This window comes from Ixodes scapularis, unplaced genomic scaffold (assembly GCF_016920785.2).
Source record: "Ixodes scapularis isolate PalLabHiFi unplaced genomic scaffold, ASM1692078v2 PGA_scaffold3__209_contigs__length_174095766, whole genome shotgun sequence".
Taxonomy (NCBI): Eukaryota; Metazoa; Arthropoda; class Arachnida; order Ixodida; family Ixodidae; genus Ixodes; species Ixodes scapularis.
Genome location: NW_024609868.1, coordinates 170,143,142 through 170,273,201, shown reverse-complemented (window position 1 = coordinate 170,273,201; position 130,060 = coordinate 170,143,142). Strand labels below are relative to the sequence as shown.

The 130,060-nt window shown below is 43.7% G+C and overlaps 2 protein-coding genes across 2 annotated transcripts in view; one reads left to right on the top strand and one right to left on the bottom strand.

Annotated features, from left to right (window-relative positions):
* The first annotated feature begins 24,724 nt into the window (after nt 1-24,724).
* LOC115327759 (nose resistant to fluoxetine protein 6) lies at nt 24,725-111,085 on the top strand. Its single transcript, XM_029988789.4, has 15 exons — nt 24,725-24,998; nt 41,455-41,666; nt 42,676-42,787; nt 46,605-46,689; nt 52,675-52,775; nt 53,654-53,833; nt 71,325-71,418; nt 72,333-72,419; nt 74,781-74,946; nt 77,908-77,990; nt 79,108-79,230; nt 84,042-84,162; nt 90,332-90,521; nt 93,781-93,923; nt 110,825-111,085. The coding sequence occupies exons 1-15, from the start codon at nt 24,725-24,727 to the stop codon at nt 111,083-111,085; spliced, it is 2,232 nt and encodes a 743-aa protein (XP_029844649.3).
* Nucleotides 111,086-130,019: 18,934 nt separating this feature from the next.
* The window catches only part of LOC115327751, a 1,010-nt gene continuing 969 nt past the window's right edge, over nt 130,020-130,060 (bottom strand). The window contains exon 1 of the mRNA XM_029988784.4: nt 130,020-130,060. This exon is cut by the window's right edge and continues 969 nt beyond it. The gene's annotated coding sequence lies outside the window, so the exon portion shown is untranslated.

Genomic DNA, 130,060 nt, shown 5'->3' with positions numbered 1-130,060 from the left:
GAAACACAGAGGGCGTCCGTCGGGCGCTCGCACACGTCGGACTTCCGGGCTGCGCGGCGCCTAACTCGGAATCGGGCGCGTTGTACCGCCTCGGAGATAGCGCTTGCGGCTGACCAGCGTCTGTCCGAAACTGGAGATACCGCCTGCGGCATTGCGCCGCATTTCGCCGTGTCAGCGCATCTTGCTTTATAACCAGCTGAGCTTGTCGCTCAGTTGAGCAGCCGTGACTCCTTGCTTCATAGGTGCCATGTCAGTAAGCGCTATCTCCGAGGCGGTACCACGCGCCCGATTCCGAGTTAGGCGCCGCGACGCAGAAAAGTGGAAAAACACAGGTGCTTGCAGGCACAGTAGGACGCGCATGCGCTTTTGTGTCATCTCGAAACCAGGCGACCCGCCGGTTGATGGCAGAGCGATGCGTTTCAGTCGCAGCTCGCGCGTCCTGGGGACTTTTGTCGCCGACTGTACACGCGTGGGCTTCTGGAATAATCGGCGTAGAAAGTTCGACAAGCAGAACATTCGGACCTCGAACAAGCAACAGGATTCGCGAATTTTCCAGAACATTAAATTGCAGGAGTAAAAAAAAAAATACACGTCGCTCCGAGGAATCAAACCCTGGCTTTTCGCGTGGGAGGCAGACGCGATAACCGTTAGGCCACTCCCGCGCTGCCTACATGACCAGCTGCGCGCGCGGCAATATTGCCGGCGGGTGTACTTATATCGAGGCTATGTCGGTGATGGTCTTGTTGAGTCGCTCCGTCAGGTCGTTGGTCTGCGGGTGGTATGCTGTGGTTCGGCGGTGGTTGGTGTGGCTTAGGCAATATGAAGTGTCAGTTGGGCCATGAACGATGAGCCTCGGTCCGCAACCAGGACTTGGGGAGCGCCGTGTCGGAGGACGATAGACTCAACGAGGAATTGGCTAATTCTACGGTGGTTCCCGACGGGAGTGCTTTTGTCTCGGCGTACCGGGTGAGATAATCAGTTGCCACGATCATCCAACGGTCTTCCTGCGTCAACAGCGGGAAAAGTCCGAGTAGATCCATTCCAAGCTGCTGGAATGGGGCAGTCGGGGGCGCGGTCTGCTGCACTAGGAGGACTGCTGGCTTCGTCGGCGGCTTCTTCCCGTCACTGACACTTCTTGCAGGATCGTGTGTAGAGGCGGACAGTCTTTGGGAGCCTGGGCCAATAGTACTTCTCTCGGATCCTTGCGAGAGTCCTGCTGTAGCCACTGTCGCTAAGGTGACCTGATGTCGGGTCGTGATGACAGGCTTGGAAGATCTCTTCTCGAAGACACGTAGGGATTACCAGAAGCCACGTCGAATTCCTGTGAGGTATACCAGGAGCCACGTTCGGCAACCCGAAATTAGGATTTACTTTGGAAGTTATGGCTCAAGTACGGCACTTACATTGGCCCTCCTGTGACGGACCGAAGAAAACCCAAACCATGGCACGGATGAGATCCCCAAGTTATGATTTACTTCGGCAGTTATGGCTCAAGTATGGCACTTACTTTGACACTCCTCTGACGGACCTGAGAAAAGCCAAACTGACGTGCCCTAGGAATGACCAAGTAGGGCTATAGTTAGGCAACGTATTTTGGCGCTGACGAGTGCCATGGAGCAATACCTAATTGGGCCAAAGTTATGCACTTAGTTTTTCCACAAATTTACCGAAGTTGGGTGTTTCTCTGGCCTGCTACCTAGGTACATTGCCACGTCCGATTGACTGAGACAGCTACGTGCTCGTCTCCCACGCCGCTGGCTTGGGTTTTATTCCCGCCAGCGTTGGTTCTTTTTATCTTTCTTGTGTTTGCATGACTGGAATGTTCCAGATGACTCAAGAGTATTGTTGTTTGTTAAAGCTCGGAAATTTCTAGAAACTCACGCGCTTACAAAAGGAGCTTCGCAATGCTGCTTGAGTCAGGCGTCCTTTCGTCGCCGTCAAAGACCGTACCGTCTTTGTTACTTTTTGTTTCTCGGCACAAGTTCCCCGCTCTAAATGTTCATTTTAATTCTGATTAATCAGGTATATGTTTTTATACGTGACTTAGAGGTTTAATTAGCATTGGAAATTCGACAAAGGAGCTTGGGCAGATTGGCACCAAGAGTGCATGGGAACACACCAGGTGAAAGAGTCTGGCCCAGTAGTACTTCTCCGCTGTGGTCGTTTTTTGAGAGCTGGAGGCAATTAGTAAATTAATATTAAAGCAAGAATAATTGAAATGAATGACACTCGGTGGGCACAGAATTAATTCAAGTATTTATGCGTAGAGTTTAAGAACAAAGGAGATAAAGAGAACCCGAAAGCTGACATGTAAATACCTGCACATGGCTTTTACTGAAAAAACTAGTTCAGTGAAAAAAGGAAAAAAAAAAAGAAAAACAAAAAATTCAACTTTAACAATGTACAGGTCAAAAATCCTGATACGCAGAAGCAAAATGTGTTGGATAACTCATGATAAAGTTTGTTTCTTTGTGAGGAAAGAAATATTGTGATGTGGACAAAGGCGCATAGGGCTAGTTGCCCACTGTGCTCAGAAAACGATTCATGCCCTCTAACAATTTCTAAATGGAGGTCCCTGTGCGGCCTTGGAGCAGAATCACCTCCAAAAGGAAACATATGCCAACGTTGCACCAGGCATGCATATCACAGTACAGCCATTGCAACCTGCACGCTGTTCTCTAGCATGCAGAGTATGTTTCTAATTACCCACATTTTCTAGCCGGGGGCAAGCGCGAGGAAACAGGAGGAGTGTACTGCACCAGGCTGGGGCCGCGCAGGAACGATGGAGCCATTCTGGCTGGTCTGGCTCATGGCGATTCCGGGAGCGTTCCACCAGCGAGGTTCGCATCAGGACCGACGGAAACGGCGAGCCCTGGCCATGCCGGCCTAGGCCATGACGATCCCGGAGTGGTTCCGAAGCGAGACCCGGGCTGTGATAGCCAGGAACAGCTTGCCTACGCAGCGCTGGCGTGGGAAGGACGATCCGCAGGCTTGGACACGGACTGCGACTACGAGCTCTGAATGACGGGCGACAACCCGGGTCAGCGGGCCGCAGTGCCGGCTATCGAAGACGGACAACTGGGAAGTATTGTAAACCGATTTGCTATCTTCTCGTTGTGTTGTGTCACTCGCTGGGAGACAAGCGAAGCATGTGCCGATCGGGCGGCGATTATTATAGAGCGACCCCACAAGTGGGGAAGACAACTCAAACTGGTGTCCAAATGACAACTCTAGAATATGCTTGCCGGCTGGCTATGCTGGATAACAAGGACTTTCGAACTGAACACCGCCCGGAATTTTTTCTTCTGTAAAGCTATACATTCAGGCTCGAATCGTTCACTGAAGATCAAGCTACAAGTGTCTCAGAAGCTCTAATAATGCTTAATCCCCGAATCGCAATGCAGCAAGCACAAAAAGAAACAGAAATTTCCCTACCTTTTCTCGTGACTTGCACCCATAACCGCTTTTTCCCCATCTTTCGCGGCAGGCACAGCTGGCGGGACAAATTGCCCAGTGTGCACAGACGCGGCCGACGATTCCCACCACTTCTAGCAACACAAAAGCTTTCCTTTCCGTTTTTTTTTTTTAACCCTTTAGGGAACAGTGTATCTTCAGGATACATTCAATATTATAATAGTTTTTTCTTTTCTTTTTTTTTTGAAGGGGGGGGGGGGGGGGACCCAAAGCAATACTTAGGCGAAATGTTCAACTTACCTTAGGAGATACATTTTCTGGTTTCGGTTTCGCGGTCTCCAATTTTCGCCGCGAGGGGTCCTCCAGAGACTCCGTCGCTCCGTCGGCTCCGATGTTCATGGCGGCGCCCAGGACGCGCACCGTCCACGCTGTGCTACGCACTTCGACCTGCTGCTTCAAAGGTAAGCAGTACTTTGCTCTGAAATATGTTAATTTACATTTTTAGAAGTTCCGAATTCCATAGCGCAGACGTATTTCACCCTGGACCGTATGAAAGTCGGGGAAAAAGTACAGAGTAGATATTCGTATCGTGTAAAGCGCGAAACACATGTACGACGAAACCGTCCGATCCGACGTGCGGACTGTCGGAATGACCTTGGGGGGAGAGGGTTTTCGTAGCATCGGAGAGCGTTGAAAACCCTCGCCTCCGACCGTCGTATTGCGCGGTCGGACGTCGGATCGGACGGTTTCGTCGTACATGTGTTTCGCGCTTAAGAGAGGACGTCGCATATTAGCTCTGTGATTTCAGTGGTGTACCCTTCTGTGCTTAGATTTGGCAGTGTTTCGGTAGTTTTAAGCCGATAAATGTTTAGCCAGGTAAATAGATTGGGCGATAGTTTAAGGGAGGGCGTTCACTCTGAATTTTACATACCTATGCACGAGGAATCAGCTGTAATTGTCGGAAGAAAGCTTCCTGTTTGGTGTGGTTTAGTTCAACCCTATGTTGACCCGTTTACTTTTGAGTAAAGCTATACGCACTCCGTAGTGCACTTCGGCCGGAAATACGCAGTACGCGAAACCCGTATCAAAGAAAAGTGTCCACGCATGCTACGTGTAACTGCGTATGTAAATAAGCTTGTTTTTGTTGGAAAAAAAAGTGGCATAGCATAGTTGTAAGGTGTCGGCTTCATACGCGAGTGGACGCGGGTTCGATCCGCGGTGGGCCTTCTTTTTTTGTCTTTTCTTTTCTTGAACATTTTGTTTTGTCGAGGCATTTGGCGATATCTACGACATTTTGATTTTACAATAAACACTAAAAAAAAAAAAAGCATGTTGCCCACGAAACTTTGCAGAACTAAATGGTATGGGAATACCTTTTCGGAGGTGCGATTGGGGACTGCGGGGCTTGGGTTGCCGGCTGGACGCCGAGAAGGGGCGTGTACTGGTTAAGTTTTGCAATTAGCAGCCGCATATTGTCGCCACGAAGAGGCGTGAACGCAGGCGGGGGGCTGTGTTAACGAGCTCCCCAGTAAACCCGCGTCGTTCGAAAAGGGTGACCCAAATGGCATGAGCTCTCCGCGCAGTGCGTATAGCCATTTCCGACTCAAGTGCATTACGTAGTGGGTATAGCTTTACACTTACTGATAGAATTGGACCCGTGCTCTTTTCTTTCAGGTTTCGTATCCTACTGCTGCCCGATGGAAATTCCATCAGGATCTTTCTACCAGACACGAAGTCGCGATCGTCCCTGTGTGGTTTTGATTCCGGAAAGTGGAACAGCGTCCGATGCAGGATCTGGTGATAGTGAAGTGAGTGACGGTGACGAGGAGAACTTGCCAAGGAAGAGCCTAACAACAGAACTTCCAAGCGATAACGAAACTAAAGGCCCGCCTTTCCAGTTCTGTCAATATCAAGAAAGAAACAAAAGTCACCGCCGCAATGTTTCGACTGGCAAAAAGAAGACCGGTGTTTTGTGGAGCCTGCGGAACCCGTGTTTACGGCCTCTGATGATGTCAAAAGCCCACTGAAATATTTTCAAGTTTTCATTGATGACAAGCTGTTGACGATGATTGTTGACGAGACGAACCTCTATTCTGTGCGTCAGGCTGGAGTGTATAGGTAAACTTTTGTTACACTGTGTCAGCATGCTCGCACAAAGTACATATTATTCGAACTGAATTGTTGCATCTCCCCTTGAACTAAGGACCTTATAAAATCAAATGTGGTGTTTCAACTCTATATATCTTATTTAATTCGACAAGAAAACATGTTTCCAATCAACCTTAGATGTATATCCGTATTGTATGCACACCAGAGGCATACCGATGTGCATGTCAGGCCAGATTAGTGTGCCGTGGTGTGCACATTAGACTGGTCTGGTGTAGCGTAGTGTGCACGTCATGCCATTCTAGTGTGCTGTGGTGTGCACATCAGACCAGCCTAGTGTGTTTTAATGTGCGCATCAGACCAAACTAGGATGGTGTGATGGGCACACCAAACCAGTCTAACGTGTTCTGGTGGGCACAATAGAACACGCTAGGCTGGTATGATGTGCGCAACAGAACACGCCAGGCAGGTCTGAATTTAACAACAGGAAACACTAGGACACACCAAACCGGTCTGGTGGATTTTTCAATAGGGGGCATAAATTAAGACACGTATACGGGTATGATACAAATAAAAATAAATAAATTGTTACGTAAAGAGCAATACATTAGATGTCTAGCATGAACGAAAAGGAAAAAAAATTGACGCACTTGCTTTGGTCAGCCTTATCGTGTCAAACGAAGTTGGACTGTTGAAACCTTGGATTTCTGGCTGTCCAAAGAGACGGCGTCGAGGTGCCTCCTTCAATTGTAGGGTGGTGCAGCTCGACACAGAAAACGGAATAGCTTATGAGTGCTTTGGCGTGTGATCGGTGGAGGCGAGTGGTAACGTTGGTAGTACGGTCGCGGAAGCAGTCGGGCGCTCCAAACTAGGGAAACACGAGGGTCGATGATCTAAGTGGTGCTTGCAGTGTGTGGTTACGAAACCAGAGCCGATGATCTTAGGATCGATGGCGCCAGGGCTGACCAGTTGGGCGATGCTGTTTGAGACTAAGATCCCGTTCAGGAATAGATGGAGACATTAGCGGAACAATAGCCAATATCGGCAAAGATTCAACGTCTAAGGCTTCGAACTAGCACCCAGTAGGCAAGGTGAGGGGTCGGGAAAATGGGATACAAAGAAAACTCTTGGGAGCAAACAGCAAGCGACTGAAGCGCAGTTCTCGTTCTTCCTTCCTCATTTTTTTTTGTTTATATTATCTGTGTAACGAAGTGGCAATTGTTTTTTAGAAAAAATATAAATAATCATCACATAGAAACCAATTCACTTAACTGTTTACCTAGCTGGGGGAACCAAATGCCAGAAAATGTTCAACATGAATGAATGTCACGTGTATTGTCGATGTTATTCAATATTCGTTTGAGAAATGACCAATATAGAATAATTACATTTTATTTGATACCCGTATTTTTAAAATATTCTTATGATAAGCTTTACGTGTATGGAAATTTATTAAAGCATTTGAGAGTGCTGAATTTTTCTTTCTTTTGCACTGTTTTTAATTTTGTATGTTTTTAGCACCTACGTTAAAAGTAATGAGGAATCAGTGATGCTCCGTTCTCCTTCGGTTACAGAGCGCAGCTCTTAGGCGCCCGTTTCCGTCTTGAGCGGCGTCGGCGTCGAAGTCGAGGTCGAAGTCGGCGTCGCCGTCGGCGTCGGCGTAAACGCGCGGTACATGATGGGTAAATTTCCGCGCTAAATCTAGCGGGAAAATTTCCCCCATTTAGCGGAACATTTTCCCCACTAAATTTAGCGGAACAAATGTCCAGCTAGATATAGTGGAAAAATTTCCCCGCCAAATTTGGCGTAAAAAGTTTGCGGAAAAATTTCCCAACTAAAATTAGGGGGAATTTGTTCCGCTAAGTTTAGCGGAAAATTTTCCCCTAAATGAGGGGTCCGCGGGAGAGGAGGAGGGGCATAGCCCTTCTCCGTACCCCTCCTCCTCCTCAACAGCTGCGCTCTAATTCGGCGTTACAGGGAGTTGTAAACGGCTTTCATTTGTTTGAAGCTCATTATACCTTATTTTGTTTAAGTAAATATTGTGAAGGTCAACGTAAACGACAGCCATAAATCCAAAGGCGCGACATGCGCAGGGTTTCAGTTTCGTCTTTCTTGTCGCTCAGTGATGACCTTAAAGTGAGCGACGTCGCTGTGGCTCGAGCAGACACGGAGAAAGAAGAAAAAACAGCCGCATCTCCACGTGGTGAATGATGTTGATTGGGGCGAAGCTCTGGTGGTGCGTGTCTGCGTAGACGCTGAGCCGCAGCATGCCGAGCCTTTCGTTCGTTTTCATCCATGTCACGCTGCGGTCAAATGCGCAAAGACGTATATAACCACGTTCCATACCACACATTCTCGTTCTGACATGGATGAAAACGAACGAAAGGCTCGGCATGCTGTGGCTCACCGTCTACGCAGACAAGCACCACCAGAGATTCGCCCCAATCAACATCATTCACCACGTGGAGATGCGTTTTTTTACCCTACACGAGCACGGGAGCACGTGCTCACGTGCTCGTGAGCACGAGCACCCGACGCCGGACATCGGACGGACATACGGACATTTCTAGCCCCTAAGGAGCTTCGCCCTTAAAAGAAGGGCACGAAGAGCGTGAAGGACGTCGGTCGGGCAACGATTTGACATGCACCGTAAATAGACGTTTACTTTTATTTTTCTCTCCTTCGTGGAGTCCTGTTAGTCACTTTAAGACCACCAACATCCGCACATCATCGACGTTCTCAACCATCGGGTCCCTGACGCAATCGTAAGAAAAGAGCCAACCTTCACTAATATTTATTTGGTAAAACATATACCTCACTCCAGGTTACGGGAATGGTTCTATCGTGAGCAATATGAGAGGGAACAGCGGAGCGCGTGCCAAATAGCCTCGAACCGTAACCGTGGCGAAACGCTGCGGCAGCTCTTGGAAAGAAGGTGGAGAGAGTGGTGCGCTTTCGTCTGCTCCCGCCACCCCCCGCCATGCTGGCGTTCCTCTGGCGCGGCACCTGATAACGAGGAGCATTGCGAGGCGCTTTTATACGCCGTATCATTTATAGCTTTGCGAGCTTAAAAAAGAAAGCTCACGGCAAGGAGACATTATCGCCGTTAGTAGTCGGCGATGAACTATAGCGCGTGAAAAGTAAGCTGCCAGTGGCGGGGGTGCCGTTAGCAGACGAAAGCGCACCGCTCTCTCCACCTTCTTTCCAAGAGTTGCCGCAGCGTAGCGCCACGGGTAGGGTTCGAGGCTATTTGGCACGCGCTCCGCTGTTCCCTCTCATATTGCTCACGATAGTACTCTGCACCGGGCAGTTTAATGTTTAAATGGTAAATAAGTCTATTTCAGTCCTCTTTTTTGGTTCTCGGATCAATCCATGAAATTTAAATGTATGCCGAGAAAATCAAGAAATAAAATAAAATGACTTCATTGAAATATACTCTTCTTTCGCCACTAATGCCATGCAATATGGAGTTTTCTCACTCCGCAAATGTATATTTTTATATTTATTGTCTTCCATTAATATAGCAGTCGCACGGGCCTCGCCATAAAATTAATGAACCTTTTAAATAACTAAATACAGTTTACTCACTTATTGATTACACTCCCCCAATCAATGTGCAGTCCTATAATTTTTTTTTCAGTCAAATTTGAGCTGGCGTTTAGAGTTGAGAAAATGTCGAAAACAATTACCGAGTGGTAGCTCTCCCAAAAAGAACAGCGATTTTTATGTTTGAAGATTTGTAATACATGTTATGCAGTATTTAAGGAGTGATTGTTGCACTTTGTTTAGGAGTCAATAAAAAAACTTTGTTTAGGAGTGCAGAACACAGTGCATCTTTAATAATTATCACGCTAAATTTAGCGGGGGAGCTAAAATGCTCCATAGGTCACCTCACGTAACTTTGGCAGATATTTAATTGGAAAATTTAGAAAAAAACGGAATGACGGACAAATGTTTGGGAACTGTGAATCCCTTTAAAAGCATTCCATGCTGTAAAAGATCCTTGTAGACGCCGTACCAAACGTGCTTTTTCGCATACCAATCAGCTATCCATAGCTAAAAGGAATATAGTTACAAACAAGTGGGTTTGTGAGGGTATGGAACTTTTTACTTGTACGAAAACTTATCTTAAGCGAAAGCTGGGGAAGTATATAGAATTCCCACGCCAACAGTAAACGATTTTCAAGTAGAGTAATAAAGCGTGGATTTTATTCAAGGAAATTTCTTGGTAGGTGAAAGTGTAGACAAAAATGCGTGCAGGAATGTTCTTATGAAACGGCGCATTACTCAATAAAACACTTGGCAATCGTGTCTTGACTTTCTTTGAATCCACTGCGTCCGAGACGATGAGATTGAACCGCTCAATCATTGCATAATCAAGAAAAGCGACAGTATCCTGGAGAAGGAACATCAGAGATTTACCAGCTAGTATAATACGAATGTTTGTGAAGTAATTAGCAAAAGCGCATGTGTACTGAGAGAAAGAAAAGATATTACAAGTGTTGCTCAATCTTCTTCTTAAGAACACAAGATAAACTGTAAAGTTTGCTAAGAAAACTCAAGCGCATTTTAAGTCAATATAATTTTTCCATCTTTGTTGTGTGGCCGCAGCTTGACGTACGATGTCTATTTGTTTATTATCATAACGATCAGAATAATGTTTTACCGAGCTACGCTCTTTTACGGATGAGTGTGAATGCTCTTAGTACATATCGCCAACCGGTTTCGTCACCCAGCAGGCACACGCACCAAAAAACTATCATTGGTAAAAAAAAAAAAAAAAAAATGCAGCAACTTTTTATAAGATTGATATTTCATTAAATAGAATGGATATTTATAAATATAATTTTGTATGTATGTCTATAATATTTGTAGTGCGTTAATAAAATTTTTGCTGTAGTCTGTTATATGGCGTATTAAAGTTTACTGGTGGGCTAATTGGTTAAACATGACGGGAAAAACAAACGCAAATGGGTAGGAACAGAAGAAGCGGACAGGACAGAGCGCTTACCTAAAACTGACTTGCATTAAAGTATTTTTCTTATTCCTTCAATACACCTCAGTTGTAAGTAAGCGCTCTGTCTTGTCCCCTTCATCTCTTCCTAATCATTTGCGCTTTTTCGCAGCATGTTATAAAGCGGTAGTTATGTAATCCTTTCCCGCTGAATGGGGAATATTAATCGCAGCATCGTTTAAATTATATATAAACTGTATTTTCACTCGTTATAGATACGTTTCAATGCCTACAACCCAAATAGATTGAAGACAGAAAGGCGAAAAACCTTTCCTTTTTATATCAAATCCTGACGCCGGATTCAAATGTATTTTTTAAAACCAAGCTGAGAGGCTACGGAACGCTTTAAAGGGGAGAGTCAATTAAATTCAGTGTTAGTAACTATCATGCTCCGACGCCGTATAATATGGCTCTTTTTAATATAGGAAGCACGTTGATAATTCAGTGCAACCCACTTACAACGGTAATGAGAAAACCCGAAATTTCATTCGTTATAACCGATTATCGCTGTATCTGGACTAGAAACTGATCATTTCTAGTCTATAAACCATAGAAACTGATCGTTATAAGCGGTACATTGTTATATGTGGTATCGTTATAAGTGGATTGTGTTTTTACCATCTGGAAAGTGCACATTAGCATCGCCAAATATTCAATAGTTTACTCGGGTTCTTATGAAACAAAAGTTTCTAAGACGGTGCTCATAATTTGCTCAATTTCATTAAGATGGTATTTTAACGATTCGGATAAAATGTAACCTTTCTCTTACTAAAAGTGTGCATCATTTCCGCAGGTTAGATTTATGACTACGAAGGCTTGAGGAACACTCATTTAATCAGAGCGGACAATTCTGAAGTGATGTGTTGCGTGACCCTTTTTGTTTAGTTTCTGTAAATCCCCGGCTTCCATTATCAACCCTTTTTCACCCGGTAGTTTTGTGTTGCAGAAGTTTCTGACATCTCTATGCGGAGAGCAAGTCGTATGCTTCTTGCGCAGGAGTTGGGATGACGTCAAAACGACACCAAGATCTGGTTGGCTCTGATTGAAGGGTAGTGGGTACACCTCAAAACAAGCTGCCCTGAAGTCTGCCCACTATCCTTCATTCAGAACCAATCGAAGCTCGGCGTTCTGACGTCACCACAACCCCTGCAAAAGAAGCAGACGAACTTGCGCTCCGCATAGTCCCTTACAGCTCAAGAAATACGGATAGTAGATTATTTCGTTCGGGACTTTTGCTTCGTGATTTAACGTTACAGCTGCCGCAATCTTTCGGGATCTGAAGCGATGATAAGATGTTAGTGAGTAGTCCAGGGTTTATTACGTTTCCAGTGACTAGGCCCAATTCTAGAACAATTACGTAGCTGTGTAATCAGAAAATTATTGTCTTTTCAAGTCGTAGTAGACCGTGCGCGCGTTGATGGGGAACAAGCGGTATCTACAGGGTGTCACAAAAAAATGGACACCTTCTTCTTTACGGCAAGAATAAACTAGGCATCGCCGAATGCTCATTTTCCGCCCAAAGGTAGCGCTAGAGGTCACAACCAGATGGCGAAGTTTCAGCCCGATCCGATACTTCATTCAAAAGTTACAAGTGATTTCCTGAAAATTTCAATAGGAAAATAGAGCCCATTTTCGCCCTTTTTTGGTTTCTGGTGCCATAGAGCCCCATGTATTCGAAAACTCCGCCGGCGTTCATTTTCCCATTGAAATGTTCAGAAAATCACTTATAACTTTTGATAAAAGTATCAGATCAGGCTGAAACTTTGGCATCTGGTTGTGACCTCTACCGCTACCTTTGTGCGGAGAATGAGCATTCGTCGATGCCTAGTTTATTTTTGCGGTAGAAAAAAAAAAAAAAAAAAAAACTGACATTTTTTTGTGACATTCTGTATATATTCAGTCTTATTCCACGGTAATCAGTTGCCTTGGCACTAGGTGTTTGCTAACGTAGTCCAGTCCCTGCAGTAGCTTTGGGGACAACATACTAAAATACCTGGTGTGAAGTTATAAAACGAAATAATATTAGGATTAGACTTGCAAATGGAAAATATTTCACGCGCCAAAGCGCATACATTTGTTTTGGAAGAATTCTTGTTGATGATCATCGACACATATAAGGATGCATAAGGTTCGTCCGAAGATGCAGTGACGGCCACAATGCTCATTCGTAATTCAGCAGTCTACAGGAAAAGGACCCCCGAACCAAGTAAGTGCCGGCAAAAATATATGCGCCAATTATTAAGCTGTTTCGATCTTTCTGAATATTGCAGTCAGAGCAATTATTTATAATTTTTTTTCTTATAGGCCGGAGAAATAATTTATTTAGAGTGTGTAATTTGCTTTCATCTGAATGTGTTCAAGAAGACTCCGAAAGACTGGCTATGCATGGCCTAATTCTGCTTAAAATAACCAGTATATTGTGCCAAGTGATGATTATGGCTATTTGATTGGGTCGCAGAATTATTTTAAGCTCGAAAGAGGTGCAATTTGGTCTGAGTTTACTTGGAAGCGACTAAATTGCACACAAAGGAAAATGTAAAGTTGTACTCTCTAGTATTTTTGTAGCAGTTTTAAAATATTTTATCGAAGTGAAGTTAAAAAAGAAACGCAGCAGTACGAAAGGAAAATGCCGTTTGCACAGAGCGACAGGGAGCGATATGCCATATGCAGAATGTGCAGAGAAAGTTGAAAGGCTCGTCATGCGCGGGAAGTCAAAGATCTCAGTGTTCGGCCCTCTGCCCGGTGTCTAGTAAAGTGAAAGCATTGACACTCTTCAGGGTGCGGTCCCAACATCCCTGTTCATGACTGTACAGCGTATGTCATGTGTTACTCTAATGAACTTCCTTTATTCGAAACTAATCCAGGAGTATAAAGTAAGTTCAAGACTTGCCATCATAAGAATCGGATCAATCCGCGCTATTATTGGCAAAGTGAAAAGACGAACTGCCTTCGCTGAAATCTAATCGAAGAGCTGGCATGTTTCCTACTTGTGTAAGCCTCGAAAAAGGTCTGGCTCAGGGCGAAACGTCGACGAACTTTACCAATAATATGTTTTAAAAACTCCAACAACCGTCTCAGGTGCGTTTTCTTTCGTATACACCAACTCAACTCTCCTACGTCACGCCGCGGTGGTGCCGCGCCGGACGCACTTCCGGTCTGTGGCGGTGGGCAGAAGTCGCCGTGCCAGACATGCATTCCTGCGTTCCCTTGGAAGAAACGCGACAAAAAACCTGCTTTCTCGTGAAAATGCTGCGACGGGGGTTGTACCAAGAGAGTCTGGAAAGGTTTGAAGATCAGTTTTCATGTGTTTTTGCCCCCTCCGTTCGTCCGAGAACGTGGATAGTAGCCGTGAAAAGGGCAAACCAGACGCTGTCGAACTACGATCGCGTGCGCGGGCAACACTTTGTAGTCGCCAGATGTATTTGCTTTGTTCCAACATAAACGAGAGAAAACCGCCAAGTTGTCCGAACCACCCACGGGTTCAGTGCGTCTTCAAATTCACACGGCCGCCTGATCATTCGAACTTTCGTCTGCTCTTTCAAACGTCTGCTTTTTGTCGTCTGCTCGTTCAAACAAAAGCGGCACGTAGACCAAACTTTGACCCGGTGATTGCAATAAGAAGTAATTGCAGACCTCAAAAGACTTAAGTAGGCTCGGTGTAAACAGTAGATACAAGATGTTGATCATTGGTACCGGTGGTCATCACCGACTTGTTACGCTTGGTCTGTTCCCGCTTCCGATTTTCAGTATCGACGTCGATCATCGCCGCTACCTTCTACACTTTTGCAACACGAGCGACGTCTCTACCGAAAATAGCTGGAAGAATCTCATCATGGTTTTGGCGTCCATTCTGCGGCGTTCATGCGAATGAATCGCAGCACGTCAAATTATTTACGGAAAGTTTAGCGGCGTAACGAGCCTTGATAATTTCGCTTAAGCGATTAAAGTGGTAAGACATTGCGATGAGGACGTAGAATCGACAATTCCAACGCGAAAAAGAGTAGGCAGACTCACACAGACGCGGACAACGTGACATTCGAATGGTTTGTTGACGCGGGACGCGGTGCTTCTTGCCCGTACCCCATTACGCATGCGTTGGAACTGTCGTCTGCTCTTTCAAACTTGGCTGCTTTTTGTTGTCAGCTCGTTCAAACGACAGCGGCCCGGAAACCAAACGTTGACCCGGTAATTGCGATAAGAACTAAGTACAGGCCTCAAAAAACTTTTGAAGGTTGGTTGGGGTAAGTAGGCTAAGTGTAAAAAGATACAAGAAGATGTTTATCATTATTGTTACCAGTGGCCATCACCGACTTGTAATGCCCGATTCTACTTGCGGTTTTCAGTATCGACGTCAACCATCTCAGCTACGGTCCACGCTTTTGCAGTCCGAGCAACGTCGCGTCTGAAAACAGCGAGCAGAATCTCACCGTGGGAGTCAGGCTTTAGCGCCCATTCTGCGGCGTCCACGTGAAATGAATCGGCGCACGTCAGATTATTCACGCAAAGTTTTGCCTCGTTAGTTTTGCTGAAGCCGCTCAAGTAGTCAGACATTGTTAGGAGGACGTAGCAACAACAATTCCAACGCGAAAAAGAGCACGGGGACTCCCACCGACGCCGACAACAACGCAATTCAATGGTTTGTTTATGGGCGACGGCGGGCTTCTTGCCCACCATCCACCGCGCATGCGCGGCGCCAGTGGCGTCGCTAGGGGCGCTCCGGTTTGTTTGTAAACATGAGTTGGTGTATATACTTTTCGTCATCCTGTGCTTCGTTTTCTCTCTCTCTCTCTCTCTATATATATATATATATATATTGTTACAGACCTATAACATCAAGTGAGCTAAACGAATAACAGGCATCCTTAAAGGGACACTGACACCCGCCAAATTTCGTTTCCTTTTTGTCAGGCGATTTATTATGGTAGTCGGGATACTACCCAATTAATATTTTGCTACAAAGTCACGTATTTTTTTAATAAAACCAGAAAACACAACTGCTCGAAACCGAAACTCCCGCACCGCACAAAGAAGTGGAGAGGATTGAGTGAGTGGCGGAAGTCACGTGGCTACACCTGACGGTGCGTTGTTTTTTTTTTTTTTCCTCTCCGCAAGTAGCAGACGAAATGCGTTCGTTCGCCGTGCAATTCCTTTGCAGTCTCGTTTGTTCCGCTCGCTGTTCTGTACCTCCAGATGAGTTGTTTTGTACATTTAAGTGTTGGCAATAAGTAGTGAGTGCCCGAGTGCCGTGGTGAATTCCCGAGATCAGCTCCGAAAAGAATGGTCCCAAGATGTTGCGACCCCGCAGGGGGCACCTGCGAAAGCAGGTGTTGGGAGAGTGGCGTCTCCACAAACCCCGAGCCCCGCAGGGGGCGCCTGCACCTTAGGTGCTAGGTGCTTGGTGCGTAGCGTCACCACGGACCCCAGCCACGTGGGCCACCATACCCGCACGCAGGGGGCACCTACTTTAGTAGGTGCTTGGTGAGTGGCGTCACTACGAACCCCGAGCCATGTGGGTTCGCCCACCCACGTCTGGCTGTGCGTGGCGTACCCGTGTCCGGGGAAAAGGGGACCCTGGTGGTTGAGCTGAGCCCGGGGTTTGTTTGGACCCTTCGGGGCCCCCCGGGCGAGGCAATACACTGCTTCGACCCCTGCTTCTCGTAGACGGGTGTCCTGGCTTGGCCCGACCGGGATGATTCAGTCAGTCGCCTCTTCTACCCTCTTCTTCCTTCTTTCACTTTTCCTTCCACCTCTTTCTCTTTCCTTCTGCACTCTCTTCCTTCCTCTTTCACCTTCTTAGGTGGCAAGGGCCAACCTTCAGTGGAAACAGGTCCTGTCCCTGCATCCACACTCGGTTATAGTGCCCGGGCACCACTGGTAGAGTAATTGTGTCAGCCAAGCCTTTCCTGTTATGGCACATTACCTACCCCCTCGTTGGGCTCCGTGGTGGGCGGTGCACCCGGGCACTCAACTTTCCTCCCATCTTTATGGGTTCCAGGCAAAAAACCACTGATCGGGCCCTGAAAAGAGTCCGCACCGAAGCAAAAGACCATCCCACGAAACGTATTGAATTCCTAAAATTCCCAAAGTTCCTTGTATTACACTCGGAAGACGAAAAGCCACTTGGAAAGTTATCCCCTTTCCTCGTATCAAAAGTTCTTGAAGGTATTGTTGGAATGAAGTTTAATGCCAAAAAGATGGCATCGGGTGACCTTTTTGTTGAAATTAATACAAAACAACAATGTGAAGCTCTCTTAGCTTTGAACGCCGTTGCAGACTACAAATTTAGCTTAACACCGCATTGCAAGTTAAACACCGTACAGGGAGTCATCTCTGAGGATGACTTGCTTGAAACATCCGAGGCAGAAATCGTTGAAGGCCTTTCTGGTCAAGGAATTGTAGCTGCGCGCCGCCTCACCATCCGCCGAGATGGTGTTGAAAGAAAAACTAAACACATCATCCTGACCTTTCACTCGACCACACTACCTGAAACTCTGGAGGCAGGCTATCTACAGTGCCATGTACGGCCCTATGTGCCGAACCCTCAGAGGTGCTTCAAGTGCCAACGGTTTGGCCATGGGTCGCGGAGCTGTCGGGGAGCCGACACTTGCGCCAAGAGCTCCAGCAGAGATCATGCTGCTGACACCTGCGATAACAATCCGAAATGTGCCAACTGTGGCGGTCCTCACCCGGCATACTCTCGCTCCTGTCCATTGTGGAAGCAAGAAAAAGAAGTTCTCACTCTAAAGGCAAAGGAAAATATTCCCTACCATGAGGCCAAAACACGTTTTTCTTTCTTGGCAAAAGGCGGATATGCCGAGGTCGTGCGTAGGGGACCTGCACGGCCAGTAATGGCGTCGGCGGGAACACAGACGTCTCCGGACGATCTGCGGGTCTCGTCGGAGTCCCCACCGAAACCCGCAGGGACGGTGCCAGCGGCACGATGTCCCAAGCCCAGGGAGGGTGCTGGCCCGCCAGCATCCACCCCCGAGCAGGGGTTGGCCCCCCCTGCCTCTGTGTTCCCCCGGGGCCGGGGCCAGCCACCCCGAACCACTGCCCCGAGGAAGCCCGGTGAGACGTCGAAGCAGTTGGCCCCTAAGGGTCAACTGACGACACCACCGGAAGAGCCCATGGAAGAGTGTGGGCTCAGATCCGACGACGAGGCTATCCTCTCGGGATCGGAGTCCTCCCTCGCTGCTCCCACTACCTCTAGTGGGAAGCAGAATGACTGCGCGAAAAAGAAAAACGCTCCGCGCATAAAAATTTATTTTAAACACTAGTAAACTGTTTTTACCCTTTTTTGCAGTTTATAAGTTAAAGTTTATTTTAATTTTAGCACTGCTATGACTAAACAATTAGGTATCATGCAGTGGAACTGTCGCGGCCTTCTTTGTTATATTGATGACGTTAATTTTTTTCTCGGTGAGCTTCGTCCTGTGGCACTCTCTTTGCAGGAAACCCATCTGAACGACAAACACACTCCGGTCTTACGCCGGCACCAGGTTTTTAGGAAGGACCGCCTTTCTCCTAGCCCTTCTGGTGGTGTTGCAGTTGTAGTGCAGAGCGGGGTTGTGTGTGCTCAGGTTCCTCTACAAACACCACTCGAGGCAGTAGCAGTTCGCGTTCTCCTTGACCGACTCATCACCCTCGTCTCTCTCTGCCTGCCACCCAACGTTCCACTGCAGCTCCACGAGCTACAAGGACTCATCAATCAGCTACCTAAGCCTTTTTTAATTCAGGGTGATTTTAACGCCCACCACCCTCTGTGGGGTAGTGTTCGTCAGGATTCCCGCGGGGGAGTTATAGAACGACTTTTGTTATCCTCCGGGCTCTGTCTTCTGAATAAAAAGGAGCCAACGTTTTTTTAGTGCTGCTCATAACACCTTTACATCAATAGACCTTTCCTTATCATCATCAGCTTTACTTCCATGCTTTTCATGGAAGGTTTTAGATAATCCATTTGGCAGCGATCATTTTCCCATAATTTTAGAAAGTTCAATACCCCTTCCTTCGCTTTCGACCCGCCTTCCAAAGTGGAAATTAGAGAAGGCTGACTGGGCTCTTTGGTTTAAATGCCGTACTGGATCCATCGCTTTTTCGCAGTATGTCCCCCGAGGAGGCGACGGTGTTTGTCACTGAATGTCTAATTAATGCTGCTGCATCTTCTATTCCGCAAACATCTGGCGTCCTACCCCGGAGATGCAAACCCTGGTGGAATGAGGACTGCACAGTCACTCGCAGGAAACAGAACCAGGCATGGGGTATATTTCGCCGTCATCCCACTGCTTTGAACCTGATTGAATTAAAAAAAAAAATGTAGGGCCAAGGCAAGTTGGACACGAAAACAGGCAAAGAGGACATCATGGGAAAAATATATATCTTCTCTAAATAGCTTTGTCCCAGCTAAATAAGTTTGAGATGGCCTGCGGAAAGTTCGAGGAGATTACCAATCTTTCCGAACTCCTCTGTTTTCTTCCCCCTCTGTATCGCTGAAAGATCAAGCAAATGTTCTTGGGGAGCATTTCCATCTTATTAGTAACTCCTCTAATTTTAGCGAAAAATTCAAGAAGTTCCAGTCGACTGTTGAAAAGCATCCCATCTCGATGTTGGAGGGTGGTTAATTTTTTTTACAATAGACCATTCACAATGTGTGAACTCAAAGTCGCTTTTGGTGCAAAGAAGCAGTCTGCACCAGGGCCAGACAGACTCCACTATGAAATGTTGAGGAAGCTGTCCCCTGAATCTATGAACGGTCTGTTAACTTTCTTTAATCATCTATGGCAAGCTGCTGCCTTTGCTCGTTGCTGGAAACATGCCCAAAATCCCTTTTTTGAAACCTGGGAAAGACCCTTCCATTCCTACGAGCTATCGTCCCATCGCACTCACAAGTTGCTTAGGGAAGACTTATGAGCGGCTTGTGAATCGTCGTCTTGTTCATTTCTTAGAGACTGAGAATTTTTTTGATGTAAACCAGTGCGGCTTTCGTGAGGGACGAGCGACCAGCGATCATTTGGTTCGCCTTGAGACCGCTATACGTGAGGCATTTGTACACCGGCAGCATTGTGTCTCGGTGTTTTTTGATTTACACAAAGCATATGATACCACATGGAGGTATGGAATACTACGTGACTTGTACAACTGTGGTGTACGGGGCCGCATGCTTCAGTGCATACACAGCTTTCTCAGCGAAAGAACGTTTCAAGTCCGATTGGGCTCCACACTGTCAGATGTTTTTTCTCAAGAAAATTGTGTTCCTCAAGGAGGAGTGTTGAGCGTTACCCTCTTTGCTGTAAAGATTAACAGTCTAGCTAAGGTTATGGCATCATCAGTAACTTACCCTCTATATGTGGATGATGTGCAAATCTCTGTGTCTTCCTGTAATCTCTCGAGTTGTGAACGACAATTGCAGCTAACAATCAATAGAATGTGTAAGTGGGCAGACGAAAATGGCTTCAAATTTTCTCCTGAAAAAACAGTCTGCGTTCCTTTTTCATTACGCCGGGGATTGTCTCTTGATCCTTTCTTCCATCTTAATAGCATTGAGATATCAGTCCAACAAGAACACAAATTTTTGGGCGTTATTTTTGATAAGAAACTTACTTTTGTACCCCATCTGAAGAATTCGGAACGGAAATGCTTGATGTCATCAAGCATCCTAAAAGTGCTATCGCATATGTCGTGGGGTGCTGATAGGCGCTGTCTCCTACGACTGTATAACTCCTTAGTTCGATCCCGCCTCGACTATGGTGCAGTAGTATATGGGTCAGCGCGGCCATCCGCTCTTAAGATGCTTGACCCAGCACACCACCTTGGACTACGACTTTCTACAGGTGCATTTCGCACATCTCCTGTGAAGAGTTTGTATGCTGATACGCATCAAATGTCCCTTGAGAAACGGAGGCAGTACCTCAGCGTCTCTTATGCTTACAAAGTATTTTCAAATCCAAAACATCCCTCCTACAGTGCCCTTCATACTTGCAGAAGTTCACAGCTTTTCGAAAACAAGCCGAGCATTGTTAGACCATTAAGCCTCCGTTGGCAAAGTACTTGTCAATCCCTTAATATCCCCCTCCATGAGATTCCCTTGCTTAAAAACACTCATAGGGTTGCTCCATGGGATTTTCTGCCGATTTTCTGTGACTGGTCACTTGCAAAATACAATAAGAGGGTCATTTCACCACAAATCCTCCGGCAGGAGTTCCTCTCCTTGCAACAAAAATATGCAGACTACCTGGAGTTTTATACAGATGGGTCCAAATCGTCGTCTTTTGTAGGGTGTGCTTTCTATTCCGCCCCCTACAGCAAAGCCACACAAGTTGACTGTAGGGCAAGCATTTTCACTGCAGAGCTTTATGATATTTTACTAGCGGTCGAACGTATACTCGACAATAGTATAATGAAAGCTGTAATTTTTGTCGACTCACAAAGTGCCTTATTGGCTGTGTCCTCCCTGATGCCCACAAAGAACCGCCTTGCACAACATCTACATAATAAGATCAATAGCGCCCTGCGACGCGGTCGGGACATTAAGTTCTGCTGGGTGCCAAGCCCCGTTGGGATTTTGGGCAATGAAGAGGCGGATAAATTGGCCGTGTCTGCCCGAGGCTCGTCTATAACATTAAATTGCTTACCTTACCAAGATTGGAAACCACTTCTGAGGAAATCTATTTTTCTCAAATGGCAGCTGGAATGGGATACAGAGAGCAACAACAAACTTCACATTATCAAGCCCGGTTTGGGCGTTTGGGAGAGCTCTTACAACAGGGAACGTCGTGTGGAGGTTCTTCTATGCCGTCTAAGAATAGGTCACTCCCGTGTGACACATCAGTTTCTGCTTCGTGGTGAGGATGTTGCACTATGTGAACATTGTGGAGACCTTCTGACCGTGTTGCACATTTTGTGGCATTGTTCGTCCCATTAACCACTCCGTCAATCATGTTTTCTCGAACTTTTAGGGATCACCTCCCATTTCATCCATCTTTTTTGCTTGGTAATAAACCTTTAGTTTCATTCAGCCGTGTCTTAGACTTTTTAAAACAAGCTGGATATTTATACCATTTGTAAATATGTAGCCTCAAAGTAAACTTTTGTTATAATATGCTCTAAATACGTTAAGTTTGGCGCATTATGGCCCTCGTTGCTGCTGCGCCAATAAACTCCTAATCATCATCATCAACCAAGATGTTGCGTGAAGAGGTGCCTCACATGTTCTGCATTTAAAAGTGGCATTGTGCGGCAGAGTGCACTAGTTTCCGAAAAATCAACGAGTCGGCATCAATGGCTGGCTGCAATTCCTGTAGAAGAGTTACGCGAAGCTCGGAAAGCGGACGCTACCCGATTCATATGCTCCTTGCGTACTGTGGAAAGGGACTACATTGAGTTCGCAGGTGTAAAAAAGGGAATCCATTTAGTTAAGCGATGTATCGTTCACAATTGTCTTTTTCAGCGATAATTGTAAAAAAGGAAATGTAAGCATAGCAAAATGCTTGACCCCCCCCCCCCCAAAAAAAAAAAAAAAGGTACAACTACATTAGGGATTGAACTCGTGCCCTCTGCGTGTGAAGCGGACGTCTTTCCACAGAGCTACTCAAGGAACTCAATCATGCGTAATGCGGCGGGTAGACTGTATGTCGGAAGTTTGATTCCAATTTTCCTTCAATACATGCACTCCCGGCTGTAAGTCGGGCAGCACCACGCATATGCCACATTCGCATCTCGTAAAGAAACCGTACGCGTGCGTATTCAACTCGAAGTAGGCACTTCGTGCTTGTAGTTTGAGCGAGCGATGTCTTCAGCCACGAGAAGGGACGACGGCTCGGTGACGTCTTCGTGCAATCGGCTTGCTGGTCGGGCGTGTCTTACGGGATGAATATCAGTCCATTCGATCAGTCCAAAATTTCTCTTTCGAAAGCAGACAGAATTCGCCGGTACCATAAACGACAGTTCTGAAGTAGGGGTCAAACGCCCGTCGTCCGCTGCCATCCGCCTAGTCCCACGATACGCAAAACGACGCCATGTTGAGAATTATGCAGTGAACGCATAGAATGCTTCCGGTTGTCTGTGCTGCCTTTTTTATTTATTCAATGTATCTGCCGCTTTTTGGAAGCCACAAAAAATGGGGTTTACATTTTTTTTTTCTATTTTTAATATTGACTGTGTGCCTTCTATGACCCACGACTTTGATTAAATTTGGTGGTCGCGTCGAAACATTAGAAAACGGCCAGTGACCGCGGAAAAGAGAGTGAGCGCGACTCAAACCGGCCAGTTCTCGATTGGCGGTTTTCGGGCGGAAAGAAACAAAATTTCGAGCCGCAAATTCTGTTCTGGGTAGTTGGGCTCTCATATGTCACGTACAACTAAAAACCTTGGCGGGCATAAATACCCTGTCAGTGTCCCTTTAACGAAGAAAAAATTAGACGGGAATAATGCGAACTGATATTGTATTTTTAGTGCTTGAGACCTGGGTCTCGAATATCGTTAACCAAAAAACCCATGCCACTCAGAGATGTAGAGTAAGAACTAGCACTTCAGGAATTGCGTCATGTTCAAAGAATTCTCGAGGTCAAAAGGATGTCCTAAGCCGTTTTAATAGCAAGGAATCTTTCCCAAAAGGAGGAGCTCGATTGAGCCACAATTCGCTGCAAATGCCCTCTTTCCTAAGATGACATTTTATGCGACGCAGCTCACTAACCATCTAACTTTCGTGAAGAATTACTATCAATATTAGGCCTAACGGCACTGCTGATGTAATATAAGCGTTAGACTTAGGTAGTGAGGTTAGGTAGTTAGTGTGTGGACTTTAATCACGAGCAGATGCCTTTTATGGGGTTTCATTCTCCAGACGAGGGTAATCATTTGGTGTACTCTCGGTTGTCCAGATTTCCGCATAGGTTACCGAAAGTCACGACCTTTTAGTGAACGCCTGAAATTTAATTACAAACATTTCGGAAATGTTACCGGAACTAGCATTACTGACTTAGAATACTTGAGACTCTTTTATACATTTTGTAATATCACTCTTGGTTTTGGTCTGAACGCTAGTGGACAGCCCCAATACAGTCAACATCTGTGGTAAATGGCAGTGCGTCATTAATGAAGGGACAGCTTCTAAAACGAAATTACATTCAGAAAAAGACTATATGCATGAAAATAATATTTAGGACGTCTTCTAACAGAAACTTCTACCTCTAGGCGAATAAACGAAAATGCCGCAGGCATCGAAATTCATCTCGTCTGCCATCATTTATTCGGGTGACCTCCTACTAAGCACTAAGTAACGACTCTATACGCAGTCTGCTTTGCGGAAGACTGCAGAAGCCACGAAAACAACAATTTTGTTCGAAGGCCAAAAAAGTTTGGCAGCTATAGCGCTCCGCTAAAAGAGAATCGAGAAAAACAAAACAAAAGATAGCTACTAAAACGATCGAACAGACGCAGCGCGAGACTCCCTATGCCAGAAACTCGGGTGTACGCTTCTCAGGGAATTGCCCGGCCGATCGCAACCGTAAACATTCCACTCATCTACATAAACGTGCAGCGTGGACGCAGCTCACTAAGCTAATGAGTCAGGGAAGGAAAGGCGGTTGGGGGATGGGTGCGATGCTCCTTTAATATGGAATCGCTGGTGGCGGTCAAGTCTCCCCGACCTTGATCTCCGTGCGTCGCTACCCCTCGACGGTAACAGAAACACAAGCTCCGGTACGGAATGCCCGCTCCTGCGTCACGCCGGCAGTTGCGCCATCGGTACGGCGATTTTGCCGACTGAGAACGCTGATGCCAAAATTATATTCGTCTTTTTTTTTTTTTTTTTCCCAACCGACAGAAGAAGTCGTTTTCCTTTCATTTTCTCTAATTAAGGATGATGTAAGGGGTCATTGCAAAACCTTGTTTGTTGACTTGTTGGGGGATTCGTGCAGAGGCTGTAGATTTTCTCGACCGCGTAGAAGAGCCAGAAAAAAAATAAAGCTAGCGAAAGCAGGGGGGGGGGGGGGATGGAGGAGGAAAGTTTATATAGCTCCTTTCCTCTCTCACTTTTGCTGTTGCCCTCACCTTACGGTGCCACAAATTTAGACGGAGTGTTGACTACTACTGAAGTCCCGCTTTCCACTGTCCATTCTCGTTGGGACTGCGAACTTGAGAGCCAAGACGTGCGTGATCTTGTAGTGTTTCGAGGTCTGCTGGAAGCGGCACACCATGAGACCGAAAGCTACAATCGTGTTGGTCGCTTGTGTGCTTGGATGTGTGGCACTCTGCACCGGTGAATTGGGAAATGATACGACCACGACGACTACACCCACGCCCAACATAATGGACACCATAAGGGCGTACATGGACATGGCGATGCAGTCTCCGGAACTGACGGGTTTATCTAGGAAGATATTGGGGGCGGATATTTCTACCAGCTGCACCATAGGTCTTCTGAAATTTATGCGTGGGATCAGAGCTCTGGAGCCTTGGGCAGTCAGATGTGAGTACACGTGTTTAATTGAGATTCAATTGCAGTGGCGATTTAGGCGAAAATGTTTGCTTTCAACTTAAAAAAATACATATATCTTAAATAATTCAAAATTACATTCGGAGTGAAGCGTTAAGATGTGGTTATTAAATATTGAACAGTATTTCTATTTCCTTTTAAGGTTTCCGTAACAACCATGATATTGAGTATTGCGTAGGGCATGCTTTTGAAAACGCCCCCATAACTACAATAATAACAATAACTATAAACGTATATATTTTGGAGGAAGTATTAAAAAACTAACTTTTGTGTAAAGATAAATATATTCTATTCAACATTTTAATAATGTTTATTTCGCGGTACAGTTCAGTAGCTTTAGAAATTACCTAATTTATGTTATGTTGAGCATTCTATATTGCACGTAATTGGGATATACCTATAAAAACACAACACTACAAATATACTAGTGTCTCGTAATTCTAATTTTATGTTTTTAGAACGTGACTCGAGAGTATTCAACCTTTTTCGTTTCTTCAGTGCTTGTACAGGCTACATATAAAGTTAATCTGATAGACGCAGTAATTCTGTTATACAGCTTTGAATACTTGCGTTGTGTGTATGTTTAAAAATACGAAAAAATGCATGGAAAGACAAGGACAATAACGATAAGGTATACGAAAAACAACTCTTACTTACATCTGAAATTTATTTGAGCTGACACCGAGTATAAATACTCCAACGCCAAACAAACAAACCAAGATAAAAAATAATAAAGGACCCTCACGTACACTTTGGTTTCGCCAAAAACTTCTCACTATGATTCGCACGAAAAACAACTTATATGCTCAGTTTTTGCAATCTAGGGAAAACTCCAAACTTGAGATTCTTAAGAAATATAGAAGCAAACTAACAAGCATGCTGCGACAAGCGGAGAAAGATATTACATTAATATGTTTAATATCGATAATATACGTCAAAGTGACGTGATGTGGCAATGGCTCGAAACATTGCTGAACTACAAACCACAGGTTTTTATGTCAGTTTAAATTAACATAAATGGTTACATAATGTCGGGGACGGATATGGTGAATGCTTTTAATAGCTATTTTGTAAATTATACCACATCTCCTTTAAATAATGCACTTCAGTGCATGCCTTCAGCCTTGCCTAATTCTATATTTCTTTTTCCTACTGATGTATCGGAATCCCATAATATATTTATGAGCCTAAACAATAGTAGAAGTATTGATTCATACAATATGCAAATAAAACCAGCAAAGTATGTTCTAGATATCCTAGCACCATACCTAACTTAAATATTCAGTCTTGCACTTGAGTCCGGTGAGTTTCCTATCAAAATGCAGATTGCCAAAGTTAGTGTATTGCATAAAGGTGGTGATTTATATAATATTAACAATGTAGACCAATTTCTATATTTCCAGTATTTTCTAAGCCACTCGAAAAAATATTTTTAAATAGAATTGTCTCTCATCTTGAGAAATACCTTTTAAGTACAAATTCTCAATTTGGTTTCCGTAAAAGTTATTCCACTAAGTCAGCATTATTAAAACAAAAAGAAATAATATTAAGAGCACTAGATAATCACTTATTAGCCATCGGTATATATTTAGATTTCTCCAAGGTCTTCGACAAATAAATCACAACGTCCTCATAGCAAAATTAGAATACTATGGCTAACGCGGTAAAACATTAAGTTTGTTACAATCTTACTTACAGAATCGTACCCAGTTCGTGTCTATATTAAACTTTAAATCTGATATTTAAAAAAAAAGAAATGGTGTGCCCCAAGGCCGCACTTTAGGCCTCCTACTTTTTATTCTTTATATTAACGATATTGTGAATGTAAATCGTGATCTTAAAGTTGAGTTTATTATATATGCTGATGACACTAGCATCTTTTTTTCCAACAAAGATATCCGTATTCTAGTAACTAAAAGTAATAGTGTTCTTGATCGTGTAGAAAAATGGACAAAAGATAATCACCTTAAGGTAAATTCGCATAAAAACCAAAGCCATTTTATTTAAAAGTCAACATGCTACTGTTATGATCCCAAACCCACTGATTTTGAACAATGAAGAAATTGAATTTGTCGACACTATTAAGACTTCGAGCGCTTGGTTTACAAATAGTATGTCTTGGAATAAACATGTTGATTATCTTTTGTCTAAACTGTCGAAAACAGTGGTGTTGCTAACCAAGTTTAAATCATTGTTACGTTGTTGTGTTAAGCTCCAACTTTACAATGCTTTGGTATATTTCCAAGTTAATTAGTGTCTTATAGTTTGGGGAAATTGAACAAAGACAAATATAAATAAACTACATATTTTACAAAAGAAAGCTGTGCGTTTTGTTGCCAATGTTTCATACTATGATCATACTGAACACTTGTTCTCATTTGTTTAATATAAAACCAATTTCAAATATTGACAGGTCCCGACTTCTTGTGGCGTACAAGAAGTCTACGCAGTTCAAAATTAAAGTTTTTGAGGAATTATGTAACCTAGTCCTTTTCACTTCCTCATATCAACTCCGCCCTAAAGAAAAATGGTTTGTTTCACCATCACATACATTATTACAACCACACGCTAAATTATCAATTAACTACTTCATTAAATGAATTATTTTTAAAAAGGTGTCGATATTCATTCAATAACGCTGGCAGAGGTACGAGCATTATTTTAGGGTTGTTTTTTAGGTACGGCTAAGGCATACGGACCAATGTACCATTGTATACCAGAATGAATGTATTAATTTCATTTTTTTTCTTCTTTTCGTTTGATCTGTGGTCTGTACATCTAAAATGATGTTCTTTCTCTCAATGTAGCTATTTTGTCCGTTTTTGAAATTGCTTAGGAGTCGCTTGCTGTAAAGGGGGCCAGGACCTGCGTCAAGCTGCTCCAGCAGCTTTTTGTTTTGGTCCCTCGTTTCAGTGATGAAACAAAATAAAGATTTATTATTATTATAGTAAGCCACAATCACGCATCGCTCCAACGCATCTAAAAAGTAACATTCTTTATTTGAGATGAGGTAGTAATTGTGCGCTGGCCGCAGTTTGGAAATCTCTCAATATATCTCCCAATATTTTGTGCTTCTATTATTTGTCGAGTGAGTTTATTCTTGTTCTTTCTAATCACTTGACACTTGTCAGATTTGGGAGTTCACTGACAGTAACGGCAATGCAAGGCCAGATGTCCTGACATAACCTTAAATGCGTCATATTTATGTTATATTAAGCGATCCTTCATGCATTGCCCCGTTTGACCGACGTACATGCCTCCGACCGCACGACAACGGTGTGGAGTACACAGCCCCCTCTACACAAGTCACAAATCGCTCATCGTGTTGCATTGTGCATCCCTTCTTTACGGTACGTTACATCTAGGGTTCCGCGATTTCGGTTTCTACTATTTAAAAATTCGGCGTACTTTTTTCGGCACTTATTTTAAAATTCAATTTTCGTTTTTTTTTTTGGTGTATATTTATGCCCAAAAAGGTTTATCGGCTTCTTTCGGTGAATTAAAGTAAACACTAACGTACACCGAATCAGGCGATCCTTGTAGCTTTGATATTTGTGATCACTCAAAGAATAACTGCGCAGATACATTGAAAAATAAATCGACACTTTATTTGGCAAATGTGTCCAACTGTAAAAGAAACAGCAAAAAAAGACGGAAGGACAAACAAGTCAGATATGACCCCTATGCCCAAAACACATGAAACTCTACCTTCTGTACATCGGGATTACGTGATCTTATTATAGCACACACACATGTACTTTCCCAGGTTTTCTTCATTGATCCGCACTTTTTCTTTTTTGTTAAAATGACCCTGAGCTTCGAGAAAGCCCTCTCAACGCTAACACGGAACACTGGCGGGCTGAGGAGATAAAGCGCTGCATGAGCGAAAATCGGCCAATCAACCAGTTTTGACCGCCAAAAGAGACACCGTGCGACGTTTTGAAGCACAACACAACACGCAGAGCTTGCATCCAGCCTTCCTAACAACCAGTTCGAAAACAGGCTTGCACATGCGAAGTCATGGGGCATTCCGGATTTCAAGTTCCGATCGATGATGCGCACATTAAACCATAATACCTTCGGACACGTTTCGGTCGGCACGGTCGTTCCACTTTTTCGCCACGGCTCTGCGCTACGACTGGAAGGTCAAAGTGACCTTTTCCGGTTAAAACTGAAATTTAGAAAATGAATTCGATGTACTCTGATCGGTTTTATTGGTTTAAGTCGAAAATGGCGAACCTACAAACTGACCTTTTTGGGTTAAAACCGAATTTCTGAAAATGAATTCGGCGTACTTTTATCGGTTTTTATCGGATTAAACCGAAAACTCCGAACCCTAGTTACATCTTAAGAAGATGAGGTAAAACTGTGACATTTTTCTAACTCCATTAGCTTTCACAGTGGTACCTGACGTCCTTTTTTAAGCTAGCTCTCAACAACTGTCGTCAACAAGTAAAAAGGATACCCGCCGCTTCGAGACTTGAGGCTTGTCCGTCAAAGGTTTCTTTAAATCTGTGAGGGCAAGACTTCAACAGGGCATTCTTAAAAGAGAGGTTAAAAAAAAAACACCTCTTTTACGAGCTTTCAATGCGCTGAGGAAAACGGCAAGATGGGTTCTTAGCCCTCGGATCATGCAACCAAGACACATGGGGAAGACGAAAGTTGAGGCTCAGATCCTAAACCTAATGGCCCCATTCACAGGTATTTACTTCATGCGGCAACACCAGCAATTCCAAGACAATATTAAAAAGCAAAAAGTACAAAATACATCCGGACTTTAAAACCTTCTTTGTCAATATCTGGGAGCGCTTAAAAAAGCATCTCCGGACCTAATTTTGTTTTTTGCAGCGCTGTACTTTTTTAATGTTTTTGAAAAGATCATTGTAAACAGCGATAGATATCGTTAAGTAAAAAAGCGGCCTGACCCTATGCACGTGACATTTCTACGAATGAAGACGCCGTGATCCCATGCTGCGAACATCGCTGTTAGATAAAAGGAGAACATTTTCGAAAAGTTATTCACACTGAATCCAGTTTTATTTTGAAAGGACAAGGAACCTTGACTGTCAAAACTGTCTTCAACAGACGCCAGCACCTCGTTATGGGGAATTGAGTAATATAAGGTTTTTATACCTATCCAGCAGGCTAACAGTCTTCCGTCTGTTTATTACATGAAAAAATTTATTGTTTAATTAGAGTTTGTCAGCCGGAAGGGATCATCAGTCGCAAACATGTTCAGTTTGATTTGCGAAAATGAAGCTACAGGTTTTTACCATGTCCCGTTTTCTGACACTACCGCGCAACGCACTACGTGTTTAAGTTTGTCAGGACATCTGAACTTGCTTTGCCGTGACATTCAGTGCAGTCAAAACTTTGACAAGGAAGAAGTTATTAGAAAGAACAATGATAAACTCCCTCTGCAAATAATAGGAGCACGGACGTTTGAGAGATTAGGGCCAAAGTGTTTTAGCTCATAAAAAATATCTCTGTCCGATAAGAAAGGTTGCTTTTTAGATGCGCTGGAGCAATGCGTGACTGTGGCTTAAGAATCAAGTGACATCCTTTTTACGTTTTGTTTTTTCGCTTGGTTCGTTTGTTTGACGTTGCAGTAGTTATACTCGATGTTAGCATAAGTAAACTTCAGTTGTAAGTCAGCGCTGTTCGTCCACTTTCTCGTTTTCTCGTTCTTGTTCGTGTCTGAGCTGTAGATCAGAATTTTAGCGAGTGGACTTTAATGTGCATTATGGAGTAGTGATACACGACCGCAAGCCGGTACGGTGCTTATGCCAACAAAAACAGCCAGGGGTGGCGACTGAACCTTGGATCCCGGGGATCCGCAGCGCGAGGTTTCGCTTCCCCGCTCCTAGCTGCTGTACGTAAACACGCCCAGCCACCAATCCCCTCTTTAAAATATTAAAGATTATCAAGTTATAAGCTACTGATTGTTTGGACATAAACACCTTTACCTATAGCATTCATGACGCTGGAATATTACCTTTCTATAAGAGCAAGTATGACCATCACATCTTTTGAAAAATAAAGTGTAAATTTATCATATTTATTGTTTGCGATGAATACAAAAATAAATGGCTTTATTCCAAGCTATGATCGAGCATACACATATATGACAATGACTTTCGTGATGACACTCTGAAATTGATCCGGGTTTGTGAGACAGTGTAAAAATGCCTATAATTTTCCTCCACACTTGTGGATACAAAACATGTGATATTATGTCTCTTCGAATATTGAGGTACACAGCCATCTGGTACGTGCAACTTTAGTCCTGAAAGGGTTATAACATGAAACAGGTAAATGCGTTCTTACGGAAATATAAGTAAGCATAGATGTCATAAACGGGTATATTATGATAATTAGTTGCTGAAAAACATACGCAACCGTAACATCAATGTGCCATAAATAAATGCTCTGTTTAAATTCGTTTGTGTGCTCATTTGCTCACGAGGGCACATATTTATAAATGGTCACAGGAAGTTTGCCACACGAAGACTACACACTGCTTGCTTGCTGTTGGTTTGTCATATATATATAGATCAAGGGCCTATGCCCTTGATCTATATATGCCATTTTTCTCCTTTTTTTTAATGGTAAAAGTCGGAATACAAGAAAAATTTGTTTTCTGAAGACCATTGTTGTGTTTAGAAGTACCGAGGTCTGAGGATGGTCTAGTGACAGTAATCCCAAGCAGCACACTTCCCGGGATCATACTGGGGCCAGTTTGGCTGAAGCCTGTGCCAGGACTGAGCCAACTTGGCACTAGCTCGCGCGACTCCTGCCCAAGCCTGGGCTGAAGAAGTGTGCTACTTGGGATTGGCTCATCACTATTAGATTCCCCGTAAGCAAATGCTTAAGGGGTGCACTCAGGACCAACGTTCTAGTTTAATGTCAGTTTGCATCAGACAAACTACCGTACTTGATGCAGTCTCGCTTATATATTTTGCTCTTGTCCATACACTCTAAAAATGTTTGTGCGTCTACTTTCACGTACAACACTCGGAGAGCCAATCACCGCTACTTACGGACGCAGCTCACTGAATTACAATGCCGAAACATATGTTTAGACCAAAAAACGCAGCCTGAGTTGTGACATTAAGCAATGCAAAACGTCACGCTTGCATTGCTTAATGTCACAACTCAGACTGCGTTTTTTGGTCTAAACATAGGTTTTGGCATTGTCATTCACAGAGCTGCCTCCGTAAGTTGCGCTGATTGGCTCTCCGAGTGTTGTACGGGAAAGCAGACTCACGGGCTTTTTTAGAGTTTAGTGCAATCAGTAGATCTTCGTATTTTACGAGGATGTGAAGGTGTGTGAACGTTTATTTGATGAATATGTTCATACGAGTTTAGGTATTGTCGTTTGGGTAAGATTTTGCAGGAGATATTTTTGTGCGCTTCGCTTTACTACCTGAATTGGGCATGCGACGATTTTGCCTGCCTTAACGGTAATTTTGTTTAGGAGAAGGGCCTAAATGCAATATACAATAAAAAAAGTATGCGCAGTTTTTTTTTTAAATATCATTTAGGACATGAAAAAGGACTCCTCTTAATTCTTGACTGAATATTTTGCTTTGGTATTACTTCAAGCCGCGCCTTGTCGGTGTGGCACTAAACCCTAATGTCTTCTGAGTAAAACACGCACAAGAAATAATTTATGCAAATCGAGAAGGGCGTTTTATGTTCTAGACAATGCCCTCAATCCTAAATGTACAACCTTTGACTAATGAAAACTAATCGTGGTTACTACGTGCATGTTTTGATATACACAACTATAGTGCGTCTCGGGTTTGAAGTTAAACAATTTTTCCATGACATCCTTTAAGCTACTTTCTGGGTAGGGTCGAATTAACCAGGGAATCCCCATCATACTGAGCTCCCGCCTATGCAAAGATAATAAAACTGAATTTGTATTATTTTTATAGAAGCAATACTACATTTAACTGCTCTAAAGCCATGGTGTTAGAGCAGCGGGCATTGGGTGCCTTCTACCGATCTTTAGGTACAGGTTGCTCAGGAAAAACTTCGGAACAATAGAAAATAATTAGGAAAGTTAGTTGTTTTCGTTGCCATTTAATAATTTGGTTTTATTTGGCTCGTTTTATTTCGCTTCTGTCTTTTTGCCACATCTATTCCCACTGCACTTAGTTGTCGTTTGTTGTTCGTGTTAATAAATTATGCTGCATGATTGAGCTTTAGGAGATACAGGCCCCGTAAAACACTAAGCCTTCATTTCTTCCCTATGCGAAAACACTACGAAACAAATAACAAAATACTATTATAGATGCCAAAATTACTTTCTACAGCATGAGCATGCGTACGTTGGTCTGTTAAAGTGAAGAAAAGATTTTTGCATCGGAGTTTAACTAACGCAGAATGAAGAATAGAACGTATTATATTCCGATCGTAGGCTCTATACAAATAATAATAATAATAATTTTTATTTTTGCATCCGTATGGGTTACAGACGCCGGAGCCACGGACAAAAAGTCAACAAATGTTGACTTGACGGGGTCCGGGCCCCGTGCACTTGGCAGACAGCTATGGCGATACAAAAATAACTGCAGAGATTACAGCAATACGTAAAATACATATATAAAAGAGACCTAGGTTTCACAGGTTAACGAAAACAGCTCTATACAAAAAGTAAGTACAATGACTTAGGGTTTATATTGTAGATGTCCACGTCATCTACGCAATATTTGTTTAGCAATGAGGGTAGATTATGTTTTAAAGACTGGTAACTGTAGTTCGTGCGAAACGGAAACACTTTCCATTCCTCGGAGTAGCGGGTGCAGATGGTGGGTATGTTTTTGATTAATCCCGATCTCTGTTTCAGAAAATTAATAGATTCAGGGGAAGAAAAAAGAAATGATCGAGTCAAAAGGTACTCATAAAAACGATGTATATTTATAATTTTGTATCGTGAAAATAGAGCCTCTGTGTGGGCTAAGAAATGAACGTTTCCAACAAAGCGCAAAACTTTTTTTTGTAGTAATAATATTCTGTTCAGATTTGTCCCTGTGGTCGTGCCCCAAACGAGATGGCAATAGGATATTTGGGATTTAAATAATGCATGATATATTTGTAGTTTTATTTTTTCGGGGAGAATGGCTCGACAACGTGCAAGCACACCTACAATTTTGCATAATTTGCTGACGACCTGGTTTATGTGTTTATCCCACTGTAAGTTATCTGAAAATATAATACCTAATGTTTTATGTTCTTTCACTAATTAAATCGGCGTGGATTGAAAATGGAGAGTTTCATTTATATTTACCTGTTTATTGGACGGTTTAAATAAAATTGCCTTTGTTTTTGTATCATTAATATATAGGCCATTTATTCGCGACCACAAAAAAAATCTAGACAAAATTAAATTTCCTTTGGTTATTAGGTTATCCGCATCCGCGTCACTGAGGAACAGACTGGTGTCGTCGGCATACAAGACAAATTTGACATTTTCGGAAATATTCACAAGATCATTGATATAAATATTAAAGAGCAACGGACCCAAAATGCTACCTTGTGGCACGCCATACTTAATCTGCAACAGTGATGAGAAGTGACCATCGATGATTACAGATTGCCTACGTTCATATAAGTAAGAATACAAAAGTGAAAGTGATGGACCGCGTATACCATACCTACTTAGTTTGTCAATGAGTATGCCATGATTGAGACAGTCGAAGGCTTTACTAAAATCAATGAAGATGCCAAGTGTCAAGAGTTTGCTTTCTATATTTTGTAATATGATTTCTTTTTGCAAAAGAAGCGCAGATTCGGTAGATCTTCCTTTTCTAAAGCCAAACTGAGATTCTGTGATTACAGAGTGTTTGCACAAAAAACTATTCAGACGACAAAAAATGATTTTTTCGAGTCCCTTTGAAAAAACAGGCAGAACAGATATGGGTCTATAATTTGACAGAACATTCTTATCTCCACCCTTATATATCACGGACACTTTTGCAAGCTTCATTTTTTGCGGGAATTTTCCGCACGATAAACACAGATTAAAAATATGTACAAGGCATGGTGTAATTATATCAAGAACAAATTTAATTGGTTTTATTTGAAGGTCGTCAATATCACACGTTTTGCTGTTTTTTAGGCCCATAAATACCCGAAACACTTCATGTTCGCTTGTTGGATCAAGAAACAGGGTTTCACTAACCCTTTGATAAATGCCTTCTACTGCATCCTCGCAGTATGAACTCGAGGCCAGGTTGACAAAATGAGAGTTAAAACATTCAGCAAGCGAGGTTCCAGACAGCAATTTTCCATTTACCTGGAGCTCTCCTAAAAAATTATGTTGTCTGCCGGGTTGGAGAATTTCATTTATTGATTTCCAGACGACATCTGGACGTTTTTTTGCACATTCACTGAATAAAGCTTTGTAGTAATCATGTTTGGCCTTCTTGAGTTCCGACGTCAGAGCATTGCGATACTTTTTGAATACTATCAATTTACTCGGGTCCCTTGTAGTAACGAAATTTTTGTACAAACGGTTCTTATGCGTGATTTTTTTAAGATGAAGAGGCGTTACCCAAGGCTTTCGAATTTTCTTTGATGCAGAAGTTGTTTTGTAAGGAAACCATCTGTTATAAACCTTTTTTAAAATGCTAAGGAACTTATCGTAGGAGTCATCTATGTTTGCTTGTAACGTAACTGGCGTCCAATCTATGCTTGCAATCTCGTTTCTAAACGGCAGTAAGCTTTGATCAGATATGTACTGGAAAGAAAAAACATTTCTTTTTACTTTAGCCTTTGTGTTCGAATCACGGAAAGATATAAAAATTGGAGTATGATCACTAATGTCGCTACAAATAGTGCCAGCACTATTTACTTGTGTAGTTTCGTTTGTAACAAAAAGGTCGATCACACTTTTTGACGAATCAGTGGTTCTAGTGGGCGACGTGATTACGTTTAAAAAACCGTAAGAAGTAATAATGTTATTTAGTTGCTGTGACAGACTCGAGTTTTCTTGCATGTTCACATTAAAATCACCTCCTATGATAACCGATAAGTTATTTGCAGACGCAAATTCCAAATAAGTGTCTAAAAAAGAAAAAAATTTGCCGAAATCTGTTGAAGGCGGACGATAAACAACAGAAAAGAGTTTATTTTCACACTTCAAACTCAAAATTTCATAGTTCTCCGTGATTTCCGTAAACGAAAGCAGCTTTTCACACTGAAACTCCCGGTTTACCATGATTGAAACACCACCCCCTCTGCGTTCACTTCTATTAAGAGAAAAATTATTATAGCCTGGTAAGATTAGCATATCCTGGTCAGACTGACACCAAGTTTCAGAAAACATTATAACGTCAAAGGTAACTTTACACATCTCAAAAAGAGTGACAATGTCATCAACTTTGTTTTTTACGGAGCGGGTATTTAGATGAAAAACAGCGATATCCTTTGTACCACAACAACTTGCAATATCAGTTGGTAGAACTAATTCGTGATAGTTCATAAGGAAAAAAAAAAGTACTAGTTTTAGAAATCAACTAACATATTTTAGCAAGGTCATCCTCATGAGTGATAGTAACAACGGGAGCGTCATCAGATTTTCGTGCCAGGATTTTGCAGTTCCGAACCCAGACATATCGCCATTGGCACTCTCGCTTTTTAGCCTGGGTCATTCCCAGTAGCCGTTTAAGAGGGGGGCATAAGTGTTCATTCACAAACACAGGCGCGGCTGTATCAAAGCCAAGATCTGTAGTAGTGATTCGTTTTTTCTTTGCCTTTTCAAGAATCAGGTCACGCGTGTGCCTGTGTTGAAACTGCACGATCAAGTTACTCTTTCCAGGGTCTCTGGTTGGCACTCGGTGACATATGTCTATGTCTGAAACTGCAATGTTCTCGCCCACCAGTTCGCCGATAGTACTGATTAGATTCATAACGTCCTCGTTTTCAACTCGTGGAATCCCCTTTATTTCCAGGTTTCGATTACGGGAGTACTGCTCGCATTGAATGAGTCTCAGTTCAGTTTCACGAGCGGTCTTGAGCATGACGTCATACTTTTCTTGAAGACCGACAGTTTTTTTTTCCAAAGCGGAGTTTGCTTCCTCGGCTGCTTTCAACTTTGCTTTCATGGCTTCATAATCCTTGTTTATGAAGTCCATGCTAGCCTTTATGCCCTGAAGTTCCGACTGAACGGTACGAAATTCCGTCCTGAAATCGCGTTCAAACGTTTCTCGAAACAGTTTGTGTTCTTTTTTTAGATCATCTTTAAGTTCAGCAAGCAATTTAGTTATGTCCTTGGTCATGGCGAAAAGAATGCTCAAAAATAAAAATTCGCACAACAAAAGCAGGGTGACAGTGAAGGTAGAGGGCTCAACAATAAAAATTCGGACAACAAAAAGGGCTTGGCAGCAGCGACGACAGTAATACACAGTGGATAAAAAGTGTAAGCAACGATAACCAACCTGCAATGGTAGCGCAGATTTTTAGAAGCGATGTTCAGTCAGCCGCCGCCACTGCCAAAGTGCCGAAAGAACGTGTAGCGCCTCCTCCTTTGTAGCTAGGTGTCGCTAGGGTGACAGTCCAACTGGCCAGTAGCAGTTTCCCACGCTCCGTCGAAGATGACTTGCACGTAGTTGTTTACGCGCTGGCTTTGCTTGTGGTTGATCGCACTCGTTGAAGATGCTTGAGGACCGCGTGTTCCAGCTGCGTGTGGTATCAGGGGCAGCCTGCAATGGTAGCGCAGATTTTTAGAAGCGATGTTCAGTCAGCCGCCGCCACTGCCAAAGTGCCATCAACTGTTCTTTTTAGCGACCGGCAGCGGATTGTCTTGATCAGAAGATTGTTTGACTTCAGCGTGTTTTCCTGTGCCGCTTTGGTTTCTGTAATATTGCCTACTGAGAAATATATTTTGTATGCATTTGTATTAGTCTATTTATTCTTCGGAAGAAAAGTGCATTGTGAAATTGTAAAAAAAAATATTTTACTATATAGTGCTGACATTCGCATATGTGCATAAAGATATCATTCATCTGAAAATATTTCAATAACACGTTTTTCAACGTAAAAGTATCTTGGCGTAAATTTTTTTTTCAGAAAGCCTTTTGAAACAGCATATTGGTATTGATATGTCCCGCAGTGCTACAAACCTTGTTTGCATATTAAATCATATTCCTATTAAAAATATGTTAAAGACAACTTTGCGTATTCGCAAAAAATCTTGTGAAGTGGTGCATCGCCTTTATTAGTGACTTGGGATTCCCAATGTAGCAACTAGACGGGCGAAAAAGGCGCATGACAGCTTCTGTAACTTCACGACTGTCGTCAATTAGTCTTCTGTTATAAATTATAAATCGCAAATTTGTTTATACATGCGCATTGTTGATGCATTAAAATTAATAAGGAATTTTATAAAACAAGAAAATTGGTACACTCTTGGATCTCATGTTATTTATGATGTTCCTTTCACTATATCTTTTTTCGCGTGCAAGCTTCTCTTATTTTAAAGCACAATTTGTGCAGTAGAAGCGGTCTTCATAAATTCAATGGATTTAAGTCACCATGTTTCTTATCTCCGTTTTAGAACGGAGTCTCGCGGGGAGTCACGTGAACACGGGCAGTCACGGTGCCGAGCCGTAGTGATCTTCGGAACGTCGAAGACGGAAGTGCATCGAAGAGACTTATGCTGCAGCGTAGATAAACGAAAAGCATGGTTGTATGGTGCCATCATTGTCGCATGCAACTGTGGGGGACTCAAATGAGCTCGAGATCCGAGCAACTCCTGCCTGTCATATGACGTGAGAACACATAAAGGGAACGTTAAACGTGGGTAGGTTTTTGACTCTTAAGGGGCCAAACCTTTACTTCAGCGCGAGATCAAGAAATACGGCCGAGAAAAGGCGCAGATGCCTTCCCGCGGGCGCGACACGGACTCTTTGGGCGCATTAAAAGAGGTCAATGCACGTATAAGCGCACACGCAGACAGACACTCGATAAATCCAAGCACACAAAACATACACTCACACCGCTCTGAACTACCACCTCTTCAAATGTATTCCGTCAAACTTCTTCGACCGGAAGAAACAGGATGCCAGCCCAAAACCAGAGGTCGGCATTTTAGGTCGCCCTCACTCACCCTCACCCTCACAGCCCCACTCACCTAAGCCCCTCACTCACCCTCACCCTCACAGCTACACTCACCTTCAGCCCCTCACTCACCCTCACCCTCACAGTCACACTCACCTTCAGCCCTTCACTCACCCTCACTGAACCTCACGGCCCTCACGCACTCACCGCCCTCACGGCCCTCATGGCCCTCACCGCCCTCGCGGCCCTCACGCCCCTCACTCACTCATGGCCCTCACGCCACTCACCGCCCTCACGCCACTCACCACCCTCACGGCCCTCACCGCTTTCACCGCCCTCACGGCCCTCAAGGCCCTCACGGCCCTCACCGCCCTCACCGCCCTCACGGCCCTCACGCACTCATAGCCCTCACCGCCCTCACGGCCCTCACCGCCCTCACGGCCCTCACGCCACTCACCGCCTTCACGCCACTCACCGCCCTCACGCAACTCACCGCCCTCACGCCACTCACCGCCCTCAGGCGCCTCACCGCCCCTGCGGCCCTCACACGTACCCCTCACGCCTCACGCCACTCACCGCCCTCACGCCACTCAGGCCAGCTTCAGATGGGGCAATTTCGCCCATTAACTTTACGTCGCAACACCAGCAACACGGGCCGCCCGCGATCACACGCAGCAACCAATTGCTGCAATTTGCCATCGTCATCATAAAATGTTATTCTTCTAGCACTATTTAGACGCAATTACGCGTTATAAACGTGTTTTATGCATTTATATCCCGTTAAGAAAACTAATACACCTTTCTGAAACAGTTTATTTCCAAAAAAAACAATCGATTTCAAACCAGAACCAAGTCTTTCGGTGTCATCATCACCGGCACGTGGTATCACGTGAAAATTTTGTGTCCCTGATTGGATGCAGCCGCTTCAAACGCATTCGAATTGCTCCGAGTTGCTTGCTTATTTCGAGCCGGACCCGATTTCAGCAATTCGTGTCGATCTAGGGAAAGCTAGAGAACAACCCGCCATTACCACCAAAATTGCTGAGAAAGATGCTCGATCTGAAGGGGGCCTCACGCACTCACCGCCCTCACGCACTCATGGCCCTCACACCACCACATGTACTCACCGCCCTCACGGCCCTCACGCCTCTCATGCCACTCACAGCCCTCACGCACTCATGGCCCTCACACCCCTCACGCACACACCGCCCTCACACCACTCACGCACTCATGGCCCTCACGCCACTCACCGCCCTCACGCCCCTCACGCACTCATGGCCCTCATACCCCTCACCGCCCTCATGGCCCTCATGGCCCTCACGGCCCTCACGGCCCTCACGGCCCTCACGGCCCTCACCGCCCTCACCGCCCTCACAGCCCTCACGGCCCTCACCGCCCTCACAGCCCTCACGGCCCTCACCGCCCTCACAGCCCTCACGGCCCTCACTCACCCTCACACTCACGAATTTTCCTGGTTCAGAAACTCACTCACCCTCACCTCACCTGTGAAGATGAGGGTGAGTGAGGGTGAGTGAGGGCCCTTATGAGTGAGGTTTGCCGAGGTATGCCCAAAACAGAAGTCAGTGGAACAATGAAAGACAAGGAAAAGGGAGGAAAGATAAAAGGGCAAGGAAAAGGAGAGGAGGCTGGGAAAAGGAAAATAGAATACTAAGAAAGGAAAAATAAAGGAGAATGATAATTACACCTCAAAGTCCAAGAGTTACAAACATTACAAAAAGAGGTACAAATAATATTCACGAAAATACGCAGACACCAGTGTTTCTAGTTTGGTATCCGTGGTTTTTTCACTTCAATATTAACTTAAAATGTGCATATCTAGTTATCAGCAAACTATACGCATCCCTAATAATACCTCGCAGTGCGGTATGTTGATGCCCTAAAAAATTTCAGATGCCTATTTGTTTGTTTAATTAAAGGGACTCGATTATTCGTAACTCTAGCATAAATATTTCCAATTTTAATATTTCCGGAGAAGTTTAGCATATGATCAATACAAAAGGTGCATTTATATTTTCGTTATGCAAATGATTCTTTTCTAACTAACGAAACTACCATTGTATATTGAATTTTAGTCACTGTTCTTTTGGTCAGCTATCTGTATGCTTGTCGGTATGCAGTTTCTTCCTGCACTAACACGTACGTGTCTTTTTTCTTGTTATTAGATGTAGAGGTCATAATACAGAAATAAGTTCAACATTCAGTCTGGTGTCATACGCACGTTTCCGACTAGAAATATTACGGGAGACGAGGAGCGTGAACCTTCTCGGCTTGTGTACCTGACAGAGCAATTATTGGAGGTGTTTTGGCAAAATCCTTTTTATATTGTATTTTTGGTTTGCAGTAATCGACGCCAGTGGCAAGTATCCTACCGGGCTGTTCCAGGGAACGTGGGCGGATATTGGCGCCTACGACGAGTGCCTCGAAACCATCGTGAAAGATGAATTCGGCAACGACAAAATCAGAGGCCAGTACTGCAACATCTACATAAGGATGATCAACGATACCTCCTTCATTGACGCCATGCTGCCGGCTTTTCTCATGTCCCACGAACGGGTAAGTCTTGTAATGTTCACGCGCTCTTTGTATCGTTTAATTTCGTCACTGTGCAATCGAATGCGTTGCGAGCGTGCCTGCACGCTGTAGCTTCACTAGCACGGATGTTATTTGATCGGAACCACCTCAGTAGAGGCAAGGTGCTTCAGTAGGTTAGTCATAAATTTATAGCGGTAGATGCGTACATTTTTTAAATATAACTTCTATGCATTTCATACCTATTTAGAGAACCTCGCGTATAAATAATAAGGGGCCCGGGGGTGAGCGTAAACTGAAAACGAGTCAAGAAGAGCTGCCTTCAAGTTCACTGTGTTGTGTTTTGAAACACACTTTCTACTCGTGATGCAATCAAAAATATATTTCTAAATTCCAAGGACTGGCATTATTTCATTCTCAATTAAATTAATTTTTCTTTGATCATACAATGTACCCCTGTTAGGCTTATGTTTAATGTGGATAAGAAATAGTTGACGAGGTGGAGTCAATTACGACAAGCGTAAAGCGCAATGTACAGTGTTTTTGCAGAGCCAACATATTGATCACAAACAGGGAACTCTGCTTTTTACTAGAATCTAAGTAGTGTCATAAAACATAAAAAGTGCTGGAAATTTGTAGCTTTGACGCCAATCAACCATTTCACTACCTTACCTAAATTGAAAAAAAAGAAGAGTGAAGATACTATGTCCGGTTTAATTTCCTCGCGGAGCACTAATACCTCACGTATATGGGCACACTTAATCGCAGTTAAGTGCGACTGAGATAAGATGTAACTACGGTTATGGGTGCCCACTTAACTAGTGTATAGTTGGCAGTAGCTACTAATCGTACTTAGGTGTAGCTGTGGTTTCGGATGCTCACCAGACACACTTAACCACAGTTAAGTCTGACCTAAGTCACACTTGGCTGCTTTTAAATGAGCCCGTATAACTAGGGTATCGAAAACTGTTGTTGAATATGGTGACCTTACCCAGACAGCAACCGTGCACTTTATTAACACACTCCTGTCCAGACTCCCGTGATCCTGGATATTCAGAAGGACGAAAGGGTTCCGGGAATTCGGCTGGGAATCTGCGCAATTTCGGATTGCGACAGAAAAGACATGCAAGCTCTGGCAGACTCGTGTGAGTGTTTGATTCCCCCAAATATGCGCGCCCGTTTCTTTCTTTTTTTAGAGCGCAGCTCTTAGCGCCCGTTCCCGGCTTGAGCGGCGTCGCCGTCGATTTCGGCGTAACCGCGCGTTGCATGATCAGGCGTTTCCCATAATGACCTCATAGGTGACGTAACGTGTGACGTCACGAGGTTTACCCTCGCGAGGGTCATGAGGTTTACCCTATCAAGGGTTACGAGGGTTACCCTCACGAGGGTCACCAGGGTTACCCTCAAGAGGGTCACGAGGGTTACCCCACGAGGGTCACGAGGGTTACCCTCACGTGACATCACGCGCATCTAACGTTGCCAATATTCCCGCTAAATTTAGCAGCAGAATTTTTCCTCTAAATTTTACAAAAAAATATTCCCGCGAAGTTTACCCTCGTGACGCCACATGTGTTATCACGAGGGTAAAATCTTCCGGCTAAATTTAACGAAAAAATTTCTCCGCTAAATTTAGCGGAGAAGGAAGAGGGGCGTACCCTAACCTCCGTATCCTCCCTCCCTCCTCCTCATGAGCAGCGCTCGAATTCGGCGTTGCAGAAAATTGTAAACGTCCTTAATTTTTTTAACTTCTAGCCGAGAGGCGCAAGATTGTACTTTACGTGGGCAAAATACATCTGTATCAACAGAATAAAATTGTGTTTTGCCTCAAACTGAATATTGTCACGGGTGGTGACCAAAAACAATAAATAAACAAGAAGAAATAAACGTTTAATGCTGCGAACTTGTGCCAAAAATAAAAGGGTACAAAAGGTAATAACAGAGCGTCGAAGTCGGCGTGACTGCAGAGTCGAACGCTGGGGCGAGACCGAATGCAGATCGCCACGCGGAGCCCCTTATGTACACGTGTTGGCTTCTGGAATAATCGGCGTAGAAGGTTCGGCGTGTAGAACATTCCGACCTCGAACAAGCAAGATGGTTCTCGAATTTACCAGAACATTACTTTACAGAGTCAACAAAAATGTGCCTCCGCGGCCAGGAATCAAACGCTGGCTTTCAGCGTGGAAAGCAAGCGCGATAACCGTTAGGCCACGCGCGCGCTGCCTACTTGGCCAGCTGCGCGCGCGGCAATATCACTCCCTTACAGAAATGACTCGCTGTCAACTTTGCCTCATAAACGTCGCAGAGCCAAAAGGAATAGTAAAGCGAATAACGATGCAGGAAGTGCATCACCTACAAATATTGAAATTCTGCGTTATGTCACTTTGAGTGATGTTCATACGAATACAATAGTAAATTTTAAACCTTATTTTGATGAATTGTTTCGTTCAGCCTCGTCACATGCCAAAATTTTTTCACAAATGCTAATGGTCGTCTGTCCGAGTTCTTTATGACAATGGAGACACAAGTACATTTTAGTTGCGTTGTTAGTCTCGTGTAAGGTCCGTGTGCATTTTGTTAAAGTGTTTTTATTGTGATATAAGAGGGAGGGAGTGAAAAAGAGTGGAACTTTTGGCAGGAGGAAAGTTATACATTTAACGTTTAATGCGCATGAGCAAGTTTTCTGGTGCCCAATACTTTTTGGCAAAATTTAATGTTAAATTTTATATTTACTAGAAAGGCGGTGTTAGCAACAACTCTTACAGGTAATTTTAGTCTGGTTTTGTCAATAAAACATGAACCCAATTTAAGAGTGTCACACCCACAAATATTCGAGGGAACTAACATGGTATGCAGTTTTGGTAAAGAAAACAGGGCGACTTAACTTTTGTTAACTAGAGTACAAGCCAGTAAAGTATGAATACAATATATTTTCTAATATTAAATCGTTTACTGCTTGATTCACTAAAAATGCTCAGAAGTGTCAAGAGTCGATGAAATAAAGTATTTTTTGGAATTACAGAGCCTACTCTCAGATGATATTGCGATAAAAAAAGCGACATCCCGTCTTAGTCTGAATACGTTAGAGTGCGAACTATTTCTGCGAGGTTCTAGACGTCAAAAGTGATAGCTTCACTACGCGTAGTGGAACTTGAATACATGGGGTAGGCTGAAGAAGAATGTCCTGGTCCTTATAAAAATATCTTCAAAAAATACAACTCTCGCAAAACTCTAAATCTAACAAAACACTCTCATTAAAAAAAAAAAAAACACTTTATTATACTTTTTTATCGGCTTTTGCTTTATAGCGGTAAAAACAACTTCCTCCTCTCAAAAAACGGTTAAAGTGCAGGCGAGCTGGTGTAAGTTATACATGATCATTGAAAACCTGAGAGTGTGGTTTGAAAACAGAAAAACGTGAAGTAGAAAGAAAAAGGGACAGACAACGTCTCAAAATCAGCTAAAACTTTATTTCCTCTACGTCTTACATACAACTCCCCCGGACGTCGAAGGTCACCACCACCACAACGGTTGATCAGTGAACTACACACAATACTCCGGAATGACAATTCAACAAACCGCAACCAATACGTAAAAAAAAGTCATACAAACAGAAACACAAGGTCGTCACCACCGCACCCGGAAGGACTTCGACGCGGACAATGGAACACCAGCACTTGGAAACACGAAAAGACCGTCTCTAACTTACCCCCATTCCCGTGGACTGAACCATGATTCACACACAGCCGCTAACAATGCCGCCCATTACGATCCCGAACCCAACAATGCAAACAACTGCGAAGCAGCCTCCTCCCCTTTTACGTTCACCCCAAACAAGATCTTTACAGCCGAAGAAAGTTTTTTGACTTACCTCCCATTAGCAGTAGACGTAAAGGCAATCAAGTTTTTAGCTGAGTTTGAAACGTTGTCTGTCCCTTTTTCTTTCTACTCCACATTTTCTGTTTTCAAACCGCAGTCTCAGGTTTTCAATCATCATGTATTCCTCCTCTATATCTTTCACTATAAAGAAAACATCAAGTTGTATATACAAGAATCAACTACGCTCTGAACGCGAACTGTTAAGTAAATAAAAATTGAAACTAAGCGTGATGTGGCCAAAACACTTTGGTGCATGTACCGCGTTAACAATAAAGCAGGCCAGCCCAACAAATAAAACGAATAATCTTTCGCATGTTGGTATAAAAATTAACTCTAGAAAAATATTGTCAAAATGTCATTCTATAAAATTGTGCGACTGTACATTTTCTAGTAAAAACAGAAGGAAACCGTACAATGGGTGGTCGAGGTAAAAAATGCACGTAATTGACCTGCAGCTCACGTAACTGATATCAGCCATATGAATTAATTGCCACGGGATATATTATGGGCTATTTTATGTGTGGGGAGGCTTCGTGTTAGTCAAAGCTTGCCGGTCACTGAGAGCATCGCATCTCAACGTGTTGTATTTGCTGTGTCCATATGGCTTAGTAGTGAAAAATGTGAAGTGTACACGCCGTTAAACTGTGCGATGTTCGGCGTGCTCGCACACAAATTGAAAACCCAAGGTTGCACTTGCAATGTTTGCGTGCTGAGACTACAGCAGGTTAGAAAATATGTTGTTCATATTGATCTTACTAACCACCTATGAATCAACATACTAATAGGTGATACAGGTTAAGTGCAAAGAAAGATATGCCTTTACCTGCACCACTCAGCTGTGTCGTGGCTTGAGCAGAAGGATGGAGAAGGCAAATCCAAAAGGTATCCGTCACATTGTCCTTTCTAGAATTCATCACAAAACGCCACGATGTTGGTAGTAGCTTGCGTGAATATTTTGTCATCCGCGGAATATTTGCCCACCCTCGTTAATGAGTGTTTGATTAAAAGATGCACACTCTGTGGTCGGTGAAGTCCGGGACAGTGAGGACTGACCGTCATGTTTATTGTGCCTTGTCTTCTTTGCAGTGATCACAGGTCCCACTAAAATAACCGTGAAGAACTGCGTCACAAGCTTACCTGTTTCGTGGACGAATGCGCAGCTGGGTATAGTGTAAGACTGCTGTTTTTTTTAATTTCTTGCCTTCAGTATGATGTCAAAGGGGAAGGCTTAATTATTAGATAAATGTAGAGGGCGTTTGGATTTGCATGAATACAATAACATTAGGACTTTACACGAGGTACGCACTAGCGCACCCAATCAACGGCAGCGATAATGCAGTTGATAGAAAGTGTATAAGATATGGTGATTTAAAAACGCCGAAAGCAAAACCATATATTTTTTTCAGAAATTGTAGTGCAATAGTCTGCCGATTCTATGCATTAAACAAGGTACCAGAACATACATCCACCAGAAACTGTATAAAAGTAATCTCAAGACAAAGAGACTTCTACTCTTGATTTTAGAAATTCACTAATTATTCGGTAGGCATTTTTAATTGATTCTGTGCTTTGTTGGTTTCCACGTAGAACATTATTTTCCGATAGACAACACTCACTGCCCTACAAACACGTTTTCGTCGTTCAATTTTCGAAAAAGTGCACGCGCAACACGTGTTATCAATCCGCACGGTATAAAGCCAGCGAGTGGATTCAACACGCAGAGACAAGATGTGGCCTTCCTTGGACCTGTTTGCTATTATATGCAATGTGTCGATGCGATCGATATGCTGAGCGGAAAGGAACGTTATAATTTTCACACTGTAGTACAAGTTTTGTTTGTGTATTTGGACGAATTCGTGGTTTTATTGTAAAAACGTTAAAAGTATATGTTTGATGTTAAGGTTGATAAAGGAAGGACATGAACATTAGACAGATACCAAGACCGGTTCATAAATATCTCTCCAGATGTGGCGATTTAAAAAGCCTCACTACGTTCGGCTGTGCTCCGACGACCTCACGCGTTTGGGTGTTCGTGTGCGTCCAACGTTTTGACCGTCTCGTGCATTCGGCGTAACGCGTGACCTTGGCGTCGCGCCTGCTTGCCGCCGCTTCCAGCATCGCTTCGCCGGCCGGATACCGATGGGATTAAGACAACGCCTCCTGTTGTTTCTGTTTGCGATTTTTTCCCTCTCGTTCGGCGAGAGGAAAGAGAAAAAAACGTGACCCATTTGTGCAGTAAGCCTTGGGCGACACCGACGATTGGCCCTTCGGAAGGGAAAGTAGGACTTTAGAAAACTGTGTGGAAAACACAGACTCTTTAGGCCCGTTCACACACTTGCGACCTCTTAAGGCCGAGTGCCTTGGAACTTAATATCTCTTGCGACGAGAGGACACACTGGTGCCATCGATTGGGTAGCGGTGTAAACTTGGCGGTCCGGCATAATTTCTGTTTCTCTCGCGCATTATCCTTTCTTTCTTGCTCATCAAACTTTTGTTAACCTCATAAACGAGCCTTTCTCATAGGTATTACGCACATTTGACCTCGCCAATCTCGCAAAGCCTTCGCTCTTGTGAAACGCAGTTCCAGGCTCACCGCATGGATGGCACCAGCGTGCCAGTGTGATCTATCGTCCTAAGTAAGGATGTCGCGAACCACCCTATAGGTTCGATTTCGAAGGGTTTCAAAATTCGCGAAGCAAACTCAGGTTCGATTTAAAAAAATTTCGATATTTTCGTACCGACCGAGGTTCGAATTCGAAAGAAATCTGCAACTTTCGATCACAGTGGAGTTTCGAAATCGAAAAGTTCAAAGCTTGCACGGTTTCTAAACTTTCGGGTTCGAATATTTTGAATATTTTTATAATTAAGGTTCGATAAATTCGAAGATTTCGAACTTTCCTAGCTTGAAATTCGAGATATTCGAGAAATTTGAATTTCTTGAGATCTGAAGTTCGAAAAATTCGAGGATTTCGATATTCTTTGGAAATAAAATTCGCAAACTTCGAACGCTTCGAATTTTTAGAGACATAAAGTTCGAACAATTCAAAGATTTTGAATTTCTTTCTGCATAAAGGTCGAAAAGTTCGAAAGTTTCGATTCTCTTTTAACGCTAAATTCAAAGTAAAAACTTCGCAGATTTTTGAATTCCTTTCAAGTCCAAGTGTTCAAGTACAAAGTCCGGTTTTCAACTTCCCCCAAAGTTTCAGTTTCAAATAACGTTTTCACGACTCACTGGTTTTCACGAAATCAAGTTTAGAAAAGTTAGGGTGTGATATCCAGATTCTGCGAAGTTGGTCAGGCAATTAAATGAGACGACGTGTCCCGGATGTGTTGGAATATCTGCCAGTGCAGAGTGACGTGTGACCATAGATCAGTAAATGTGACCGCCAGCCCGAGGGGGGGGGGGGAGGATTTAACCTGCATCACGCAGTAGTGATCACACGAACACACTGTTTTATGATACTCATCCAGTTCGAAACGGCCAGGGACGAGCAGGAAGTTGAGGCTCAGAAAAACGTTGAAGCAACCTGGCAAACTGCCTCCCCACTCCTTGCACGCTGGTAGTAATCCGATCGAACGCCGCCCGAGTGACGCAGGCATATAGTAAGTTAAGTTTGTAATTGTCCTGGAGGTTTATTTTCTGGGACGGAGGAATCGCCTCGCAAAAAGCACGGAAGCCGACACAACTCTAGGTCGAGGGCGTGGTCGAGCTTATTTTAATCTGAAATTATTTATGCATATGTATAGCAACTTTCGCTCTTCACTGCATAAAATGTCGCGTAGATGGTCATTGCCAGGAACTCGTTGTCAGAAGGCAGTACTTGACACATGCTTAGTGGTTCGGAAGCTCAAAGCTATGTCTTTTCAACCTAAATACCCTATTGAAAATTGCATCAAAATACGTAATTTGGGACATTGACTGCCAGTCAGCAGCCTTGGTGGAACGTGATGGACCATCAGACGTCATCTGATGGTCCATCAGATGACGTGTGACAGCCACTGCCAAGGTAATTTCATCAACAAGGGCAGCATTTATATAAGAGTAAAGCTATACGCACTCATAAATATCGCCAAATGCCTCGATAAAACAAAATGTTCGAGAAAAAGAAAGAAAAAAAAAGCAGGACCACCGCGGATCGAACCCGCGACCACTTGCGTACAAATCGGACACCTTAACCCCTGTCCTATGCCTTTATTTTTCTTTATTGTCCTGTGCTATGCCTTCGTTTTGAAAACTCGATTTGACCATTCCTTTTATACTAGATGCTTCGGCTGCAAATGCAGTCAAGCCTCCAGCATGTTATGCAAAGCGCTCGTACATCACTCGCCAGTTCTACTCACCTGCCATGTAGAGTACTTTCGCGTCGTAGAACGATCCTTTTGTTCGCGCGTCTCCGGCCCAGTAGACCTGGTACACCTTGTCGTTTTCAACTACACCGCTAAAGTCCCTTACATCGTCGGAACTCACAACAGGCTGGGTCTTGTCGAGTAGAACTTCTACTAAAACATAAGACATTCTAGAGCCCGGGCAGGATCGACAGGTTGGAGCAAGCGGGCAAACAAAACGAGTCGAGAGCGATCGTTCATGAAAGCTCGGCGAAGCCTCTACGGGCGAAGCCCATAGAGGCGTTTCTTCGGGCTTCTGATCAAGGTTGTCAATCGGCTGCGTGTCATATCTCTAACATCAGCGGTTTTATGGGCTCACGTCCCGAAATCGTTTTCTTGTGCATAGATTATTTTTCGTATTCATAGATTTGACGAAATAGTGGTATCCGAACAAACTTTACGTCCTTTGACCGTACGTCTGTCCGCACGTCAAAGCTTTTTGACGTATAGTCAGAGGCAATCGATGTACAATCAGAATCGCCACCAAGACATCTTGATGGCATTTCGCGGCGGCCGACTGCCACCAGGAAACCATCAGAAAGCCGAAAAGTGGAGTCTGACTGGAGTTTGACTGTCGGTCAGAGTAACTTGTTGGCCAATCAGACATGCTTGACATACAGTCAGGCACAGTCAGCGGTCCACTAGAAAACATTGACTGCCAAACAGGGTCACATTGATGAATTTTTTCCTTCGGTTACCTGTGCAATAAAAAAAAAAAAAAAAAAAACATGATTAAATGCGGGGATATAAAGCTGGAGAAAAAAAAAACTACCAAGAATTCGCCGGAAGTGTTGTATTCTTGCATATTCAGAGGTTCAGAACTTCGAAACAGGTGTCTCCTACCAAAATGTGCACAGGCTAAAAGAAACACGTCCCAGACACGTGAAGCAAAAAAAAAAGTTTTCTTTTAATGACGTGCAATCTTGAACAACCTAATAAATCTTCTCACATGAGTTAATTTACTCCTTAGTGTGAAAACACAATAAATACATTATTTTGGATTCTGCAGATGGCAATGATATGTACTGTCTGTGGTGTTAATTTAAATGCGATACCTTGAACAACTTAGACGAAAATAAATACCAAGTTTAGGGCATAACTGCATGTAGATACATGTTTGGACATTTCTTCCAAACTCACCTTGAATAGCAATAATCACATCTTAAGACGAAACTTACCTAGGCTATACATATATCATTCTTAAAAAGATTAACATCTCTACCATAAATACCTTCGGCTACAGCGCGCTTCAAATCTGGCACAAACGATGATCGTCGAAAACCCGTCGTCCTTCCTCGCCCCTTCGGGAATTTATTTATTTAAAACTAAGCATACCAGAACATTGAAATAAACGGCATTGTCTTTCGTAGGGAACGCAGCACCGTATGTAAAAGTTCGAGAACATAAATTACGAATCTACCTCACTTATTGAATTCAAATATTACCGTCCGCCGGTCTTTCGAAGTTCGACGAACGTCGAACTTTTACCCTAAAAGTCGAATTTCGTCGAACTTCTGACTTTTCAGGATTCGAAATTTCGACACTTTTCGAATTCTTTTGATAAATAAGTTTGATAGTTCGAAGATTATCGAATTAGTTAGCATAGGAAATTCGACAGTTCGAAAATCTTTTTTTAGTGGAAGAAGTTTGAAAGTTCGAAAATCATCAAATTTTTTTGTCAGTCAAGTTCGGAAGTTTGACACGCGTCGAATTTTGCAGCGCGATAAGCTCGAAAGTTCGAAAAGGATCGAATTTTTTTGCGTAATACGTTCTACGGTTCGAACAGCGTCGAACTCCTTAGTTTATCAAGTTCGAAAAATTGATTTCCTTCAAATTTTACAATATAAAAAATTCGAATCTTTCGAACCTTTCGTACCGCTTGATTCGATCATCGAAAATTCGGTTCGAAAAAAGTTCGCGGCATCCCTAGTCCTAAGAGGTTTTAAGGGGTTTCAACAGGTCTCGTCCCTCTCGGTCGTACTCAGTTGCAAGTGTCTGAACGGGCCATTAGAGAAGTTATAATCAGTTCCATGTAAACTTTTTTTTAGAGTGGAGTTTAGGCTATAAGCATTGAAGTGTTGCTTAATAAGGGAGGATAATAATATTTTACGAACTGATGTGTTATTTACACGGGTAGTTATATTTTGCATAGTATTTTCCTTTATTCAAAACTCTATTGTGTCCGTGTTCTTCTATAATAAAATAATGTTAAAGTAATTTGGTGTCCAGAACAAAAGTATGGGTGGCCCTCTAACTGTGTTATAGACGCGTTACGGAATGGGCCGCACTTATAGACTGACAGTAATCTATAAATATACTATAGTTGGCATACTATGAAACAAAACTCCTAAAGTTAATATATTTTTAACAAAATTCTTATTTTATGCACCAAACATATCAGTTTTTAATCTTCCACATTCACAAAATATTCTTTAAACATATACGTTTTACAGTGCTACATACATCAACAAACTCGAGGTTTTACGAAAATGTTAAAAATGAGGCAGTCTATTGTGAATTGTTTGTTTTAAAACACATTAAGTAATGTGTTTAAAAAAGTATTCAATGTGGTGTTTTTTAATATATTTTCGCGAAACGTCGCGTTTGTTCAGGTGTGTAGCAGTGAAAATACGAATCTCTATACTTATTATTTTGGAAATATGTCCTCATCTGAACTCATATTTGTCAACTGATTAAACCAATAATGATGTCAGTTGTAAATAGCGATACCAAGTGCATTAGGACTAATGAGCTATTAATGTTCTTCTAGGATTTTCCTTGGAGTGATAATTCTGATATCAGTCATGAGCTCTATCGTTGACGTCCGGCTTACACGAAGTGAAAAACTGCAAACCAAGCCAGCACGAAGAAGTGAGTTCATATTCATCACCTCTTTACGGGTCTGGAAAAAAGAGTAGTTTGAAATATTTCCATCTCGAGTGCTTGTTGTTTCATTGCTCGAGCATGGACATAAGGTGCCTTCTGTTCCAAATAGAACATATGTATCTGAAGACCGATATACATATGACGGTTAGCCGGGTTACTAAATTTTTCTAGAGTCATGTTTGTTTTGTTTCTGATAAAATGGTTTAAAATCAAAAGTACATCCACAAGCAGGAATGTCAGAAATACAAGAGTATTTAAACAAATGTTTACTGGTTCACAAGATGCTAGTTAATATGGTTGTTAACGAGTATAAAGATCTCTCGATCTACCAATTTTCATTTGACGGTAGGTCAACCTGCTTAAATCAAAGAGTTGTAAAATATTTGGCCACGGAAAGAAATTGACGATATTTGCTGTACAACTTATTTCCTTTCGACTGAAATAGCGGCTTATATAAAAAAAAGGGCATATCAGTGTAATATCGGAAAGGGGAACATCTGCTCTTTGGAGCTTTAACCTCAGCAGCAATAAAAGAAATGATAAACTAATGATTGAAATCCTGATTGTATCTTGTTGCGAAGATGAGCGGCAGTCACGAATAACATAGATGTGCTCGGAAGATGAAGCCGAGTGCTTAAAAGGTGGCAGGGTCTTGCGCACGGGTCTTGCACGTCGGCATTGCGCACCACTGCTGCAGTATCGTCCTCTTCCTTTTATGAAATTCAGCCCGTAAATTCATTTGGTGTCAATGCAATGGGATGCCCACGTGAGCCTCTAGGCTCCTAAAATAGGTCACCCTGGAACAAAACAAAAATAATCGCATCGGCATATAAAGCATCGCACCCCTTTCTCCTCGACCGCAGGCAGACTGATGAAGTACATCACAGCGTTCTCAATTCCTGCAAACACTCGCGCACTTCTTGCGGTCAGCGAAGACAAGACGGCCGAGTCTTACAACTACCGTTTTCTGCACGGACTGCGCTTCTTCAGCCTTTTGTGGATCGTTCTTGGTCACACGTCCATCGCTTTTGACCCCATCGTGTGTAAGTAACTTTCTCCTGAATGCGGAATTATGAAATTAAAAAAAAAAGTGAAAGCGTCTATATGCTCTATGTTCTCGCTTAGCAGCTAGGTCGCAAATGCGTATAGGCTCCGTGCGGGAACTATAGGGGGCGCTTTAAAAAACGTCCGTAGCGCCGCTAGCGGAGGAGCTGGCGTTCCACAGTGAGGAGCGTTGAGCAGCCTACGGCGCCTTTTCGCATGCCAAACTGTGGCGGCGGAAGTGCGTACGGACAAAACTTTTGCTCTTTAAGCCGATACGTTTAGGGTGACGTTCCATGAGTGCTGGGGTAGACCTGAGCAAGGGCATCTAGCTGTTCTCCACTTATATATTGAGTTTGAGTCGTTACTAGGGGTAATTTCTCTAGTTGCGGCCGAAAAAGGGGTTGGAACAATTTTCCGAAAAGCAAGACGGCCACCACCATAATTTCTCTGAGTGGGAAATTTGTTTCGCTCGTCGCTGTAAATGAGACTGCTGGAACGATGATATTTGGACGCGAGTGAGATGTTCACCAAGTTTGTGCACGAAGTGTGCCAAGTTTCATTAAAGGCCGACGTACACTTCGCGCTTTTCATTTTTGCCCTCCTCTCCTTTTCTATATCCTCTCCACTTTTAAGCTTGTCCCAACTTCGCTCCCCTCGCAGCTTAGGAGGGGGGAGCGCTAACAGGATTATCTTCCTTGCAGAAAAACGATGTTGTACGTCGGCCTTTAAGACAGCAGGTGTGAAAGTTATGTTTCTAAGGAATAAAAAAATAAAGCTGTACGGGATATCCAATATTGGACATAAAATGTTGTGTCATAACCTGGCTGTGCGAATTGCAGATTTGGGCACACAGGTGCTTGGACTTGACCGTAACATGATACAGCACTTACTATACCAAAAAGAGGTGGCATAGGGAAACCAGGTGGAAATTTGGTTTGAACGGCGTAACTCAATGGTAACCGGTTTTGACCATGAAAGGGCTGTCAAGAGAATACCACTCTTCGTGGGAGGTGGAGACTTTACAGGTAGGGAGGGACTAGTGGACTGTACTACCAGTTGAAACAACGTTACAAAGGTGGTTCTAAAGCCGAGAAAACAAAGTTGTTTTCCAACACACGGTTTGGCCGTCAAAGGCTTTTGCGGTCAGCTGTTGTGTAATAACCTGTTGCGCGAGGTGCTGATTTTCGGCACACAGGTACTTTGACATTACCGTAACTTGACACAACACTTATTATACCAAAAAGAGGTGGCATAGCGAAACCAAGTGGAAATTAAGTTTGGGCGGCGTAACTAAATGGGAACCGGTTTTGACCATGAAAAGGCTGTCAAGAGAATACCACTCATCGTGGGCGGCGTACACTTTAAAGGTAGGAAGAGAGCAGTGGACGGTACTTCCAGTTATAACAACTTTGTTATAGGTGGCTCTAAAGCCGAGAACAAAAAATTGTTGTCTACAGAACTCGGGGTGTCAGCGTTTCCACATCCAAAAGGAGGCTGATCAAAAAAGAAAGCACACCACATAAACTTCCATACTCAATCGTCGATTCTCCAGTGATTCCGAGTTTCATTGCAGTTTTCCTTATTTTCATATTTGTCACTTTTTTTTTTTTTCACCGTTCGAATCTTTATACATGAAGTACAGATCGCGTGCCATACTTGTCCGGAAATATAATTGACACGTACGATGGGGACGAAACTTCTTCGGGGGGCATTCCTGCAACGAAATTGGCGCTGCATACCCGTGAGTGTGGGATGGCATTTCAGTTCGTCCCATCGGCGCTAACACATGTAGGCGTCACTGGTACGAAAACAAACGCAGAGCGCAAAGGTGCAGTGTAGAATATGTCAGCCGAGCCGACACAGTGGCAGATATGATCGGGAGACTAAATTCCTCGCGTAGTACGGCACGGGTCCATCGTTGTCGCTCTCCTACAAAACATCGGCGAGTTGAAAAACTGAAACTTTGTCCCCACGAGATACGACGCACAACTAATGAAGTACTTAACGACGCAGCACCGGCAGCACTTCATGCTGTGAACCCAGCGCAACCGCACCGCTCCGACTTCAATGCGTACCAACGTACACATCGCGACACTGTTAGCGCGAACACGACATCGGCGCTTTCTCGCATGTCATTAGGAAATAGTATTAGTGGGCACACAATTTTACCCCTCATATTAGAGCCCTAAATGAGCTCTTTCTATAACAGACCTCTTTGATGAAACCGTTCCGTTTCAAGAGAAAAACACAGAAAACTGGCGACCGCTTGTGCGCGCTAACAGTGTCGCGCTCTGTACGTGGCGTGGTTTCGATTTCGTTTTGTTTGGGGTTCTCACTGCCTACCTTCGGTAACGGCCGCGCGGCGGCGCGTCAGTCGCGTCGCACGGAGTGTATATAAATGACTCAGAATCATTATAATTTTAACGATCACCTGTCGCCCCTATTTGTATGTAGAGTGCGTTGAATAAGAAACTGTATTTTGTATTATAAGTATGAGGCATACTCTACAATTCTGAAACTGAAAAAAAAATCACTGAGTTACGTACCCCGGGGGAATGTATAGGAAATTAGGGAAATCGTTGGCCGACAATAAAATAATAAAAAAAAAAACGGTAGCTACAACAATAAAAAAAAAAAAAAAAAACGAAAAAAACGGGTCGGTGTTTGAGTGGGCTAGCATTCCGTTTCTGGCTGCCGATAGGAGCGGACGCAGAATGGGCTCCGTGCGAGCAGCGATAGCGGCCGTCGAGGGTCGCGGTGACTCGGCATCTTCTGGTTCAAACGACTATCGTATCGTCCTTCCTCCATTGCCAGCCGGCGAGGCGATGAAGCGTGCAGTTATTCTGCACTGCGACATCTCCGGAAGACCCTACAGGCTTGAAGATTTTCGGAAGCCGCTGAAAGACATCGGCGTGATCGGGGAGGTGACCGGAATCGGGGCATACCAGATGTCGCATGTCTGGCTCCTCGATATGCGGCCGGACGAAGCGAAGAAGAAGCTGCTCGACGTCGGGCAGTTCCTTGTCAAGGAGAAGTCGCGCCTCGTCGTCAATCCGACAAGGCAAGAAGTGCGGGTTAAGTTGCATTGGGTGGCGTTCGACGTGACCAACGACACGATACGACGAGCCTTCGGGGAGTACGGCGAAGTGAAAGAGGTGACGCGAGAGAAGTGGAGGGTCGCCGACTTCGAAGGCGTGGAGTCTACGACGCGGCTCGTCCGGCTGGTGCTGCACGAGGGCGTCTCGCTGGACCGTCTTCCACACCAGCTGCGCCTTGGCAGTGGCGCGGTTCTGGTGGTGGTTCCCGGCCGGGCTCCGATGTGTCTACGATGCCGCACCAAGGGGCATATTCGGCGAGACTGCCGGGTACCTAAGTGCTCCGAGTGCCGCGCATTTGGACATGTGTCGGCCGACTGCACACGCTCGTACGCCGGTGCTGTTGGGCGGGGCACGGACGGAGACCACAGCGAACTCGTTATGGACGAGGACGAGGCGGAGGGCGCAGCGGCGCCTGCAACGGCTCAATCCGAGCCGAGAGAGGCGCAGGAAGGGGCCGCCACCACCACCGCTGTGACGAGCGGTGCTGACCTGCAGCCGGTGGCGGTGACTTCGAGGCCGGAGCAGCCGGAGGCGCAACAGTCGGCCACGCCGGAGTCGGGCATCAAAGAGGTCAATGCCTCCGGAGTGGATGTTCCTGTGTGCGACGATGTCAACAGCAACTCGGAGATGGAAGCGTCGCTGTGATGCCAGCCTTGAGGCATCGCAGGAGCGTCGGCTTAGTCAGCTTGAAAAGGAGTTAAAAGTTGTCGGCGGAAGGGGAAAGAAGATGCGAGTCGCCAGTCAAGGGCGGTCGTCGTCGCTTCCACGCGGTGACAAGACGGCGGCCGGAACGCCTGCGGGCATGGAACACTGCGCCTCGTAAAACTGAGGGGGTAAGCACCGAGTGCTCCGTCTGAACCATTCTACCATCGTGTCTCTAGATAGGTTACTGCGAATTGCGACCCTAAATGTACGAGGGCTGGCTGCTGGGAGGCGGCAGAACCAGCTGTATCGCCTCGTGACAGAGCAGGACTTTTTTATTTATTTATTTATTTACAGATACTACTGCCTTCTCAAGGAGGGCGTTGTAGGACGGGCTTCTAAACAATGACTGAAACGTACAATATGGGACAAGGCCAGTGCAACGAACATATTAAAGAGCAGAAACCGTGAAACCGATAACCGAAATACTGCACAACAATGAAACGAAACAGTGAGCATCATTACACTTTGCCATGTACATTTTAGCATTTCCGCTAGAAAGCGAACAAGACATTGAACGATGTTATATGCACAAACGACCAACACAACTTAGTTCGAGATATATAGCTGCCAAACTATTTCAGGAGCAGTGCATTGAAAAATTGGCTAACAGACAGCAGTCACAACAAAATCAAAACAATAAGCAATAAGTAGCCTCGAGGTTATTTAAATAATGAAAAGAGCGAGGCTTTAAATGATTGGATGGAAGTCGTGTTTACGATGTCAAAAGGCAGCTCATTCCATTCAGTAATGGTTTTAGGAAAAAAAGAAAACTTGAAGCAGTCGGTATGGCATTGATAGTCTGTAAGTGATAAGGCATGGTAGCTACGTGTGCTTCTCGCAGATTTTAGAGTGACATAGCGTGACCTGTCTATTCTAAACCCATCGTTTATCAGTGTGTATAGGAAAGTGAGTCTGTTAATTTTCCTACGCGTTTGGAGGGGCTGGATACCGGCTATGCTGTATAGGGCACTCACAGAATCTAATCTTTTGTATTTGTTGTAAATAAATCTTAGTGCCCTCTTTTGTATTCTTTCGAGTTTATTTATGTTCGATAATGTGTGTGGATCCCAAATAATGTCAGCATATTCTAAAAGTGGCCTGATGAGAGATTTGTAGGCTATTAATTTTGTTGCAGTTGTAGAGTGTCTTAAGTTACGTTTCAGATACCACAGTTTGAACATCGCCTTCTGACACAGCGAGTCAATGTGGGCATTCCATCTGAGATCAGAAGATATAGTGACTCCAAGATATTTGAATGAAGAAACTTGTTGCAGAGCAGAGTTATTTAAACTGTATGAAAAGACCAACGGAGACTTTTTACGCGTTATTGTCATCGAAACACATTTTTCAAGGTTTAACTGCATTTGCCATGTCTGGCACCAGTCACTGATTTTTTTCAGGCTCGAATTGAGATTAGATTGATCTGCGCCATTTTTAATTTCAGAAAATATAACCAGATCGTCGGCAAATAGGCGAAAATTTATGTTTATGTTATCTTTTACTACGTCGTTTATATAAACGAGGAAAAGGAGAGGGCCTAACACGGATCCATGGGGAACACCTGAATGCACCGGCAGTAATGATGATCGTTCCTTCTTTACCTCAACAAGCTGTTTCCTATTGCATAGGTAGTCTTTAATCCACCGAAGCACTTTGCCATTTGGTAATAATTTAGATAGTTTTACAAGAAGTTTGGGGTGTGACACACGGTCGAAGGCCTTCGAAAAATCTAAAAATATTACATCCGTTTCCCCCTTTTGTTAATAATTTCCGAAAAATAATGAACCGTTTCCGTAAGTTGCGTAGTCGTAGAGAGCTTACGCCTGAATCCATGTTGTTCAGAACAAATAACGTTGGTTGTTTCGAGAAAAGAAGAAATATGATTATGTACTATATGCTCAAGCAGTTTGTTGACCGTGCAGAGCAAAGAAATTGGTCTATAATTAGTAGTGTCATCGGTGCTCCCCGATTTGTGGATGGGAACGACTCTTGCACATTTCCAATCATCTGGCACTGAACCTTCTCGCAGCGATTTTTCGAATAAACAGTATAAATATTTAGAACACCATTCCGCGTATCTCATTAAAAATTCATTCGGTATATCGTCGGGACCAGAACTTTTTTTAGTATCTAGACTGAGCAGAGAAGCGAACACTCCTTCCTCAGAGACGGCAATATCAGGCAGTGACTGTGAAAACTGAAAATCTGGCGAGCTCGGTTCGACACCGTTGTCTTGCGAAAACACACTGGAAAAGTACTGGTTAAAGGCGGTGGACATTTCTTTCCCCGCAGTTACGTCTACTCCGTCAACAATTATTTTATCTAGCTGTTCCTTCTTGGGAGAAATGTATCGCCAGAATTTCCTTGGGTCTGTTATTAAAAAACGAGGTAGTGAGACGTTAAAAAAGTTATACTTGGATTTGCGTATAGAATTGTTTAACACCTGCTTTTGCTCCCTCATCTTGTCAGTATATTCTCCTAGTAGAAGATTGTGTTTATTTTTGCGCAGTCTATGAATTCTGCGTTTTAAGTGAATAATATTACGCGTTAACCACGGTTTGTTATGATTTTTGGAGCGGAGAGTTCTTTTAGGCACATAAAGATTCAAACACCCATGAACTAGGTTTTTGAAATACAACCACATTTCGTTCACATTATTTTCTGGCGAAGAGTACAGACTAAGAAAAACGTCATGTTTAATTGCAAATTGGTCAATAACACTTTCGTCGAGCGCGTTCTTAATATCGTACACTCTGCGTGTGCTCCTACGAGCAGGACTAGCACAACCTACACTAGAGGGATTATATTCAAAAACAACAATGCGATGATCTGAGATGCCTTCCGAGACCTCACATGAAAAGGTGCGCTTCGCGACATCACTTGAAACAAACACGAGATCAAGAGTATTTGACGATGAAGCTTGAACACGTGTGGCTGTAGTGACGGTTTGATACAGGTTTAGATTGAACGACATTTCAGTTAACAAGACAGAATCAGTACAGTTGTGGTTCAAAGGAGAAAGATTTTCCCAGCTAATATTGGGAAGGTTAAAGTCACCTGCAATAATAACGTGCTTATTTTTTTTTTTACAATGGGCGTGAGGTGCGAGTATAAATTTTCTAGAAACGACAAGTCAGCATTAGGGGGACGATAAACACCACCAACAATAATGGGAGGAGAAAATGAGTTTATTCTAGCCCAACAAGACTCGGTTCCATCAACATCATTCATAACCGTAAAGTTCAGCGTATCTTTTAACATTATTGCGACCCCTCCACCTCGAGAGCACCGGTCTTTTCGAATGATTTTAAATCCGCTGGGAACAATTTCAGAGTCACTGATAGAGCTATGAAGCCATGTTTCAGTGATGACCAGTACATCGGGGTCATGCTCAGCTAACAAAATGTCAAGATCGTCAAGCTTGTTCAAAAGGCTACGAGCATTTACGTTAATCAGCTTAAAACTACTTGGCCCTGTAAGTTGATGTCAAGGTTGGGAAAATGAAGAAGCTGCATGCAGCCTTTCACGCTGAGCAGTATCACAGTTCCAAACATAGGCGTCACCGTTGATAAGGAGCTTATCATAGACGAGTTTAACCTTTTGTTTGTTAGCTCTCTCGGCTTGGGAGCTCTCCCATAAGTTACGACGCAATGACTGTACACGAACAGAGTAATCTTCGCCAATAGCGATATTAGTACCTTTTAGCTTCGTAACATTTTTCAAGAGGGCTATCTTATCATTGTAGTTAAAAAGCCGCACTATAACTGGTCGCACTTTGTTTCTTTGATTTTTCCCTAGCCTGTGCATGCGTTCGATGGAAGTTACCGTGACGCCTAGCATGCTTTCGAAGATGTTCACACTTACATACTCTTTTAAACCGTAAAAGGTCTCTTGAGCTACCTCAGGAATACCATAAATTATTAGGTTGTTGCGTCGTGATCTGTTTTCAAGATCGTCCAGTTTCAGTTCAATATGCGATACGGAAGATGTTAGACCTGTTATTTTCTCCTCGCAATCTTGTATTTTCTTTACTTCCATGCTCAGGTTTTCAATCGTCCGTTCGATAGAATCTAAGCGATTATCAAGTTTTGCAAGCGCTTGATCGAATGACGATTTCCACGTTTTGATGTCCGCTACGTCTTGAGCCATCTTGTTTTGACTCTCGAGAATCTGCGCAAGCAATTCCTGAGTTGTAGGCCCAGGGTTCAGTTCTACATCGCCCGACAGGGCCAACTTGATTATGGAGTTTATAGCGGAAATGAAATCAGAACATGCCTGGGGGCTTGGCAGCAGTAAAAGACAGATGTTATTGCTTTTGTGAGAGTCAGAATCAATTTGACCAACCTGCACGAGAACGAAGAACAGTTTAGGCGTCATGTTGGTTTGCTGCTGCCAAGCCCAGTGGTGGATGCTGGCGTCAGTCGCTCTTTTATACCCCGAAGGCTCTGGCGCTGTAGTCGAAGATGGTCTGGTGACTTGTGACGATGCAACTCTGGGGCTCACGCGGAGTGGTTGTCGATACGACGTGAAATTTAAGGACAGCAAGTTCACACGCGGCAAGTGTACGTTTACAATCAGCGCTGTAGCGTGGTTGTTTCCTTGGACGAAGTGACTTGTAGAATGGTAGTCGACTGGCCACGGGGATGCCATGATCAGCAGCTGCACGAGAACGAAGAACAGTTTAGGCGTCATGTTGGTTTGCTGCTGCCAAGCGCAGTGGTGGATGCTGGCCTCAGTCGCTCTTTTATACCCCGAAGGCTCTGGCGCAAACGAAAGTTGAGGGCGAAGACCAGACGGAGCGCATGGTGAGACCTTTTACGGCGCGTTATGACGCCTGTGTTAGTCACGCGGTTGGGAAGTCGGCGGGATGTGTTCTTTTTGTTCGCAAATGTTTAGGGGCTGTTATCCATTCAGTGGTCACATGTGAGTTGGGGAGACTGGTCGTTTGCGATTTTTCTTTCGAGGATCGAGAGTGGCGGATCATCTGTGTATACGCGCCAACTAGGGTTCAGGAAAGGCGCATATTTTTCGAAAGTGTTCGGCACTACTGTGATACTGAACGGGTTGTTTGTTTTCTGGGGGACTTTAACTGTGTGTTCTCTGCGCACGATAAAACAAGCTCTACTCCGTACCAAGACTCGAGCACCGTGCTTTTAAGCGACATAGTTAACGACTACGGCCTCGAAGACGTGGGAGAATGTGTCAATAGTGGGAGGGGCGTTCAGTTTACCCATTTTCAAGGGACCAGTCATTCCCGTCTAGACAGAGCGTATGTATCGCTGGAGGTGGTACCATTTTGTTTCGACTACACGATGTGTCCTATTTCCTTCAGCGACCACTGTCTGGTCAAGTTCTGCGTTAGAAAAAAATCGGGAAATAGAAAAATATTTAGTTGGGACTTATGGAAACTAAATTGTAAGCTGCTGGATGACGACATTTTTAGAGCTGATGTCGAGGCCGCAATAGAAAAATTAAGGGATGTAAAGGCATGTGGGTATAGGCTAAGCTGGGAACATTTTAAGCAGGAGATAAAGATGAAGGCATTAGAACGAGCTAGTATAATTAAAAATGAAGGAAAAAAAATTGAAAAAGTGTTGCGTTTGAACTTGGAAATGTTGGTCAAAGAGGAATGCAGAATGCCGGGAGCATGTAAAGACGACATTTTTTCTGTAAAGGAAAAACAGGAGATTTTAGATAAATAGCGTTATCGTGGCGCACTTGTCAGGGCGAGAGCGGAACGGTTCATAACGGGGGAGGCGCCGACTAAACGAGCACTGAGCATGGAAAAGGATACGCTCGTCGTAATGAGATAACTGAGGTCGAATGTGACGGTGCAGTCACGAGCGACAGGGTGGAAATCGAGCGCGCCTTTTTTTATTATTACTGTACCCTATTCGCGGCGAGTCCAGTCGATGTGGAGAGCTTTAAGCGTGACTTTTTGCCTTTAATGCCGCGGTTAGACAACGCAACAAAAGAGGTTTTGGAAGCGACCATCACGGCCGAGGACGTTTTGTTTGCTATTGAAGCCCTGCACCCGGGAAAGTCCCCTGGGCCAGACGGGCTCAGCGCTGCATTTTATAAGGCGCTGAAGCATGAGCTTTCAATAGTACTGGCTAAGGTCTTCAACGAGGCTTTCGAACTAGGTGTCCTACCTCCATCCTTCTTGTCGTCCCACACCATTTTAATCCCGAAAACTGAAGACACTGTCAAACTGCGACAGGTAACTTCGTATAGACCTATCAGCTTAACTAATGTGGATTATAAAATACTTATGAAGATACTGGCCAGGCGGTTACAGACTGTAATTACGGAAATAGTTGGCCCCCACCAAACATGCGGTATTAAAGGTAGGACTATCTTCACGAATATTCATAAAGCACGGAGTGTGTTGGAGTGTTGCGACGCCATGCAGAGTGGCGTGGCAATGCTACAAATAGATCTAGAGAAAGCGTTTGATCGGGTACCGCACGACGTGTTATTGGCTGTTCTTGATCATGTTAATATTGGGTCAGTGATCCGCGAAGGAGTACGCATGGCTTATAGCGGCTGTACAACGCGCCTTGTAATAAATCATTCCGTAGGCAAGCGCATTCAAGTGCAGCGCTCTGTTCGTCAAGGGTGTCCCTTGTCACCTCTTTTTTTTTGCCCTTATTTGGAATCGCTCTGTTTAAGTATTATAAGGTATGACATTGTCAGTGGGTTTAAATTATTTTCATCTGAAGTTTGTGTCCTTACGTATGCGGACGACATCGCTATTTTCTGTACGAATCACGAGAGTATCATCAGTGTTGTCAATATAGTCAAACATTTTTGTTGTGTAAGTGGTAGTGCGGTCAACTGGCATAAATGTCTGGGCTTCTGGCATGGAGAGTGGAGTGTTACCCCAAGTGCGTTTGCCAATGTTAAATGGGTCACCACTCCTGTAAAGTACTTAGGGGTGCCCCTTGAGTATTATGGTGTGAGTGAGGAATATTGGCGCAGTCAATCAGTAGTCCTCGCGAGAAAGCCGAAAAATGGAGGGGTAATGGGTTTTCGATGTTTGCGCGTGCCACAGTTTGCAATTTATTTCTTGTGAGTAAACTGTGGTACGTTTTGCAGGTGTTACACTGTTCGCGTGTTAACCTACAGAAACTGCATCGTGTTTTTGCGGTGTTCATCTGGGGCTCGTCTTGGGAGCGAACAAGCAGAATGAACCTTTTCCGAAGAGTTCGCGAGGGAGGACTAGGCTTATCGCACCTGTTTTTGCGCCAATTAGTAAACCGTTACTGTTATTTTCGTGATGTTAGTGATCCGTTTTTGCGTACGGTTTGTCAAGTAAGATTAGGTCGATGTTTGCCTGAGTTTGTTGTTTCCTCGTCCAGTGTGCCCGGCGGTATTCATGGGTACCTCAATGAAGTAGTCGCATCATGCCGCTTTTTGGCGGCCCGTTTCTCTTCGGAATATTTGAGCGTAGTAACCCGTAGGCGGTTGTATAAGGATGTTTGCGATGCTGTTTTTCCTGTTCCATTGTACAGGACCATGTACTCTACAGGCCCAGGACAGGACGTCTTGAAACGTGTGAAAAAGATGTTAGTTCCAACCGGGGTCAAGTCTTTTTTCTTTAAATTGCATACCGGTACATTACCGGTTAAAACGTGGATGGAAGAGAGGGGCTTGTTTGTCCCGTGGGGTGTTCATTGTTTCCTATGTAAAAAACCAGAGACTATTGAACACGTCTTCTTGGAGTGTTGGGATGGCGTCTTTCTTTAGGATGTCCTACAGCGCACCTTGAAGAAAGACTTTCCACTTGACTCTCACGGGATTAGGTACCTGCCGGTAGAAAACGAGGGTGGCGCCCCATTCGATCTTGTTATGTTGCTGGGCCTGCATGGTATCTGGAGGTCTCGGATGGCTGTCCGCCATGCAGACCGTGATATGCGTGAAGCTAAGGAGTATTTCCGTGAAAGTATTATTTCATTTATTGAAGTTCATAAGGCTCAGAAATGTGCGCCTGAGTGGCTGGCTTGCATTGAAAAGCTGGTGAACATGAGCAAATTTTAACCCCGCACTGCTAGCCGCAAGCCGGCTGGCAATTTTAGCATTACCTCTTGTATGCGTACTGTCTGTGACTTTAGTTACTGTGTACTGTTCAAGTCCGGCAATAAAGAAAAAAAAAAGTGTTTGACTGGGTTAGCGCTCACCAGCTCGCAGCACGTGGAGCGAAAGCTCGCGTTGCAGGACCCAGGGATCATTGGTTCAATTCCAACCCTTGCCCGTTTCGATCTGGATGTGCATCGTACCGGCGCGCGGTCGTGTATCACAACTGCGTGATGCACGTTATGAACCCCAGGCTAGCGGTTGTACTGCACAGGCTAAATTGCTCATCTACAGCTGAGAGAAAAGCCTCTCTTGGCAAACAACCAATTTTCTTGGATATTAAATTAACTTATTTAATAAATAAATAATTGGATTTCGCTTATGTTCCTATTGTGCCTTCTACAGAAGGTATTATTTTTGAAGCCCTGAGACACTGAGTAAATAAAATAACACAGAGTTCAGGCGCAGCTTTTACTTTGCTATGTGTGCAAAAATCTAAATTAAAACCTAATTATAATTTACGTCCTTGATTTGCGAAAATTTCTTTATTTTACTTTTACGAGAGCATATATTTAATGAGACTAATTTCGGAATGCCTCGTCAGCGTGTCCTTGCATGTCAAATAGAAAACGAATTAAATCCTATTATTTGTGTCTGTGTTGTCCCCTTTTTTCTTCTCCTTTTGTCCTACGTCTCGGGTTTTACAATGTTGAAAGTTCACTAGCTCGCTCGCATCTTCTCTGTAATTTCTATACTAAATCCTAAAGTTTGTGGTCGCGTGTTTGCTTTTTAAGTTGGCTTGGGACTAGTTTCCTAGCGCGCAATTCTTGCTGCTTCCACTGGGGCTTCACCCCGAATCAGTGCAAATAAAAGGCGGAACCAAGGTCGCGAAAATATATTTGTAATGATGGTATACAGGCGTCTTTATTTAGTGAAGCGGGCATAGACCACTCGGGATTACGTAGCGCTCCTCAGATATAATTCATATATCTATATCTTTGATATTTCACTGCTACCACATCGAAGTTATGCTGCTGTAGCAAGAAAGATATTCTCATTTGCTGACAAATCGTATATTTACATTATTTACAAAAGAGTCAAAATGTAAAGATCGTGGAACGTGGACTGCGTAGACCTTCGTCTTGTCATCTCGAGCCCTCGCGTGCAAGTGATGGTGTTTTTCTCGAGCTGGTGTTCTTCGTCTTCTTTACTCGCTGTAGCGTGCCGCTACAGGTACTCCCCCCCTAGCGAGGAGGTGGAGGAGACGAGCGATCAGGTGCTCCTTTGAAGTGTACACGTCGTACTAGGGTTGGAGTTGTGTGTGCTTGGGGTTGCTCGAGATGAGCTGGTTTTATCCTGTCGAGTGAAATTGTATCCACGTCCTTTCACGAGCACGGTGAAGTACTTGTCGCCGCGTTTTAGAACTTTAAATGGTCCTTCATATGGGTTCTGCAGCGGTCGCTTCACGGCGTCTGTGCGTATGAACACGGGGGTGCAGCGTGACAGTTCCGGGCTGAGGAACACCTTGCGAGAGTTCCGCTGTCGTGTGGGCATAGGTCGTAGTTTCTCGAATGAGGAACGTAGACGGCTTGCGTAGTCCTCTGCTTTGGTGGTTTCGGTGTTGGTGGTAGGTGTTAGAAACTCACCAGGGATGCGTAGAGGCGTGCCGTACACCATTTCTGCTGTAATGCATCTCAGGTCACTTTTTAGGGACGTGCGTATTCCAAGCATCACGAGTGGTAGAGTTTCCGTCCAAGGCGCGTCTGTACCTTTCGTCTTCAAACTGGCCTTTAGCTGTCTGTGAAACCGTTCCACCATTCCGTTGGAGATGGGGTGATAGAATGCAGTGTGGATATGCTTTGTACCTAGGATCCGCGAGAGGTGCTGGAACAGTGTAAACTCGAATTGTCTCCCTCGGTCTGTTGTGATGGTGGTTGGTGTTCCAAAACGGCTGACCCACAACCTGACGAAGGCCCGTGCTACGGCTTCTGCTGCTATCGATTTGATCGGTGTTGCTTCAGGCCACCTCGTGAAGCGGTCGATGCAGGTCAAAAATGTACCGGCAATCGTCGGCTGGCGGGAGTGGTCCCACTATGTCGGGGTGGATGTTGCGAAAACGACCATCGGGAGGTGAAAACTTGCCGAGCGGTGTAGGCGTGTACCGACCCACTTTCGCGCGCTGGCATTGCACGCATGTGCGTGTCCAATTGCGGATGTCGGCGTTGATCTTAGGCCATATCAATCGAGCAGTTATGAGATGTTGTGTGGCTTGAATTCCTGGGTGTGAAAGTGAGTGGATTGCTTCAAAAATAGGCTTCCGGAACTTCTCGGGGACATATGGTCTTGGTTGTCCTGTCGACACATCGCAGACCAATGTTGCTTTGCATTCCGGAATCTTCATGTCTTGAAGGTTCAGTGACGTTGTTTCCCGCAGATGTGGTAGTGTTGTATCCGTGCTCTGCGCTGCTGCTAGTTCTTCGTAATCGACAGCGTTCCGTTCGGTAGAGCAGGTGTTCACACCAATTCGACAGAGTGCGTGTGCTACGGAGTTGTCTTTGCCTGGTACAAAGCGGATGTCCGTCGTGAACTCCATGACGTAAGCCATCTGTCGTATCTCTCTTGGCGTGTGCGTTTCACTGCTAGATGTTAAAGCATACGGCAGCGGCTTGTGATCAGTAATCACAAAAAATGATCGTCCCTCGAGGTAGTAGCGGAAGTGTCTGATGGCAAGGTAGACTCCGAGTAGTTCCCTTCCGAAAGTGCTGTAGCGGCACTCAGTGGTTGGCAGCTTCTTCGAGAAGAATGCCAATGGTTTTTATGTTCCGTTGATGTTCTGCTGGAGGACAGCCCCGACGGCGGAGTTAGAGGCGTCTACCATGACTGATGTTGGCGCTCCAGCCTTTGGATGGGTCAGCAGTGTAGCTTTTGCAAGTTCCTCCTTGATGGCGGAAAACGCTGCGTCAGCAGTTGGTGTCCAAGTCAGAACGGCGTTCTTGCTTGGCTTTCCTTGCAAAAGGTCATGCAGGGGCTGGAGGATCGTAGCACACTGAGGGACAAAGCGCCTGTAGAAGTTCACAAGCCCGAGAAACTCGCGGAGTTTCTTTGTTGTAGGAGGTTGCGGGAACTCGCGGATGGCTTCTACTCGCTGTGGCAGCGGCCGTATGCCGTGACTGCGACGCGATGGCCCAGGAAATCCAGGCCCTCGACGCCGAATGTACACTTTGCAGGGCTGACGATCAATCCATAGTTTTCAAGGCGAGAAAAGAGCTGACGTAGGTGGTCTACGTGGTCTTTCGGGTTGTCGCTGAAAATGAGGATGTCGTCCATGTATGCGAAAGTAAAGGTCAGGCCGCGTAGGACTTGGTCGATGAACCTTTGGAAGGTCTGGGCCGCATTGCGGAGACCAAACGGCATCCGCAAGTACTCGAACATGCCGAATGGGGTTATTATGGCGGTCTTCGGAACGACGGCCTGTTCCACAGGAATTTGGTGGTACGCTTTCACGAGGTTCACCTTACTGAAGATGGTTGCTCCATGCAAGGCGCCGGTGAAATCCTGTATGTGGAGAATCGGATAGCGATCGGGAACCGTGCTTTGGTTGAGGGCTCTGTAATCTCCGCATGGACGCCAGTCGCCGCTCTTCTTTGGGGCCATGTGGAGGGCCGATGACCAGGAGCTGGAAGAAAGCCGGACGTAGCCAAGCTCGAGCATGTGCTCAAATTCTTGCTTCGCTATCCGGAGGCGATCCGGAGCTAGGCGTCTAGGTCGAGCAAACACCGGAGGTCCCTTCGTCTCGATATGGTGAGTCACGGTGTGTTTCACAGGTATGGCCCTTGAAGTTGGACGAAACACGTCGGGGAATTCGTCGAGGATATCCGTCCATTGGGAGGTGGGCGCCACTTGGGGGAGGCTGGGCGCCCCTTGGACTCCCTTCGCAGATATTCCCTGCACGGTGAGGCGAGTCTCAATGTCGTGAAGCAGTCTTCTCTTTACATCCACCATGAGCGCAAAATGCCGGAGAAAGTCGGCTCCTATGATGGGTTGAAGAACGTCGGCGATTAAGAAAACCCAACGAAACGTCCGCCTGAGGCCGATGTCGAGAGTGATTGATTTTGTCCGTACGTCTTAATTGGTGAACCATTCACTGCATGTAGTGGCGGAATGTCTTGTCGATGCCGTTGATCTTCCAGCGTAGGCGGAACGACGCAAATATCGGCTCCCGTGTCTGCTAGGTACCGGACCTAGCTGGTTCGGTCGGTTACGTAGAAAAGACGGTTGGACTCCAGGCCGGCTACACCACCCGCCTCTAGTGTGCGGCCTTGCCGTTTCCCGTGAAAGTACACGGAGGTTGGCACTTATTGGCATCATTTCCGTGACGGTAGTGGTACCAGAAGACCTGGTGTTTTGCAGGAGACTTGCTTCGGCGGCGTTCTCCGATGGTTTGTCGACTCGCGCTCGAGGATCGGGAGTGACGCATGCGGAGGTCATTGAGCTCTCGCGTGAGTTGATCCATCCTGGCTTCCATCCGAGAGTTGGAAGACAGCAGCTGGGCAATCTTGTCCTCCACGGCCGGCGATGGTCGTGCGGCATGGAGTGTAGTGTCATGTGTTTGCACAGCGGAGATGGATGGAAAGCCCGCGTCCATGATTTCGTCGGTCATCCGAGCCAACGTGACGGTGGAGTCGGTGGTCGATGTGCTTAGTATCATGCGGGCTGGTTGTGGTAGCCTCTGGAGAAAAAGTTCTCGGAGAATCGTTGTCTCCATGCTCGGTGCTTTATCTCCTAGAAGCTGTTCCATGTGTCGTAGCAGTTCTGTCGGCTTCCTGTCACCTAGTTCTTCTGCCGTCAGGAGTTGCTGCAGCCTGCGGTGTTCCGACTCTGTTGTTCGTCGGAAGAGTTCACACTTCAAGTATTCATAGGGCTGGTCTTCTGGTGGAGCGCGAAGGATGTCCCGAACGACTGCTGCCGATGACTGCGGCAGAGCGGAAATGACGTGGTCCAACTTCGTCAAGGACGATGTTATCTTGTTCTTTCGGAAGGTCGATTCAATCGTGAAGAACCAGAGTTCCGAATCGGCAGCCCAGAATTCCGGTAACTTGAAGTTGACCGCAGCGACAGCAAGCGTTGTTAGGTCGCCCGACGACGCGGAAGCTTGAGTGACGCTCATCGTTCCAAATGAGCGCAGATGTTCCAAGACAAACTCACTGGTTGATAGAAGCCACTAGTCGGGTAGGAGGGCTTGTTCCGAGTCCCGGGTCACCAGTTTGTAGCAAGAAAGATATTCTCATTTGCTAACAAATCGTATATTTACATTATTTACAAAAGAGTCAAAATCTAAAGATCGTGGAACGTGGACTGCGTAGCCCTTCGTCTTGCCATCTCGAGCCCCCGCGTACAAGTGATGGTGTTTTTCTCGAGCCGGCGTTCTTCGTCTTCTTTACTCGCTGTAGCGTGCCACTAAACTGCTATGGGTTACTTTTTCATATTTAATTGTTCGAATTACTGCGCGCGTGCACTGGGTTTATTTTTATTGCTTTGAAATGTGAATACCAAGAGGCGTATCTTGTTGTCAACTTCTGATAATATTGAATTTATGTTTGTTCACTTGCAGCGCGGTTTGTCAACGTCCTTGAAATGGCGGGGAACTGGTCTTTCTGCGTGTTTTCGGCAGCGTTTTTGAGCGTTGACACATTCTTCTTCTTGAGGTAAGCATAAATTAACACTTTTCTAAGCATGCTCTGTGAGCATAAAAATAAGAAAACCATTTCTCGAACTGGAGGTATGACAACTGCCTTCAGGTGGTTCCAATGTTTTGTCAAATTTATGTATATGCGCGAGACCCATGGACGGCAGAGTCGTCCGATCCGACGTCCGATCCCACAGTCTGAACGCCGCTCCGCATTGCCGCACGCGACATCTTGAGACAAGCTTCCGATTTTGCATGCGACACGACGATCCGTTCAGCTCCGCCCAAGAGATCCAAGCGCTCCAGCGGTGGTTCGCGTTTCTGTACAGATCTGTGGTCCCAGACTGACCGTTCAGCTCGCGCGAACGAAATTACGAGCTCGTTCTCAATAGCGCGTGCATTCTTTGCTGGAGCCATCTTTCTCGAATGGGTCAGCGGGATTTACGCGTCCGGCTTCCCCTCGCCCGTCCCGTTATCGTGTTCGTCTGGCCAGACCCAGTACGTCATCATGACGTTCGCGCTAGCTGTGCTGTCAGTGGCTGGACGCTTCGGACAGTCCGCCCGCCGTGCGAAGCTATCTGGCGCGTTGGATGCACGCCGGATCACCGATCCGACGTCTGAAGCGACCAAATTTTCCGGATCAGCAGTCGTACTGCCGGGTTGGACGTCGGATCGGATGCATTTTGCGCGCATGTGCCTCGCGCTTTATTCGCAAACATGCGTTGAATATGTTTAGGATCTTAGACAAAGCAAAATGTAATAAATAGAAAAAAAACTTATTTTGCTGGAAAATTATGAACGGAAAAGGATTTGATGGCCTGTCTAACAGCTTGCCTTTCTTTTAATTTTACTGCGGCGAAACCAACCTACACTCCTGGAGCACGTTGGGAAGATGATGCAGCGTAATCATATTATATTTGTTTGTTTTCGCAGTGGGTTCCTGCTATCCTACAATGTCGTCAAACAAAATGCCAACAGGTTTCTGATTGCTGTGGTAGCTATCATACGCCGAGAAATCAGGTGAGCTGGGATTCACAAATACAGAAATCAGTGAGCTCCTTAGACTCGCGCTATTTTACAGCGGAGCTGCTAAGGGCTAGTTTCCCCAGGATCGTGAACCCCGAAAAGAAATGAAGGCACCGAACTCTGGACACCTACCGCCGTCTATGAGCAACGGCGGCAAGCCACGTATCTGGTTGCTGCCGTCGCTCATAGATGGCGGCAGCCTTTCCACTCTGGCTTGCCGACTTGCGGCCGGCCATTATTTTGCATTGTACAGCTCCGCTGGTCCTCGTTCTTCACCAGAGTGGAAAGACGGAATGTTTTTTTAAGGAGAGAATGTGCCGAAACGCTTCACTGTCTTTCATAGCGTCCTTGGAGAATCACTCATTAGGGAGTTTTAGTAGACCGTGTTTTCCCCTCCGCTAACCCTCCGCTACGAAGAAACAGCCACTGCGCCCGCGCGCCGATGGCCTTGGGTGTAGAGTTCTGGATAGCGATGGAATTAGCGGAGGGGAAACACGCTCTGCTAAAACTCGCTATTAATTGATATGAAAGTATCGTTATCGCTGACACGACAGAATTCACATTAGGGTGCACAAAGTAAAATTCAGTTTTAGGCTCTCAGCCTCAAAGCTTTTATTGTCCGCGTGCATTATTCCATATTTTTTTTATACTTTCATGGGTTCTTGATTCTAGGAACGCGTATTATCGCAACGTATCAAAACACTGCGTAACCTGTTTTCCGAGTATGTTATCGCAGGAGATTATAAAGGAGTTTTCATTTGAGAGCGCAGCTCTTAGGCGCCCGTTTCCGACTTGAGCGGCGTCGGCGTCGCAGTCGCCGTCGCCGTCGGAGTAACCGCGCGGTGCATTATGGGAAATGTCCCATAACGCAACACGCGGGACTCGTGATATCAAGAGGGTCATGTGATCTCACGAGGTGCACGTCACCTCACGAGGGTCACGTAACCTCACAAGAGTCACGTGACCTCACGAGGGTCACGAGACGTCACGGGGTCACGGGACGTCGCAAGGGTCACGTGACGTCACGAGGGTCACGTGACGTCACAAGGGTCACGTGCCGTCACGAGGGTCACGTGACCTCACGAGGATCACGTAGCCTCACGAGAGTCACGTGATCTCACGAGGGTCACGTGACGTCATGAGGGTCTCGTGACGTCGCAAGGATCACGTGGCCTCATGAGGGTGACGTGACCTCACGATGGTCACGTGACCCAACGAAAGTCACGTGGCCCCACGAACGTCACGTGACCCCGCGAGGGTCACATGACATCACGAGAGTCACGTGACCCCAGGAGGGTCACGTAACCTCACGACAGTCACGTGACGCACGAGTGTCACGTGACGTCAGGAGGGCCACGGGACCTCATAAGGGTCACATGACCTCACCAGTCACGTGACGTCACGAGGGTCACGTGACGTCACGAGGATGCCGTAATCTCACGAGTCACGTGGCCTCACGAGGGTCACGTGATGTCACGAGGGTCACGTGACGTCACGAAGGTCACGGGACCTCTCGAGGGACACATGACCTCACAAGGATCACGTCACCCCACGAGGGTCACGTGACATCATGAGGATCATGTGACATCAGGTGACCTCACGTCACGCGTTGCATTATGGGAAACGTCCTATGATGCAACGTGCGGGAAAGAGGAAGAGGGAGAGGAGGAGGGGGTAGGGGAAGGAGGAGAGAGGAGGGAGAGCAGGAGATGGCAAGAGGGTAGGAAAAGAGATGAGGAGGAGAGGAAGGAGGAGGAAGAGGGAGGGTCACGGGAGGAGCAGAGGAGTAGAGCGTACGGATGAGGAGGAGGGGCATACCCCCCCCCTCAGTACCTTCCCCTCCTCCTCCTCCTCCTCAAGAGCTGCGCTCTAATTCGGCGTTACAGGAAGTTGTAAACGTCATTCATTTGTTAGTACGTGCATTTCTCACGTGCACACAACTACACAAAAACGCACAACGTTGCACTGTACGCAAGAATGTCGTAATATCACCTACACACAAATATAAATAAACCACATACATTAGAACGTTAAAAACAAGTAATTGAAACACATGAACGCGATACAAATAAATAGTCGCTCTTCTTTTGCAACAGTGTGTAGCAAAGACACGCAGAACCAGCTAACTTCTACACTGGTGTTAGCTATGAGTGGTAAGGTTCTCTAAAGTCGCTGGCAGAATGAAAACGGCAGGGCGTGTTTTCCAAACGCCTGGCCTCTCGCCACGAGCTCCGCGCCTTACGTCTTGCTTTGGCTTTCGCTCGAAGTGCACCAGACGCCCAAGCGTTGTCCAAGGTTCCTTGAAGGTTTCACTTTGTCAGTGATTAAACAAATCAAACTGTTTGTGTGTTTCAGGGTCACGGTGCCAGTTGTGTTTTGCATGGCATGTTTCTACCTCACACCTCTTGTAACATCGGGTCCGAATGCCGAGGTTCTGTTTGATAAGTTCTACAATGAAGTTGAAACGCACTGGTGGCAGCTTTTACTCCAGGTCCGCAACTTCGCGAAGGCATCCGACCTGGTACGTGATTATTTGCTAATGCAATAGTCGCGAGTGGTTATTGAATAATCCGGGATAATAGAAAAAACAAATCATATTTCACCAAGGACTAAACATTCAATCTGTGCTCGTTTAAAAATTCTTGCCTCTGGAAATCAGAGCAGAACTTTACAGCCATAAAAAAAGAATAAAGAAACACGTTGTTGGGCGGTCAGGCGAGTTATGCCGAGGAAGCGTGTATGCGCCAGCAAAGACGCCAATAGAGAAGGGGGCATGGATAAGCCTTCGTTTCAACCGTAGTCGGTGACAGGCTAAGTGGAAGGTCCTCCCACCTCTTTCCACTTTAGCAGAGCCAATTCTGGAAAGGAGGCGACGTCCTTTCCAGCGCTTGTTATTGTCAATTTTAAAGCTATGAGAGGAGCTTACAATTCAATATTAGTCTGTCACCGATTACAGCTTAGTCGAGATCAGACGCCAGATTAAACTTACTCAGAAAATAAATAAGTTATTGAATAGGTGCTATGCTGAGTGTGTGAGTCAACGTTTGCGCTGTTATCTTTAGGTTATGAATAGCTAACTGGCCAGAGCCTCCAGCCTTAAAAGGTACTATGTGCAGATCTTGTTATCTGCGTCACGAAAGCCGGCTATCTCTTCTCTGGCGATTTCCTTTGGAAGACAAATAAATACACGTGGCTGCAACATATACTATAAATATACTACTTCTTGGGAGTTGATGGAAGCTTACAACCTAAATAGGAAAGAAAACGCCCGCGTAAGCGACGGTCATATTTCTATGACTAGTATGCAATTAAAATTCCCATCCCGTATCTTAGGACGATAGTACTCTCCAAATTTGTTTCTTGGTTTTTCTGTCATCTTATTTACCCAAACAGCATGCTGCTCACGCTCCTTCGGATACATTCGCTGGCGCCTGGCCACGATTAAACTAGTTGAAAGCAGCGCTTGTTCTTCTCTTGTTCGTTTCGATTGGCGCATACAACTCTCCTCTGCATGAAAAGGAAGTGAAGGTCAGACAATTCGAGACTTTCTATGACCTTGTGGTTGTCGTTTTTGGGTTCCAAATATTCTGAGTTATGGTTAGTAGGCGCGGATATGTGGTTTGGTTCTTGCGGTTCTTGATTATTTATTAAAAATGTACATGTTAGACCAATTTGTTTTAAGGCGGGACATGGCCTAGGAGGGTCAACTTCTGAACCATTGTCTCAAAGTGATTCAAACTTTCAGGGTAAATTGAACCCCATTAGGATTGATGACATCTAAAGTTTCAGCCGTATAGGCCAATTCTACAACATACTATGCTTAACAAGCTCCAGAAAAAAGTTACTTTATTAGGAATTGTATTTAAGAATAATAATATTTGAAATCCACAAAATGTTTAGTTTAATGTGAAGTAGAATACCAATAGTGCAAGTTAAGGTAAAAATTAATTGTGGAAAATGCAATTCTGGAGAAAAACAATAACACCCAAAAAGAGCAAACGATTTTAACAAATTTCTGAGTTATAAAATATTCAGTTTTTGTCATGAAGAATTTGGCTTTTTCAGATTATGAGTACCTTAACTTGTTCCTCAGGAAATTTCAGTCAAGGACGCCACTGATTGAAATGTTCACACTTTCGAAATGTCAAATGATACATTTCCTCATACCACATTTCCTGTCAAAAAGTGAAACTGAGAAATATGCATTTGAAGTTTCAACCTTAGGTTTCTTTATTTTCTATGATTCCGAGGTAGGCCAAATTCACCTGCCGCATTGTTAACACCTTCCTCTTTGAGACTCCCTTGTTCCCCTGGCAATAGCTACCAGTTTGCATTGTTTGTAGGCATGCTAGCTTTTGTAGCAGGCATTCCCTGACAGATAAGCTGGCAAGAACTAAGAGGAAAATTGCACTAAGAAAGAGCAGCAAAGCAGGAATAGGATCTGAAGTGAAAGATACTGTGAAAGGGTGTTACTGAAGATGACATAATATCGCGTCACCGGGAAGGACCAATCGTAAACCCTGTTTCAGGTCTCAACTAATAAGATTGCTCATACCAAATTTTTAGAATTTTTTCTTTTTGGATGTATTGCGTCCTCCTAGCCATTGATACTTGTAAACTTAGAAAGCTACTACGGGTTAAATCTAGAGTAAATGCACTTCCAATAAGGGCGAGATGTTCTGGCTATATTAAATGAGTGTGAAGCCGCGCTACATAAAAAACATAAAAAAACTGGCTTCCTGCTGACTCGGAGGGCTGCCGACATGTCAAAAATAATTTATTGTGAGATAAATCCTGCCTGTTTATAGATAAAAGTTTCTGAAACCATTCTTTGGAAGTTAGTAAAAATAAACATATCATTTTTGAAAAAAAAACATATTTTTTTCTTAAAACTTTGAATTCTGAGGTTATGTCCCCCCTTCAAGCGAGTGTTCAGAACTCCGTCGATCCAGCGATACTTCGTACGTTCTTACGAATACCAGTAATTTTTTCTGGGATTACATAAAATATTCAGCTAATTCTTCACTTCGAGTATGTATTTTTTCATGTGCACGGTGTACAAAATAGCGCCACCACCTTTCCTTATTATGCTGTTTTTTGTGTTAAGATTATTATTCGTCTAGCTGCGCAATGCTATGTACATTTAGGTGTGCTATACTCAAGCACCACCAAAAAAGATGTGTTCTTTAGCGTTCTTTTAATAAAACTAACAAGGGCATATTGAAATTAATATCAATTCTATAAACGCGCGTGATTGGCGCCGATTATAAAATGAAATTTTAGATTAATAACTATGCGTGGAACAATTTCTCGGATCAATAGCTGTCTACCGTATTTATAATTGAGTATAATTCTACAGAAAACACTCGCAACTTTTGAATTATGTTTTTGGTTTGTTTTCGATTTTTTTGTTTTCAAAATTAATCATATTGTTGGTTTCTGCTATAAATAATTCAAAGATGTGCTCTCTTTTTGATTTCAGGAATGCTTCTCTCACCTGTGGTACATCTCAACAGACTTCCAATTATTCGTAGTTAGTCTCTGCATTCTCCTGATCTTTAGAAAGTGAGATGTTTCGTTTTGTTTTATCTTATTTAGTGACCAATGCCGCTCGCATACTAACCCCTCTTAATTGGTGTCGGCAATGATTGTTAAAAGGCCACCTGCGATGTTTGATCAACACCCCTGACAATATATCCTTATCTCGCTTCGCGTCCGTCACGTACACACAAAATGCTTGTTTGTTATTAGCTATGGGAGGTAATATAATTAACACAATGCTCAAAATTACTCGATGTAATTAAACGGAGCAGTTTGTACATGTGCCTGCCCAGTCTCTTCAGGAAATAAGAAAATAAAAGTTCAGCATTCAAAAGTACATAAAAGTGTTAATGATCATTAAGTTCAAATACAAGCGGATTTATGTGTCAACCACAAGCTCATTTTTTTTAATGGAATAGGGCTGAATCGCAGCTTTTTTTTATAAACTTTCGTTTTCAACGTGAGGACTTAGTTTGCTCAATATGTTGGAATGTCGACTTTTGTTTTATTTATGCTTGTTTTATCGGCAATGTACAGGTCACGCACGTTTTAATTATTTTCGTTGTGACACATCGAACGTCCTTCAATCCGATGCAGGTTAGAAACATTTCTGAGCTCATTCTATTATGACAAAAAACACGGATGTTAAAAATAAAAGTAGTAGATCAGGCTAGATTAGGTCTTAAAATTGTTTTTTTTTCCAGTGGAAGTGAAATAGTTACAAATATATTGTAGGGTTTGATAGTTCTCTATAGAAAACACACGCGTCTGTAAATAGTGCCAAAAGGAAGCACTTCAAGGAATGTAAATAGTATGTTGAATTTAATGCCCGTGAACAAAAGTCTTTACTTAGATGTTCAGTTTGTGTAATGCATATTGAACGTCCAGCTTATATCATACTCTGGACACAAATAAATCACAACCCTCAACTTTCTGAATTACGTTGATGATCACAGGTGTAAGAAGGGAGAGTATGTTGCAGTTATGTTTAACAATTCACATATGTGGCAGCATAAAGCGACGCATTTTGGTTCCAATGGATATAAAACTAACCCATTGTGAATTGTATATTTTATTGTCGCTTCTTAGTCGTGGTCGGTTGGCACCACATTCTCAAAGGCGCCTGTTTATTTTGTTGCAGCAAATGGTTTTTGATGAACGCCGCCTTCATTATCCTGTCCCTCATCTGTAGCTGCGTTTCTGCGTGGCAGATGTCTAGTGAAAACTACCTTCCAGTGATTCCTCCGATTGTGGACAAAATATCGTAAGTATCAAATATGATGTCCTAAATTAGTATTTACTGCATAATGATTAATAAAAAGAAAAAATGCTTGTCAGGCGCAACGTAATGCACATACTTTTTGTACTATGAGTATCATGTTGCATGCAGCAGTGAAAGACAAAATGTGGAAATGACAGCCTCTGCTGAATAGGGCAAGGTGGGCCAAAATGAGTCGAACACAATTTTCACTTCGATGGTAACATTTATTTTTCCTTAAAAAACATGGGGGTATTCTTAGATGTCTCGACTTTAGGCTTAGTAAATATTACTTAATTGGAGCAAGCGGAACATTAAACAAAACTACAACATCCGAAAGTCATACAATGTCTCATTTTACCCCGATCTGTGGGGCAAATTGAGACAATGTAGTGAAATACATGAGACCCACATTAAAAAAAAAACTGATGTGCGTACAGTTTTTGCAATAGAAACACTTGAAGCGCACTGTGCGGGCTCCAAACCACTCTCCATAATCCCACTCCTTGGATTCCATGCCATCGAATTATACTGAATGCGGGGCTGCTTGGCTTCAAAGTTTTTATCATACCAGGCACTAACAATCTCTTATAGAGTGCATCGCATGGTCTACAGAAGGCTCCGACACCGCGAGTATGTTCGAGGTATCACTCATAATCTCTTTCTTCGGCTGCATAGTTTTTGTTCTTTTCTTTTTGGAGGGCGGTAGGGATAGGCAGTGGAACGCCGGTTTTTGGCTGCTTTCACCAACATCAGCTTTGCCTTGTGGGTAAATGACGTAGAAACATTGCTGCTGTCCGACCTGCTTATTCTCTTTTTCCTACGTTAGGTACACAAGAATTTTTTTTCGAAACTTGAGACGTCCGGTAAAAGGAAAAAAAGGAAAACGCGCCTTTGGAGTTTAGCCGTTTTTTTCTTTTAGTGGAGCCGCTGCTCTTCACATTCACCGAGTCGTTTGGCTCGCCTTTGAAGCGCATCCTTTGGTACTCCAAAACGTGTGGCATCAGTGCGCAGGGAGCGACGCTGTTTGCTAGTCACTTTCAAGAGCTTTGTTCATTTCACTTCCGTGCTAAGGAGCACTTGTTTCTGTTTCTGTTATACGTTGAGACCGTCCTAGATACCGGGAGAAAAAATTTGACTCAGGAGGAACCAGGAGACTCGTGCGTTATTGACATGCGCGTCAAATAATGCCGGATTGTCGCCTTTTGCCCCGCGCGTATCATCCTACGTAGATAATTATTTTCTTTAAAAAACTCAACTACAGATTACTTAAAATGTGTCCGGATGAAGCTAATAAAGCATACAAATAAAATCAAAACATACATTGGTAGAATTGTAGGTGCAAATCGTGGTGCACGCTTCGAAACGAAACCTCGCGCTGAATTTTGCGCCTTTTTGGCGGGGTGTCAACACGTCAACCTCAACTCCGCATTTTTTTTTTCGGAAAACTTTTGCCGAGGGCTCTTACGTTTTACACATGCAAAGTGAAGAAATCGCGGCACATCTTAGTGAAGTTTGAAGGTACTCCTGTTGCTTGTCTAGGAGATGAATGGCGCGAAACACAAACTTTCGCATTTTTCCCCGCGTGTAGTTTTACCCACCTCACCTTATACACTAATGTAAATCACCTTTTATTTCACTTAAGAAACGATAACTACAGTTCACTATAAATGGTTGAGACGGGCGATGTTTTTCCAGACAAATTAAATTTCGAACAATCCTATGACAAAAGGTACAACAATATTCTGTATAGTGCTGCGGTTCCTAGGCTGCGTGTTTTGACTGGTATATTTACCTTGCTATACTGAAAAAGTTAAATGTGGTCATAAAGTGGCAGCAAATTACCCCCCCCCAGGAGCCTAGATCTGTTGTGGCATGCAATATGCGGGTCGGTCGCTTTCGTCGCAAACATGGTTATGAAATTCGTTATATGTGCGGTCTACAATTCGGCTTGTTTAACGGAGTCGAGTGAGGATCGACAGCGAGCGGAAGTTGTGAATTGCAAATAATTAGGGAACTTGCTGTTCCTTTTGTATGTGTTTTAAAGGCGTCGGCTCTGACGGAAAACCCAACAACTGTTTTTGCAATCCGTCAGCATAAAACCCGTCTGGCGCGCCCAAATCTGTGGTTTAAACAAATTTGCCTACTGCAGTGCAAACGACTTTGTTATCATCGGCTTAACATTCCTTATACTTGTCGTAGCAGTTTGCACTGCCTCCGCTAGGCACAATAAGTACTTGATGTCTACGTTATCTTTCTGGAATCCTGGTGTTAAACAGTTGAAAAAGAAATCATTCGACTATCCCTCCTCCGCTGTTTATATTGGCAGAACACGGTTTGAACCAGACTTGTACCGTACGCATTACAGGTGATCAAATTACTTGTATTCGATTGCTTTTTTTAGTAATTTTGGAATCAGTTGATTACTTTTATTAGGCAGTAATCACAAGGGTAATCTGATTACTTTTTGATGTAATAAAAATTATTTATAACCGTTAATATTTTTCCAAAGGACCACCCCCGCACACACCTTTTCTTTCTGAGATGACAAAAATAAAATTTGCTTCTTTTGTCTAACAAAAAAAAAAGAGATTTTCACGAATCTGTACGAAACGAGGTATAGTTTTCGTGAAATGTCCGTTCTTTTTTTTTTCGAGCTGGGGCTGGGATTGAGAAGCCCCAGGGAAGCCCCAGTGCGTGACAAGGGCCATTCAGGGCGAAGTTTGAGGGAGCAGAATGTAGCTTTGTAAGTCCTTCATTCAAACTAGCCCCCTCACGCACATACACACAGAAATAATAAAAAAAAAACAGCATAATCCTGGTTACGGTACTTACTCGCAGCGACCAGAACCGAAGAATGTCTAAAGCGGATGCAAAATATAACAAAGCCAGTTCAAATAGACGTCAAGGTCCCGTATTAACCATACGTGGTCTTTGCGACAAGCAAGGTTTCGAGGTTGGAGGTAGTTCATTGTTATGAGCGCTAAAAATGGAACTCTTGACGCAATAAAGTAATCGGAAAAGTAACGGTTACTTCTTAAAGTAATGTCCAATTACTTTTGCTGTCGAGTAATAAAGTAATCTGATCGAATACTTTTTAGCCAAGAGTAATAGTAATTGTAATCGATTACTTTTCTTTAGCAACGCATCCAAGACTGGTTGAACCCACGTTACTACTCCAGAATCGAACTTTCATACACATTAGCATGGCGGGGTATTTTTCTTCTTTCCGCTTTTCTCACTCTGCGTTGAAAACGACAAGTCCCCTTCCCTCCACGCATGCATATTATTGTTTTAAAACAGAGCATTAAGCTTTCATTTGGGCGAGAAGTGTCGACCACATGTGTTTTGAGCCTAGTACCCGCCGAACTCGCGCAGATATGCCATTGGAAAAACTGTACAAAGGCTTTGTTCTGCCTTCCCTGCATCCTACACCACAACTCCAAAACTCCGAACACTCAACGGAAATAGCTTTAACCAAACGAACCAAACAAATATTTCAAGTGGCTCGATCATGCTTTCAAAAGCCGGGGACGCAAAATGTTTTGAGTTACCGTACGCACAAAGTGTGTGGTTACGCTAGCCCCGGGCTCATCAGATTCGTCCCCATCACACAGGCACCATGCGTAACGCACACACTTCATGCGCATGTATAGCTCGACACATTTTTTTCCCGGTGTTTGTCAACATGATCAAGCTATACCATATTGCAGATTAATAAAAGCAGGACAATCTCTTTCTGCGAACCCTGAACTCGCTCTTCTTTACCATAGCGAACGCCGGAAAGATGGAATGACGAGACGAGGACTAACTCGCCTCGTATCCGGCGATCGCTCTGCTAAAGTGTAAAGGGTGGAAGAATATGTCAGAGAACCAGACAGACCGTCGGGAGTGGCCAAGAATCCCCCGATCATTGGTGCAACCATAAATGTACACTGATTAAACAGAACACATGACTTGGGACAACAGAAAGGAAAGAGTAGCTCGGCCCGTTATCAAGATGACACGATAAGTTACGCTGGAGGAGCTTGTCTTGTTTTTGTTATTTCGCAACAGGGGATAGTGTATTTGATATTCTTTTAAATCAAATATTACTTGTGCCCATTTTTCTGCTCTGCTTACCTTTATCGAGAGTGTCTCGCTTTGAATTATATGGTTTCAAGTTCAATCGCATGCAGGAGTAGTACATTCGTGATTTAATAATGGCCTTTATGTGTATATATGCTTTCTATAACTTCGGCCTACGTGTAACAGTCGAGTGTGGCGGTCAATCAATAGAGCTGAGGGTCAGCAGTTCATAGATAGGTGCATATAAACACTTCCTTCTGTTTAAAAGAATGCACAAACGTCCCCGACGACGACTCCGACATCTTGCATGGCATCTTTTGCATAAATTGAGGTTCCAGTGACAAATTCGGTGGCTTTTGAGGTGCTCCTTCTGAGTGTTGTTAATATTGCAGGTAAATTAAAGAAATGGGAGTATTTTTACTTAGAACCTATTTTTTGGTAAATAGATATCTTCGAAAAATATGGTGATAATCTGTTCAGGGATGTTATTTTGATTCCAGGTGCAATGTTCGTAAAAACTGCAGAAAATCAAGGGAGTTGACTTCATGAAGTGTCATGTACCCTCCAAGCACATAGAACGCGGTTAAACTTCTAAAAATTAGGTTTTAGCCCTTTATACTTTAGCTCCAAAAGTTGATATGTCAAAAGCGGTGGAGAGATTTTATATAGATGATTCATATTTCACGCGACTGTTTGAGGATTTGTTTTTCAGATACTGTTTGTATAATAGTGCTTTTATCTGATTTCAGAATTCTCGCAGATACATTCAACTACGTGTATATGACGCCCTGGAATCATGGAGCATGTTTTTTTGTTGGATGCGCAACATTTCAGTTTATCAATAAATATAAAGACACCAAGATATCTAAGGTAAGGGATTTTCACAAATTAGCCGGACGTAACATTTTTGTGCATAAAAAGCAAGGGTCCTTTTAAAAACAATCAGCTCTCAAATTTAGGAGAGGCATGGCTCAAGCTATGTAGCATGATTTGGACATTTTATGCAGTTACGATTTAATCAGTGTCGCATATATTAGAATACATTGAAGTTACTTCAGGAGCATTTCATATTGTTCCGTACAGGTAACTTGTACGGTATACCTATATTACAGTTCACACTTGGTTAAGGATAACATAGAATGATAATGTTAAAATTAAAACGAGTCAAATAATAAATATTTAAATGAACGTTCTGTTTCATATATTCGACAATGCAGTATGCTTATAATTTGACACGAAAAATCTCACAAGGTAGCTTGAAATTTCACGTGCTGCTTTTCTGGTGAATTTTTTTTATATCTTTAAAATATTTTTTCATATAGTCGGGTTAAAATGTTTGAAGCAAATAAATGCATCCAAACTTGGATTAGCTGAAATAAAACATATTTTTCGTATAAGTGAAGAATAAGGCAGCTAAAGGAGATGAATCCGCACTTTATTTACTATTGGTGAATATACATGAAAATATTATAAAAGAGTTAACTACTAAAGTCTGAAAGGATGCATTACTATTAGGGCTGGGCAATTGATCGATTAACCTGCCGATTAATCAAATAATGCTTTGATGGCGATTATTCATTTTAACCGGCTAATCGGTTATACCTTGACCAACCAGAATAATGTAAAAAAGTAAGCGCTTTCACCAGGCTGATGTTGACGAGTACACCTGAATGAAGGGCACATTTTAGGTGAGCTTTTATCCTAAAGTCAACTGTAGCGGCGACATATGAAGTTACTCCAGATAAGTGCAGAAGGTTGCACGTGTCGCAGACACTCCAACGCCGTGCGTGGCTCCGTTTAGCGCAGTCGGACGAATGGGAACAACCAAAGCAGTTCCCGATTGCTGGAAAATATCAATGAACCTCTCTGCCCCGTGTGTCTCAAGTAATAATCTGTGAGTGTAAGTGTAAGGTTGATTTTTAATCCAAATTGTATATTCCGCCATTTATAACGTATTTTCCAAACGAAAAAAAAGATGAAATTTTTACTTTTTTAAATATATTATGCATGGAAATGATTGAAACCGATTAATCGATTAATGTATCAATAAAAGGGTACCCATTAATTGGGTTAGAATTTGTAATCGACGCCGGCCTAGCCATAATTGTTATGATATCTCACAAAATAAAGTGTTCTAGGCATTAAAAAAATATTTCGCCTGACCAGATTTTAACAGATTTATTTATTTATATAGCGAATTCAAAATTAAATTCAAAAGAAAAATAATTCGTTTTATTTACTCAGCAGAGAAATGCACATCCCCTTTAAATGTTATAAAAATAAAAACCTCCAATATAAGCAAACAATGTATTACCCATCTTGACACCAAGTCTCAGTATCCGCTCATTGAAAATGTACACTGAACTGAACCCTCTTTAACTATTACGAAATGTCTAGCGATACATAAAAAAGTAGGTGATGCACGAATATATAGATACTTAAAGGGGCGATGCAGCGATTTTTATACTTTGCGCAAATACCGCTTAGAACGGATGGCTGACGTTGACGACTTAGAAAACACGCGTTCGTTTTTCAGCCCACGCAATAGAAGTCCCAGAAAAAAAAAAAAAAGAAAAACGAGCACCGTTCACCCCCTCAACTCGCAGCCAGAACAAACGGCCACATGATCTGGAGCCGATTATATGCCGCCAATGTTGATCATAGCCACGCGCTGGGGTTGGCGAAGCACAGGACACGCGCTTAGTTCCAGACATTGTTATGGCTCGGCTGTTGTCGTCGTTGCAGCGATTGGACACGGGCGACTACCCGAATGCTTCTCGAGCTAGTAATTATTACGAGCCCAAATCGAGTGCCCACGCAACTGTCGGGTTCAATCTATGAACCGCTTTCAAATATCGTCATTGGGGTGTACTGCGCTCCCCACGTTATGTCATCAAATTTTGAAAAGGAGAGATTGAATGAAAATGATCGCTTTTGTCCTTAAAATTACACCGCAACAAATAAGTTTCTTGACCAGTGGCGCTGCATGCGAGAGTCCTTGAGCCCCACTTGTGCCAGGAAGCTCGTGCAAAGTGAAAAACATTCCAAATGAATATCGTTGCACCACTCCTTTAAGATTTTAATTTCCCCTTCACTATTTATTTGCATGTTTAAAAAAGTGTTGGACATTGTGATGTATAAGTGCCAGTTGTCATAAAAAAATACAGTGTGAATCTTGAGTAGTCGGTGGTATATGTGTTATCCTATCGTTGCATGTACACTCAAAACCTGTGAAGGGTAAACTTCCCCACTAAACACTCTTACATACAGTTAAGTCACCTTAAGTCAGAGCGTCCGATAAGGAATCGAGTGACGTTCTGGCTATAATATAAAGTGGACGACGTGACCCTTACCAATTTGAGAACACACAAGTCTTCCTCCCGAGTGTGGTGCCACGAACCTAATGTTTGAGGTACAATCATTTTATGGTGCACTGCTAATAAAGAACGTGTCTTGCTCAGCCCAATTCTGTAAAAAAAAAAAAAAGAAATTGCTTTTATTTTTTACTATCGTCCGTTACTTTCGCGCTTTGCACATATTTTAAATAATACAAACTACGTACATAAGCCCACAGGGCCCATTCAAAGCGAACCTAAAAATGAAAGCCCAAGGAAAATCAAACCCGCGGGTCAAGTGATTGGTCGCCGGATATTATATCCACTGAGCTAAGCGCCTTTGGTGTTCGGAGGGCAACTGCGGAAAGAGCAGTTGCGAGAGAAACAGAAGTGCGGAGTGCAGCTGTGCGGAGGAGGAAAATGTACGTCACATCCTGTTGAAACGTGTCCAATAAATTGACAGATGCTCGATCACGCTGACAAAGGCCTTGGAACACCGAATGTTTTGAGCTCAAACTTTTGTGTCTGGTTTGCGAGTTAGACTGATGAGAGCGAGACGGGCCTAGGCAGTATGTGTGGTTTGCACACAACGCATTCTTGCTTTTCAAACTTTGAAGGTGTGATGAAGCATTATTTTCACTGGCCGTGTTTTCTTTTTTGTTGGCAGCAGCTCCCCCACAACCATTTTTTGGTTATTTGCGGGTGAACTAAACGCGCTAATTTTTCTAAGAGAATATCTTTGTTGCCCTACTGAAAAAAACCATTTGGCGCCCATATGAAAATAAACGGGTCCATACCGGTGACCGTTTAACCATACTGGTCACCAGTTTGTCAAAGGGGTCGCCCGTATGGCTCAAATGGGTCCCCCGTATGAGCCATAACGGTCACCTATTTGGCAAACGGGTCGCTCGTCTGGGCAAATGGGCGACTCGTTTGGGCAAAGTTGTCGCACGTTTGCTCAAACCGGCGACCATGTTGCAAACTGCACCGGTTTAATCAAACGGCTCTCCGGAGCCCGTTTGATATTGAACGTACAGATCGGCGGCGTGGGCACGCCTAGCGTTTCAGCCGTGGCAGCCAATGTTTTCCGGAAGGCTGGGAGCGCCTGTTCATCGATTTCAGATCGTCCGCGTAATGCAAGTAATTCTATTTATATTTCAATTGCGCTGATTTTCGATTATAGTGCAACTAAAACTAACACCTTTTTTTGTTTTTTTGTTTTACGTAAACGCGCGACGTTGGTGAGCCGATATTTTTGACAGACCTTTAACTTTGTCCATCTTTGTTGCCTCAATTTACTTATTCAGCTCGAATCTCTCTCGCAGAAGACGCGACCGCGTGAAAGAATGTACGTCTAGACTCCGTTTCACTTTAATTCAAGACGCAGCGAAGGTAGCACGCGTACACGAGGCTACAAGAACATCGAGCATTGCGAGAGCACGCCCGCCGTTGCAGCACTCAAACTACGAACTTGCGCTGAGTACTGTCTTCGCTCGGGCGCAAGCCGAGCTTCTGACCGCCCCGCCGCCATTTCCAAAGTTCGAGCGCGCGCGTTTGTTCTTCGGGACTACAAAAACGCATCTCCCTGGAATGCCTGGGGAGAGGGAGAGGGGCTGTCCCGGTGGTCCCAGCGCCTTGACCTCGCCCCCTCCCTCCTCTCTTGTCACCCCTGTCACGTGACCCACAGCAGCGCGCGAGCTACACGCTGATAAGCATCGAGATCCGGAAGGGCGCGCCTTGCAGCCGCTTTTTTCTTTGTCTGCTTGTTGTCAGTTGCTGCTCGAAGTTCGCTCGTCCTACCTGCTACAATCTGTCGCCTAACCCTGCGGTCTTATTGGGATGTCTCTCGACAACGTATTGGATGTGCACCAAAGCTATCACTGTTCGAAAAGACCCACGTGTATGTCGGCAACGAGCGATTCTTCAAAGAAGTCGCAAATTCTCGCGGTTTGGTTGGGTTCGGCAAGTGACAGCTTGTGCGCCGCATCGTGTTGAAACTTCCGAGGAGCCGTTCCCTCTCGTCTGTGTTTGTGTGGTTGTCCTGCTTTGACCGTGTCGACAAATATCACGGATTACATCTTTCAAGTCCGCTATTGTTATGGTAAGTGCACTGCAACCTACGTGTTGGCAACGATTGACCGTTCTTCTACGCGTACTCTTCTAGATTATCTAAAGAATTATGCAGCGCCTATTCACGCGGCAGCCAGGAGAATAATTTCCCCGAAAGTCTACCTGTATAGTGTTCACAGATCGCTTGCACGTTTGTACTTGTCTACAGAAGAGGTAATAAACTTCGAGGAGAATTGAAAACAATCTTTTGTGTCGGTTTTCCTGTCCACTTACAAGCACCTACGCGAGTGCATTTGTTCTACGTGTTTTCTCCATGTTATAAATACGTTTATGAGTTTCGGGACGTCTTAAATATGTTGAAGATAACCAACCTCCCAGACGATACCCATTTAGGGCTAGCGCATAATTTGCCAATTCGAATGGCACGTTCAAACGTGTGGTCACGTGCCATGTCGAACGGGTACTCGTACCATACGGCACCCGTATCAAACGGGCACCTGTATCAAACGGGTACCGTTTCGAACGGGTACCGTTTCCAAACGGGTACCCGTATCCCATAATCACGTTTGATCCAAACGGATCGACAAGTTTGATTCAAACGGGCGACCAGTTTGCCACCCGTTTGAATTTCAAATGGTTTTTTTCAGTAGGGTGTGAAACCTGAAGTTTTGAAGAACGTAATTTTTATTAGTTTGGAAGTTCAGTTCGCAAGGGTTCAACGTTGCTAGTTTGTTTTAAAAAAGGATTTCAAAACTATATATCGCGGAACCATTTTTCAATGGAATAACTGTATTTAAATTGAATTAGAATTTACGATACCTTCACTACCAGTCACCATCAAAAGATAAAGCTTCTGAAAACCTAAATATTGCAGTCGATGTTCTCCTAAGACACTTTAGTCTTATCAGGGTGAATCTTTAATAAATCATATGTTGATCTGCACTTTAACAAAGCGCCAACGGATCTGCCCTTCGTGCATTTCGCAGAATCCTGTTAAAGGCCAATAAAAAGACGTGCGAGACGTGAATTCTGGCGTATTTGTATCCCATGAATCTTACCAGATTCACGGGGTAAAATATGCGAGAATTCACCTCTATCACGGGAAAAAATTGTGCGAGTAACTCGTACAAAATTGTGCGCCAGAAGTCACCTCTAACTCGCGCAAAATTGTGCGATGTAGCTAAACGCGAAAAAACACGAAAAACCTGTGACCAGTCGTGACGTCATACTAGGATATTTGGGTCACGAAGCCCGTGTTCCTTGTGTGGGCAGCGTACGCAATTTCAAGTTTTGCAGGTGTATTCTCATGCGCTGACAGCAGTCGTTACGTCCCTTTCTGACGTTTATGGAAATAGCAAGAGGGAGCGTGCATTGTTCGGTAGGCGCTAAAAATTCGCGAGAGCGGAGATTTCGAAACCTCGTATTGTGATGTCACGCCCCGGGAAGAAGGGACTTCGGCGGTATTTTGAAAATTGCTTTCTGCATCCTTCATGCACCAAATTGAAAAATAATCTCGATATTCGTGATCCTGGAGGCCGAATCCAGACGCTTTAAATGTTTTTCGTCGCATACCGAACAGCTTCAGTTTCTCTTTAGTTTATATGAGCACCGTCTACTATCTGATTTCCACGTAGGTTATGCAAGCGCTGCTATGGTTCATCAGCCTCTTTTGCGGAGCGGCCTGCATTCTCCTCCGGCACCACTGGAACCCCGGAACCATCAAGACTGGCGCCACAGAGAACATTGCCTTCGCTTTCTTCGATCGCCTCATGTGGGCCGCAGTCTTGGCATGGCTAGCGTTTGCCTGCGCAACCGGCAAAGGAGGTAAGGTAACAATTTTGGCCATCCAGGTGTTCGTGACAGCGGAATTATAGGACATAAATGAGAGGTCTGGCACAACCTGAAAAACACAAGGTGGTACTACTTCTTATCGGCGATTACAAATACGGTTGCCGTATCCAATTGCATTTTATCGTAGCGATTGTTCACAGTCCACCATGGTTCTGGCCACACACTTGTTGACAGACTTGAATGCGGTGGCCAGGTGTACTTTACACTACTGTGTCTCATTACCTCAGAGAGCAGACCGAAAAATGAAACTGCGGAGAGGCTCAATTAAACTGTACGGTGGGGCTAGCGATACTTCAGAAAGGTGCGCTGTACTTTTCCTGCATGCTGTGACAATATTTTCTGCCGACTGAATAGAGAGACTGCATGACTTTTGAAAACATATGGCCACGGAGCAGCATAATGAACTGCAAATGCGTTACAACATAGAGATAAGCTAGTGCTATAAGCACAGCGCATCATGCTATATACCAGTGCTGTAATAACGTTCAGCTGCATATGATCCAAACTTTGCTGCCTATGATCCAACCCAGACTGCAGTGATAATTAAGAGCAGCGGTAGCCTTCATACTGGAGCTATCTCAGCGCTGATGAGCATATGTGACCCGGTCCACAAGATTGCCCTCACATTTAAAAGACAAGAAAACTTCTCCCTGCATTACGCGTACAGTATTTGGAATTTTTAGTTTACTCATTAAGAGATGTATGACTTTGCCTTAACTCAGGAAGGTCGTCAAGAGCGAGTAGATATAAAAATGGTTGAACTGCATCTCATCTATGCTTGAAAGATATATAACGGGCATTTACACCAAATGACTCAGCGAAAACGTTTTAGCACTGGAACATTTATTTGTGTTGTTTCGCCCAACTTCAACATTACGGCGAAAAAAAAAGTGTCGCAAGCCCTGTCCATAATGACCCTTAGGAGTGACGCTGTCATTTTGATCATATCGCCACCATCTCTACTGCGTGTCCTTGGTGGATGCGCCGATGACACCTGGGGACGACGTGACCGAAACGACTAAGTGAACCTTACCTTTATTGCAGGCAGAGTTTAACGTGTTTTTTTTTCTTCTGCGCGCAATTCTTAAGTTGCGCGAAGAAACGCGATATTTTATTGATAATATAAAAAAAATATACAAGTCCCTTTTCACAATTTTTTTTAATTCACCTGGCCTCTAAGAGCAATTGTCGTCAGTACTGCAATTCTAAGACGACCCCTCAAACCAATAATTAAAGTTTTCATTAGAATATTTGAATTAATTTGTCAAATTACCGTGATAATTATCCCCTCGTCTAATATACCCCGAGACTGTTAAATACATGGTGAAATGAGAACTCGACCCACTCTCATCTTCTATATTTTTAATAATCTGTACTAATTAAAGTTAGACACCCTGTATACGTACATAACGTAAGTCTCGAGGCACAGTTTTACACAATGATGAAACGCAGAAAATGCGTTGTATGGCGGGGAAGGTTAAGCTGGATCTAATGTTTCTTTATTTATCGTTGTCTTTTTTCGGAAAATGCAACGTTGAAAGTGTTCTTAATGAGAGTGTGTAACATGGGGGGAACATAATAGCGCTTCACGGCAGAGACGAAGAGTAGGAACGAGACAACACAATGCGCTAACTTCAACTGGCGCGATGATGAATGGCGCGATGATGCGGAGTATTTATACCCTTGGTTTTCTGACGATAAAACATTTGAAGTTACCGCATTGTGCTGTCTCGTTCCTACTCTTCGTCCCTGTCGTGAAGCGCTATTGCGTTCTCCGAGATTTAGTACACAAGAATCCGCATCGGGTAACATTTTTTTAACATTTTTAATAATGCTCAGTATCTGTACAATTTGCATAGAAATATTTCGTTTTATTATCAACCGTGCTTTGCTATTCAAGAATGTATTATTAATTTATGTATTGAGCGGGGATAACAGTTTATCGGGAAGTGAACTAAGAAAGAAACGGCTTACTAGTATTTAAATGATCAAGTCAGCACATAAATTTACACCCCTTTCGCTATCAAACTAAAACAAAATTACATCTTTATGAGTCAATTATGCCAGAAATTTAATAATATTTATATAAATTACTGTTCTCATTGACTTTCATGTCGTTCTGGGACTATGTCCAGGCAACACGGTTCGATGGGTCGTGACGGGATTTTACGAGGCAATTTAGGTTTTTGAAAGTTTAAGAAACTAAGGCGTTAATAAAATATTAACATTTTTTTTTATTTTAGCTAAAATGTTGATAGTATTTGGGCGCAAATGCTCAATCAAGGGCACAAATTAGACTTCACTTCCGGGTAGTTCGGCTGTCATCTGGCACTCTGGGCCTCAGTTCCCTTGCGAATGTTAGAACTGTAGGCTTCACCGCTGAATTTATGATATGAGGTGCCATATTTTGCTCATGTCAGACCATTACAAACTATTATGGCGAATCAGAAAGAAGGCAGTTGGCTATTTATTAGCTACAGAGAAAAAAAATTGGCAGAGACCTTTACCTTTAAACCGCTATATTGCAAGAAATGCTTTATAGGGAATCGGTGATGAAAGTGGTGTGTCACGTGTCGTATATTTACACGCTACATTTAGCGGAGAAACAGAAACCTTGCATAAGTCTGGTGACGCCAGGTCCGGCGACATTGATTTCCCCGCTAAAATTAGCGGGAAAACTGGGTTGGCGTCTCGGTAACGAGACGCGAATTTTCCGACCAAATGTACCGGGTATACAGGTAATTGGTATACAGATCACGTGATGCCAATTTTCCGTTAAGTTTAGCGAGGAAACTTAATTGGTGTTTTGGTCACGAGACGTGTATTTTAACGCAAGATTTAACGGGGAAGATGAGTTGACGTAGAGGTCACGTGCCGTCAATTTCCCCAAGGCTTAAACTTTACGCGAAGACTCGTCACGCACTTTCACCGCCAAATATAGCGGAAAATGAACAGACAAATATTTTGGGATAGGGGGTACCGTTAGAAAGCATTTCATGCTTTAAAAACAATTCTTTCATAACTAATGCCTAGCAGCAAAGCCTTACTTCACACAAGTTGGGGCCCTAGGATCGGGAATCTTGGACTAAGATACGCGTTTCTCTGGAGTAGTCTCTCCTTCAGAATTCTACGGCGTCTTCAACGCAAAGTGTTTATTTGTGTTTCTGCTTTCTGAATTTTCATTAGCAAAACATTATGAAGACATGTTTTTTAACTCGACATCGCATTTCAGGCTTCATCGGAACTTTCCTCTCCTGGGGCGCCTTCGTTCCGTTGAGTAAACTCTCCTTCGGAATCTATATCCTACACATGCCGTACTTTGTTACGTCATACTACGTGGCCAGGGAGCGCATGTTCTACTCATTCTACACTGTGGTAAGTGACGAAATTCCTGTTTCAAGAATTGAGTTGACAGAGTATATTTCATACTAGGTTGTGAGGTATATACCCCAATTAAGCAACTACGTCTAAGACCCTTCCTGCATGAATATATAAAATATGTTTGGCAATAAATGTCAAATGCCCATTTTAAGACTATGCAAAATTTCATGTATGTTTTGTTCAATGATTCTCTGAGAACTTATAACATTTATATATACATAGAAGAAGAAAGGAACCCTTAGTGAAAACAGCAACAACGGAAGATTTATTCTTCGACGTTTCAGTCCGAGTCTGGCCTTCGTCACGATGAACTTTTACAGAAAAAAAAATGGTTTGCTTTGTATGTTTTACTGCCTTGATGGAGATACGCCACGACGGGTAATCGGTCTTTTACCTGTAGATGAGAAATTTAGCCAGTGCAGTACAACCACTAACCTGGGATTTTTAACGTGCATCACGCAGTAGTGATAACACGAACACGTGCCGGTACGAAACTCATCCAGATCGAAACGGGCGGGGGCGGTGGGGAATTGAGCCCAGGAGGTTCCCAGCGCAAGCTTTCGCTCCCCGCTCCTAGCTGAGACGCGTTAGCCCACTCGGCCACTTCCTCCCCAACTTTTACAGATGAACGCGGGTGGTATTTATACAATGCTACGGTCGCATCCAAGTTTCAAAAACGGCGCGATGACGGTTGGAATTTCCAAAGAAGCGTAGGAAGAGCTCCAGATGGGCAAACGTTTATACAATGCTACGGTCGGGCCCAAATTTCGGCGGGGTGACTGTTGAAGCTTTCATGAGCAGAGGTCGGCATTTTAGGTCGCCCTCACTCACCCTCACTCTCACAGACACACTCACCTAAGCCCCTCACTCACCCTCACCCTCACAGCCACACTCACCTAAGCCCCTCACTCACCCTCACAGCTACACTCACCTTCAGCCCCTCACCGCCCTCACTCACCCTCACTCTCACAGACACACTCACCTAAGCCCCTCACTCACCCTCACCCTCACAGCCACACTCACCTAAGCCCCTCACTCACCCTCACAGCTACACTCACCTTCAGCCCCTCACCGCCCTCACGGCCCTCACGCCCCTCGCTCACTCATGGCCCTCACGCCCTCACGCACTCACCGCCATCACGGCCCTCATGCCCCTCACGGCCCTCACGCCCCTCACCGCCCTCACGGCCCTCACGCCCCTCACTCACTCATGGCCCTCACGCCACTCACCGCCCTCACGCCACTCACCGCCCTCACGCCACTCACCGCCCTCACGGTCCTCAGGGCCCTCACCGCCCTCACCGCCCTCACGGCCCTCACGCACTCATAGCCCTCACCGTCCTCACCGCCCTCACCGCCCTCACGGCCCTCACGGCCCTCACGGCCCTTACGGCCCTCACCGCCCTCACGGCCCTCACGGCCCTCACGGCCCTCACGTACTCATAACCCTCGCGCCACTCACCGCCATCACGGCCCTCACCGCCCTCACGGCTTTAACCGCCCTCACGGCCCTCACCGCCCTCACGGCCCTCAACGCCCTCACCGCCCTCACGGCCCTCACGCCACTCACCGCCCTCACACCACTCTCCGCCCTCACGCCACTCACCGCCCTCACGTACTCGTGGCCCTCACGCCACTCAGGCCAGCTTCAGATGGAACAATTTCGCCCAGAAACTTTCCGTCGCAACACCAGCAACACGCGCCGCCCGCGATCACACGCAGCAACCAATTGCTGCAATTTGCCATCTTCATCATAAAATTTTATTTTTCTTGCACTATTTAGACACAATTACGCGTTGTAAACGTGTTTTTATGCATTTAAATCTCGTTAAGAATACTAATGCACCTTTCTGAAACAGTTTATTTCCAAAAAACGATCGATTTCAAACGAGAACCAAGTCTTTCGGTGTCATCATCACCGGCACGAGGTATCACGTGAACATTTTGCGTCCCTGATTGGATGCAGCCGCTTCAAACGTATTCGAATTGCTCCGAGTTGCTTGCTTATTTCGAGCCGGACCCGATCTCAGCAATTCGTGTCGATCTAGGGAAAGCTAGAGAACAACCCGCCATTAGCAACAAAATTGCTGAGAAAGATGCTCGATCTGAAGGGGGCCTCACGCGCTCACCGCCCTCACGGCCCTCACACCACCTCATGCACTCACCGCCCTCACGGCCCTCACGCCTCTCGTGCCACTCACTGCCCTCACGCACTCATGGCGCTCACACCCCTCACGCATTCACCGCCCTCACACCACTCACGCGCTCATGGCCCTCACGCCACTCACCGCCCTCACGCACCTCACGCACTCATGGCCCTCATGGTCCTCATGGCCCTCACGACCCTCACGGCCTCACCGCCCTCACGGCCCTCACGGCACTCACTCACCCTCACACTCATGAGTTTTCCTGGTTCAGAAACTCACTCACCCTCACTTCACCTGTGAAGATGAGGGTGAGTGAGGGTGAGTGAGGGCCCTCATGAGTGAGGTTTGCCGAGCTATGTTCGTGAGAGGGAAGCGTACGGCAGTTTGTATACGGGTGAAGAAGGTTGACGGTCGGGGCCATGTTTTAAAGACGGTGGGATGACGGTTGTAGCTTCTTGAGAGGGGGCGCAGGGTGACTTTGTGTCCGGGCGGGCAGGGGTGACCTGGACGATAGCGTACAATAGACGATAGATACAAGCGCAAACTAAAGTGCTGTTTAAAAAAAAAAAAAAGAATGGCACGGTTACTTGTGTTGTTTTGTGTTGCATGTATGAGTTAGACCTGGAAGGGAACAATGTTAAACCTAGAAATAAAAAAAATGAATATCAAAACCTGGAAATAACAGAGAAAAGTTGATGGTCCAGTTCCGGCCACAAACACAGTACCACTGCTAACAATAAGGTGTCGGACCTGAAAAGATGTCCCCTGATCGCTGTTGCTATTCGTCTGTTAGCATTTTAATGGATGCTAGAGCACCGGGGCTTTCATTTATTCCTTGTTTCAGTTATATACCCACGCCTTCGGCCTCCCACCACCCATGGCCGTTATATATATATGTAAATATATATATATATATATATGGGAGGTTTCATCTCAAATCGTGTAGGCAAAAAGGGTCGAATTTTGAATTTCGTTGAAAAAAATATGTGTAATGGAGTCGACTCCAAAAACGCAGTTGCCGCAAACCGCAAGCTCGTCAGATTTTCGTTCTCGACTTACGAATTTTGAAAGAGGCCGTGGCGGAAAGCAGTGTTCTTTACATCCGTCGTGGGTCGGATGCTCCGCTCAACTTTTTTCAGGCACTCTGTGAGCACAGGGAAAAGGCTCTAATACCATGGAATAATTTTAGGCGTTTTGCGTTTTTCTGTAAAAATGTGAAAAATGCCCTCTCGGTTAATTGTTGACGAAATTTGACAATTAAATTCTTTCGATCTATTTGGGTTACATCAATATTTTTTATGTCTATGGAGAGCCCTAAACACGCTATCTATATAGATTATAAAATTACCCAACTATAAAAATATCTTTTTGCGGTACGTTTACGGTAATTTCATGAAACACCTAAAAAGTATAAATTTTGAAATAAATTTTCTAAAAAAACAGTTTTTTTATTTTTTGATATTTTTGCTAAAATGTAGATATGAGAGTTGTCTACTCGAAAAGTAAGTCTAGAAAGTGTGTATTTTGTTTGTATGTTCTATATTTAAGCCTCAGTATCAGAAAAAAACGTCTTCGTTTTGAAAGACCCAAGTCAGACATAGCGACCCGTGCGTTTCTATGAATTGTGAAAAACAATTTTTGAATTTCTGTCTGCGTTTTGTAATCAATTATAAATGCAATTTGTGGTATTGAATAGTTATTTATGTTTTGATAAGAGCGGGAAACCACGAGCAACATATCTGTTCAAATCAGCAGGCTTAGTGGACCTTCAATATCGAAGAGGCGCAGACGTTGTATTGTTTCCATTTATAAAACTTTCACTGTGAACTAGCATGACTAGCTATTAGCTGTCATATTACTAAGATATAGAAAGTAACCACATCATTGATATATTATATACAATTCTTTCCGAAACCAAACGCTCGGTTTGTTCACCGCACAACGCACAGATCACCAGGGAATGGCCTTTCACTTCCGTAATACACAAAAGTGAAGACATAGAAATGGCCCCATACACACGAAGAGATTCCCACGGAGAGGGTAGGGAATAAAAATAAATAAATAAGAAAAAAATTACCGAACTCCGATCCAGCGAAAATTGCGTTAAAATAATAAAAGGTTCGAGCGGTGGCAAAGCGATAGGTACAAGCCTGGTGGAGAGTCAGACAAAGAAGTCGAAGGCACGTAAAAGTAAAAATAAAAAAAATTTAATAACGACGGAAAAATTCAGCCCGTACACGGCCAAAACAAAAACCAACTCTTCCACGCATGGCCTAAACGGGACGCAACCAAATGCATGATAACACGCTCTCTACAGCACCGTCACGCCGCTACGCCATGACGAAATGAACCCTACAAGTAAACAATGCTAACAAACAGTTAGTAAGAAAACATTCCAAAAAAACGTTCAGCAAAACCGCACCCCAGAAACAAAGTTCAGCGGGGCGAAGAAGCACACACGATGCAAAAACAAGTCTCAACTGACCGACGCCGAGTCCAGTCCCGACACTGAAGCCTCCAGGATGACGGCGTCCAGGCGATGCTCGAATGTATTCTTCACTCTGTTCCACACAGCCACGATGGCTGTGCGAAACAGTGACTGTGCGGAAGAGAGTGTAGAATAGATTCAAGCAACGACGCGCGAGAAGGTAACCGAGACTTAACATTACTCGAGCTTTATGTCGGGAGAGGGGCCAAATACCGTTGAGAATAATACAGGAAACTCCGAGCTAAAATGGGAGACGGAAGTAGAAAGCGATCCTGGCGGTGTGGAGTGGACAACTCGCCACTTTCCCCGGAAATGAATCAAGTGGGTCTGACTCACTAGAGAAATTGATAGTCTATAAATATTCCCATTTTTTGATGGAGCATAGGCAGCATAAGCTCGTGATATTGGACCTCTTGGTATTTTGATGTCAAAATGCAGTGTGTTGTATGGACCTGTCAGGATTTGAATAGCCGATTTTGTACAATCTAAATAATAATTAACCTTATCTGAGCTTGTTGATTTATTTGTTTTCCTCCTACCGAAACATGTATTATCAGATGCCCTTGGCTCCAAGTGACCATAATTGACAATAGGCATCAATTTTTTATGAGACCGACCTGAAATGACTCCAAGTGACTAGAAGGGATTGTTATTGATAATTATGTGATTCTTTTGTGTGCTTACTCTTATGAACGGCTTCAAGTAGCTTTTGTTGGCTATTAGCATCTTCTTTGACCAGATTGACCTTAAATGGCTGCCAATAGCTATTGATGAGATAATTGACAATTACCCATTTCGGCGTTGGTGAATGCACATGGTTTCAACTGGCTATTATTGGCTATCAGCCTCCACTTTTATATATATTTGATAGATATGGCTACAAATATTAATGAGTAATGAAAGCTGAGCTATTTCTGTTTATAAACTGGGATGACGTCAGGTGGCTATTGTTGGCGATTAGAATATATTTCTGACCAGATTGGCTCAATGGCTACTAATGGCTGTTAGTCAGTATAATAGCAATTATCTGCTGTCTGGGTGTTTATGAATGAGAATGGCTTCAAGTGGCTATTATTGGCTATAAGCACCTATTTCCGAATAGATTGGCTGCAAATGGCTACAAACCGCTATTAGTAGATAACTATTGCTTGAGCTATTTTTATATTTACGAAATGGAATGGGGCTTTAAGTGGATAATGTTGGCTATTTGTAATTATTTTTGACCAGATAGATTTGAAATGATGCTGATGGATATTGATGAGATCATTAAACAATTACGTGCTATTTCGGTCTTAAAAATGAGTATGGCTTCAAGCGGCTATTATTGGCTTATGCATCAAATTTTAGATAAATTTGATTGAAATGGCTACAAATGGCTATTAGTGACTAGTGTTGATATTTATGGGTGTTTTAGTGTTTACTAACTGGAATGACTTTAAGGGGCTATTGTTGGCTATTAGCATATATTTCTGACCAGATTGGCTTGAAATGGCTAGCAGTGGCTATTTGCAAGTATAATTGACAATTATGGGCTATTTCAGTGTTTATGGATGAAAATGGCCACAAGTGGCTATTACTGGCTATAAACATTTATTTTTATTGCAATGGCTTAATTTGGCTACAAATGGCTATTAATGATTACTGTTGAAGTTATGAGTGATTTTTGTGTTCACCAACTGGACTGGCTTTAAGTGGCTATTGTTGGCTTTTATAATCTATTTCTGACCAGATTGGCTTCAAATGACTAGCAATGGCTATTAGTGAGTATAATTGACAATTATGTGCTATTTCAGTATTTTTGGATGAAACTGGCTACAAGTGGCTATTACTGGCTATAAGCATTTAGATTGGCTTAAAATTGCTACAAATGGCTAGTAGTGACTAGTGATATTTATCAGCAGGTTTTATGCTTACTAACTGGAATGGCTTTTAGTGGCTATTGTTGGCTATTAGCATCCATTTCTGGCCAGATTTGCCTCAAATGGCTTGCAATGGCTATTAGTGAGTATAATTGAAAATTATGTGCTATTTCAGTGTTTTTGAATGAAAGTGGCTACAAGTGGCTATTACTGGCTATAAGCATTTAGATTGGCTTAAAACTGTTACAAATGGCTTGTAGTGACTTGAGTTGATATTTTTAAGCAGGTTTCACATTTACTAACTGGAATGGCTTTTATTGGCTATTGTTGGCTATTAGCATCTATTTCTGGCCAGATTTGCCTCAAATAGCTTGCAATGGCGATTAGTAAGTATAATTGACAATTATGCGCTATTTCAGTGATTTTGGATGAAACTGGCTACAAGTGGCTATTACTGGCTATAATCATTTAGATTGGCTTAAAATTGCTACAAATGGCTAGTCGTGACTAGTGTTTATATTTATAAGCAGGTTTTATGTTTACTAACTGGAATGGCTTTTAGTGGCTATTGTTGGCTATTAGCATCTATTTCTGGCCAGATTCGCCTCAAATGGCTTGCAATGGCTATTAGTGAGTATAATTGACAATTATGTGCTATTTCAGTGGTTTTGGATGAAACTGGCTACAAGTGGCTACTATTGACTATAAGCATTTATTCTTTATCGAATTGGCTTGAAATAGCTACAAATGGCTATTAGTGGCTAGTCTTGATAGTTATGAGCAATTTTAGTGTTTACTAACCGGACTTGCTTTTAGTAGCTGTTGTTGTCTATTATCATTCATTTTTAACCAGATTGGCTTCAATTGGCTAGCAATGGCTATAGCAAGTATAATTGTGGATATTCATGAATAGCCATTCATAGCCATTCAATGGATATTCATAAATAGCCATGCATAGCCATTCTATAGATATTCACGAATAGCCATTCATAGCCAGTTGAAGCCATTCTGGTAAAAAAGAGATGGTAATAGCCAAAACCAGCCACATGAAGCCATTTCAGTTTGTAGACAAAAAATAGCTGCTAATTATAAATACTCGTCACTTTAAGCCATTTGTCGCCAATTCAAGCCACCGAGGTCAGGAACAGATGATTATAGCCAATAATAGCCAATCCAAGCAACCAAGTCAAGAATAGATGCATATAGCCAATAATATCCAGTTGAAGTCATTCAAATCTATACATACTCCAATTGCATAAATTGTAAAGAATAGTTGCTGATAGCCATGTATAGCCATTTTAAGCCGATCTAACAAAAATACATGATAATGGCCAATAATAGCCATTTGAAGTCATTTTCAGTCATAATCACTGAAATAGCATAGAATTGTCAACTATATCCACGAATAGCCATTCACGGCCATTTGAAGCCAGTCTGGTAAAAAATATATGGTTATAGCCAAAACTAGCCACATGAAGCCATTTCAGTTTGTAGACAAAGAAATAGCTGCTAATTATAAATACTAGTCACTTTAAGCCATATGTAGCCAATTCAAGCCACCCAAGTCAAGAACAGATGAATATAGCCAATAATAGCCAATCCAAGCCAACCAAGTCAAGAATAGGTGCCTACAGCCAATACTATCCAGTTGAAGTCATTCAAATCTAGACACTCCAATTGCATAAATTGTAAACAATAGTTGCTGATAGCCATGTATAGCCATTTTAAGCCAATCTATCAAAATACATGCTAATAGCCAATAATAGCCATTTGAAGTCATTTTCAGTCATAATCACTGAAATAGCATAGAATTGTCAACTATATCCACAAATAGCCATTCATAGCCATTTGAAGCCAGTCTGGTAAAAAAATATATGGTAATAGCCAAAACTAGCCACATGAAGCCATTTCAGTTTGTAGACAAAGAAATAGCTGCTAATTATAAATACTAGTCACTTTAAGCCCTTTGTAGCCAATTCAAGCCACCCAAGTCGGGAACAGATGAATATAGCCAATAATAGCCAATCCAAGCCAACCAAGTCAAGAATAGATGCCTATAGCCAATACTATCCAGTTGAAGTCATTCAGATCTAGACACACCCCAACTACACAAATTGCCAATAATAGTCACTGATAGACATGTATGGCCATTTCAAGCCGATTTGGCCAAGAACTGCCCATAGCCATGTGAGTCCATTCATATTAAAAAAACCATCATGATTACTATGTCACTAAATGTCACTAATGTTCATTCTGAAGCAATTTAAGGTGATATTGTTAAGATGATATGCAATTGCTAACAATAGCCACTTGAAGCCATTTTCATTCATAAGTAGAGAATAGCAGAATATTGCGACCAATAAACACTAATAGCCATTTTTTGGCAATTCGAGCAAACCAGGTCAATAACAGATGCCTATAGCCAATAATAGCCATTGGAAGCCAACTCAGCCTGCATACAATCAAATAAGTCGAAATAGTGACTGATCATCATTGATAGTCACTAGAAGTCATTTGGACCCCAAATCCGCCATATAATTTATAAACATGATAATATAGCCAATAATAGCCATATGAAGCTAAACCAGTCTGCTCACAACCAGGTGAGTCCAAATAGTGACTAATAGCCATTGAAAGTCTCTAGAAGTCATTTGGACCCCGAATCTGCTGTATAAATAAAAATATATGATTGTATAGCCAATAGTAGCCATTGAAAGCCAACTAACCTGCATAAAATCAAATAAGTCGAATTAGTGACTGATAGTGATTGATAGTCACTAGAAGTCATTTGGACCCCAAGCCCACCTTATGATTTATAAACATAATCATACAGCAATAATGGCCATATTAGGCCAACTCAGTCTGCACACAATCAGGTAAGTAGAAATAGTGACTAATAGCAATTGATAGTCACTAGAAGTTGTTTGAACCACGAATCTGCCATATAAATAAAAAATTGTTATTGTATAGCCAATAATAGCCATTGGAAGCCAAATCAGCCCGCACACAATTAAATAACTCAAAATTGTGACCAATAGTCATTAATAGTCAGTATAAGTCATTTGAACTCCGAATCTGCCATATAATTTATAAATATAATCATATAGTCAATAATAGCCATATGAAGCCAACTCAGTATTCACACAATGAAATAACTCAAAATAGGGACTCATAATCATGGACAATCACTAGAAGTCTTTTGGACTCTAAATCTGCCATATAAATATAAATATGAATGTATAGCCAATAGTAGCCACTGGAAGCCAACTCAATCTGCACGCAACAAATAAGTTGAAAAAGTGACTGATAGTGATGATAGTCACGGAAGTAATTTGGACCCCAAATCTGCCATATAATTTATAAACATGGTCACGTAGCCAATAATAGCCATATGAAGCCAGCTCAGTCTGCACACAATCAAATAACTCAAAATAGTGGCCAAAAGTCGTTAAAAGTAACTAGAAGTCATTTGGATTACATATCTATCATGTCAAATTTTGATTAAAAAGCCAAAATTAACCATTGAAAGCCAACTCAGCCTGCATAAAATCAAATAACTCAAAATAGTTACAAATAGTCATTGATTGTCATTAAAAGTCATTTGGAACTGAAATCCACCATATAATTAGGAAATAAAATCAAACATTAAATAATTGTCATTCAAATCCAATCTCAGACATAACATTACAAATATCACGAAATGGTCACTAATGGTCAATAAAGTCCATCACAAATGGAACTACCTAATAAACAGCTGCTTGGTCTATATGCCGCGAAATAGCTTAGGATATTGGCCCAGAGCCATTAATAGCCCCTGGAAGGCAATCTAGTTTATACTCATTCAAATAACTCAGAAATATAATTCAATAGTAATTGCAGTCGTTAGAGGCTAACCAGGCCCCCAAAACGACAGGTAAAACTGAACCGGACACTATTTCTACTTCCTTATAGATACTGACTCTTCGTTAAACAGCCAGTGTAGCATTTACTGGCTGTAATAACTGCGTCGTGTAGCATTTCCAGACTCATTAGAAGTGAGTCTCATACAATTTAAAATAATGACCCATGGAGCAATTACATATTTGAATTGCTGTGCTTTATTTCTAACTGCAAAGAGCCAGTCACTGCAGCTCCATAAACTGTCAATTTACTAGAAAGTCACTAATTGCCGGTAGGTCATTTGTACCAGCTGTAATACAAAGGTCTATATAATCTAAATACTTAGTGCCAACATGAAGCGCACCTCATTATCAGAAATACCGTGTATCAGCTTTTGCTCAATTGAAATCGGCACACCGATTTGCCATATATTCACAATTCCTGATAGTGTGAAGAGAAGAAATAGAGTAGTGAATGACTGTTTTCCTTTTAATTTCGAGCGCATAGTTTACCATCCCACACCGAGAGATGGCAGCACTTCTGTGTCTCCCGACAACCCCATGTATTTTGGCTCGAGTTTCCAGTATTGGTAGTCAATGGTATTTGGAGGGGCTTTCGAGGTAGGTACTGCAGTTACTCAAACTTTCTCTTTCCCCTTCCCATTTTTCAAAAGAACACGTCATGCGGCGTTAACTTGTCATCTCGAGAAAAGACCACTCTTCACAAATGGTTATAGTTGGCAAAAAGGCTGACTTCGACCCAATTATACGCCTCGCAAGTGGGCTCATTTTCGTCTTCTGCGCATGAGAAAGGAAGTAGCGGTGACGTCAGAACGCCGAGCCCTGATTGGCTGATCACGACCCCCCTATCTGAGCGTCGTCTGCTCCTTTGCAACGTCGTCTGCTTGCTACGTCGTCTGCGTCTGTCTCACCTTTCCTGCGACTTTCGGAGCAAACTCGACTTCGCCTTTCTGAGAGGGCAGACGAAATAACTCGAGCGGTACGTTGTTTTTGTCTAACAACTAGCAGACGCGCATCAAGGGGGGAAGTCAAAGGACTCACTGGCGAGGTGTCCCGGGGCGCCGAGGTTTGTTTGCTAAGAACCGAGAGTGAGCGTGTTAGTGTCCGCAAGTTCCCTCCCAAATAGTTTTTCTTTCCATTCGTGTGCGGCGAGACCCCTCACTCTTTAACGGCGTCGGCGGGTTTGCGCAATTAACGTCGTCTGCTTTACGTCTGCTAGTCAAAGCGATGGCTGCTTTACCTTTCCTGCGTCTGTCGGAGATTCACTGCTTTTTCACCGGCGAGAGTCACCGTTGCCTCGGGAAGCAAGGAGATAACAAGAGGAAGAAATTGACCTCTTAATCTAAAATTGATGTCAGCGATCAAAGTATAATACGGGAAGGGTTCACAAGGGTCGCGCGGGCATATTCCATTCAGCACGCCAGCCGGTCGTGGGCAGACGGTCGCCGAGTCGCGGAGTGCCTGCTAGGCCTAAGTGCCCAGCTCGCTTGGTCGCGTTCGGTGGTATCGTGGCTGTTGGAGCTTTTCCCGGGTGTTTGTGGATCCAGAGTTCTTGTTCGTCGTGGTCTGTTTCAAGTACTTCTTAATTTTTTTCTTGCTGCTTGAAGTCAGGACGCGTCAGAAGCGCAGGTAGAAAAATAAACGTCCGTGGGTCGTCGCGACCGCGACGCTGTCGGCCATGCTGATTTGATCGGAAGAAGTGCGTAAGACAGCTTCGGAGCTGTCGTAGGATTTCGTCGTAACCTGCGCAAAACTTACGAAAATTTAGTTTCGTGAATACGAATTCGTTCTTAAGTTTTGTCTTACGCACATTTTTGGCGTAAGATCGTTTTGTGAATCTGGCCTCTGCACGTTCGAAAGTCGCAGGAAAGGTAAGACAGACGCAGACGACATTGCGAGCAGACGGCGTTGCAAAGGAGCAGACGACGCTCAGATAGGGAGTCGCGATCAGCCAATCAGGGCTCGGCGCTCTGACGTCACCGCTACCCCCTTCGCAAGAAGCAGACGAACTTGCCCTCCGCATAGTCTCCGGGCTTTGCTGTTTCCAAAAGAGATAACCCTTCGGTGCTATCGGATCCCCGCGGAGAGTGATAGAGAACGGCAGTTTCAAGGATAGGGCGCTCGAAGCTTGGGCGAATACGCGCTACCGTTTCACGCATGCACGGATGGCTGGTTTCAAAATTTCCCCACATCCGGAACCGGCCCATTTTCGTGTGTGCGTCTGCGGGATTGTTGTCCCGCGCCGCCAGTTTTAGCGCGCACGCGGCGTTGTTTTGGCCGGCAGAACTGTTTTTGACCGTCGATATTGTAAGGCCGTGGTGTCCTCATCCTCCCAGCAACAGTTCCTTTGCTTTCCCTTCTACAATACCCAGACTGACTGACACCACTTGGGTGGCCGTCACTGTTCGCCGCGTCTACGGCACTTTCGTACCATTTCACTCCTCGTGACACAGGGTTCGCTGCTCGCTTGACTGTCACGGGCCGTCCTATCTAACACAACGAGCGCGAAAAGTGGCGGTCATCTGCTGGTTCCGAAAGGGGGGACGCTCATATAGGCCAATAAGGGCCCCGAATGAATACGACGTCTGCCGATTTCTACACATTAAAAATTCACGACGCCTGCTGGTCTGTTAAGAAGTGTTGCTTTCCCTTTTGGACTCCTCCAATATAACTTGCTGCCTATAATAAAATTTAAATGATTAATAAATATAACAGGGCGGAATTACTGTATTTCATTTGCAGGTGGAAATGTTGAAAAAAGACAAAAATATTCCAAGTTTGTGAACACGCACAATTTGAAAGTCCGTTTCGAGCCGTTGAGGCACGTCTTTGTATGATATTAATGCTTAAATATAGAATCTACAAAGTGCACACTTTCTCGACTTTCTTTCCTAGTAAACAACTGTCATATCTACATTTAAAGAAAAAAAATAATGAATGGGCTTTTGAAAAAAAATCGATTTCGAAATTGGTACCTTTTGCTTTTAGCATAACATTAACGTGAATGTGCCGCAAAGGAAATTTTATGCAACCTAGTGATTTTATAACATTCGTGAAGAGGGTGTTTTGGGCTCTCCATAGACATAACAAGTATCGACGTAAGCCAAGTAGATCGAAAGTATGTAATTGTCAAATTTCATCAACAATCAACCGACATTTTTGCAGAAAAAAAAAATAAGCAAAGCACCTAAAATAATTTTATGGCATTAGATCCTTTTAACAGTACTCACAGAGTGCTCGAAAAAGTTAAATTTAATATGGACTCAAAATCCACGGCGGGAGATCGAGCGAAACATCCGACCCACGACGGATGTGAGAAACACTGCTTTCCGTCGCTACCTCTCTTAAAATTCGTAAGTCGAGAACAAAAAATCCGACGAACTTGCGGTTTTTGGCTACTGCGTTTTTATAGACGATGCCATAACATATATTTTTTTCAGCGAAATTAAAAATTCGTTCATTTTTGCCTGCACGATTTGAGATGAAATCACCTATATATATATATATATATATATATATGCTGCGATATGTTTATTGAACGAACTAACATATATATTGTTTTATTAGGGGTGCTGAATGAGGGCAGCTTTAGAACATGCTTAAAATTCTCATAGCTGTCGGAAAATGTACACATTTCCGTATAACCTGCACCACTAAACTACCAGGCGGTATCATCGCACATATCCCAACTTAAGCTTATAGTTACTTCTTATTAGTGTAGTTTTGTGAATTAATATTGTTACTTAGATATTGAGAGGCTTTCTATAAAAGGTCAAGGGAAAATACAGGTAGATTCAAGGAGACGCCAGGCTCTTTAAATCGACCGCAAAATTCGGTTTCTTAACCTATCGCGCTACGACTTTGTGCAGCGTTGCCCACAGATGGTGCATTTTGTTTTGTTGTAAAATTTGCAAAGAGCGAACTTACCTGAGAAAAAAGTAAAGAAACAAAAAGGCTTCGCTCCTATGGAAACGCAGCGAAGCCACCGGTCTTCAAACAACACGGTGCAGTTTGCTACGGGAGATAAGAGATGGCGCAATCGGTCGCGACGCAAACTACCGCCAACGAACTAGCATACGACGCCAAGAGGCGGCGTCTTTAGCAGACAAGGAACTGCAGCTCCTTGTTGTTACCGCGCCTGTTTTTGTTTCTGCGACTGTCGCCGCCTGCGGAACGCGCGCCGCTTTTGAGTCGAAAAGATCGTATGCTGAAGACGCCGCCTCTCGGCGCCGTATGCTCGTTCGTTGGTGGCGTTTGTTGCGTCATCTCTTGTCTCCCGTGCGAAACGGCGCCGTGTTGTTTGAAGACCGGTGGCGTCGCTGCGTTTCCATAGGAGCTAAGCCTTTTTCTTTCTTTACTTTTTCCTCAGGTAAATTCGCTCTTTGCAAATTTTACAAAAAAAAAAAAAAGCACCATCTGTGGGCAACGCTGCACAAAGTCGTAGCGCGATAGGTTAAGAAACCAAATTTTCCGGTCGATTTAAAGAGCCTGGCGTCTCCTTGAATCACCCTGTAGAATATAGCAATATTGGGCGAATGAAAAGTTTCTTATGTAACGCACTATTAAAATAATTTTAGAGGAAGTTTATTCGAGAAACAAGAGCTACTACTATTTGTTTTATTTACGTTTGAGCCCGCCAATAAAAATTCAATAAGAATAATAAGAATATAGCAGAGATCATAATATTTGAGGCGAACGAGGGACCAATTTTTTTCAAAGATTTTATTTATATGCATGGTGTTTATATCAAGTCGAAAATATATATTAAAAAAGTCATGAAAGGTTCTTTAATGGGGTCTATACATGCTCCAATTGAAACCTTGTTAAGCGTGACCCAAGCCACTAAATGAGTCACTTTTAGGCAGATTTGAAGTACGTGGTAAGCGCAGGGTGCGTAAGAGTTTTCACTTGTGCAACATGCCCAACGCTGGCGGACTGAAAAAGCGGGTGAAAATCATTTCTACCGAGGTTGCGGACCACGTGTTTTCCACAACTTAACGTGCCCTCGCGCACACCACGTGCGTCAAACCTCTCGTAACTGGAATACTTTAGTGGTTTTAAAGGACGCTCAGGAATGTGATAATTCAAACCAGAAGCTTGCTTTCGCAAAACAAAATTTAATTATCAAATTTTAAGTATTTTCCGAATAATTATGGCGAATATCCCCCTATATTATGCCTCCCTGTCCAAATAAATCACGTCCTTAAACCGGATTAATGCACTTTTAATTCAAATGAATTTTTCTGTCTCAAATAAAATGAAACACTCTGTATACAAAATACATATCTCACAGGCTGAAGTATGCTTCCAGGTTACACACACACACACACACACACACACGCACACGCACACGCACACGCACACACGCACACACACGCACACGCACACACGCGCACACACGCACACACGCACACACGCACACACGCGCACACACACACACACGCACACACGCACACACGCACACACACACACACACACACACACACACGAACGTAGTATATAGTTCTCTTCAAGGGATACTGAACCGAAATTTCGAGCTCACAGAACAAGGCTGGGCGGAGGGGCGGGACGCTGCAAAACCCCCAAAAATATCACTCATACAGTGATATCTTTAACGGATCGCCGTACTTTTGGAAAAGAAGTACATGATTGAAAACAGCCGACGAGACAAATCATGTCTCGAATCTTATTCCCTCTCCTCGCTTCGTCCCGTCGAGCTGGTGAACGAAGCGAGGAGGAGAAGCCAGGCCGTTTCCATTAATTCTCAAACTTTCCAGGGGGACAATGACGTCAAAGACCTTGTTTGATCGCGCCCTTCTTTTCGAAAAGTACGGTAATCCGTTTGAGATACAAATATATGAGTGATATTTTGGAGTTTGAAGCGTCCCGTTCAATACTTCTGTGGCCTTATTTTGCGAAATCCAAATATCGGTTCAGTATTCCTTTAAAAACGTGAAACGAACATCCGCGAGAGCTTCAGAACGTCAGCCGATTTATATCTTAGAGACCTAATGAAAAACTGAAGTCTGTGAGAAACTTGTGCTGCTATTCTCAATATCAGAATGATAATTTTCATTGTCTAGGTATTGCTCATGTAACAAGATACAAGCAAAATCGAGTAAGAAAATTAGCTGACGCTTGCAGAAAGCACAAAAAGAAAACAAATCGATTTTGTTGATTATTCCACGCGCAGCATCGAAGGTGCAAACGTGCATCTTATGCGAATACAGACCATATCACTTAATGAATGTGAGAATATGCGCACCTCGGAACCCTGATTTGGCGTCGCGGCTCGTCTTCATTTCGGTATCACCGAAATCCGCTTTATACAAACACAGCATCCTTTTCCAAAGTCTCGTAATTGCTGAAATAAATTGAGTTTCAACTAATCTGAACCTCAGCAACTGGTTTGCATTGTAATGTATAAACTAGGAAATATTGTGTTGATTATGGCGTCCCTTTATTAAGTGCTCTAATCATCTCGTTTCTTCTTCTATTTCAGATCTCGAAGACGATTTCAATTTTTATCTGGAGCGCGTTCCTCAGCTATTTTGTCTTTGTGCTATGCGAATGCCCCACCGGCAATATTGAAAAGATGACCTTTATGCCAGAGCGGCTGAGAAGGACGAAGCAAGATAACAAACTTGCAAATAATGGCGCCGAACAATTCGGAAATGGAAAGATAACTCCGGAACAGAAAATATCGCAGGCAAACTCTCCAGAATTTAATGGCGATATTAAAGATTATTATTGCCATTTATAGCTGGACGACGCGCAAGTGGGGAGTTTTTCAATTATAATCACGTGCCTTTATATTCTTGGAAGCATCGTGGCATAGACACTTTGCGTTTTGTGAACGCATTCATATTTACACTCGCTTCATTTCATTTGAGAGTCTGTATCATTACGGGTATTACTTCTTGTTGCGCATTTCTGAGTGCTGATTAATGGCGATAAATACATGATCGAGTGGTACATCGGGTACGATAAGGCGATCATGAAAGAAATATGTGTATGTCTTATATTAAACACATGCAAAGCAACTATGACAATATATTTTTGGAGTACTGAAGATTCTTATCTTGCACCCGGCCTATTAATCTGGTTATTCCGACAAAAAAATGGTTGTGAAAACTTATTTCACAACCATTTATTATTGTAAAGGGGCGAAGTTTAAATACATGACACTACAATAGTATACTTTATATATTAAAATCTACAAAAATGTCTAAATTCAATCACCACATGAAAATGTTTGTCACTTCATCAAAAATCATTCAGTAATTCTTTTGACGAACATGTCGCAAAGTGCACAACATTGATCATCCATAGATAGTCGAAAACTTCTTTATGAACCGTTTATTCGCGTAAACCATGCATGGTGCCAATTTTTGTAAAAGCGGTCACGACGAGGAAACAGTGAGACTAGAGTTATCATAAACTGTTGCAGGCCGATATATTTCACATAACAAAGGTGGAATATCTAGTAATACATAGTATTAGTCATGTTCATACTTGATTTATGTTAAGAGCCCCTGGGTTTTGAGGAAATGGTCAAAATTTGTTTTGTAAATAATGGAGCGCAGGACGCTTGGTCAGTCAATTTACCATATGGTAGCTTTTTGTCTGGAGGCCCGCCAGAGTAAATTTCTGGAAATAAAAGATTTAATTTAATTTAAATCTCAATGTATAGCACACTTTTGATAATCATGTCAAGATATGCTCATATCTGAACAAAACAAAACATGTGAGTCAAGGTCTTATATTATGAGCATGCTTAAAAAAGGATAAACTTTTTTTAATTATGTGTTTCAGACTAACAGGCATTTCGCAGAAGTTTGTTATATAAGGAATGGATAATGTTTTTTTTTTTTTTTTAGTTTCCGCCTTGGGAATTTGCTACTGTGATTGCGTCCGTGTGTGACTGCAGATTGTGGGAAGTGTTTTCTAAGTCACAAGAAACTTTCATGCCCTGCGGCAGCATCGCGGAACTGTGCCTTTTTGAATATAAATAAAAAAATCATATCACAAGGAATGCTTATTTATTTACTTTACTGAAAACTGAACTAATTTTATCTCTTATACCATGAAGAGTCATAGAATTTCGTGGAAAAATGCACAATCTGCGCAGGCAACACGCCAATAGTGGTCCTATATTGGTCCGATATTGCTCAATAATGTCCATAATCTTGGATAATATGCGAAAGTGCAACGCGGCGATATATTGGTGCGATATTGAGTACCCATTTGGGCCTTTGCTGTGGACGCAATATTAACCAATATAAGTGCACATTTTCTAGTCAATAATTTCTACAGGAAGTTTTTCCATACTAACCAATATTGGTGCACAATATACTTACAAATATTAGCTACACTAACTGCCCCAATATCAACCACTATTATTACATGTTTTCGTACCAATATTTGCTACAAGAACTTCCCCAATGTTGACTACAATTGGTTACATTTCCTAGCAAATATTGGATACGGGAATTTCACCAATATTAACCAATATCGGTTCACATTATCTGGCCAATGTTGGCTACACCCGTTTTCTCAATGTTGTACTACATATTAGTACAATTTCACTAGCCAATACTGACACACCACATTCCCCAATACTGCCCTATATCGGTTCCTTTCTTCCAGCCCATACTGGCAGCATGGACCTCCCCAATATTGTCCTCTATTGATAATTGTCCTAGCAATATCAGGCACCCACCTTTCCCTCATAGAAACTAATATTGGGTAATTGTTTTTACCATGCTGAAACCAATAACAGTTGTAGTTAATTTTCGTCCATAAATACAACACGTTTTCATCTTTTTTACGTGTTTATTATTTAGAAACTTAGAAGGCAGGCAGGCAGGCAGGATCTTCAATCTTAGACACTTGACACAGGGCTTCGACCCTGCCCCACTTGGCCTTGCGTTTGTCCCTCTTGACCTTATGTCTGCCCCGCTTGCCTTGCGCTTGTCCCATTTGGACTTTGGGCTAGCCCAACTGGGCTGGTGCCTAGGTTCCGACTGCCACCCTCCCCGTCCGCGACACCAGACAATTAGCTTTCTTAAAGGGGCGGTGCAACGATATTCAGTTCGAATGTTTTTAACTTTACACGAGCTTACTGGCACATGTGGGACTCAAAGATACTCTCACGCAACGCCACGTGTCAAGAAACTCCTTTGTTGCGCTGAAATTTCAAGGACAAAACCTAGTGTTTTCATTCAATCTCTCCTCCGTAAAACCTGATGACGTAGCTGGGCGGTAGCAGTACCGCCCAGTGACGATATTTTAATGCGGCTCATAGATTGGACCCGAGCATGACGTGGACACTCGATTTGGGCTCGTGATAATCCATAGCTCGAGAAGCATTCGGGTAGTATCCTGTGTCCAATCGCTGCAATGACGACAACAGCCGAGCCAGAACACTGTCTGGAACTCAGTGCGTGTCTCGTGCTTCGCCAACCCCAGCGCATGACCATGATCAACACTGGCGGCATATAATCGGCTCCAGATCATGTGGCCTCTTGTTCTGGCTGTAAGTTGAGGGGGTGAACTCTGCTCGTTTTTCTTTCTTTTTTTTCTGCGACTTCGATTGCATGTGGTGAAAAGCGAACGGGCATTTGACAGGTTATTAACGTCAGGGATCCGTTCTAAGCGGTATTAGCGCAAAATGCAAAAATCGTTGCACCGCCCCTTTAAAGTCAACGACGTCGACACTTTCTACTTCTTCATTGATGGCGGCTGAAAGTAGAAGCATAATATTCGACCTCTCATATTGATGTTATAATGAATTGAACACAAGTCATATTTGCACTGTATGCAAATTTGTCTTCAAGAAATAGTAAGCGAGCAAAATTTTAAACAAAGTACTACACAAAAACAGATGTGGTAAAACTACTCTAATTAGTAGAGTTTTAGTCATTTTCTGGACGGCACTGAGATCTACAAACTAGCAAACTAGATTTGTGCAACCAGCATGTGCTGAACTATACTCCGTTTCAACTTATGATGCACTGCAGAAAAGGCTAGGCATAGTGCACATCTCGGCGGTTCAAGCTCTTGTGCATTAAGGGCGGCTAACAACCCTTTTAAGAGCTCGCGCTTCTAGCCTTCGCTGGGGTACAACATAAGCTGAAACAGGGTATAGTGCTACTAAAAAAGCTATGCTCCAGAGTTACACCACTTACCCACCTTGTGGCTTAAAATCATAGTGGCCAGTTATCTGAAGCTATATCTCAAATAACAGGAAACGCTTTTTCGTACTCCACACACGTTATACAGTTCGCGACAGAGAAAAAAATTGAAAGCCGTTTACAGCCCTCTGTAACGCCGAATTAGAGCGCAGCTCTTGAGGAGGAGGAGGAAAGGGTAGTGAGGGTCACGTGTTCTTGGAGGGGGGTCACGTGACCTGGGGGAGGGGTCACCTGACCACCACCCCCCGAGGTCACGTGACCTGGGGGTTACGTGACCCCCCAGGTCACGTGACTCCCAGAGAAATTTTTCCGCTAGATTGAGCGGGGGAATTTTTCCGCCAGATTTAGCAGGGAAATTTTCCCGCTAGATTTAGCGGGGAAATTTCGCTATGGCGGGGAAATTTTTCCGCTAGATTTAGCGGGGAAAATTTTCCGCTAGATTTAGCGGGTAAATTTTTCCGCTAGATTTAGCGGGGGAATTTCTCCACTAGATTTAGCGGGTAAATGTTTCCGCTAAGTTTAGCGGGGAAATGTTTTTGCTAGATTTAGCAGGGAAATTTTTCCGCTAGATTTAGCGTGGAAAAATTTCCGCTAGATTTTGCGGGGAAATTTTTCTGCAAGATTTAGCGGGGAAATTTTTCCGCTAGGTTTAGCGGGGAAATTTTTCCGCTAGATTTAGCGGGGAAATTTTTCCGCTAGATTTAGCGGGCGAGTTTGTCTGCTCGATTTAGCGGGGAAATTTTTGCCGCTGGATTTAGCGGGAAATGTTTTCGCTAGGTTTAGCGGGGAAATTTTTCCGCTAGATTTAGCGGGGATGAGCAATTTAGCCAGTGCAGTACAACCGCTAGCCTAAGGTCTTTAACGTGCACCACGCAGTAGTGATACGCGACCGCACGCCGGTACGATGCTCATCCAGATCGAAGCGGGCAGGGGTGGGGCTCGAGCCCAGAATCCCTGGGTTCTGCAGCGCGAGCTGCCGCTCCACGCGCGTTGAGTTGCATGTGCGCTTTAGCCCACTCGGCCACCGATCCCCCCAAACTATTGACTATAAAGTGCACATATTAGTAATAGCATTTTTAAATATATCAATGTCAGTGATGTTAGCAATCAAGGAGGGGAAGGTGGTTCCAGTCTTAGATGTTTGTGGCATAAAAGAATATTGAAATAATGAAGTTTTAAAATTCGGAATACAAACCTTATGCCTATGATCAATGCGAGAACTTAGTTTATGAAGAAGGGTAGCATTTTGATGAAATATTTTATGAAAAAGAGACAAACGAGAGGTTTTTCGTCGGCGAGTTAGTAACGGCAGACCTAAAGTATTTTTCAAGGTAGTAACACTGGCAGTGCGTTGATAGTTTGTCAATATGAAACGAGCTGAGCGGTTTTGAACCGATTCAATAAAATCAATTAGTGACGACTTAGCGGGGTCCCGCACAGCAGCAGCATATTCTAATTTTGGACGGATTGGGGTTTTGTACATGGTTAGTTTTAATGAAGACGGAGCGCGAAAGATATTTCCTTTTAATTATCCTAACATACGGTTATCACTCGTAATTACGTGTTAAATATGAATCTTCCACGAAAAATTACAAGTTATATGAACACCAAGATATTTGTAAGCAGGCACTGAAGCGAGAGGATTACTATTTAGATGATAAGTATGACACTGTTTAGATGATAAGTACACGTCAGCTTTGCACACGTACCAAGATGACGGCGCCCACAACAATGTCGGGGATCAGAGTGCTAATACTCTGAGTGTAGCTCATTTAGTGGCTCGATGTTGAACCATCCTGCATGACTGTGTGCTCCACTGGCACCAACACGTGCAAGCATGAGCAGCATGCACTTGAACGTAGCATCTGCAAGCGCGTATGCATGCACTTGCCAGCACGAGCAGAGATATGGCGGCGTCCAGGATCCGCGCTTTAGATCGTCTATACTCCGTTTTATACTTAGTATTTGCGGTGAGAAGCTCGCGAGGGGCGCTACTGTTTTCCTCACTTTAAAGCCCCTTCATGTTTGAAAAGTAGCGCAATGTTCGTCGGTGCGCGAGGCACCTGCAACGTGCAGCCCTTGGGTAGATCATGGTGGCACAGCGCAGAACCGAGCTAGATTTCAGACGTCATGAATTTCCCAGAAGTGGCGCGCAGCACGTGCCTCGAGCATTTCTACAACAATGAATGGCGCCACTTTTCCCAGGATAGAGGGGCTTTACCTCAGTCTGGGTGCTGCGCGTGCAACCCAAGCGGTTATGATTGAATTTTCATATTTCACAGAAGCTTGGCACCAATCGTAACTGTACGTGCCTGCACCAGCAGAGGAAGTTGAAGCATCCTCACTTTGGGTTGTTACAAAATTCCACCAGGGGGCGATACCCAAACTTCTCTTCGCGAATACAACTACAGTGACCTAGAATGAGCTAGTGCGCTCACCGCGCCCGCTTGCTGAGGCGGCTCATGTCTAAATTGAGAGATGGCGCTACGGTCTACTCCTGCTCAGATCCATTTATACCAGGGAGGTTATATTTTAAGATTTAATATAGCCTCCTTGATTTCTACTCAGAAAGTTTGGCCTTTTTAAGGAGATTTTGGCAGCCTGGCAACCAAAGCAGCTTAGTCTGACAACCGGAGCTGACTATTTTCCTCCTTGGTATTGCAGGATTAAATTAGAATAAAAGTAAATTACAAAAATTTTCTAAAGGCTTGGTTTGCCTACTTGCTGTTTTTTTAAAGCTTTGTTTTTCTTTCTGCAGCTTCTTCTTTTATGCACACACAAAAAAAAAACGAAATCTAACAGATGTTTGCATACACAATGAAACACACAAGCCTTTGTATTATAGCTGGAATATTTACCAAATACATATGGAAAACATTAAAACAATAAGCGTAATTGTGTTATACCCTGCGTCGGAACACTGTGCTAGAGGACGACGATGCTGGCACAGCAGCCACAGAACGCGCGTACTCGCAGAACGCGCGCACTCGCAAGCTCTCGATCTGCCGACCGGTCGCAACGGCCGGACCAGAATAAATACGAAGTATTCGGCGGTAGTCTTTCTGCCTACGCGAATACAACACTGGCGACGAGACCTAGTATGAGCCAATGAAGCCTGGACAACCACCGCAAGCCATGCCGACCCAAGGTACCATCGAAGCCTTCACAGGCAAGGCATGGGCGTCATGGATCGAACGCTTAGGGTTCTACTTCGTGGTTAATTCTATCACGAGCTTGGACAAGAAGCGGGCACTGCTGCTCACGCTTTGCGGCCCAGAAGCGTAGGAGATCGTTCGAGTTTTAGTGGCCCCTAGGACGCCGGGAGATATCGGGTTCGAGGAACTGGTGTCGATCCTTGGGACACACTTCGACCCTCAAGCCTTGGAGCTGTACGGTCGCTAAAAGTTCCAGCGTCGGGACCAGCTAGCCGACGAGTCAATCAACAGTTACGTCGCCACTTTGAAGCAACTGGCAGCAGACTGCAACTTCGGTATACCTTTGAACTCATCGATAACTGTTGCAACGACGGCATCGCAGTCATCAACGGCAGGTCAGGTCTCCGGTACAAGGGCTACGACTGGGACACCAGCAACACCTCTTTGCGACACCAGACTGCCGTTGGACATCATGCTGCGCGACAGATTTGTCTGCGGCATACGCGACGAGCTGCTGCAGCGACGTTTGTTTGCAGAAAAAGATTTGACGTTTGCAGCTGCTTTTGACATGGCAGTCAGAACTGAGAGCGCACTTAAGCAGCAGCAGGACATCAAGAGCAAAATCGAGCATTAGGTGCACCAGACGGAAAAGAGGATCAAGGAGCCCTCAACAGAACAGGAACGACGTTGCTACCGGTATACGGGACAACATGATCCGCAAGAGTGCCGTTTCAAGAACGCGGACTGCAGATACTACAACAAGCGCGGACATATTGAAAAAGCTTGTATTGCCAAGAAAAAGCACCAGGCAAGCAAACCGCTCAAGGAAGCGAACCAGATAATGGCAGCGACACGTTCAGAGAGCCAAATAACGCCTAATGCTGGATGCTCATTTTATGAACTTCACAAGCTGGCGACGGACACAGCTGTTTCAAAGTTTCACGTCACACTTCGAATCGAAGGCAAACCACTGGAGTTCGAAGTTTTTTTGCTTTTTTTTTTATTTGAGAATACTGCCGGCCAACTTTTGAGGGCCAAGGCACGATAGACAAACATCAGGAACCATCAATGAGTCGAATGAACAAACAAGAATAAACAAATCTTTCCGACAAAACCCCGAGACTGGGACAATAAACAAGTAGCTTAGTCATTGATGGCAAAAAACAATTCATCAACTGCACTCGCAAATAAAGCGGTAGAAGCAATCGCCGTCACACTTGGTGGCAACTCATTCCACTCACTAACAGAACGAGGAAAAAACGAGTTTTTAAAAAACATCTTTTCTGCAGCGGAACTCAAGGAGCAAATTCTCGTGCTTCTGCCTTGTAGCGCGACTCGCGTTATACTGCAAATAATCATCAAACTTTAAACCAGCGTTATTATGAATTATGTTATGCAAAAATGTCAAACGCTTTACTTTCCTTCGACATGATAATATAGACACTCCGGAGGCGGTATACATTGGTGACACGTGTGAATCTTTGCCGTATGAGTTGTAAATAAACCTAAGCGATTTTTTTGAAGGTCTTCAATTGGTCAATAAGCGATTGCGAGTGCGGGTCCCATACAACGTCAACATATTCCAGCAAAGGACGAATCAGCGACTTATAGGCCGTCAGCTTTGTCGCAGGAGTACAGTGAGACATTTTCCTACGTAGCGACCACAATTTACTTGACACTTTTGCGACAGTCTGCTCAATATGACTAGCCCAGCTTAAGTTGGACGTGATAGTAACACCTAGATACTTGTATTTATTAACTACTTCTAAAGCATTTGAATGAATAGAATACGAAAAAAAAGATGGACACCTTCTTCAGTGTAATTGACATCTGCACACATTTCTTGACATTCAAATTCATTTGCCATTTTTGACACCATAATGCAATCATTTGAATACTCTCCTCTAAGCATTTTTGGTTAGATAGACAAGATATATTTGAAACCAATACACAATCATCAGCAAAAAAACGGCACTGTACCGAGGGCTTATCAACTCGCAGGTCATTGATAAAAAACAAAAAGAGCAATGGTCCGAGTACCGAGCCCTGGGGCACTCCAGAAAGAGAAGGTAACTCTATTGATTCAGCATTGCCTACGCACACAAACTGTTTACGATTTGTAAGGTACGAGTCTATCCAACTCAGTAGGCGATCATTGCCCAACACTTGCTTCAATTTGTGCAGTAACTTTCGATGCGAAACCCTGTCGAACGCCTTCGCAAAATCTAAGAAGACAGTGTCGACTCCACCATTGTTATCAATCACTGAACCAAAATTGTGGACCGTATGAAGCAGCTGTGTCACTGTCGAAAAGCCTCTTCGGAACCCATGTTGATAATCTACTAAGAAAGTTTCAGATTCTAGAAAAGTTACAATGTGCTTAAATATAAAGTGTTCGAGAACCTTGCTACATGTACTCAACAATGACACTGGACTGTAATTGCAAACACTTTTTTTCTCTCCACTTTCATATATAAGGACAACTTTGGCTACTTTCCAATCTTGAGGCACATCACAAGTTTTTAAACTGCAAGAGTAAATCACGTAAAGAAACTTTGAACACCATTCAGCGTACCTTCGTAAGAAAGTGTTAGGAATTCCATCTGGGCCACTCGACTTTCTAGTGTCTAATTACAAAAGACTGTTAAAAATACCTTCTGTAGAAACCACCAAATCACTGATTCCACAACTGTCATAATTAAATGAAGGCAAAATGCAGTTATCAACGGTGATTCGGGTTCCGCCTGCTCACTAATTAGCGAAGAGACCTTCCGAAAAACCTGGCCACGGAATCCGCCGAAACTTACGCACGACGGTGTTGAACTGCGTGCTTGGAGTGGCGCAGGACTGAAGCTTCCGGGATCCCCCCTCCAAGCTACCGTCAGATTTAAGTAAAAAGACTACGTGCTTCCGCTTCTAGTGTTAAAGGGATCCAGCTGTAACCTTCTGGGCCGCGACTGGTTCCAGGCCCTACTTATCAGGTTACAAGGAATCAACCAAGTGCGACAGCAGAGCACGCCACCAGAGGTACAAGCGGTTTTACACCGCCATCCCACGGTATTCAATGAGGACATTTCTTGATACACTGGATCCTCGGTCACTTGGAACTAGAGGAGGGAGCAGCGCCCAAGTTCTGCAAGGCTCGTTCCGTCCCACTAGCACTGCGACCTGCAGTAACACAAGAGCTCTCTTGACTGCAAGAGCAGGATATAATTGAGCCAGTACAACATTCGGAGTGGGCTACAGCTCTAGTCCTCGTCCGTAAAAAGAGTGGAGAGATCAAACTCTGTGGAGACTACAGAAATACTGTCAACGCCATATCAAAGACGGCAGCGTACCCAATACCAACTACAGGAGAAGTTCTGGCAAACCTGAGAGGGGGCACCGTTTTCTCGACTTTGGACCTTTGTCAAGCCTACCAACAGTTGAAAGTGTCTGAAGCCACTGCAGCTGTATTGACCATCAACACCATAAAACGCTTGTACAAAGTGAAACGCCTGCTTTTTAGAATCTCAGCGGCACCAGAAATTTTCCAGCGTGCAATGAAAACAGCCTTGGCTGACATTCAGGGTATAAGTATCAATTTGGACGATATCATCGTGAGTGGAGAGAGCCGGGAACAACATGCTGCACGCCTGGACCAAGTACTGTCCAGACTCGAAAACGCAGGCCTGCAGCTCAAGAAAGAAAAATGTCAGTTCGCAGTTCGCGAAGCCAAGTTCCTCGGGCACAGAATTGACGCAGGAGGAATTCACACAACGGATGAAAAAGTGCAAGCCATTCTGGACGCGCCGGAACCGAGAGGAAAAAAACGAACTGCAGACGTCTCTGGGACTGCTGGCCTTCAACGACCGGTTTCTCAGGAACAGAGCCACAGTTGCAACCGACCTCTATGAACTTCTTCAGAAGAATGTCCCGTGGGAATGGAAAAACAAGCACAAGGAATCATTCCAGAAACTGAAAGAGTTGGTTAAAGAATCCACTGTTTTGGCACACTACGACGAAAACAAGCCGTTGCTGCTCTCCTGCGACGCGTCGCCCTACGGTGTGAGGGCAGTCCTTGCCCAGGAAGATGACCTAAAACGTGAAGCGCCAGTCGCCTTCGTGTCAAGGACATTGGAAGCTGCAGAAAAAAAATTATTCGCAGCTAGACAAGGAAGGGTTGGCCGTCATGTACGCAGTCTGTCATTTTCACGAGTACATTGCCGGACGACATGTCATCATAAACACTGACCACCAACCGCTCCTTGGAATCCTTGGATCGACCAAACTGATTCCACATATGTTATCTCTAAGAATGACAAGATGGTGCGTCAAGTTCAGCGCGTACAATTACACCCTGGTGTACAGGCGAGGAGCATGCCACCAGAACGCTGATGCGCTCAGCCGGTTACCGTTACCAGCCAAGGTAGAAGAACCCTGAATACCTGGAGATGTGCTAATGCTGGCATGTTTTCCAATTTCGAATCTGTCACCAAAACGCATCGCAGAATCGACAGAGCAAGACGATATCCTGACTCGCGTCTACAGAGCCGTTCAGGAAGGAAACCTGCAAAAGTTGAAGGGCGAAGACTATCGTCCATACAAGAGCATCTTCAATGAGCTGTCAACAGTCAACCAATGCCTAATTCGTGGTACAATGATAGTAGCTTCCAGCACATGCAGATATCAAGTATTGAACTTATTGCACGCTGGCCACAGAGGCATGGTTACAATGAAGAGCGCTGCACGCGGCTACGTGTGGTGGCCGGGCATAGACAAGGACATCGAACGAAAGGCAAGATCCTGCGTCACTTGTCTGGAACACCAGCGATCCCCACCTCAAGTACCTGTTCCAGACTGGCATCGTGCATCCCAGCCATGGGAAATCATCCACGCTGATTTTGCCGGTCCTCTGGAAGGTAAAATATTTTTAATTGTCGTGGACGCCTACAGCAAGTGGCTGGAGGTACGCCAATTGAAGAACATACAATCAAGTTCAGTAATCGAACAGTTCCGAAATTTATTCGCAACGTTTGGACTGCCGGAGAAGGTGGTTACGGATAATGGAACATCGTTCGCATCACAAGAGACAGCCGAGTCCTTTAAGGAAAACGGAGTTAAGCACAGAACAAGTGCGCCATACCATCCTGCCACCAACGGTAGCCGAAAGAATGGTGCAAGAAACGAAGCATGCACTGTCCAAAGACAAGACAGGAACTCTTGCATGCAGGATCGCCCGGTTTCTTTTCAAGCAGCACACCACCACAAGTGTAACTACAGGCAAGACACCAGCGATGATGAGATGATGATGTTCGGTCGAGAGTTAACAACTCAGATCACTCGCCTGGCTCGCCTCGAAAGCGAGCAAAGGGGGAACACGGAAGAAAGGAAGGAGCAACAGCCTTTGTCTCCGAGGAGCCTCGCGGTAGGCCAAGACGTCTTTGTAAAAATATTTACAGGAACACCACAGTGGATGCCAGGAACCGTCACAAAGAGAATTGGATCGCGTTCTTGGCTCGTCGCTACCGAGCGAGGTACAGTTCGACGGCACGAGGACCACATCAGCAACCGAATTGAGAAACACGTAGACTATCCGGTAGCCGAGACCTCTTCGCACTCAACACAGCTCGATGAGTGTAGAAGAAAATGAGTATTTAGAAACCTGCGTTTAAGGGGACTACAGAAACACACAAGTTTTGTTTTATGTGTGTTTACTTTGATAAAGTTAGAGTTGAACCAGTCCATCAACCGTTTTGCGTTTGTTTGTAACGCAGTCATTGCACTGGTACAATTTATGTGACGCGATACCAACAAAGTATCATCGGCGTACTGATATAGTTCACATCCGAAGACCGCCTTCGCTTGCTTATTCACATACATGTTAAAAAGTAACGGTGCTAAGACGGAGCCTTGCGGTACGCCCGATTTTAAAGTGACAACTGTGCTTCTAGTGTTACGAATAAAAACCTGTTGCGTTCTGTTTGACAAAAAGCTGCTGAGTAACGAAAGAAAGGGCCCACGAAAACCGTAGTCAAATAGTTTCTTCAATGAAATTTTGTGACAAATAGAGTCAAAAGCTTTTGATACGTCTAAAAACAATGCGCAAGCAAATTTGTTGTTATCAAGCGAGGCGTGCAACGTATCAGCAAGATCCTCAAGTAAGGAATCGGTGCCACTCCCTGCAGTAAAACCATATTGTCGTTTTGACAACAGATCAAACTTATCTAGAAATGAGGTCATTGTTTTTAGTAAATGTTTTTTGGAGTATCAGTGCTAAACACGGAAGGATAGATATTGGTCTATAGCTTGCAACGTCATTGCGCTTACCTCCCTTGTAAAGCGGTCTTACAATAGCGGCTTTAAGACGGTCTGGAATAACCCCAGATTTTTTAATTCCATTTAATATATACAGCAGTGCATTGCTCAGAGTATCAAAATTGCGACGCAAATCACACAAGCGAATATTATCAGCCCCTGGTGCTTTATTAAGTTTAAAAGAAGATATCAGAATACGAAGATCTTGCATAGTCATTGCAGGCAAATGCGCAGAACATTTAAAAGAAGTGTCATGGTCCGAGGGCACCGCATCTTCATCGCGCGAGCTACCAAACACCGAAGCAAAAAAAAAAAAAAAACAGTTAAAGCTTTCGGCGATTGATTTTAAGTCCGATCCAAAATTTCAAGCAATCCCGTCATCGAGAGATAACTTTGAAGCGCAACCCTTGACCTCATTCACCAGAGACCACGTCCTGGCAATGTCAAAACGTGACTGATAAAATTTATCGTGCATGTGTTTACGTTTTTGTGATCGAACAATTGCATTGACTTGGTTTCTTTTACTTTGATAAGCTGCTTTGAAGTCCTTATTTCCCGGATAACGACGGCAGCGAGCCCAGAGGACATCCTTTTCTTATATAACCGAAATAATATCTTCAGTTAGCCATGGCTAGTTCGGTTTCCGCTTTTTTACTCTAAGCACCTTCGTACTTGCACAGATTTCAGACTCGTGTAAATATCGACAAACTTTGAATAGGCCTCCTCGGAAGGTGTGTTTTCGACGAAAGAGACCCAGTCATAGCCTCCAATCAACCTATCAAGATGACAGGGATCAGTGAAACTGATCTGTCTCTGCTGTTCGAGCCATTTACGGAGCTTAATCTAGAAGCGATAAAATAGTGGTCCGCTAGCTTCTGCGGGATGATGGCAGCTGTTACTGATAGTCCCGAGTTTCGTACACCTACGTGATCAATGCACGACGTCACTAGTTTGTTTTCGAGGATTTCTTCTCTAGTCGGTGCATTAATTTGACTTTCTATACCATAACTGGCGAGAATATTTAAATAATCGAAAACATGAGACTTGGATTGGTTTAGTAAATCAATATTGAAATCACCCACCAGGAAAACATTATTGGTGATTGCCAACTTTTCTATATTTGAATCCAACTCCTCCAGGAAGCTAAGCGCATTTTCAGACGGCTGTCTGTAAATAGCCAAAAGTGATGCAACTGAAGTACGGTTAGAAAGGTTTAGAGCAAGGCATTCGGCATAATTAAAACTAAGGTTCAAGTCAACCGTCGACCAGTTACCTTTTACATAAATGGCTATACCTCCTCCCCTAAATTTACTACGAGTAGAAAAGAACGCATCATAACCAGGTAAGGAAAATTGGTTTTGCGAAACTTCGACGTCCCGAACATTTATTTCCGTTAAAACAAACACGTCTACACTGACCCCCACTCTTCCTGCAACGATTTGAAATTCATTCCAGTATTTTCTAATGCTTCTTATATTGACATGTAGGACCGTACGTGTACTAGCATTAGGAGGAAAAAAGTCGAGAAACGAAGTGAAATGAGGAAGTATTATTGTGTCCTCCATTATTACGCTATTTTTTCTAAATCCCTAGTGCTAGAGATACGGAGTGCCGGTGGCGTTTCATCTTTTCTTAGCAAGGATGACGGCGTTTTTTACCCACACGAACTCATACGATTTTTCTTTACCTTTGTTTCGCGCCTGCCAGAAGAGGTCCTTATTAGCTCTGGTTAGATTGTCCTTGAAGTAAAGCCTCTGTTGGTGCTCTGACCGAGAAAGCGCAGCCAGCTTCGTGCGCGCGCTCATCCAGTGTTCCTTGCTGGATACCGAGATGAATTGCACCAAAATTGGCGCAATGCCCTCGCGCCTGGAGCGCAAGCGATGGCAGGCTATTACTTCAGCAGGGTCAAAACTCGCTACATCTACTTTTTGAGCAAGGTCGACTAGAACGGCTTTCAGGTCTTCACCGCTCGTACATGGCACATCATGGATTTCCAGATTGCATCTTCGACTGTACTGCTCATTTGTATTAATGTTTGACTGGAGTTGCGCAATCATTGTCGTTTGGTCGGACACTGTAGCTTGCAGTGCACCGACCTCTGATCTGAGTAGCTTCACCTCCTTCTCATTTTCGGTCACAGTTTGCATCAGCGATTCGCATTTTCTTACAGAATCCTGGAGCCCCTTAATCGTTTCCTTAATCGCATCAACTGAGGGCTTTAGCGAAAGATGGTCATCCACCTTAGCCGGGAGATCGCAGAGCCGATCAGCATTTGTCTTTAGAGAGTGAAGCAGCTCGACTTTCGAGTTTATCTCTGCAAGTTGCGCGGCGACTGCGTCTCCCCCGGCAGGAAGCACGTCCTCACTCACACAGCTCATACTTAGCTTACTCTCACGGTTTCTGCATAACCCACAAATCCACTTATCCCGCTTCGAGGTTCCCATCGATTTGAACGTTCTTTCCGAAATTCCTGAGCATGAATCTAAATGGTAAACATGTTTACATGAAGCACAGGTCATGAAACTCCCGTCAGATGGAACTTGCTCAAAACACCCAATACACTTTGTAGAACTTGTGGCCGCCATGGTAGAAGAGAAAAGTAAGACTTTGCGTGTGAACAAGGAAACAAGAAACACACAACTCTGAATAAATACTTGGTGCAGTCGGCGGCAGAACAATAACAGTCGCTATCAAAACATTATATAAAAGATTCTCACCTGCCGAAAATGACAAAGTTAGTTGCGTGATGATTTCGGGCCGCCGACTGCGCTGAGGAGAGTCGTGGGATCCGCTGATATAGTCGTCCTATCCGGTTGCCCGAATGATGAACGGCGATCAACCACTTGGCCTGGTGTTGCTTGACGAGTGCTGAGTCAGCGATATCGGTCGGCGATCGGCAGCGATGGTGCGCGCCCGGCACGAGGAACTGCTAGAACCGCAGTACCGCTCGCCCTGCCGAAAATGGCAAAGTTAGTTGTTGTTGTTGTTCTTGTTGTTGTTGGTTTGTATTTGCATCAAATACAGAGTACATGATACTGGAGGCTTGTGGAAAAAGCGGTCACAAGACCAGCTTGACAAAGCCACAGGCCCCCACATTGGCATTTGCAGCACTAAGAAGAAAATTATCAACTTACCATACAGACTACAGCATTAACAGAAAAAGCGGGATAAACAGAATAAAGAGAATCAACAATGTTCACACTCAAATTACGTAACAACCACGCAATTTTAGGATATCTTGAAAAGCATTATCAAGAGAAAAAAAAATATTACTTACATGCACAACTAGTTTCACGTTTAATAATATTACACAGCATTTTTTACATAAGGAAAGTCGACTCAGGGCTGAAATAACGACGCAATGTTTTAAACGTGATATCTAAAAGCTCGACATTTTCGGCAGCTAATCTATTTAGTAACCTTGGCAGTTTGTTTTTCAACGTATCTTGCCCGTAGATTGTTCTGTAAGTGCTAACATTCCAAGGCTCACCATGGCGCGTTGTATAGGCGGTAGTATTGCTTTGTAAGTTAGCTAGTCCTTTAAAAAACGATGTTTTAGTTTTTACCACTTGTTGAAAAGTTTTAGAGAGCCGATAATCGTACATTTTGTGAATCGGCAATACATTATATTTTACGAACAACTCATGCGTGTGAAAGTAAGACGGAATATTTTCAACAACTCTTAGGAACCGTTTTTGTAAGACATGTATTTTATGTAGATTTGCTTGAGTTGTGGATGCCCAGACTAGGTGGCAGTAGTTAAGCCTAGATGAAAACAAACTATTATAAATTAAAATCATAATATTTCGTGGCAGAATGTGCCGATTACGATGAACAAGTCCGACTATTTGGGACAGCTTAGCAACTACGGAATCAATATGTATATCCCCCGACAAAGTTTCTTGAAAAACAACCCCTAGGGCTTTAAAACTAGAAACAACTGCAATGGGTGTCGAATTTAGCATTATTGGTCGATTTAACATGACACTTTTATTTTTACTACGAAATAATACGGCTTTAGTTTTGTTTATATTTATCTTTAAGCTATTTTGGCACGTCCATTCGTCTAGTTTTTGTAACGTCGAATTTGCTTTATCGACTATCTCATTATATACATTTCCGGTTATAAATATGCTGGTATCATCAGCGTAAATAATCATATTAACATCTGATCCAACAGAGACGATGTCATTTACATACATATTAAAAAGAAAAGGGCCCAGAATACTCCCCTGTGGTACACCGCAAGAAACAGGAAGTGGATCGGAGAAATGATCGTCTATACGGACTGTTTGTAAACGATGAAGTAGATAAGAGGTGATTAAGGATGCAGCCTTCCCTCTGAAACCATAACGTTGAAGGTTTTGAACAAGCAATGTATGATTTACATGATCAAATGCTTTAGTTAAATCTACAAAGATACCAAGAACCAATTTTCCTTCCTCGAGTGCGGTCAAGATTAGTTCTTTCTGTGCGAGCAGTGCGGACTCTGTACCGAGTCCTTTACGGAAACCAAATTGAGATTCATTTAAAAGGTTATGCTTCTGCTCAAAGTCAATAAAACGGGTAAAAAATTATTCTTTCTAACGCTTTTAAAAAAATTGGAAGTATCGACACGGGACGGTAGTTTCCCATGTCATTTTTATCGCCTTTCTTATACAACACCTTTATATGGGCAACTTGCATTCTCCGAGGAAAAACAGCTTGACTAAGGCAAAGGTTAAATATATGCGTTATGTGAGGGGCAAGAAGTTCAACAGCGTGCTTAATTGGTTTTATCTGAAATCCATCAGCGTCTTTAGCCTTGCTGTTGCTTAAATTTATAATTGTAGTAATAACTTCTTGTTCATTTACAGGGTTAAGAAAAATAGAATTCGGGTTGGACGGAATGTTCTCGAGGTTACAGTTCGTTACGGTTTTATTGACAATATTCACGAAATATTTGTTAAAAGCATCTGCAAGTGCTTTTCCAAATAACTCACCATCATCTGTGATTATTTTGTTGACTTTGTCTGGGGAAACATTATGCTTTAAGACGGCATTTAATCTTTTCCACATTAGTTCTGAGCACCCTGCCGCGGAAATGAATTGATTTGCGAAGTAATCGCGTCTTGCCTTTTTGAGTTCTTTATCTGGGCGATTGCGACAAGTTTTAAACTTACGTAATATTTCTTGGTCTTTAGTTTTAATAAATTGACTGTAGAGCTTGTTTTTTTCATCAATACTTGCGAGAAGCTCGGAGTTAACCCATGGCTTACGAATCTTTCTGCTTTTCCTAATACGTACATAAGGAAAACTTTCTGCATATATCGGTTTTAAAATTCTGAGAAATTCATCATAGGCATCATTTGCGTCATTACTGTTCAGTACTATTTCCCAAGCTGTTTGTGCAATTTTATCACAAAAGATGGTCAGGTTTGTTTCTGTTATTTTTTGTACTGGGTATGCCGACTGCAATATTTTATTTTTTACATGCCCCTTCGTACAGATAAATATTGGTAGATGATCACTTAGGTCACAGGCAAACACTCCTGCTTTTACTTGGCTCGAGCTTATATTTGTTAAAAACAGATCAATTAGAGACGAAGAGTGCTCAGTCACTCTTGTGGGTAGCATAATGAAATTCCGCAAATTATGCGTCATTAGTAAAATATCTAGTTTAGACCTCGTTGAATCACTTTTTAGCATATTAATATTCATATCACCGCCGCAGATGAAATTGAAACGATTTTGTGTAATAAAGTCAAAAATTGATTCTAAGCAATCTAAGAATGTATCTACGGTACCACTGGGAGGGCGGTAACAAACGGCAATTACCGTGTTTTGTATTTGAATTGACAAAAGTTCACAATCACTCGTATTTACAGTAAAGTCTGACAATATTTCACAGTTATATTCTTTTTTGACTAAAATGCACACTCCACCGCCGCGGCTACTAGGGCGATTTAAATAAAAGGTATTATACGATGGGAGACGAAATACATTTGTTTCGTCAGTTGACCATGTCTCGGTTAGCAATATTGCATCAGATTGCAGCCCAAAATTATCAAATAATAGACGAAGATCGGACTCTTTATTTTTAATTGAGCG

Coding starts and splice junctions, on each gene's coding strand:
- LOC115327759 (XM_029988789.4), top strand. CDS start 24,725: ATGAGACCGAAAGCTACAATCGTGTTGGTCGCTTGTGTGCTTGGATGT. Junction 41,667..42,675: donor TTCTCATGTCCCACGAACGG/GTAAGTCTTGTA, acceptor ACTCCTGTCCAG/ACTCCCGTGATCCTGGATAT. Junction 93,924..110,824: donor TCTACTCATTCTACACTGTG/GTAAGTGACGAA, acceptor CTTCTATTTCAG/ATCTCGAAGACGATTTCAAT.